At 37.6% G+C, this 144,179-nt stretch overlaps 1 protein-coding gene across 1 annotated transcript; it reads right to left on the reverse strand.

Moving 5' to 3' along the window:
• Positions 1-16,212: 16,212 nt before the first annotated feature.
• OFCC1 (orofacial cleft 1 candidate 1) lies at positions 16,213-92,414 on the reverse strand. The gene is made up of 6 exons (XM_021936983.2): positions 89,081-92,414; positions 58,296-58,356; positions 52,034-52,100; positions 51,562-51,738; positions 26,777-26,863; positions 16,213-18,373 (listed from the first exon to the last, which is right to left on the reverse strand). The coding sequence occupies exons 1-6, from the start codon at positions 89,233-89,235 to the stop codon at positions 18,171-18,173; spliced, it is 750 nt and encodes a 249-aa protein (XP_021792675.2). The 5' UTR covers positions 89,236-92,414; the 3' UTR covers positions 16,213-18,170.
• Between the last annotated feature and the right edge of the window lie 51,765 nt (positions 92,415-144,179).

Here is a 144,179-nt window from a genome sequence, read left to right on the forward strand (position 1 = left end):
ATGTATAATAACCCATACCCAACACAGTATTATTTCAAAGTACTTTCACTGCACTGAAAAATCATCTATGCTCCACCTGTTCATTCCTCCCTCCCCCCAACCCTTGGAAAACACTGATCTTTTGACTGTCTCCATTGTTTTGCCTTTTCTGGAATGTCATATAATTGGAATCATAAATTATGTAGATTTTTTATATTAAATTTTTTCAGTGCGAAATAATATTCCACTGTCTTTATGCATTAATATTATCCCACAGTTTATTTGCCCATTCACCTATCAAAGGGCATCTTGATTGCCTCCAAGTTTTGGCACTTATGAATAAAGCTGCTATAAACATCTATGCTGAAGTTTTTCCATAAACATAAATGTTTAATTCATGTAAATAAATACCAAGGAGTATAATAGCTCTATCATATGATAAGAGTATGTTTAATTTGTAAGAAATTGTCAACATAGCTTCCAAAGTAGCAGCACCATTTTGAATCCCTGCCAGCAATGAATGACAATTCCTGTTGCTTCTCATCCTCACCAGCATTTGATATTGTCAGTGTTATACTGGACTTTCACCATTCTAATAGGTGTATGGTGGTATCCCAGTGTTGTTTTAATTTGCAATTCCCTAATGATGTATGATATTGAACATCTTTTCACATACTCATCTGGTTATTTGTTTTCTTATTGTTGAGTTTTAAGAGTTCTTTTTACGTTTTGGATAACAGTCCTTCATCAGATACATCTTGTGCAAATATTTTCTCCCAGTCTATGGCTTGTCTTCTCATTCTCTTGAGTCTTTTTCAGAGCAGATTTTGTTTTAATGAAAAGTCCAGTTTAGCAGTTATTTGTTTTGTACACTGCGCCTTTGTTGTTGTATCTTGAAAATCATCATCACACTTGAGGTCATCTAGATTTTCTCCTATGTTATCTTCCAGAAGTGTTATAGTTTTGCATTATGTTTATAATTCTTTCCTCAGTTAATTTTGGAGATGAGCCCAAAGTCTGTGTCTAGAATCATTTTTTTGGTTTTTGCATGTGGATGGTGCCCAGCTGTCTTACCACCATTTGTTTATATATATATACACATATATATATACATATATATATATATTTCACTGCATTGCCTCTGCTCCTTTGTCAAAAACATTAATTGGCTATATTTGTGTGGATCTATTTTTGGGCTCCCTATTCTGTTTCATTGATCAGTTTGTGTATTTTTTCACCAATATCATGCTGTCTTGATTACTGTGGCAGCATTAATTTGTTTTCTATATTTTATAATCCTTTTTCATAATCAACAGTTTCCCTAATTATTCAAAAAAAGTCCTTGGAGAAAATTGTTGTTGGTTTTCTTGAGATAATTATTGGTGGGCAAATGTTAAGAACCTATTAAAGAAAACTTGCAATGGAACAATGACAATAAATTCCAAAACTTTCATAAACATATTCCATTCCGGAAGAGTCGTAAAGATAGACTGAATACATTTAGCCAACCATAGAAAAAGATCACGATGAAATAACCACTCCAGGCTGGGCGCGGTGGCTCAAGCCTGTAATCCCAGCACTTTGGGGGGCCGAGACGGGCGGATCACAAGGTCAGGAGATCGAGACCATCCTGGCTAACACGGCAAAACCCCGTCTCTACTAAAAACACAAAAAATTAGCCGGGCGAGGTGGCGGCGCCTGTGGTCCCAGCTACTCGGGAGGCTGAGGCAGGAGAATAGCGGGAACCCGGGAGGCGGAGCTTGCAGTGAGCTGAGATCTGGCCACTGCACTCCAGCCTGGGCGACAGAGCGACACTCCGTCTCAAAAAATAAAAATAAAAAATAAAATAAAAATAAAAAAAAGAAAGAACCACTCCAGTGATAATTTTTTAAAAATAAATCAATATGTGGTAAGGATAATCAGGGCTTCTCTATATTATGTTTGCAATTTCCTATCAATTAAATCTAAACTCCTGCCTCTTGTATTGTAGAACTTATGTTGTCTTCTTATATACAATTAGTACATTCTAAATATATACAGAGAGTAGGAATTTGTGTTCTTGGCAGGATAGTACTTTTTGTCATAACATCTCAAATCTTTGTGAGAATTAAATACATTACTAAACATAAAGCACTTAAAACAATGCCTGGCATGTAGTAAGTGCTACATAAGTATTAACTCTTATTATAAGACAGGAAGAGGTCTTTAATGTGTATAAGAAAATCTCAGAGGGTTGATGTTAAATCATACATTCTAGGGCTCCTATCATTACTGAGATTATGAGACAGTAAATACATGTTTATACTCAGGAACGTGCATTTTAATTAGCACCTCAGTTATTCTGATAGAGGTTAATGGATGACATTTAACTAGAAGTGGCACTGGACTTCATGTGAGGAACACCAGAGATAATAATAGGAGAGCCGTGGTGTACCATAAAAGCAAAACAGTATGAGAAATGAAAACCCTCAGCCAAATAACAAAGAGATCAATGGGCAATCTTGAAGATCTACTGCATATAAAACTGTTACTTATATACTAGGATATGGGGAATGTGGACAAAGACATAAAATACAAAATTCTTTCTCTCTCTGTGTGTGTGTGTGTGTGTGTGTGTGTGCATGAGCAAATAATGTAATCACTGCCTTTATAGACTCTGTCACTCCACAGGGATCCTTAGGCATTAACCTTTGAAAATTTAAGTAACCATAACAGAGTAAAGGGGTAATGAAAAATAATCATTTAAAAAATAATTTTTTATTTTTCTAATAAACCTCACAATGAGTTATTTCCTTAGATACTTGTTTGGAAAAGCATGTGCTTTGCTATCTTCTGACTGTCATTTCTGAATGAAGCTGAGTTGGCTTTTGAAAAAATAATAATAACAATGTTGCAGGGTCTATGTTCTTAACCTATATTCATATGGAAATTGCAATGAAGTAGAGTACAACATCTCTTTTACAATTTTCTTCAAAATCAATGCATGATTGGGTAGATTTATGTTTAACTGACTAAACATATATAGATGTGGAGATGTAAATAGATAAATAGAGAGAAAGGTATAGAGCCACATAGATATATGCTTATATATATACACATATAATTACTTTTGCTTTTCTTCTATTGCTAATTAAATTATTTCACAGGAAAAGTGCACTACTTCTTCACATAAAAGATACAAAAAAAAGAAGTTATTAAGGAAATGTCCCAATATTAAGTGATCCTAATGGGAAGTTGTAAACAGCTCTTCATTACTAAATAGAAGAAATAATTTAAAATAAAAAATAAATGAAAATGTTTTTTAAAGCAATGTGGTTTTTTATCATAGTTTCCCTGAAATTTCTCAGAAGCTACTGGTTTATGTTGAGCACTGTTCATCTTTGCCTTAACTATCTCCGGTTTTTACATTATATTCCTCATTCTGACATCAAATCATTGAGGGACCTTGGGAGAGTTTCTTGCAAACACCTCAGTTTCTCTGTTTAAAAATAAAGGTAGTAATTCTTGACACTGTTATATTTCATGGAGGTATTTCAAAGATTAATGAGCCACAAAAACTCTGAGCTGCTCTGATCAAAGACATTGTATAACTACAAAGGCTTGTTATTATTTACCAGTAGCTCCTTTTTATTGTGCCACTAATGAACATTGTGGTCAGCAATAACTTATTAAAGAAAAGAATGAAAAGTGAAAGTTAAGGAGGCTGTTTCTCTTCGTATTCAAATATAATTCTTGTTAATATTAATTGGTGTTATGCAGACATTTTGAAAATCGGCTTCCTGCAGCCTACCAGATTCTGTTGTAGAAGTCTGTAAATATATCAATATCCTCGGTTAGAGGATTGAGCATACTGGGAGTTTTCCTTGGATTTGTGCAAATTCTACATGGAACTCACATTTTAACAGACATGGAGATGAGACATAGCATCAAAGCATTTGCAGTGAGATTATTTTCTCAAATATCTCCTTTTTTATTTTTTATGATCCTCAAGCAATTTTACTGACAAATTCTCTCTCTCTCATATATTCAGACATAGACACACAAACAGACACACATACACACACATACACACACACACACACACACACACGTTTCACGTCATTTTTCTTTGAGAATGAAATTAACCAAAATTATTATTTAGAGGAGCTAAGAATTGAATCATTGGTTTTGCTGAAAATTTTCAACCAGGGGAATAAAAATTTATTCTCTGTTTCTTCTCAAACTATTTTCCATTATACCATCATATACTCTGGCACATTAAACATTCAATGTGAGCAATCTAAATAGTAGCAATAGTAGATATTCAGTACATGTTTGAAAATAGTTCACCTTTCCCAGATTGATGAATGAAACAGAATCATTATGGTACAAATCAGCTTTCAAATGACTGAAAAAAAATTATAAATATTAGTGAAAAAATAAGTAGTTTTATTTTACTTTGTCCTTCCTAAAAGTGCATGTCAAAATCTTCCGGGAATATTTAGAAGCACTTTAGGTCTTTGATAGCAAGACGGAGTACAACTTCACAAGGTTTTGGCAGTGCACCCATCTCTGAGCAGTATTCTTTCTCAGCCTAGGGCTTCTTTCCTATCCAAAGCCCTATCTTAAAATAAACAAAGCACTCAGCAACTAGAAGCACTTCAGCTGAAATGCCTGTGAAACAAGTACATCCTTCAGTACTCGGGGTAAATAAATTTTTCATGAGCTAAGATCTATGTAGAAAAGTTTTCACTAAAATCTAGTGTTTTTTAAGAAAGAGTGCTGTGAACTGAATTTTGCTCCTCCAAAATTCATATGTTGAAGCCCTAACCTCCAATGCAATGGTGTTTGGAGATGAGGCCTTTGGGAGATAATTAAGTTTAGATGAGATCATGAGGGTGGGTCTTTATGAGAACAGACACCAGAGAACATGCTCCCTTTCTCTCCCCACCACGTGAAGATAGCCATCTACCCACAACAAAGAGAGCACTCACCAGAAACTCACCATGCAGGTACCCTGATCTTGGACTTCCAGCCTCCAGAACTGTTGTTTAAGGCCCCCAGTCTGTGGATATTTGTTATGGCAGCCCAAGATGATGAATACAAACACCAATATCAACAATGCCATAATAACAATATAGAGACTGGTGGTTCACATTGTTGAGTCATATAACATTTGAAAACTCTAAGTGAATTTATAACTTTGCAGAGATAGAAGTATGTAAGTAAATGGCTCATATTTTCTGCAATTATTTCTTCATTCAGTATGTTATATATCAAACACTTGATACATAACAATAAATATCTGTAATTATTTCTGCAAAACGACAGTAAGATGTGACCAGCTAGACTTTATAAAGCACCACACCAGAGAAAATAGCCAACAGCATCATGTTAGAGGAAACAAGGTCCATAGGTCTAACAGGTTTGAATTCCCAGCCAGCTTCCTTATGCAACCTGGCTATTCTTGCGAAGTCTTCCCCAGGTCAGCAACTTCTGGCCTTTTTCTCTGTTTTCCAGCATCTACTGCTGCCCAAACCTTCCCAAGCAGTGGAGAGATGATCCAACTAAGTCTTAGTGGTCTTGTTAAGTCTTTTCCAAGTCAAGAGGCAACTGCAGGTTAGTGGATACTCTTGGAAGTGTTACAGAATCTGTGCACCGCCCCCCCCCCCCCCGCCCACTTCCCAGCTGCTGGGTGATAACTGCATCAAACCTCAGTACTCTGTTTAAGCCTATCCTAGTTCTGGAGGCAAGCCCAAGTCCACATGTATCTGTGGAGCACAGCCTCTGACCCTACTCACTCTGTATGGCCAAGCAGCGACCCCAGAGTCCTCATATAGACTCAAAGCCCATCCCACAACCCTGTCCAACTACAGATTACAAACAGCAATACTAGCCAGCCAATGAAAACAATCTGATCAGAGAAGATTGCAGAGCCTACCCAGCAGTCTCCCCTAACTACAAAGCACAGCATTCAGTACCATTCAATCTCAGAGCAGATAAAGCAACCCAGCCCAACTTGAGAACCCAACACTAAGGTCTCACTATCTGAGATTTTACCAGCTGACCCATCCAGAATCCCATGCTAAACTAAATACTAAAGGTCTATCACCATTAAAGAATACCCGCAAGAGCCAAAGAGGTGGCGATCTCCTCAAATGTACATTCATCAAGATACGAATAAAAGGATTATAAAAAAATCAGTGAATTATGACATCACCAAAATAAACTAGTAAAGTTCCAGCAATTGAAACCAGCTTTGTAAAATTATGACAGTGGACAAATCTGACATAACCAACTCCATATTGCTTCTAGCACCACAGGTTGGCTATCTTTGCTCTTTCTGGGCCGAGGCAAGCTAATTTTGGGAGAAATTTTGTTTATAGGTTAAATGAAAATAGCCCTTCTCCAAAACTTAACTGTTGTTCTGAAACTAATGAAAGGCCACCAAGTGACAAGGATGCAAAGGGCTTGAATTCTCAATAATTACCAGCCATTGTTCCAGAGGTCATAAAATTTGCAACTTCACCAATTACTCTTGCATATAACATCACTATTGTAGAAGCTAAGATTGGCCTTTTGAGATACCTTTTCAGGTTTTTGCATTTCTGACAATCCAACGACCTCACTTGGACCTAGCAACCAGTTCTGTGGCCCCCACCCAGGAACTCACTTTTGCACAAGAGGACAGCAATGATTCCCTATCATTTCATCTTTAACTCAATCAATCAGCATATCCCCTACCCTAGTCCCCTGACCACCAAACTATCTTTGAAAAATCCCTAATCTATGAGCCTTTGGGAAGAGTAATTTGACTAATAACTCCATCTTCCATGTGGCATGGCCACCCTTGCATCAATTAAACTCTTTACTGCAATGCCTTAGTCTCAGTGAGTCATTTTTGTGCAGTGGGCAGGAAAAACCCATAGTGTGGTTATATAATGAACCCAGAAAAAAGTGAAGATCCATGAAATGACTAACAAAGAAGTTCAGAGAACTAACTACCAAAAAATACAAATACAAAATTAAATAAAATTTGGAAAACAATTCATAGACAAAATAAGAAGTTTAATGAATATAAACAATTTTAAAAATTTGAAATCTTAGAGGTAAAGAATATAATAATTAAACTGAAACATTCAATAGAAAACTTCAATAGCTGACTTTATCAAGCACTGATGCTTTCTTGAATCAGTGAGCTCAAAGACAGGACATTTGAAATTATCCAATTAGCAGGGCAAAAATAAAATAAATATTAAAAAGAATAAGGAAGGCATAAAAGAATTATGAGACACCATCAAGTAATTAACCTTTGCATAAGAATTCCTGAAGGAAGATAGAGAGAAAAGGGCCTTGAAAACATTTAAGAAAATAATGGCAGAAAAATTCCCAAATCTGGGGAAAGAAGACAACATACAGATACTAAAAACCCAGAGGTTTCCAATCAAATTCAATCCAGGGGGAGTTTCCAACACGCATCATAATACAATTGTCAAAAATCAAAGACAAAGAAAAGGATCTCACATTCAACAATGGATAGATCATCTAGACAGAAAAGTAATATATAAAAAATTGGACTTGAATTACACTTTAGACCAAATGGATCCAGCAGACATATATAGAACATTTGATCCCATAACAGCAGAATATACATTTTTCTCAAGTACACAGAAAACATTCTCAGGATAGATCATATGTTTGGTCACAAAACAAATTTTAACGAATTTAGCAGCATTGAAATCATATCAAGTATCTTTTTGGATTACAATGGCATAAAACTAGGAATCAGTAACAGAAGAAATCTTAAAAAATACACAAATACATGGAAATTAAACATGTTCCTAAACAAGCAATGGATCATAGCAAAAATCAAAAAGGAAATTTAAAAGTATCTTGAGAAAAAAGAAAGTGAAAACAAAACATACCAAAAGTTATGAAATGCAGCAAAAGTTGTCCTAAGGGGTAAATTTATCATATAAACACCTACATCAAAAAAAGAAGATTATAAATAAACAATCTAATGTTACACTTTAAGAAATTAGGGGTAAAAACAACAAACTAAGCTCAAAGTTAGCAGATCAAAGGAAATAACAAAAATCAGAGCAGAATTAAATAAAATAGATACAAGAGAAACAATTTTTAAAAATCAACGAAACTGAGTTGGTTTTTTGAAAAGATAAACAAAATCAACAAACCCTTAGCTAGACTAACTAGGGCAAAAAAGAGAAGACTCAAATAAATGAGATCAGAAGGAAAGAGGAGACATTACAAGTTGTATCACAGAAATACAAAGAATCATTTATAATTACTATAAAAAATTAGACGCCAAGAAGTTAGATAACCTAGAAGAAATCAATGAACTCTTAAATACATGCAATCTACTAAAACTGAATTATGAAGAAATAAAAAATCTGAAAAGACTAGTAACTACTAAAGAGATTGGATCAGTAATAATAAGTCTCCTATCAAAGAAAAACCCAGGACTGATGGCTTCATTTTTGAATTCTACCAAACATTTAAAGAAATAAAACTCTTCCAAAAACTTGAGGTAAAGAAAGTACTTCCAAACTCATTTTCTGAGGCTAACATAACCCTAATATGAGGCACAGATAAGGACATCACAAAAAAAAGACAATTATAGGCTGATATCGCTAATTAACATTGATGCAAAAATCCTCAACAAAATAGTAGTAAACTGAATTCAATAACACATTAAAACAATCTTTCACCATAATCAAGTGGGATTTATCCCTGGAATGCAAGAATGGTTCAACATACACAAATCAATAAATGTGATACACCATATTAACACAGTGAAGGATAAAAACCATATAGTTATCTCAGTAGATGCAGAAAAACCTTTTTAAAAAATTAACACCCTTTTATGGTTGAAAACTCTGAACAGATAGGTATAAATGGAATGTACTTCAAGACAATAAAGCCCATATATGATAAACCTGTAACTCGCAATATTCCAGTGATGAAAAGCTAAAAGCTTTTTACCTAAGATCAACGACAAGGATGCCCACTCTCACCACTTCTTACTTCTTTTCTACATAGTACTGGAAGTCCTAGCCAGAACAATTAAGCAGCAGAAAGAAATAAAAGTCATCTTAACAGGAAAAGAAGAAGTAAAATTATCTCTATTTGCTGATATTATATATAGTAAACCCTAAAGACTCCACCAAAAATCTTTTAAAACTGACAAACAATTTCAGTAAACTTGTAGGATATAAAATCAACATACGAAAATCAGTTGTGCTTCTACATATTAATAATGACCTATCAAAAAAAAAAGACATTAGAAAACAATTCCGTTTATAATAGCAACAAAAAATTAAATACTTGGACATAAATTTAACCAAAGGTGCAAAGACACATGTACTGAAACCTACAAAAAACTGATGAAAGAAATTAAAGAAAACATGAACAAATGGAAAGATATATCATGTTTATGGACATAAAGAATTAATATTGAAAAAATGTCTATACTACCCAAAGTAATATACAGATGCTATGCAATCCCTATCAAAATTATAATGTCATTTGGGTGTGGTGTTGCATGCCTGTAGTCCCAGCTATTTGGGAGGCTGAGGTGGGAGGATTGCCTGAGCCCAGAAGGTTGAGGCTGCAATGAGCCAAAATTGCACCACAGTACTTCAGCCTTGGCACCAGAGCAAGACTGTGTGTTAAAAAAAAAATCAATGTCATTTTTTATAGAAATAGAAAATGTTCATGGAATCACAAAAGACTTCACATAGCCAGACAATCAAAATAAATAAATAAAAAGCTGGAGGCATCATACGCCCTGATTTTAAAACATATTATAAAGTGGTTGTAATCAAAACAGCATGGTACTACCATAAAAACAGACACATTAATCAATGGAACAGGACAAAAAACCTCAGAAAGAAACCTATGTATTTTATGGTCAACTGATTTTTTTAAAAGGTGCTAAGAACACACAATGAAGAAAGGACAGTCTATTCAATAAATGGTATTGGGAAACCTGGATATCCATATGCATAAGAATAAAATTAAACACTTATCTTGAACTGTATATAAAAATCAACCCAAAACAGATTAAAGACTTAAATGTAAAACCTGCAACTATAAAACTACTAGAAGAAAACATAGGGGAAAATCTCCACAACATTGGTCTGGGCAATGATTTTTTGGATATGACCCTGAAAGCACAAGAGCACAGGCAACAAAAGAAAAAACAGACAAATGAGATGGCATCAAACTAAAAAGCTCCTGCACAGCAAAGGAAACAACCAAGTGAAGAGACAACCCATACAACAGACGTAAATATTTGCAAGCCATATATCTGATAAGGACAAGGACTTAACAGATAAGAATGTAAACTAGTACAACCATTACAGAAACCTCAAAAAACTAAAATCAGAATTACCATATAATTAAATAATCTCACTTCTGGGTATATATTACAAAGAAACTGAAATCACTATGTTGAAGATATATCTGTAGTCTCAGGTTTATTGCAACATTCTTCACAATAGCCAAGAAATGGCATCAACCTAAGTGTCCATCAATGAATAAATGGACTATAAAAATGTGGTATATATACACAATAGAATACTACTCAGCCTTAAAAAAAGGGAAATTCTGTCATTTGTGGCAACCTGGGAGAAGCAGAAGGACATTATGCTAAGTGGAATAAGCCAGGTACAGAAATTCAAATACTACATGATATCACCTTTATGAAAGTAAAACACATAAAAGTAGAAAGTTGAATAGTGGTTACCAGAAGGTCGGGGAGAGGAAGAATGGGGGAGAGATGTTGATCAAAGGGTACAAATTTTCAAATACACAGGAGGAATAGGTTTTGAGATGTATTGTACAGCAGGGTAACTATTGTCAATAATAACATATCGTATATTTCAAAATAAGAGCAAATTTCAAATGTATCACCATTAAAAAATATAGGTAAGCTACAGCATAGCTATGTTAATTAGCCTTGTTTAATTCTGTCGTGTAGTATTCACATATCGAAATATCATGTTGAACCCCATAAATATAAAATTTGTTTGTTAATCAAAAATAATGTTAATAATATTTTTTAAATAAAGGGATGATTATTTTGTAATGTAGTCTGCATTGGGCATTGTTTTCCCAGTTTAATTGCTAAGAATACCACTGAGTCTTGAGCTGTTGTAAATATTTCCCAACTTTGTTTTTCTTGGTTTGTGATGGTTAAATTCATGTGTCAACTTGACTGGGCTATGGCATGCCCTGATAGCTGGTAAAACATTATTTCTGAGTGTGTCTGTCAGCATATTTTCAGAAGAGGTTAACATTTGAATCAGTTGGCTGAGTTATAAAGATATCCTTCACTAACGTGGGTGGTCAGCATCTAATCCATTGAGGGCTGGAATAGAACAACAAAACAAAACAGAACAAAGAGGAAGAGTGAATTCACTCTGCTAGAGCTAGGACATCCATATTTTCTTGCTCTGGGACAACAGAGCTCCTGGTTTCGGGGTCTCTGAACTCCCAGACTTACTTGGGGACTCCAGCAGCACCACCACCACTATCCCTGGTTCTCAGCATTTTGACTCAAACTGGGAGTTACACCATCAGCTTCCTCTGATTCCAGGTTGCAGACAGCACTTGGTGGGACTTTTTGGCCTCCATAATTGTGTGAGCAAATTCCTATAATAAATCTCCCCATAGAGTGTGTGTGTGTGTGTGTGTGTGTGTATTCTACTGGTTTTGTTTCTCCATAGAACCCTGGCACATACACGGTTTACCAAATACAAGATGAAACAGTATTATCAATTGCCTCATAAAATATGTTGGTCCATATTCTACTATAATTTCAAGTATGTGAAAACCAATTAACTGGCCTGAGAATGTTGCTTCCTCCAAAGAGTAAAGTGGCAGATGATTGATCGAAAATTTTGTATTAAAAAGTCGTATTTTTAAAAACTGTGTGCCCTCATTAGCTGTGATGATTAAGATTAACTTATAATCCTAACTCAGCAACTTATTAGCTGTAAAACGTTTCCCAAGCTAGTTGGCCTTTCTGTGCCTTAGGTTGCTCTTCTATAAGATGGGAGTGATAACATTATTCACGTATGGGAGCCATGAGGTTAAATTATGCAAAGTGCTTAAATGATGTCAGTAGGTATGCAATGAATGTTAGCTATTATATTATTAAACGGCCCTTTTCTCTATTCTATGACACTTAAATATTTAAAAAAGTAATTTAGTTGATATACATGAAAGTACCAAATCATAACACTCCACATAATGACATTATAACAGCACTAGAGAAAATGAATACCACAGAACATTTGTAAGCCAACGATATCCATGATAATTTTGCCATACTAGTTATCTGCAGCATGTACTCATTCCTTCATTCATTCATAAAACAAACATTCAATGAAGGTAAACTTTTTCTGCCAGGCCCTGTTCTTGGTGCTGAAGGTAAAAAGATACAGCCCTTTCTCTGAAGGAACTCATGGAATATAGCATAAGTATCTTGATTTTATTATCGAAGTGTTATTAGATTTGTTTGATGTCAAATATGGGCGTTTCTTTCTCCTGAAAGCAATGCAGTCTCTCACTTCTGTCTTACACAGCACGAGTTTTCAGTTTGAGGCTGATAAATCCATTGCTGATAAATAAATGAGGGCTGAGTTTCTCAAGGAAGTTTAGTTACACCAGAAACTTTATAAGGGAATAGAAATAAGTAATCAAAGAAGAGGGTGAAATTATTCAGTCCTTTGTCAAAATGGGGTTGTTTTGTTTTTAAATTATGCGTAATAAAATAATGTTGAGTGTGGCACACTCAGTATGGTGAAACTGCAGCAAAGTTTTATAAAAAGTAGATGCTTTGCTCTGAAACAAAACCCAAAAATTCATGCACTAATATTATTTCAGAAATGTTTATTTGGTTTATTAAAGCTCAGAAGACTTCTCACCAAAAGGCTAATTGGCAGCCAATTGAGCTTGCCTTGAACTTTGAGGAAATATTTTGATCATTGTTGGCGGCGACCCATAAATAAATGAAAAATAAAAAAGAGCTGGAGGTAAGTCAAGAACTATTTTACTGTAATTTTAAATACCTAGCTTTCAGGATCTGCAAGTTTAATCGAATATGCAAATCTACTAACAATTATTCGTTCTCCTATTTTGCGTTTTCCTCCGTGTGGTTTTACAAGCACATGGAAACCTACACAGCAGTTTCGCCAAATAATGCTTCAGTCAACGTCACTTCCTTACAACAAGGACAAAGAAAATCAATTCCCTGCCGTGGCCACTGCCTGTGTGGAATCTGCACGTTCTCCTCATGTCTGTGTGGGTTCTCTCTGGGTCCTCCCATTTCTTCTCACATCCCAAAGATGTGCCCAATAGGTTCACTGATGTGTCTACACTGTCCCAGTGTGGATGAGTGTGGGTGTGTGTGAATGCAGCCTGCAATGGGATGGCATCTTGTCCAGGGCTGGGTCCTACCTTGTACCCTGAGCTGCTGGGACAGACTCCAGCCATCTTCCACCCTAAACTGGAATCAGTGGGTAATACTTTTTCTTATTTAGCCAATATTTCTCATTTTTAATAATTTTTCTTAAACATATATAAAGCCTACATTTATTTCAATGCTGAAAATTAGAAGCGTTTTGATCTTTATTTAGATATTTGGCGATGTATTTGTGACTACAAATATGCCATAGGAACTTAACTCTTGTTTATATCAATTAGCCTATGGTAAATTAATTTTTTATACTTTATTTCACTTAAAGTCACAGTTTCCAAGAACCTATCAACAACATAAGTGAGGACTTACTCTACTCCCAATAATGACAACACACATTCTTCTTTCACCCCAGTCCACGCAGAGCTAGGCAGCTTCCTATTCTGATTCCTGTTCTGTCTGGCTCCTGAATTTCCGTAAGAGCCCATGAACCAACCATCCCCTAAGGCTTAGTTGAGTAGTAAAGAAAAAGTAACTGCCCCAATCACAAATAAAGAATTTCTGCCCTTCTGATTCTTATTTAATAATACAACCTTAAATTATCTGACAATCTATTTGTACTGAATTTCAGTTCTAAGAAATTATGTTCGCTGAATAATAATCAGCCCATCTCGTCTATAAATACATAAAATGTTATCCTTGGACCATACTTGACCACCAGGGATATATGCTTGGACCACCATATTTTGAAAGATTGTGGAATCAATTGCTTTACTCATTCATGGATTGCTGTTATGCTGTGAACCCACACATGTTTTTTTCATCTTAAATTTGACTTTTAACGATTTTTTAAGTTTATTTATTTATTTATTTATTTATTTATTATACTTTAAGTTCTAGGGTACATGTGCACAATGTGCAGGTTTGTTACATGTGTATACATGTGCCATGTTGGTGTGCCACACCCATTAACTCGTCATTTACATTAGGTATATCTCCTATTGTTATCCCTCCCCCCTCCCCCCATCCCACAATAGGCCCTGGTGTGTGATGTTCCCCTTCCTGTGCCCAAGTGATCTCATTGTTCAATTCCCACCTGTCAGCGAGAACATGTGGTGTTTGGTTTTCTGTTCTTGCAATAGTTTGCTGAGAATGATGGTTTCCCGCTGCATCCACATCCCTACAAAGGACACGAACTCATCCTTTTTATGGCTGCATAGTATTCCATGGTGTATATGTGCCACATTTTCTTAATCCAGTCTGTCACTGATGGACATTTGTGAACCCACACATTTTTAAAAATAATATAAAATTTCTTCAGTAACCTCAGTTGCCTCAACTTCAATAGCTCCTAGTATTGGAAAGGAGAATAGAGACTATTTTGTGTTCCTGCATTAACTAAAAATACTACCAATGGCAGAAGAAAAAAAAAGATGGTATATAAAATAAATCATAATGAAAAAAGTAACAAAATAGCATCATTTTTGTTTTCCAAATGAAACAAAAACTTTTCACCTAGAGGTGCTTATAGAATGTGACCTGATACTAAGTAAATACAAAATTGTCACTGCTAAATAATTTTCCAAGCAAAGATAATGTCACTAAAATATGTTTATTCATTCTCAACAGTGGCCTGCTTCTCTTGGAATTCCAGTCAACTTTGGCAAGAAAGTCTCTATCCAGGTGTCTCCAGAATATTCTGGGCAGCTCAAAAAGTATGCCAAATAGGCCAGGCATGGTGGCTTACACCTGTAATCCCAGCACTTTGGAAGGCCAAGACAGGCAGATTACTTGAAATCAGGATTTCAAGACCATCCTGGCCAACATGGTGAAACCCCATCTTTACTTAAAAAAAAAAAAAAGCCAAAATTAGCCGGACATGGTGGTGGGCGCCTGTAATCCCAGCTACTTGGGAGGCTGAGGCAGGAGAATCACTTGAACCCGGGAGGCGGAGGTTGCAGTGAGCTGAGATTATGTCACTGCACTCCAGCCTGGGCAACAGAGCAAGACTCTGGGGGAAAAAAAAAAAGGATAAAAGGTATGTTAAGTAGCTAACAAGGAATTTAAAAATATAAATAAAATAATAAATGAAAAGAAAGCCAAGTGTTAAAATCTTTCAGTTCAAATTCTGTGAGTCTTTTAAGCATAAAATGATATTTCTGTCCTCTAGAGTTTTTTTCATATTTATAATAACAGGGCACTTTTCTTGTTCATCTCACAAAAGCAAAGAATATGACAGAAACTTGCAAACTGTAAAGAACGGCAGTGTCATTATCATTTCCCTTAAAGTAAAATATGGACAATCACCACTGTTTTTTTTTTTTCCATAAAATATTTGTGCTCCTGCTTTTTTGCGTTTTATAGTTTTATTAACTAAATTTTTAAATTATATCGGCATTTATACTTAATATAATGTTTAAGGGATGGTATAAGAGCTACTGTATTAGTTAAGGAAATCATGTAAATGTCTCAAGTGATTTCCGAAAATCAATTTTCCCTCCAAAATGTTTTCTATACTAACCACAGAGTAGAATATATGTTTCTGGCTTACAGAAAATATAATGATTAATCTGTTAAAGTACCTTATGAAATTCATTTTGAATTTACATAGATTTTAGTACGGATTTTACATTTTTAAATGTCTCTCATATCCAAGTATCTGATCTCAAACTTGACATTCACTCACTTCACAATCTTAGATTTGAATCACGCCTACTGTCAAATGCCAGGAAGTTATGAAGAATTTGGAAAAGTAGGGTTAATTGCCAGTATATGCTAGTTTGTTTTTCAGAATGTTTCTCTGGCATCTGCTTAGTCTGGGCTAGCATATTTATTCCACCATTAGCCTAAATGCTATATTTTATTTATTAAATCAAGACAAAACCTTAAAAAACATTACTCATTAATCGCAAAAAAACCTCCTTAAATCATGGTGTCCTAATTGAATAAACTAAATGTATGGATTGTTTACAATTAAAATTCAGAGGAAAACCTAGTTATCTGCAACTGATTAGGAACAGGTACATAGCATACAGTAGATACTAGGGAATGTCCAGGAAAACATTTCCTCCTGGTAGCTAACATGCAAAATAAAATTATTTTATATCTAATTCAATACATATTTCAAAAACAATGTATTATTGTTTTCCTGAATTTCCTCTGTGACTACATTTATTAAAGCTATGCACTTAATCAGTGAATTTTATTCTTTACTAGATAATTTTCAGACCTAAGTCATTTCGTAAAACCCTTCCTACAAGCTTTCCAATGTCAGTGGGATATAAAAAGTCAGCACAAATATTTCTAAAGTAGCTTTCTATATTTAGGCAACTCAATTGCCCTATGATAAGAATAAAAATGGTATTTCATCATTTGCATGGCCCTTGAAGTGGGATGTTCTCAGTTGACTCTGAGAGTGTTACCTCCCCACTTCTCCTCTCATCCTCCCCACTCTTGGTTTTGTTCCTTCTACTCTCATCATGCTCTGGGATACTGTATGAGTCCATTTTCACACTGCTATAAAGACATACTTGAGACTGGGTCATTTACAAAGAAAAAAAAGGTTTAATAGATTTACAGTTCCACATGGCTGGGGAGGCCTCAGGAAACTTACAATCTTGTTGGAAGGTGAAGGAGAACAAGGCACGTTTTATCATGTCAAAGCATGAGAGAGACAGAGCTGGGGAGAACTGCCAAACACCTTTAAAGCATAAGATCTCATGAGAACTCACTCACTATCACAAGAACAGCATGGGGGAAATCGTCCCCGTGATCCAATCACCTCCCACCAGCTCCCTCCCTTGACATGTGGGGATTCCAATTATGGATAAGATTTGGGTGGGGATACAGGCCCAAACCGTATCAGGTGATACCCTGCTGCTTTGATGGCCTTAGACAGGAAGCATCGGCCACAGCACCTTTTCAAGATATTTACAGAACCAGCCTATCCCATGTAGGCTGATACCTGTCTCTTCTGAAGTTGCAAATGATATCTCCACTTGTGACCTGTTGTTATAAAAGATCTCATTGATAATAGTCTTTTTCACCTGATGAATTTTTTCCTCTTTAGCCTGAATCTACTTACCTTTCACAAAACAACAACAACAACAACACACACACACACACACACACACACACACACACACACACACACACACATGCCTGGAGCTAGACATATAAGATTCTCGTATTTTTATCACTTCTCTCTCTGGTGGGTCAGAGCACATAATGCCACATTACACATAAATAGAACCAAAGATACAGAAATCAGAAGATAAATCAGATTGTCTCTGAAGTCAAGATAGTCTAACGGCTAAAGACTGTTATGCGGCACAAGTCCAACAGTTAGAATGCCCAAGTTCCTTAAATAGTGACTTTAGAAATGCTAGAATATTCGCGTAGTAATACAGTGCTTGTGCAAACAAGTCCAAGCAGGTTCTTAATTTTTCCAAGTAAGTGTATGCTGGTTTCGGGTTTTATTATCAGTAATTCACAATATGCTAGAAATGAGCACTGTAACACAAAATAAACCAGATAATGAAACTAAATTGTACAAACTAAATGTCATGTAAAATGTAAAATGCGTAGGCAGAAGTTATGCTCCTTATCAATATCCTTACCCATCCTGGATTTTACAATGTGTATAAAAAATAAGGAAAGGACTCAATGAAGTCCTAAATCGTGTGTTCTAGGAAGAGTGTGCTGGTAAGCAAAATCAGTAGACCATGTGTAGGCCTGAAACTTCAACTTGTCATTTGAAAAAGAGAAATTATCTTACATTTCTCAATATACTCTTAATGCTGACCTGTTCTAGTGGAGAACTCCCAAGCAGAATTACGTTTTTTTGAGCATAGCTTTGGAACTCCTCAAGGTAAGCAGGGGTGGCTTCGCTGGCTTCTTGGTGGATTTCGTGACTCTTATTGGAACTCCCAGGTGCTTCAGAATTCAGATTCTCCTCCCGGCTGCTCTCATCTGTTTACCCCAAGAGAATCACATGGAATTCCACTTGTTTTTGCCAATTTAATGTTGACTAAGCACACAGTAGACTAATCACTGATTTTCTTATATGCAATAAAGTTCGGTTTTTCATAATCGACCAACTAACAAATTATTTTCTATTTCATGTACTGGAAAACAACTAAAGCACAGAAGTTTGAAGATTAAAAAACAACCACCACCACCTTTGTTTATCCCATAATGTTTACAGACTCAACAAAGTACAGCTGTACATTTAAGCCCTTTTCCCAGTTACCAAATATACCTTGAAATGTGGATACTGTGCTTTTCTGTGTGTTAATATTACATGTTGTTTACTTCAATATCTTACGACTTACTCGCTGTGTTGCTGTAACCTGTTTAGGAGATGAAGAGGCTTAGAAGAAGCCAGAGCTCTTTGGTTCATTTTCCCACCTTAGGATCTCTCAGAACATTTCCTGAGCTCTGCACACGAGGCACTTTATTTGGGCTACCTTGTTTATTTGCATAGAAATGGCAGCATTTATATAAATGGTATGTGTACTTTACTTCTCTATCACCTGAACACAGTGTCATCTACAAAAGATATCTATTCATCTAGCCAGATGCATGCTGTAAATATAAAATGATCTTCCCTCTTCCAGTCTGTAAAAAATGCTGGAATGTATAATACAAAATTTTCCACATCTCCTATTCTAGAATTTTAACGAGAATCATCAGAAGAGAGCTTCTTCTACAGGAGGAAATGAGATGGCATGCTGGAGAAAGCACTGAGTTACAGTGTCCGGAGGCCCACTCGCCTTGTTCTTTGCGCCCTGATGCACTATATTACTCTGCATAAGTACACTTTCTAAGTCTCAGCTATATCCTTTTCTATAAAATAGTTCACAAAATGCCTATTCTATAAATTCTATGAGACTTAAGTCCATAAATGATTTCCGAAGATCTATTAGATGCTATCTGTAAATGTGTGACTTGGGTGGTTTCAAAGGATCCAAGCTGAAAAAGCCATCAGAATGGAAAAGAAACAGCAGGCATAAAAGTGCACTATTCAGTGTCTAGCACTAAAAGGTATTCAATAGGTTTGCTGAGTCAGAAGTTAGACTAAACACAGAGAGGCCTGACTTATGCATAACCATTTATGATGCTTCATTTTAAGCATCAGCTTGAACAGGGTATGGTGCCCACCTGTTTGCCTAACCACCAGTCTCGATGTTGTTGGGAAGGTGTATTTAGATGTGACTAATATTTAAATCAGTTGAGTTTGAGTAAAGCGGATTACTCTTCACAATGTGTGTGGGCCTCATCCAATCAGTCGAAGTTCTTAAACATATAGATTGGGGCTTTCCAAAGAAGAGGGAATTCAGTCTCAAGGCCACAGCATAGACACTCTGGTTGCGTTTCCAGCCCGCTGGCCTGCCCCACACATTTCAGTCTCAAGACGGCGACATCAACTCTTACCTGAGTTTCCAGACTGCTGCCCTGTGGAATTCAGATGCAAGACTGCAATTTCAACTCCTGCCTGAATTTCACATCAACTCTCACCTGATTCTCCAGGTTGCCAGCCTGTCCGAAGGATTTCAGACTTGCTATCCCAGCTACAGAGTGAAGCAATTTCTTAAAATAAATGCCTCTCTATATATTGTCAAACCAACTGGATTCTGCTTCTCTGGATAATTCTGATACACCATTTGAACTTGGGATCCCTCAGAATGAGCTGGCTTGAAAAATGAGTTTGCTTTGTTTATAAAGGCAAAGAGTAATAAATGGTTGACCACACAAACTGATAGCAAAAAAGCAAAGGGAAAGTGTACCGAAGCAGGAATAAAATTTTAAGAGTATTATACTGTAAATGGGGATAAAAATGAGGACTAACCTTTAAAGGTTGTTATGAAGTTTAAACAAGTGAATTATTTAGAACAGTGTTTAGGACAGTTCCAGGCACCTAGGAAGCACTCGAATGTTTAACTGGCATTAATATTTTCACCAGCAGGATTATTGTTATTATTTTTATTATTCTAGGTATGCGCTTGTCACATCTGCTCATGTAATAATAATTTAGTCATCATAACTACTGCATGTAACAGGTGTTATATGCTCATTTGGCAAAAATGACAAAGAAAGGTTAATTAATTGGTCCAGGGTCACACAGCTAGTAAATGATGAAGTCTAAGCATAAATTTAATAGAAATAATAACTATTGGAAGACATTATCATGATCAGCCCTCTCCTCTTATATACTTTGAGGAGTTATTATAATAAGGAAGACAAAATTATTGAGAAGCACTAGGCACACATGGTAAAATAATAATAATAATAGAATTATTCTCCATGAAATATACAGCAACTTGTATTTAATTTTTTGGCAAAAACTACAATATGGTTCTGGCATGAATTTATATATATGTTCAGCGAAGAATTTAGAATTGAGTTTTTTAAAGGTTACCTTTAAATTATTAGTTTAATACATAAAATAAGTTTTTACTTAAAAACCATAACTTACAAGTATGAATTTCCATGCTAAGGTTGAGAACAGTGTACTACTTGTCTTCTACCACCCCAAAGCATTTGTTCAAAAGCTAAGACACAGTCTTTAAAAAGAGTAGAACATAGTCTCATAACTTAGTGAATCCAAGTATGCCATATGCCATTTTAAGATCCTTCAACTACATCTTAAATCATTTTCACCATTCAGGGTTATAAATTATATGCAATTATAGGAAATTGGGTCATAATTACTTTTCCCCTAAACTTCAGCTACATTTAAATATGTACAACCATGGAAAGCTCACATAGGTAATCAGTGAATGGTTATATTTAGAAAAGATAGGTGAGCATTTGCAAGAAACCATTTCAATCAATTTACAACTAATGTTAAAATAAAAGAGTGAAGATATTTGGTCTCTTACCTTGGGGTTCTCCTTGTCGGCTCTCATCAAAAAGCTTCATTAATCGATTATAGAAAATTCTCTCGTCATCTTGTAGGAGTGTTAAAAGAACATGTGCATGATAACTTTCTCATCAATTAATTTACAGATATGCAAACATAATTACAAAAAGAAATTATTAATCACTATGGCTATTTAATTATATTCTGGGTCAAACACACAATTTCTACTCAATTTGCTGCCTTGTTCTGAAAAAGAAAAACCTTTTGTAAATAAATGATAATTAGAACAATGATTTTTAAATGTATATTGCAAGACATGCATAATAGGATACTTCTCCATTAAAACTGATCTCATGTTGAATGAATTATGCCATCTATTACTCAAGAATCATTTCAGAATAAGCCATTTTGGTTTGTTACAACATACAATAGAATATACAAGTGATCAAAATGAATGAGTGTTTTCCATTAGCTACTCTCTATATATCATTTTTTAAATATTCATGTATAAGGAACAACAAATTTAGATGGTTCTGGATTATTTTGTATGTGCTATTGCAATATAGTAGGAAATACAGGGATTCTAAGTTCTTTTGTGAATTTAAAGCATTAAGGTATGTCATTACCCCCTGCAAAACACACACACACACACACACACACACACACATTATAAAAACATTATTCTGGAAGAGGGCCAAAAGGTCATCCACCTGGTTATCCCTCTTTGGAGAATTCTGACTAATCCACAAGCTATTGTAACCTACATATATAACCTATATGCAAAATTGGAAAATAATAAAATGTTACGCACTTACTACATAGTAGCACTGAAATCTGTATTCTATATTAACTAAAAGGCACTTAATAATAAAGTATTTTACGATTTCTACTCTCTACCATACAAAAATGAACATCATATTACCCTTCCAAAATTTAGTGTAAAAAATAAAATCGTGGTGGTGGTGGGTTATTTACACTGAAAAACAGAATATAATTTATATTAAACATAGAAAGTAACCTACTTAGGGCCTTCCTCTTTATACCATTACTTCCAGGAAGCTCAGTGTAAAAATGAGTGCTTAATTAGGTAATAATATTGTCCTGTGTTTTTTGCACATTAACTTGTCCCTTTTTGCAGGTGTTCTCAAATTCCCCTTCCATCTTTACTCAAACTTTCCTATAATTATGTGCATTTATGTTTCTATTGTAGGCTACCTCAAATTGTTTTGGAAGTAAAGTATAGATTACAAACAAATAAATATTAGAACAGCTGCAGTGGCTCATAATACCAGCACTTTGGGAGGCTGAGGCAGGCAGATTGCTTGAGCCCAGGAGTCTGAGACCAGCCTGAATAACACAGCAAGACCCCATCTCTACAAAAAATACAAAATTTAGCCAGGCATGGTGGCATGTGCCTGTAGTCCCTGCTACTCAAGAGACTGAGGTGGGAGGATCACTTGAACTTAGGAGATGGAGGTTGCAGTGAGCTGAGATCATGGCACTGCAACTCCAGGCTGTTTTAAAAAAAAAAGAAAAAAAAAGCACCTCAACTGCTCAACTACTCAACTAAAGTGAAGACAGATGGGTGCAAGCAAGACTTCTGGGGTGTTCCCAAAATTCTGCCACACGAAATGCTGTGAACTTTAGCTTGCTTCAGACTGCCCCTCTCTGGAACCATCCCAGCAGCTCTGGTGTTGTGTCTGCGTAACCTTTAGCCCCATGTGACAGAGAAAGTGGAAAGATTGCTAATTAGCACTGGTTGACCCCTAAATGGAATAACTGTGAAGGTGTGAGTATCAAGCAAAAAGAAAAAGAGGACATTATGAATTGCAGACTGAAGGCTGAGGACTCATCTTATCAGGCGGTGCTGAGCTGAGCTCTCTTTCTGCATACCCGCATCTTCTTGTTTCTTCTGTTCTCCTATTACAACTCCAAAAGCTACTGTCATATGATTGAGACGTTTCATATTTTGCCACCACTTGGACAACGGGACTGAATCTCAAGACTGGCCAATAAAAGGCTTTTGGTCAATAGCTGTGTTATTACACTGAAGGAATTCACCAGTGGGAGCCATTATCAGAAGAAATCCCAAGTGACCACAAATACTTGATCCCACCTCAAATATGTCCCTTTTTTATTTTTATTTTTTTGACAGAATTTCACCGTGTTTTCCAGGCTGGAGTGCAATGGTGCGATCTCAGCTCACCACAACCTCTGTCTCCCGGGTTCAAGTGATTCTTCTGTCTCAGCTTCCTGAATAGCTGGGATTACAGATGCCTGCCACCACGCCCAGCTCATTTTGTATTTTTAGTAGAGATGGGTTCCACCATGTCGGCCAGGCTGGTCTCGAATTCCTGACCTCAGGTGATCCACCCGCCTCAGCCTCCCAAAGTGCCGGGATTACAGGTGTAAGCCACCATATCCAGCCAAATATGTCCTCTTTTTAACAAGTATTATAATATTACTATATTACTATGTTATATATTACTTATCTATTGCAAGTGACAATATATGATATATAAGTAGATTATATATTTATATATTATATTATATATATTATATTATATATATTAATATATGTATATTACAATAGTTCTGGAAATAAGACCCTTTAAGTGGATTTATGAAAACTAATTTCCACTAGTGAAACAGGTCAGTGTACAATTTAAAGCCAATTTATCAAGACAGTAGCTTATAGAAAGTCAGATATGATCCAGGGAAAGTTAGCACATCACAAAACACCCTTCTCAGAGAGCAATTACTTATTTTCCCACAAAATATTTTCTTTTTTCTTTCTTTTTTTTTTTTTTTTTTTTTTTTTTTGAGATGGAGTCTGGCTTTGTCACCAGGCTAGAGTGCAGTGGCATGATCTCGGCTCACTGCAACATCTGCCGCCCGGGTTCAAGCGATTCTCCTGCCTCAGCCTCCCATGTAGCTGAGATTACAGACACGCGCCACCACGCCTGGCTAATTTTGTGTATTTTAGTAGAGAAGAAGTTTCACAATGTTGGCCAGCATGGTCTCGATCTCCTGACCTCGCGTGATCCGCCCACCTCGGCCTCCCAAAGTGCTGGGATTACAGATGTAAGCCACCGCACCCAGCCTGTGTTTTCAAATATCCGATGTGAACTTGTTATCTTTGATAATGGAATGTTAGAAAATGGAGCTTACTGTATGATGCATATCAGACTAATCTTGACAGATCTAGTATCTGGTCACACGAACTTTATGGGTTAATATGAAAGTGCAGGACTCTACATTATTCACTGGGTTTTGGACAAATATGTATCACATACATATTATGTGTAAGACACTAAGTGCTGGATATACAGCATCCAATGATTAAGATGCATAGAACTCCTTCCTCATGGAGTTTTCATTATATTTTCTTTTCTTGATACCATAAACAGAGTAGAGCTTAGCTATTAGGAGTGATCCTTTGGTTCGTGGAAACACCCTAGAAGGTGGTAGAAATATATAGCAGACTGATCTTTTACCAGTCACATTTGGCCCAGTGCATCTCATTTATATCATATGAATACACAGGGTTCCAGGGTAACAAAACATAACTTACAGAAGATCTAGGAGAATGGAGAAAACCTATTTTTCAACCATGAGTTCCTAAGCCATAGCATGTGTAACGAAGAGCCTAGATAGATGAAATGAAGATACATAAATCCTTACCTATTTTGAGAGAAAAAGAAATCTAAAGGCCAGGTATGGTGGCCTACCCCCTGTAATCCCTGCACTTCAAGAGGCCGAGATAGGTGGATTGCTTGAGCCCAGGAGTTTGAGATCAGCCTGGGCAACATGGTGAAACTCCATCTCAATTTAAAAAAAGACAAAATTAGCTGGGCGTAGTGGTGCACATCTGTAGCCCCAGCTACTCAGGAGGCTGAAGTGGGACAATCACCCGAGCCCAGGAAGTTGAGGCAGCAGGAAGCCGTGATCATGCCACTGCACTCCATCCTGGGTAAAGGGAGTGAGACGCTGTCTCAAAAAAAATCTAAAATCTCTTTCCAATATATATAAAATGTATCTTGTAGTGAAGAAGGAACTTCAGAAAGAAGAGGAAAAAAGTGCTGAGGAAGAAATGAAGGGAAAAATGAAAGCAGAAGAGAAGAAAAAGTGGGAAGGCAATTAGAAGGAAGTGGAGGAAATAAAAAACAATTGCGAAGGAGTTCATTAGAAAGGAGGCTCATTAGAAAGGTGGAACCCGCAGCTGGTAAGAGGGCCAGCCCCCACCTCCCGCAGCACACACCAGCACGGATCTGGCTACAGGTAAATACACAGAAAGAGCTTCCTGCTCTGAAACGGGGGACCCCATGTTAGCTGCGGGAGTCAGACAATAGTAACTGACTAGGGAAGGGAAAAGGTGACCAGCAATGTTTTATAAAACTTACCTGTCTGTAGTTAGAACCATTCCTTATTCATTGAACACAACTTATTAAGTTACCTTTCCCAAATTAGGGAGTCCTCGCATTACAAACATTCCACCAAATATAACTATATATTGTGATTCCTAAGAAATTTAAACAGACTTCAATGGTAATTCAATCAACACCCCTCCCTAGAAATCACTAAAATTGTCTCTTTCTCCCCAAGTGTGTTTGGGTATATAGAAGGTCGAACTTTTCCAGCCTCACATCCACCCTGGCTTTTGAGCTACCAGTGAAAACTGACTCTGAGACTAAGTCCTTGTCTTATCTTGCACATAGGTCTTTTGATAATATCTGTGGATTCTGCATCATTTAAAAATAGGTTATCGAGAGCTACTTTGTAAAATAATCTTTGCACTATACTTGAGTCCTTTTTGTGAGAATTTACCCTAGTGTTTTATGAAAAAGTGCAGACTCAATGACTGGCACCCACTGGTGGGATATGATCTAGACTGCAGCTGATTCTAAGTAACATTTGTCATTATCAATATCACATCAATAACCTTTATAAAAACGCTATTTTGTAAACTATAAAATATGTATAATACTATGCACTTAAGGAGCAATTTTGAATTATTATTTTACAACCACAACTAGTATTCAAGGTTATAGAAGAGGAAATTGCTATCATATCACTTCCCCTTCATAATTCTCAAAAGGGAGGTGGTGGTACCATGAATTCAAGGAAAGAACTTCAGTCATCACAGGATATGGAAATCTCACATGCTAGATGCAGTTTGTTGAAGAATGCTCATTTTAAACTCAAAAAGCAGAGATGCATTTGAAGGTGATGATGCTCCTCAGACACATACATGGGCCTTATGATGGCATCAAACTGTTCACAGTAGCATCAGATGAAAGCACATCGCTGTTTCTTCCATCTGACCAGCCCACTGTCCTTGATGAAAAATTACCTTCGCTGCCCATCATGTTGTTAGTGGTTAAAACTTATCATTTAAATTGTAAGCTGCAAAATCTAAATGGAACTGCATGGGTGATCTTTGTCACCTCATTTTCATGAATGGAAAAGAATATTCTGACACAAAAATTACATACTTAATTCTAGCTCACCTTCTCTGCTGACCTCCATCGCACACTGCCTTGGGTTTATTTCCTCATCCATCAGTGGGTCAAAGTAATTTCTGCCGTATTCATTTCCTGTGGAAAGTACACGAGGTAAGGGTCAGTGATTATTAGAAGCACATGAACCAAAATGTTAATTTTGAAATCGACACCAGCAAAGAAGGACCATTTTAGCTCTTTTATAAGCTTAATTTTTTTACAAGTCTTCCAGGCCTCCCTTTTTTGTAATTATCATCTTGCAAAAGGTCAGAAAGGTAATTCAAGAAACAAGTTCATGCTATCTTTCTGTTGCTAAAAAGTTAATGAGAAAATTATCAAATGTAGACTTTAGAATAATAATAAAAATCTTAAGCCAAACTATTTTGGGATATACTCATGAAATGGAAGTAGTTGGATTATAATGATGTGTAGAACTCACTGATGATTATATTTACTTACTTATATTTCACTAAGTGTATCATGATGTTGTGTCCAGAATTCCACAGGCCATTTAGTACTATCTTAATTATGAAAAACTACAGCAGAATGTACATGTTGCTAGTTAGGTGAAAAGAAAGAGAGAGAGAAAGAAAGGGAGAGAGGGAGGGAGAAAAGGAAGGAAGGAAGGAAGGAAGGAAGGAAGGAAGGAAGGAAGGAAGGAAGGAAGGAAGGAAGGAAGGAAGGAAGGAAGCAAGGAAGGGAGGAAGGAAGGAAGGGAGGGAGGGAGGGAGGGAGGGAGGGAGGGAGGGAGGGAGGGAGAGGCTGGCTTATAGATCTTTCTTATGTCAACTTCAGTAACATGAAGGGAAGATACAAATGATTTAGCCATAAATTTATCCCACACACATCAACAATCTCAACACCGCTAACCAAAATTTCTCACATCACGTCTCCCACTTACTCTGTCCTTATCTTCATGATCAAACCGTAGCATGAGGTATAACTTTGTAATAGAGGAAAGGGTCTGCTATTAATTTTCCAAATCTAGTTTCATACTTCCTGCAGACTGAAATGTATATGTCTGTGGCTAGCAAAATGAACGCTACTCTGATGATAATTCAAGTTGCCTCAAACATTGCAAAAGAAATAAAGCCTTGTAGAATGAAAACGACAACTTTGAAAGTATGGTTCGCAGGGAAGGATTAATACATAACAGGTATACTGTGATATTCTTTAGTATATTTGTTTTAGGATCAAAAGTAATCCAAATGGCAGCTCCTTTTCCAAGGCTAAATGAAATTTTGATATGAACCTAGGTTTAATTTCTATTTCTGGACTGACACATTTTTGTGTCAGTCTCTGTTCTAGCAACGCAGTTAAGTACAAAAACTGAAAATCTGCTTTACCTTGAGGTCTCAATCAGGAAAGAATAAATGAGTTTCATTTTTGTTACTTTATCTGTCAACAACTACTAGGCTGATAGGAATCTTGGTGGTATGTCATCAAAGTCTTATGTACTGCAATAACACCATTCTTCCTCATTCACTGTAATTGTTTTGTTTTGTTTTGTTTTTCTCTACCGCAAAGCACTGTGATACTCTAACTATGCCCTTCCATATGCTGGTAAAATAATTCACCTATATTAGCAGAAGGATGGTAGCATAGTCCTTATATTGTCAATCAACTACTGGTACCCATAGTCTGGAAGGTTCTCCAATCCAATACAAAACTCAACTTATTTGTCTTCTATAACTGACAAGTAAATATTACCAAGATAATCAAAACCTTGGAGGGTGAAAAAAGTTAAGGCATGTTTAACCAAAAGTCTGGAGTAGTGTATTTAGTTTTTAGGTTCTCAAACCATTTGCATCCCTGTTGTCAGTGGAGATGTTGGGGTCTTGTCCAGCTGCACACGAATGAGGCCTGCACCCTGGGAGCCTTCAGACCACCATTTCCCTTCAGAGCTCGATGCCTCCACACACAACTGGAAACAGGGCCCCTTAAGGTCTACACAGATTGTTCCTTCTGTGTTTCAGGTGGGTTGACGTACATGTGTTAGGTTACAAGTGCCAGTACTGGAGGGATTCATTTTGCGTTTCCCATTCTGGGATCCCATGTACAGCATTTTACAAGGAAAGAATTCTGAGGTCACTTGAGCAAAGAGACAGCTTTGACACTCTTAGTTCTGAAATCCTTTAAACATCCCCAAGTTCTATATTGTAATACATATCTAGAATTTATGTCTTTTTATAATTTAAATGCATTTTATATTAATTTTACATTCTGTTAAGCATTGTTTTACAAATATAGTTTATACTCAACTATTGTCTGCCTTCCCCACTAAAATATAATCTCTGTGAATGCAAAGACATTATCTCTTAGCTCACTGCAGCACCCTCAGTGCCTAGAATATTACCTGTCTTATAATATGACCTGAATTCCTTAGTTAAATAAACTTCTCTTGGAAACCTATTGTAATACCCTAATCCTTTCATTGCCTAGATGTTCTCTCTTGATTAAATAACCTTTCATCACCTTTTATTCATATTTTTTCTCTATTCCCCCATCCCATCTCTCCTCCCCATCATCACCACCTACCCCTACACTTTTATTTTTAATTGAGTGCCTTCTAGGAACTGAGCACTGTCTGAATTTAAAAAACAAACACAACAACAACAACAACAACAACAGGAAAACTATGACCCCTGCCCTCAGAGCAGGGGAGAAGGAGGAAGCTAAACATATACAATCTGGTATGATTTAAAGAATGGAATTCTGGTCGAGAATATCAGAGAAGCATCTACCCCATATTGGGGGTGTCAAAGAAGACTTCTTGGAGAAATGGCTACTGGAAATAAGTCTTTGGAAAGGTGATTAGGAATTAGCCAGTCAGAAATACAGGGGAAAGAAATTTTTGACATCTGGGCAAAGGAGAAAAGACTCCAGGTCATAAAGTCATGGAAAGTACAATTTGTTGGTAGATGTTCCTCAATTTTTCTTGACCTCCTAAAGCTACAATTTAATAAAGTGAATAATGGAACCCAAACTTCTTCACTAGCCCCAGAATCAACGTTAACTAATGATTTTGCTGAAATTCCTAGTGCACTGTTGTACAGTGTCACCTTCCAATGTTTCATATTCATTCATTCATTCAACCAATACTCACTGAGTGCTTATTATGGGACTATAGCAGTAAAATGAAATACCCAAAAATCTCTCTCCTCACAGACCTTACATTCTGTGAGTGGAAGAATAAGCACAATAAATATGTATATTTTATAGTTTATTAGATAGTGAAAAGTGATGAGAAAAAAGTGCCAGGTAAGGATGGTCAGACCCCCAGGAAGGGGTGGGAGCTGCATCTCTTGCTTCCACCTTTGTGTCAAACAAAGGGTGCCACTTAGGATTAAGCCACTATGCTTTCAAGACAATTGAGAAAGTAAAGCTATAATGTATTTATTATTATTTTAATAAGCTATCCTTCTCATTGCTTGCATAACATAAGTCAGCCTATGAATCAAATAAAAACACACTCTCAAATATTAAAATGATTGTTTCTTTCTATTGCTATTCCTTGTCTTAATAAACCAATAATTTAAACACAGCAGGTAGAATTTAGAAGAGTAAACCCACGGAACCTGTTATAAATTTAGAAACAATGGACTCCATCATAACAGTAGCTCCTTTTGCCGCCTTTCATTGGGTGGAGTCAGGATTTAATGAAGTAGGATGGTTTTAAGGATATGGTGTATATTACCAGAAGGTAGATAGCTAATAGAATCAATTCCTAAAGTGTCCTAATCATTCAGAGTATGCTTTTGGATATATCTAAAATCATCTCACAGGAAAATTAACAGACCCACTGAGAAATTCAAAGTAGGGCATTTAGCAATACCAAAACGATAGATTTTAATATGGCTGATATTTAACTCCTTGTAATATTCAGATGAATATATGCCAATCCCATGTGTGTGTGTATACACATATATATGTTGAAGTATGGTTCTACATTGAAGCAAACAGATGTGATATATAAACGAATAAATCAGTAAATTAGTCTTCTCAATATTCTTGATACTCTATTTTTGCTTCCAACTTCCTAGTATTAGCTGCTTAGTGTCTAGAATCGCATTAGTTAATTCATTTCTCGTGCTATCTTTTATTGAACTAGGAGAGGAAAACACACACACTTGCCTTCTGCCCTTCCACACATATCAGGTTTTCCTATCATTTAACTCAGAGCAGCACAGAACATAATCAGAGCTTTTACTTAAATTACACTGTACATGAACTTTGGTCAGGAAACCCTCTAGTGTGCACCCATGCAGTTCCTTGGGGGCTATAAGAGTGAGAATGAAATTGCCCACCAGAGGAAGGTTAGTAACAATCATCGAAGTGTCTTGACTCAACGAAGCAATCACTTCCTTTCAAATCAGCTACATTAGCTAGAGAGGAAGAAAACCCTAATGCATTTGTGTGTTTCTCAGGAGGTTTTTTTTGTTTTGTTTTCGCCCCATTCTTGTTCTTTTCCTGTAAATCCACCTGCTTCAGCTCAGCTTTTCCTCGCCGATAACTGTGTTTTCTGTAATATACTATAAACTAAATAACTAAACAATTCGTATTTTATGATTACAACCATGCACCAAAATTTTACCACAGAGGACATTCTCCTGACAGCATTCTTTTTAAAGGCATAAAGCCGGGAAAAATAAAATTAAGTTTGATTCCTATGAACTTTATAAATAAATTTGGGAAAACGTCATATTTTTTCCCACTTTGAAAATCCAATACAAGTATCTCCAGCTGAAATGTCCATGGGGCCAGAAAGTCTGCATAAATACAAAAACATAAGTTTAGAAATCAGGGGACTGCACTAGAATATAGGGGAATAGGGACAATGTCAAACCTAAACACACTGTACCATACTAAAATCCAAATACTATTTTTATAAAGTTGATTTACAAAACTATTTTGTAAATAAAAGGCAACTAAAAATACAAGAATATTTCTGAATGATAAAAAATAGTTATCCTAAACTTCATGTACTAAATATCAAAACAAAGCAACTAAGTACTAAGACTTCATGTACTAAATATCAAAACAAAGCAACGACAACAACAACAAAAAAGCTCTCTTTCTTTTTTTTAAACTTTAAGTTCCGGGATACATGTCCAGAATGTGCACGTTTGTCACATAGATATGTGTGTGTCATAGTGGTTTGCTGCACTTATCAACCAATCACCTAGGTTTTAAGCCCCGCATGCATTAGCTGTTTGTCCTGATGCTCTCCCTTCCCTTACCCCGCCCTCAACAGGCCTTGGTGTGTGATGTTCCCCTCCCTGTGTCCATATATTCTCATTGTTCACCTCCCACTTATGAGTGAGAACATGCAGTGTTTGGTTATCTGTTTCTGCGTTAGTTTGCTGAAAATCATGGCTTCCAGTTTCATCCTTGTCCCTGCAAAGGACATGATCCCATTCCTTTTTGTGGCTGCACAGCATTCCATGGTATACATGTACATTTTCTTTATCCAGTCTCAAAAAAATTAGTACAATGAAGACTTCGTTTAAGATAACTAACTCTTAAATATCAAAACAAAACAACAACCAAAAAACAACCAAAAAAACAGTTATCTTAAACTAAGTCTTCACTGTATTAAATATCAAACACACCAACACAAAACAACCAAACAAATAAAAAACGAATGACCAAAATATGAACTGTGACTTGGATATCCATCATGAATCTGATTATATAACATTCTCCTAGAAATCTTGGCCAAAGCATAACTGGGGAAAAATAAGGAAAATATGTGCCAAAGTTATTGAAAAAATCCTATGTTGCATACACATAGAATGACAATGTGATTTCATGCCATGAAAACAAGAGATTTGACTTAAAATCTTTCAGGACAGAGAAGATGTTATTTGAATAATATCTTGGTAAACAACCATATAATCATAAAGAATCATTAACTTTTCTAAATACCAACCATAGCCACTTTGAAGATATAATGATAAGTAACAAATCAAAACCTATTACAAAGCTCCAGATAACACTCAATAATTAATTAATTAATTAATACTAGACTTTCATAGGAATATATAGGTGATGATCAAGATTATTAATCTTATTCAGAAACCCAAACTGAAAGGCACATGAGTAACAACATAATTAAAAACAGAGTCAGAGATAGAAGAAAAATCTATACCATTTTTCTTTCCTTTTTTTAATTTTTGAGACAGAGTCGCATTCTGTCACCCAGGTTTGAATGCAGTGCCACCATCATAGCTCACTACATCCTTGAGCCTCACACTCCTGGGCTCAAGGGATCCCTTCACCTCAGCCACCTAAGTAGCTGGGACTACAGTCGTGCACCAACATGCCCACCTAACTTTTTTATTCTTCGTAGAGGGGGAAATCTTGCCATGTTGCCCAGGCTCGTCTCAAACTCCTGGACTCAAGTGATCCTCTCACCTCAGCCTCCCAAGGTGCTGGGATTACAGGTATGCGCCACTGTATCTGGTCATCTTCTTCTTCTTTATAGAAAGGCTAATATGTGAAAATTGGTCAGTTGCTAACAGAATATTCAAGAACTGGTACCATGTTGGACAAATTAACTTTCTAAACTTTTTGTTTTTACTTCCTTCCCAAATCTTGTGGGTATTTGATATATCGGTGATTTGAAAATCTGAATAGGATAACAGTTGAAGTTTGCTAACAAATTCTAATCAATTGATCCATATTCTTTCTTCCCCAAAGCCCTCCTTCATGGTAAATTATGAGGCACTTTAACTTGCAAACCACCAGAGTGCTGTGGAGTGGCTAACTGCTGCTGGACTTTATCCCACGGTACCCCCAAGGCATTCATGCATCATGCACTCACTGGACCTAGAATCCTCAAGGAGCTGAAGCACGTCCTTAACTTCTAAACAGGAAGATGCTACCAGTACGTAAGTAATTGTGGTAATTCAAAGGTTAAGTATAAGTATATTGTTTTTTCTCATATTTAAAAGTTCCTCAAAAGTCATATCAAAGTAGGGTTTCTTTCCTGCGAGTTTGAAGCTTGACAACATTAGCTTACATGTAAATAAGTGAATGAGTAGAGTTTGGAAAGTTGCCTTTCAGATTATGAAGTACCTGATCTTAGACATCAATCACCCTTCCAATCTTTTCAATTTTGCCTTCATTCATTTAACAATTCATGCTCCTCGTGGATCTAAGATTACTTATATGTATGTATTGCATTTAAGGGCTCATTCCGGTAATAGTGTCTTTCAGCACACTGAAACACACTTCGATATGAAACAATCAATATAATGGGCTTTTGGGTTTAGTTTAATCAAAATAATCTTTTTTCTTAAAAACTTTGTAATTTATAGACAAAATCTATCTCATGAAGCAAAGGATTCAGGACTTCCCGTGTTTCTTTTTTTCTTTTTATATTGGGTTTTTGGTCAATTATTCTGATAAAAGCTATGGAAAGCTTATTTTCTTGTTAATTTTTTTAACTTGATTTAAATTTTTAAAGCAACTTGCTGAAGGTCCAAGAAAGCTTATTTCCTACTAAATTGTTTTTGACAGCAAACAAAAAGTGTCCAAAAGAAACTCTAAATGAAATTATTTGGAGATTAAAGACTAATCTAAATTATGCTAAAAGCATAAAATACTAAGCATAGAAAACATATGCCGAAAGCATAAAATACTAAAGTCATGAGAAATTTTTCCAGTAAAATTTTTGTCATACTAAAATTGCAACTATTCACTTTGGGAGGCCGAGGAGGGTGTATTAACTGATGTCAGGAGTTCAAGACCAGCCTGGTCAACATGGCAAAACTCCATCTCTACTAAAAATACAACAATTAGCTGGGCATCGTGGTGCATGCCTGTAGTCCCAGCTACCCGGGAGGCTGAGACAGGAGAATGACTTGAACCTGAGAAGTGGAGCTTGTAGTGAGCCGAGACAGTGCCACTGTACTCCAGCCTGGGCGACAGAGGAAGACTCTGTCTCAAAAACATAAAATAAAAATAAAAATAAAAATGGAACTATTGAATTCCAGCTAAAATGGTGACCAAATGAAGTTTGAAATTGATATGGAAATTAATTGATATAGTGAAACTTCATATTCTAGTAGCAAAAAAAAAGTCCTTTTGAAATTTTTATGTAATATTTAAGCAGAAGTAGGTACAATTTGGTAATCTGACCAACTGCTTAGACACTGACTGCATCACTAATATATTGGAAAACTGAAGTCTTTCCCAGGTTTTTTTTTTCCCTACATAGCTATGTTTATATTAAGAAAGTCATTGGACCTCTAAAAAAATCACCCATATCATCTCTAGTTTTACTGTTTCTATGAGTCTAAGATTCTCAAGCATCCTTTTTACTATCATATAGATTCTTGTGCTCACATTTTTATTTTAAAGGTATATAAATTTGAATGACATATAAACCCACTGGTTTAAATGTATGAATCCATCTGTCATCAATGAACTGGAATAGTAATGTCTTTGGAAGTTAAAATAATTCTTACAAAGATTGTTTCTTCAATGACCTATGGCAGATTTTATAAAACATTGTTTGCAAAATCATACATTGGAGGTTTCATTAACATGGATTCGAAGCGACAATGTAAAACTAACTATGCTTAAGAGTTAGTTAAGTGTCACCACTGGCATCAATTTCAGCATTAACAGAAACAGAAAAGGACAACACAAACAGATATTCTGCTAATTTCCTGGGCAAATCTGTCTGATTACCTGGGGGTAGGCAGTTCCCCTGAGAAAAAATAAATAAATAAATAAGTTTTTTCTTATTCTGCTGACATTTCTAAAACTCAAATGTTTGATTAAAATGCTCCTTCTCCAGCTGGACAAGCACCGTCCTGGAACTCTGCTGTTCCATTTTTTCGTTCGTTTGTTTTTGTTGTTGTTGTTGTTTAAACCAAAAAAAGGAAACAAATTTATTTTTATAAACTGACCAAATATTTTATACATCTAATATCTATATAAAATATTTCTGTATTTCAGTAAAAAGGGTGCTTTCCTGAGGATTTATTTTTAGCCTTCCAAATCAATGAAAGAGATTCAAACCACTTAGGACCCTAATGGTTTCTGAAGACACAAATCCAGGTCAGTTCAATAAACCTAAAGAAAATGATTTTCCTATATATTTTATTTTCCTTAATAATTGTTTAAATGTCTCAAAGCAAAAAAAAAAAAAAAAAAAAAAAACTATTTTGTAAATGGTCTATAAATTTTATTTAGCACTTGTTTTCCATCTTAAGGGAAAAACAGCTATAAATGAAAAAAATGTAAACAGTTTTATACAATATCACTTCTAAAATAATCTAGGCTACGTGTACTACTGGGAAAAACAATTCTCATCACATATTTGCTCAGACAATTTGAATTATGCACTTAACACAAGTGCTTATGTTATTTCTATTACAAATTTTTGTACATGTGTATTTCTAATGGCCATAGTGGTCTCAAGGTAAATTTAGGGTCACAGTTATTACCCTAACCCAGGATTTCTCCACCTCAGGCACAACCACTATGGATCCCTATCCTTTATTCTAACTACCTCTCATCTCTTCCAGAAGGATCTAAGTCCTGAGATCACACATGCTCAGAACTCATTCCTCTCCACATTTCTGGAATGTCTGCCATTTTCCTTCCCTACTCTCAGCCTTCAGCATTGCTGCCTGCTGTCAAGGATCCTATGCTGACCACCATGCTCTACAAACCACCAGCGTCTCCACATCCATCATGAAACAACTGGTGGCACCTCCAGTCCACAAAGCCACATGGATAACACTTCCTGTCAGTGCCAGAGCTGCTGCTGGGGTCACCTCCATTGACTACTGTCGCCTCTAACACTGATTCTTGCTGGTGCCCATTGCAGGCCATGCCACATTCTCTCCAGTATCTTCCTGGTTCTGATCAAACCTTGCACTCACACCTCTGTCCATCCGATGTTCTATCAGCAATGCTAAGTGAAGGGGTCCAGTATATGTCATCTCCCAGCTCCTACCCACCACATGCTGCTCCTCCATGTTACACAGAGGCCCCCTACAACTGATGGAGATCTCAGTTTTTACTCCAAGCCCCTCCCACTAACTCCTCAGAATAAATGCCTGAGGATTAGACCACAGGACAATGCAATTGGCAAACATTGTACTGTAATCAAAATTACCTTTCCTCTCTGGCCCTGAGATATTGGCATGAGATCAAGCTTGTGTGCCTGACTGTCTTTTTCCTTAGAATTAGTCTCTTCCCAGGAGGCATCTTAGTCTTTCTTAAAATGAAAATGCAACAAATGAACTAGTCGAATGGTGGCAAAAGACAGCTTAGTGAAGTTGAATTTAATATGAAATTTCATTAATATAGTACAGCTTCTTATTCTAATTGCCAAAAAGTATTTCTTTTTAATTTCACCCAATATTTAAAGGGAACTAAGTTTAAAAAAGACAGCATTTTTGGGGTCCAAGTGCTAAGATATTGACCACATCATTGATGTATCAGAAAACCTAAATTTCTGTCTCAGATTTTTCATTGCAAGCCTGTGTTCATTTTAGGCCCCTTTAATCCACAAATCCTCAGATGTGCTCAGTCCTAAACTGAACATGGCTTAACTTAACTGAACTGGAATCCCAATTATACTATTATGGTATGTCTACACACACACACACACACACACACACACACACACACGCTTTTGTTTTGGCCATATATCTACAAATTCATTCTTTTATTCATTGAATGAAAGAAAAAGTATTTATAAAATAGATGTCAAAATTGTATATGAGCACATATTATGTGTTTGAGAGTGCCAGATGAATCTTGATCAACTGTAATTTTTTTTGTTGTTGTTGTTGAGATGGAGTCTCTCTCTGTCGCCCAGGCTGGAGTAGAGTGGCGCAATCTCAGCTCATTGCAATGTCTGCCTCCCGGGTTCAAGCAATTGTCCTGCCTCAGCCTACCGAGTAGCTGGGATTTCAGGCATGCACCACCACGCCTCGCTAATTTTTGTATTTTTAGTAGAGATGGGGTTTCGTCATGTTGGCCAGGCTGGTCTCAAACTCCTGACCTCAGGTGATCCAACCACCTTGGCCTCCCAAAGCGTTGGGATTACAGGCGTGAGCCACCGCGCTCAGCCTGATCAATTGTAATCTAAACACAGGAACATCTTGTTTGATTGCTCTTCACTTTATTGTGCTTTGCAGATAACGTGTTTTTCACAAATTGAAGGCTTTTGGCAACGTGCATGAAGCAACTCTATCAATGCCATTGTTCCAACAGTATGCTCACTTCATGTCTCTGTGTCACATTTTGGTAATTCTCTCAATATTTCAAACTTTTTCATTACGTTGTCTGTTACAGTGATCTGTGATCAGTGATAGTTGACATTACTGTTATAACTGTTTTGTGGCACCATAAACCATGCCCATATAAGGCAGCAAGCTTAATAGATAAATGTGTGCGTTCTGACTGCTCCACTGACCAGCTATTCTCTTTATCCCCTATCTTTCTCCCTCTACTCAGGCCCCCTATTCCCTGAAACACAATATAGAAACTAAACCAATGAATAACCCTACAGTGGCCTCTACGTGTTCAAGTGAAAAAAAGAGTCATACATCCGTCACTTTATTCAAAAGCTAGAAATGATTAAACTTAGTGAGGAAGGCATGTCGAAAGGTGAGACAGATGGAAAGCTAGACGTCTTGTACCCACCTAACCTCCTCATTGCAAATGCAAAGGAAAAGCTCTTTACAGAAATTAAAAGTGCTACTCCAGTGAGCACATGAATTATAAGAAAGCAAAAGAGCCTTGCTAATATGCAGAAAGTTCTAGTGGTGTGGATAGAAGATGGAATCAGCCACAATATTCCCTTAAACCAAAGCCTAACCCAGAGCAAGACCCTAGCTTTCTTCAATTCTGTGAAGGCTGGGAGAGGTGAGAAAACTGCAGAAGAAAAAAAAATGAAGCTAGCAGAGGTTGCCTGGTGAGGTTTCAAGAAAGAAGCCATTTCCATAACAGAAAAGGGCAAGGTGAAGCAGTAAGTGCTGATGCAGAAGCTGCAGCAAGTTATCCAGAAGATCTAGCTAAGATCATTGATGAAGGTGGCTGTGTGAAAGAATAGATTTTCCATGCAGATGAAATCACCTTCTGTTGGAAGAAGATGCCATCGAGAACTTTCACAGCTAGAGAGAAGTCAGTGCCTGTCTTCAAAGCTTCAAAGAACAGTTGGACTCGCTTCTTAGGGGCTAATGCAGCTGATCACTTTAAGCTGAAGCCAATACTACGTACCATTCTGAAAATCTTAGGGCCCTTAGGAATTATACTACATCTGCCTGTGCTCCACAAGTGGAACAAGAAAGCCTGGATGACAGCACATCTGTTAACAACTTGTTTTACTGAATATATTAAGCACACCGTTGAGACCACTGCTCAGAAAAAGAGATTTTTTTTCAAAATATTACTTCTCATTGACAGTGCACCTGGTCCCCAAGAGCTCCTGATGGAGAAGCACAAGGAGATGAATGTTGTTTTCATGCTTGCTAACACAACATCCATTCTGCAGTCTATGGATCAAGGAGTAGTTTTGACTTTCAAATCTTATTATTTCAGAAATACATTTCATAAAGGTACGGATCCCATAGGTAGAAATTCCTCTGTTGGATCTAGGCAAAGGAAATTAAAAACCTTCTAGAAAGGATTCACAATTATAGTTGTCATTAAGAACATTTGTGATTCATGGGAGGAGGTCAAAATATCAACATTAACAGGAGTTTGGAAGAAATTGATTCTGACCCCCATGGGTAACTTTGAGGGGTTCGAGACTTCCGTGGAAGAATTAACCGCAGATGTGGTAGAAATATCAAGAGAACTAGAGTTAGAAGTAGAGGCTGAAATAGACAGAAACGCTGCAATCTCTTGATAAAACCTGAATGGATAAGAAGTTGCTTTCTATGAATGAGCAAAGAAAGTGGTTTTTTAAGATGGAGTCTTCTCCCAGTGAAGATGCTGTGAACATTGTTTGAAATGATGGCAAAGGATTTAGAATATTACATAAACTTAGTTGACAAAGCAGCTATAGAGTTTGAGAGGACTGACTCCAATTTTGAAAGTTCTAATGTGAGTGAAAGGCTATCCAACAGCATCACATGCTACAGAGAAATCTTTTGTGAAAGGAAGAGTCAATTGCTGTGGCAAACTTCATTGTTGTATTATTTTAAGAAATTTCCACAGCCACCCCAACTTCAGCAACCACCACTGACCAGTCAGCAGCCATCAACATCTAGACAACACACCCCACTAGCAAAGATTATGACTCACTGAAGGCTCAGAGGATTGTTGCAATTTTTAGCAGCAAAGTATTTTTTAAATTAGGGCACATACATATTTTTGAACATAATGCTACTGCACACTTTATAGACTACAGTGGAGTGTAAACGTAAGTTTTATACGCACTGGGAAACCAATACATTTACGTGTGTCACTGTTTTGTGATATTCGTGTTATGGTGGTGGTCTAGACTAGCTCTGCAATATCTCTAAAGTATGCCTGCAGTTACCTTCATTGTAACTCTGCTTACATAATATATTTCATAAACATAGAAATCCTTTATGTCTTTTCTGTTTATTTTTATATTTCTCATACCTGGCATAGTGCCTGAAAAATAGGAAATGTTCAGTAAACATGCTTTTCAACGAATGAGGAGGAAGAAATGGAGAGACACATCAAGCATTTTTGATGTTTCATATATCTAACTTCTGATCAAAACGTTGAATAAATTATGTCCCACTCATCATGCATATACCACTTCTGTTTTCAATGATGTTGTACTGACATTATTAGCAATAGGAGGCAGCCAGTAAATAATCCAAGCCATATAAACCATAGGAACATTTATCAGATTTTTGTTTGGCTTATTTGTCATTGTTGTCTTGCATCCATTTCCCCTCCCTAATGGCATCACAATTTTCTAGTTTCATTGTGTACAGTCTCGGTATCCTAGTAACTCCAGATTCCTCTCTCCAACTACAGAAGCCAAGGAGGGCTTGACAGAACCTACTTCTCCTACCCTGTGATAGAGCCAGGAGGCAAGCAAGTGGCCTACGCATGGCGAGTCAAATGTTCTGCCCCTAAGACTTAGAATTTTGGATAAGTGAAGCAAGGATGGAAAGAACACTTGGCATTTACTCATCACAGTGGTAACAGCTGTTTCAAAATCAGACTGCTCCTGCTATGGGACAGTTACTGTGTTTCCAACTTCCTGTACCTGTAGGCATCTTGGGTTTTGCCCATTTCCACTATTGAATCTCAGAGCTCATGAAATCATTCTGCTTGAATTAGTAAGAGATGGTTTCTGTTGTTACCACCAAGGAGCCCTAAGTGGCACATGTTCACACAAGCATTATAGCAGCCAGTCTGCATCCTTGGAAGATGCCACCAAGTGATGTCCAGCAAAAGAGTACAGAAACAACTGCAATGCACAACTCCCAGGAGAAAAGAGGGAAAAGCAGGGTTGTATTCCTTGATATTGTCAATTCTGTTTTTTTTAGTAAGTATACCTATGCCAGGCTTAAGCAATAATGTACACAATTAATCACATTCGTTTCTTTTCCACTTAGTTTTGAAATAACCTCAACAAAAGTTAAAAATTAAAAGGGAAAAACTTCCCAAGTGCAATTTTTAAAATTCACCATAAGGCTGGGCATGGTGGCTCATGCCTGTAATCCGAGCACTTTGGGAGGCTGAGGCGGGTGGAACACCTGAGGTGAGGAGTTCGAGATCAACCTGGCCAACATGGTGAAACCCCGTCTCTACTAAAAATACAAAACTTAGTGAGGTGTGGGGGTGGGTTCCTGTAATCCCAGCTACTTAGGCTGCTGAGGCAGGAGAATCGCTTGAACCCAGGAGGCAGAGGTTGCAGTGAGCCGAGATTGTGTCACTGCACTCCACCCTGTGCGACAAGAGTAAGACTCCGTCTCAAAAACAAAAACAAACAAACAAACAAACAAAAAACTTACCATGAGTTTACTTGTTCCACTATTCACGTCTATAATTATTTCTTTTTCTTCCTATCTGTAATCTTCCTATAGCCCCTTCTCACATCTGTCCCACATTACATTTTATTGCCATTTAGAATTTAGCCCAGGAGTTAGAGGCCAGCCTAGGCAATATAGTGAGACTCTGTTTCTATAAAAAATAGATATAAAAAATAAAAAATAGAACTCAGGTATTAACTCTATTTTTAGTATCACCATATTATACATTTGGAATAGTAAAGGTGCCCTTTCTCCCCACCCAGGTTAGGAACAAAAACCAACTCTCTTTGTGAAGTTCTAAGCAGTTATGGCTTCTCTACGCATCTCTTTTCAACTATGATAATTCCGGATATGCTGTTATCATCTAGCAAATCATCTTCAGGCAGGATGTGAGGGGCAGTGAGCACTGAGGATGAGCTGAGACAGTGCAATCAGGGAAGCAGTGTGCACACAACAAACACTGGTTCTGGGCAAGATGGAGCAGAAGACGTGCAGCCCAGCAAAGGACACGAACAGACACTTCTGAAAAGAAGGCATTCATCAGGCCGGGCGCGGTGGCTCAAGCCTGTAATCCCAGCACTTTGGGAGGCCGGAGAATGGCGTGAACCCGAGGAGGCGGAGCTTGCAGTGAGCTGAGATCCGGCCACTGCACTCCAGCCTGGGTGACAGAGCGAGACTCCGTCTCAAAAAAAAAAAAAAAAAAAAGAAGGCATTCATGCAGCCAATAGGCATAGGAAAAAAACTTCAATATCACTGATCATTAGAGAAATGCAAATCACAATGAGATACCATCCCACGCCAGTCAGAAAGGCTGTTACTAAAAAGTCAAAAAATAAATAAATAAATAGCAGATGCTGGTGAGGTTGCGGAGAAAAGGGAACACTTATGCACTGTTGGTGGGCGGGTAAATTAGTTCAACCCCTGTGGAAAACAGTATGGCAATTCCTCAGAGCTAAAAGCAGAACTACCATTTGACCCAGCAATCCCATTATTCGGCATATACACAGAGGAATATAAATGATTCTACCATAAAGACACATGCATGTGAAAGTTCATGGTAGCACTATTCACAATAGTGAAGACATGGAATCAACCAAAATGCCCATCAGTGACAGATTGGATAAAGAAAATGTGGTTCATATACACCATGGAATACTATGCAGTTGTAAAAAAGAATGATGTCATGTCTTTTGCGGGAACATGGATGGAGCTGGAGGCTATTATCCGTAGCAAACTAAATACTGCATGATCTCACGTATGAGTAGGAGCGAAATGATAAGAACTTACAAACACAAAGAAGAAAACAACAGACACCGCTGTCTATTTGAGGGTGGAGGGTGGGAGGAGGGAGAGGAGCAGAAAAGGTAACTATTGGATACTGGGCTTAATACTTGAGTGATGAATTAATACCTGGGTAATGAAATAATCTGTACAACAAACTCCTGTGACATGTGTTTACCTAAGTAACAAACGTTCACATGTACCCCCAAACCTAAAATAAGTGTTAAAAAGTTGTATGACTTTTAAAAATCCTTCTAATAAATCTTTGCATTCATACTTTAAAAAATTACATATATGCAAATTTGTCTGGGAATGTACAGCATGGGGTGTTTAATGTTTCTGCTAATTGTCTGCTTACAAGTGCAAGGCCAGTGGGAATTGAAAGAAAAGTGTGATGCAGAGCCTGGCAGACTTTCATCAGAAGTGGGGGAGCAAAGGCAGAGCAGGCCAGGAGGGGATACAGCCACAGTGAGAAGGAAGGACTGAGAGTTCAATTCTGTTCTGTTGTTTTCCATTTGCACCTTGCAAAAGTGACTATTACTATCCGGGCATGGTGGCTCATGTCTGTTACTCCTGGTCCCAAGCAATCCGCCTGGCACCAGGAGTTTGAGACCAGCCTGGTCAACATGGGGAAACCCCATCTCTACTGAAAATACAAAAATTAGCCAGGTGTGGTGACGTGTACCCGTAGTCCCAGCTACTCGGGAGCCTGAAGCATGAGAATTGCTTGAACCCGTGGGGTGGAGGCTGCAGTGAGCTGAGATAGTGCCACTGCACTCCAGCCTGGGCAACAGAGGAAGCTAGACTCTGTCTCAAAAAAACAAAACAAGGCTGATATCAACTTATAGTGTCAGCTCTGCTGCACATTGTCATTTTCCCTGAAGAATGTTTAGATGAATAAGTTTCTAAGGATGCCTTAACATTGGAGTCTCCAGGTGGGATTTGAGGATATACGAAGGCCTTCCAAATGATCTCAAAATCACAGCAATTGGTAGTTGCCTACTTTGGCTATTCCTGAAGATCAGTGTGTCCTTACTTTAATTACTTTTCTACTATACAAGGAGACTCAATCCATCATAAACTTGAAATCTTTTTTATAAAGATTTGGTTCTAGAAAATCCCTCTCCTAGACATTTCCTTCATAATTTAAATTGCTATTTGGCAAATAATTTTTCATTTCCTTGAGGGAATTTGAATAAAGTCATGTTGGAATTCTGCCATTACATACAATGCATTTCTTTAAAAAGCATCTTAAAGGAAGAAATGTATTCATATTTACTTACCAGATGATAATTTGTGCTAATTGTAATATTACTGTGGGGAAAATTTGTAACTACTCTATTTTTTCTAAGTAACCACATTGGCAGTTAATATAAATGTCCTTTTAAAAATTGTATTAACAAGAAACACTGTTCTATGATATCTAGTGGTTTCTACACGCACGTATTTCAAATATTCTTCTTTGTTCACAGACCATAAAATTGCATGTATCATTTGCAATTGAATTTTTCAGAAGTCCCCTCAAAGGGAATAGGGAAAGGTAAAAATGCATCAAATAATTTTTTAAGTTGGCTATATTCCAGAATACAGAGAGTGTAACTCCTGCCTCTGTCAGTAACTGGCTGGATTTGTAAGGATGATAAATCATTCCTGGATTTTTCATCCAAAGTTCCTTCTCTTTGGTTTCTTTCTCTCTGCTTTATTTTTGGCTTACAAATTTGGCTCCTCCAATCTTCCCAAACCAAACTGATGATCACTCGTGAAAATAACTACCTTCATGCCTAGTCTTTCCTAAGACACAGGGACTAAACCTATAACAGTATGCCTATAGAGCACTTGAAATGGGGCTAACTCACATTGAGGTTTGCTGTCAGTGTAATGATTCACACTATGTTTTAAAGATTTCATACAAAAAAGGGAAAATATTTCAGTTTTACATTGGTTATAAGTTGAAATGATAATATTTTAGAGATCTTGGTTTAAATAAAATATATTATTAGAATTAATTGAGCTTTTTGAAAAAATCTTGTTATGGTAGCTCTCAGAAATTGTATTTCTTTATTTTTTACTTTAGAGACGGGGTCTTGCTCTGTAGGTTAGGCTGAAGAGCAGTGACATGATCATAGCTCACTGCAGCCTCTGACTTCCTGGGCTTAAGTGATCCTCCCACCTCATCCTACCGAGTAGCTGGAATTACAGGTGCCTGCCACCATCCCTGACTAATTTCTTTTTTTGGGGGGATGGGGTCTCACTTTGTTGCCCAGGTTGATCTCAAACTCCTGGCTTTAAGTGATCCTCCAGCCTCAGCTTCCTAAAGGGAGAAAATTTAAAATTATGTATGTGGCTCTCTTTACTTTCTATTAGATAGTGCTTGCCTGTAACATGTACTTACATCCTAAGACACAGATGGCATCCTTCTTATAACCTCACTTTTCTCTCTCTAACACCTGATATATCATAAGTGTAATTATTCACCATGCCTCATTTTATTGAGTTTCAAACAGCTAAATCATCAAGTAGTACTCTACTTCCGACCTGAATATCAATCTAAAAACTTAAAAATTTGAGATTTTTCACAAAGGTTTCCTAGTCTTTTTCAGCCCCTAGGGAATAAGAATTCTTACTGAAGAAATCTGAATACCTCTGCTAAATATAAATTTGTAAAGAAGGGCTGCTCCATCTTCCATTTTGGGCTAAAGGACACATTTTTACCTCCAGGATCTAGCTGGGAAATACTCTAGCTCAATAAGAAGACCATTTCTGTCAAGGGAACCAAAGAGCTAAAATGTGCCTGCCCCAGAAGTTCATCTTCGGAGTCAAGAGTTGACTGAGAGGCCAAATGGATGCCAAGGGATTCTAACCCTCCCTTCCTGTTCCTGTGCATTCATCTTCTTTCCTGCATCTTCTCCCCCAATCTATGCATTTGCTGACCTTGCATGTCTGGCCAAGCTCTAGAGTTTCCTTTCTGAGTACGTCATGCAGCCACACCAGATGTCATGCTGACATTCCCAAAGAATGCCCTGTCCTTTTATCAGGTGACATCACCCCTAATAAAGAGAGAGAGAGATGCAACAGAGGAGTAAAATGCATACACCACAGAACCAAACAAGTCCTCCTTTAAATCTCTCATCATAGCACACATTGTATGCTTTACCTTAGCCAAGCTACAACCTTGATTTCCTCATCTATAGGATGAGGATAATAATAAAATGTACTTTGGGCAGGGCCTGCTAGTTGACCCCAATATACATTCTCTTATTTAATAATAGAAACCGGCCAGGCACGGTGGCTCATGCCTATAATCCTAGCATTTTGGGAGGCCAAGGCAGGCAGATGACTTGAGGTTAGGAGTTCAAGACCAGCCTGGCCAACATGGAGAAACTTCATCTCTACTAAAAATACAAAAATTAGCCAGGCGAGGTGGCAGGCACCTGCAATCCCAGCTACTTGGGAGGCTGAGGCAGGAGAATCACTTGAACTCAGGAGGCAGATGTTGCAGTGAGCCGAGCTCATACCACTGCACTCCAGCCTGGGCTACAGAGCAAGACTCCATTTCACATAATAATAACAACAACAATAATAATAATAATAATAGAAACCTTCCAACTTCACCTTGAAACTTGGTTACCAGCTAAGGACTTCATTTCCCAGCCTCTGTTGCAGCTCCATGTGGCAAAAGGCATACAAACAGAAATGGTATATCTATCTCTCTCTCTGGCAAAAGGCATAGAAACAGAAATGGCATATCTAACTACCTGTATGTGGCCTTTTTCTTTTCTGCAAGTGCCTGAAACATAAAAGTGACATCAAGTCATCTTGGACCATGCAGATGAGAACAACAGCTTGGAGATTACAGAGTAATAAAATGGAAAGAAGACAAGAAATAACCAAAATCAGAGCTGAACTGAGGGAAACTGAGACACAGGAAACCATTCAAAAGATCAATGAATCCAGGAGCTGGTTGAAAACATCAATAAAATAGCTAGAATGCTAGCTAGACTAATAAAGAATAAAAGAGAGAAAATCCAAATAAACACAATCCAAAACAAGAAGGATATTACCACAGACTCCACCGAAACACAAACAACCATAAGAGAATGTTATGAACATCTCTATGCATATAAGCTAGAAAATCTAGAAGAAATAGATAAATTCCTGGACTCCCAAGACTGAACCAGGAAGAATTTAAATCCCTGACCAGACCAATAACAAGCTCTGAAATTCAATCAGTTATAAATAGCCTACCAACCAAGAAAAGCCCAGGACCAGATGGATTCACAACTGAGTTCTACCAGATGTACAAGAACAGCTGGTACCATTCCTACTGAAGGTATTTTTTTAAAAAAATGAGGAAGAGAGAATCCTCCCCTAACTTATTCTGTAGTCCAGCATCATCCCGCTACTAAAACCTAGCAGAAGCACAATAACAAAAAAACTTCAGGCCAATATTCTTGATGAACATAGATGTAAAACTCCTCAGCAAAATATTGGAAAACTGAATCTAGCAGTACATCAAAAATCTTATCCAACAAAATCAAGTAGGCTTTATACCTGGGATGCAAGATTGGTTCAGCATACACAAATCAAAACATGTGATTTATCACATAAACAGAACTAAAGACAAAAACTATATAATTATCTCAATAGATGCAGAAAAGGCTTTTAGTAAAATTCCACACCCCTTCATGTTAAAAACTCTCAATAAACTAGGTATTGAAGGAATATACCTCAAAATAATAAGAGCCATCTATGACTAACCTACAGCCAACATCATACCGAGGGCAAAAGCTGGAAGCATTCCCTTTGAAAACTGGAACGAGACCAAGATGCCCTCTCTCACCACTCCTATTCAACATAGTATTGGAAGTCCTGACCAGAGCAAACAGGCAAGAGAAAGAAATAAAGGGCATCAAAATAGGAAAAGAGGAAGTCAAACTATCCCTGTTTACAGATGACATGATCCTATAACTAGAAAACCCCATGGTCTCAGCCCAGAAGCTCCTTAAGCTAATAAAACAACTACAGCAAAGTCTCAGGATACAAAATCAATGTGCAAAAACCACTAGCATGCCTATATACCAATAACAGTCAAACTGAGAGCAGAATCAGGAATGCAATCCCACTCACAGTTGCCACACATGCACACAAATAAAATACTTAGAAATACCAGCTAACCAGAGAAGTGAAAGATCTCTACAACGAGGGCTACAAAACACTACTCAAAGAAATCAGAGATGACACAAACAAATAGAAAAACATTCCATGCTCATGAATAGGAAGAATATATCCTTAAAATGGTCATACTGCCCAAAGCAATTTATAAATTCAATGCTATTCCTATTAAACTACCAATGACATTCTTCACAGAACTAGAAAAAAAATTTTTAAATTCATACATTACCAAAAAAGAGCCTGAATAGCCAAAGCAATCTTAAGCAAAAAGAACAAAGCTGGAGGCAGCATGCTACACAGCTTCAAACTATATTATAGGACTACAGTAACCAAAACAGCATGGTACTGGTACAAAAACAGACACATAGACAAATGGAACAGAATAGAAACTCCAGAAATAAGGCCACACACCTAAAACTATCTGATCTTTGACAAACCTGACAAAAACAAGCAAAGGGGAAAGGACTTCCTATTTAATCTTTAGGACTTCCTAAAGACTGAAACTGGATCCCTTTCTTACACTGTATACAAAAATCAACTCAAGATGGATTAAAGACTTAAATGTAAAACCCAAAACTACAAAAACCCTGGAAGATAACCTAGGCAATATCATTCTGAACACAGGCATGGGCAAAGATTTAATTACAAAGACACCAAAAGCAATTACAACGAAAGCAAAAATTGACAAATGAGATGTACTTAAACTAAAGAATTTCTGGACAGCAAAAGAAACTATCAGCAGAGTAAGCAGACAACCTACAGAACGGGAGAAAAATTTTGCAGACTATGCATCTAACAAAGGAATAATATTCAGCATCGATAAGGAACTTAAACAAATTTACAAGAATAAAACAAACAACCCTGTTAAAAAGTGGGAAAAGGACATGAACAGACACTTCTCAAAAAAGAATATTATGCGGTCAACAATTATATGAAAAAAAAGCTCAACATAACTGATTATTAGAGAAATACAAATCAAAACCACAGAGAGATACCATCTCACGCCAGTCAGAATGGCTATTATTAAAAAATCAAAAATAACAGGTGCTGGTGAAATTGTGGAGAAAAAGGAATACTTACACACAGTTGGTAGAAGTGTAAATTAGTTCAACCATTGCAGAAGACAGTGTGACGATTTCTCAAAGACCTAAAATCAGAAATACTATTTGACCCAGCAATCCCTTTAGGGGGAACATAACCAAAGGAATATAAACTGTTCTACCATAAAGACACATCCATGCATACGCTCATTGAAGCACTATTCACAATAGCAAAGATGTGGAATCAACCTAAATGCCCATCAATGGTAGACTGCATAAAGAAAATGTGGTAGATACACACCATGGAATACTATGTAGCCATAATAAAATAAGATCATGTCCTTTGCAAAAACAGGGATGGAGTTGGAGGTCATTATCCTTAGCAAACTAATGCAGGAATAGAAAACCAAATACCACATCTTCTCACTTATAAGTGGGAGCTAAATGATGAGAATACATGGACACATAAAGGGGAACAACATACACTGGGGCCTATTGGAGGGTAGAAGGTGGGAGGAGGGAAAGGATCAGGAAAAATACCTAATGGGTAGTAGGTTTAATACCTGGGTGATGAAATCATCGGTACAACAAACACCCATGACACAAGTTTACCTATATAATGAACTTGAGCATGTACCCCTGAACTTAAAAGTACATTTTTAAAAAAGGAAAGACACCAAAACTTGTCTAAGCCACTGTTACCGGGGCTTTTATTGCATTAACTGAATACCTATCCTACTATGCCACCCTAAAGAAGTATGAAATTAAATGAGGTAATGTACACAAAGTGCTTAGTATCTGACAATATATAATAAGCACTAAAGAAAGAATGGTAGCTGTTGTTGTTATTATTATTATTATTATTATTATTATTATTATTATTATTTTGATAGCCCTACATCCCACCACCTAGCTACAGGCTTACAGAAACACACACACGCATGCACAGGCAAGGAGAAGAAAACCCAAGCAAAATCCATCGATGTGAACATGTATGATATTACCTAGAAGGTAGATATTCAATACTTAGAGGCTGGCAGAATTTCCCCGGAGCCTTAGGAATTAAAAATCACAACATGCTTTTGGGAGGCCGAGACAGGCGAATCACGAGGTCAGGAGATGGAGACCATCCTGGCTAACACGGTGAAACCCCGTCTCTACTAAAAAATACAAAAAAACTAGCCGGGCGAGGTGGCGGCCGCCTGTAGTCCCAGCTTCTCCGGAGGCCGAGGCAGAAGAATGGCGTAAACTCGGGAGGCGGAGCTTGCAGTGAGCTGAGATCCGGCCACTGCACTCCAGCCTGGGCGGCAGAGCGAGACTCCGTCTCAAAAAAAAAAAAAAAAAATCACAACATGCATGCCCTGTACACCATGATAATCTACTGGGATCTGCACTGCCTGTTTCATACAGGTGGAAATCCTGATGAGGCTGCTAAGTGGGACCAGCCGAGAACACATCTGTGCCAGCTCATGCTTCATTACTTCAGACAGTTCCCTCTCTAAAAGCTATCTGGTTATTAAATTCGGGTATCTTTTGTCTTGTTCACTGATGATGAGAAGAGCAAAGACAGCAACTTTTAATGACTTCTTTCTTTGTAGGTGCAAGCAATCTTCCCTTGGCAGCAAATCGGTCATAGCTTAGAAGCGCTGCCTTGTCGAGAGTGGGAGGAATCAGACATCACATTTCGACTTGATGCAAAGTGTGTACTCCCCTTGCTTGGGTAGCACCCTCTCTATATTTAACTGTCGGAAATATCCCTAAGTCAGAAAATCAAGGAAACTATTTCTTATGGTAAATGTCTGCATAGAAATTATAAATACTAAGGGATGCTTTATGCATTTATTCTTAAACTCTTGCACAGGTGTCTAAACCTATAGAGAAATTATATCTTCCTCTAAAGGAGGGAAGCATTAGGGCCTGAGCCCCAAAATGGGGTGCCAGCATAGTCTACAAGCACACTGGCAGGATGGCATCCTGTAAATGGGAGCGTCAACATTTAATCCCCTATCTGCACCAGAGTCGAGAGTGTGACTAGTCCTGACAGACTGAGCCCCTTCCATCTCAGCATCCGGAGTCAGCGTGGATTCAGTGCTCAGCAACCTTCACAGATGAGATTATGGCCTGCATACCAATGGCAAAGCACATCCTTAAGTGTGTCCTGCCGAGTTACATCCAGAGCCTCCCCAGGAAACCTGTGCAGACACGCCAGACTGGAATGCCTGATGCCGGCTCTAGGACGCCCAGGTTAGATGAGGAGGACAGCAACTGTCACAGAGTGTGAAGATAATCAGGACTGAAGTCACACCTTTTGGTTCTGCAGAGGCTGGCAGCCCGAATTTTTGTTGGGGAGCTGCAAGGGTGCGATCTGGCATGTCATGTCTAATAACTTTCTTTTCTGCAGTCTGACATGCTGAGAGATCTGGACTGCTCACGTTAAAAGCGGGATTTCCAATGCCTTCTGTAGCTTCTCTATCTTCTTTAACTAGAGCAAAACAAGGAGGTCAGAAGATCATACGATAACAAAACATATTCCAATGACAAGCAGAAAATTCCTTCCAGTAATTCTTGTGCGGAAAGACTCAAGTGTATCGTCCTCAAATGTCACCAAAACAGAATTAGGTTAAAATTAACTCTTAAAAAAAAGAATAAATGATTAAAATAATTACAAATTGCACCCTGACAAGCAAGAGCAAAATTTCGCCCACAGCCATTTGTCTGTAATTAGTTAATTAATCCTTACACAAATTATGAGCAATAACTCATCAAGCAAGGCTCACCCATCAGAAATTCAGCCGACTTGGATTTCTTCTGCTTAGTTTGCTTCAGAGCCTTCTGCCGAAACTTCTGGAGGGAAATTGTTAAATGAATAAATTAGCTAAAGAATGAAGATCATCATTTATGATCCACAACTAACACAGTATTTTAAATATGGGATGGCATTGAAATGTCATTTAATTTACATCTCTCCTAAAGGGGTCAAACACTAATTGAACAACAGAAGTGGAAGAATTAAATAAAATAGGATAAGAAAAGTTAATACAAATGCCAAATGAAGGTCACATTAAAATACTTTGTTTTTATCATTTTTAATTAATGCAAAGAGCCCTCAACAAATTAAGAATGTTGAAAAACTTGCACTGAGAAACTTACACACAGCACAATTGGCATTCATTCATTTGGACTGTGCTACAATGCCATTTTCTTTGGTAGAATAGAATTATCTTGCAGAAAACCTGTATGCACTAGGTATTTGTTCTCGCTTGCATCTGTATTTGTTTTAAACTGCTAGATTTCAGTATGTGAACTAATTTTTTATTTGAATCTAATCAGGGATATATAAGAGCCAATCTTCTTAAATTTCAGTAATAGGCAAAACACTGTAAAATGCAGGTTGCCAAGTGGGTCATACTCTATGGGACTTACAAAGATTTCTTAAGATGCCCCGTCACTGAAAACCAGAATTCATTATGTGACTAGAAAACCCATTAATATTAGAATACATAATAAATGGTCAAAAATGAAAATGAATAGCCGGAAATATTATTAGAGTTCTCAGACTCCTACAAGTTCCAAATGAATACTTGATAACTGTCAGACTAAATTTTAAAATATGTCTGTGATAGAAACATCTAAACTTAGATTGAATTAAAACTTAGTTTAACAATAAGCAATAAGACCAAGAAAGACAAAGATGGTAGAAAACAGCAAAACTCAGTTCTGTTTCTAAGATAGAGCCATATTTGACAACTCATTTAATAAAGTTTCTGATGACTGAATTCAGAATTACAAAATGCCTTGTCTATTTTAAAATCCTATGTCATTGCTTGTAATGGGTTTGCTAAAGCATCTAATATTCCCATTTTTTGTTAAAATGTTTACAGTAAACCTGAATTTTTCAAAAAACGTTTATTATTTTTATCACATTATGAAGCAATTAAATCATAACATCATAAGTTGCATAAATATAACAATATCATAAAGGCATGTTGGAGATTTACTGACAAATATGCCATGCAGTCAACCCAAATACAGGACCTAGTTTTCCGAGAATCCCTCTGAAACACAAGGTAAATATTTAGTGTAAAATAGGTTAAAAAGTTATTTCAGGCTGGGCACGGTGGCTCATGCCTGTAATCCCAGCACTTTGGGAGGCCGAGGCGGGCAGATCACGAGGTTAGGAGATCGAGACCATCCTGGCTAACATGGTGAAACCCCGTCCCTACTAATTACACAAAAAATTAGCTTGGCGTGGTGGCGGGCACCTCTAGTCCCAGCTACGCAGGAGGCTGAGGAGGGAGAATGGCATGAACCCAGGAGGCAGACCTTGCAGTGAGCATTTTCTTTTAAGGAAAATGCATAAAGAATTTTATTTGGACAAAAGTCTAGTAATTTTTAAAACATGTTTTCTTCATTAAAGAATTCTAAGTTTCTAATGCTTCAGTTTATACCCATATAGTGGTATATTCTGCACAACTGCTCTAATTTAAAAGGTATAAATAACATCTAGGAGGTTGTTTCACAATCTGATACAAACTCCAAAAATTGCTTAGATGCATAGTGTTAAAATGTATGCTAGAAATGCATTTGGATGTATGCTGTAAATAACAATTAAAAAAATACACTAATTTACATATTCTCTCCATTTTAATATAAAAAAATAAGGCCCGGTGCAGTGGCTCACACCTGTAATCCCAGCACTTTGGGAGGCCAAGGCGGGTAGATCACAAGTTCAGGAGATCAAGACCACCCTGGCTAACATGGTGAAACCCCATCTCTACTAAAAAACACAAAAAATTAGCTGGGTGTGGTGGCGGGCGCCTGTAGTCCCAGCTACAGGCTGAGGCAGAAGAATGGTGTGAACCCAAGAGGTGGAGCTTGCAGTGAGCCGAGATTGCGCCACTGCACTCCAGCCTGGGTGACAGAGCGAGACTCCGTCTCAATAAATAAATAAATAAATAAATAAATAGACTACATGCATTAAAAACTTGGTAAACTTTTTAAAAGAGTAGTTCACAACTGCACTAAATTTTCCTTCATTTTATTAAGAAAGAGGTTGAAGTCTGTTTTTTTCACAGCCTTCAGCTGAGGAAACAGCAGATACTAGTTTTCTTGACATGGTTCAGTAATTTTGGCACTTCACTCCTTTCAGACCGAGCTAAACATGCTTTTAAATAGATGGATGTGGCCTATTAATAGACCTCATTTCCTTACTAAGGACTTCAAATGAAATTATGGACTTGCTCTCAATGTTATAAAGGTCTCAAACATATTTTCACAAGTTCCCATATTCAAAAGGAAAGCAATGTCTGACTGTACACACCAGAGATGAATTCTTTGAGAGGATCACCAAGCGGTGGTTTGTATTTTGTGACCTCTTTACTACTAACATATGTTCAAGAGGAAATTAGGAGTGATTTCCGACTTCTCTCTTTTGCCAATTTCCTCACCGTTTTCTCTCCTTTACACATGGGCACATTTAAGTGGTGTAAATTGCATTTCCTCCACCCCCTTCTCAATTGAGAGTCTCTCTTTCCTGATGAGATTTTTATCTCTCTAGCTCATGCAAAATCATCCTTCACTCATATTTTACATCAATTCATTCATTACCAGTAGTTAACTTAGTGTATTTAGGCGAATGTTAGCATTTTAATAAGTTCATATTAACTTACTAAATTCCTATAATGTATGTCAAAAATTAAATTAAAAAAATAAAATTTCATCACCAGCATCTTCCTGCTTCTCAATGATATCTATTCAGTTTTGGAGATCAGCAAAATCTCTAGAAATCTTAACTATTACTAAATCTACTATGGATAGGCTTTGTGGCTTCCGCCTTCGTGCTTCTGTTTAGCGGCTATAACGCAAAGTAACTGTCTAAAGGGTAACACTTTTAAAGCATTTTTTATTGCAATAAGAGCAGATAACATGAGATCCACCCTCTTTATGCAAGTTTCATCACTGCAGTGTTAACTGTCAGCAGGATGCCGGACCACGGATCCCTAGAACTTACTCATCTTGAATAACTCAAAAGTAACGTATTTATATGTGTGTTTAAGTGGTGCTAAATCAGTTCCTTTTAATAATTTTAGTAATGTTACCCTATTACATATATTCAATAATGTGGAAGAAACAATATTTTGTGATTTGAACAGAAAAAAACCTGAAAACCTGAAATTTTTAAGAACTGACAGTTTCTGATAATAATTTCCTTTTCGTTAAAAAGCAACAAATACCTTTTGATGCGGACACTCTTAACTTGAAAGGAAATCTACAATAGAGTAGCAAACATGAACAACAACAAACTCATTTATAACCAGTGACAACCAAAACGTATGAAGTTTTTAAAAGAATGTGATTGTTGTCAGAAGGAATCGGGTCCCGCGGTACAGTTGTTCAGCTCTGGTTGCACTCAAAGCCATGACTGAGGGGCGCGGGGAGCATTCCTCCAAGGCTGGTGGGCACAGACCAGCAAGAAAGTGAATTCTGCATACTGTACGGATCATCGCTCAGTTCAGGGCAGTCAGATTGCATCTGGGATCAACCAATTGTGCTTCATGAAACCGTCACCCCTCATTTGTGTCTGGCTGTTTTCTTCTGTCCGGCTGTAAACAAGGCCAGCTCCAGTTTTCTTCCTACCCTTATCTGCCGGGTCAGACCAAGTCGGTGGCCTCAGAGCTCAAGTGAAAGTTGCTTCTTGCAGACAACAGTTCCTGTGCACACTGGGAAGTCACAAAGAGAAGCAACTTCGGGATGACAGAGTTAGGGTCTCTTTTTGGATATGCATACCTTAGATTCCTACGCATACCGGCGGCGTGGCATGGCTCTTCCATGAAATGAAATTAGGTGTTCCTAATATGAACGACTGTTTTTTTCAGCAGCCTAGCTCAGCAGATTCATCTTGCTAGGGAGGCGGGGGTGCTAGTGATTGTGTTTTCTTGTTTCACTGCTCTGGGGCTTTGCTTGGATCAGCCAAAAAAGACATGGACAGAAATACTGTCAATCTGGTCCCACTCCAGGAACCTAATCATGCCTGAATCGCTCGGAGGAGTGTAATGATGGCAACATTACAGGAACAGGTATGTTGGATCCCGTTCTCATGCACTTCGGCCACAGTATCGCCTTTACAATAAAGCAAAATACGATTTTGAAGGCACATCATCTCAATCATCAAAGGGAGGGGGTGTCGCTGAAGCCCTTTTCCTTGGCAAGTGGCACAAAGGTAATGTTTAGTATTCACTACATTGAACTCTCCTAGCCAGCTGGTGTGTCCCTGTTAAGACTTTCATTTATGCAGCTTGAGCTGGAACCTTTTTTGTTCTCCCAGTCTATTACTTTGTCGATTCAAGGGATAACAGCCAAAGTGAAACAGCTTGCAATTTGCACCTGTCTGCTCTAAGCATTCCATGTTAGATTGTGTGGAGAGCAAACTCTTCGCTGCTAATGAGAGTAAGACTGGGTAGGGCTGAATGCAGTTTTGTTGGGGGGCTTATAGGATATTTGAGTGTTTTTTTTTTTTTTTTGTAACTGATTTGATGAGGACCTCCCCATTTTCATGTTTAGAGTCCCTGGAGTAAGAGAAAAATACAATTCAAAACACACACACACCACACATATAAAGTTGTGTACTCTTTAAAGAAAATTTTAAGTGTCATATAACTAAGAAGTGAATTAATATTCAGCCTGAGTTGCCTCAGATAAGAAAGCAAAAATTTAAATGCTAAATTATTTGCATGTGGGTATAAACATAAAATACCTACAGAGACCTTTACTTTGTAGCATTGGCAAGGAAAGACACTAAATTAAAAAAAATCTGAGGCATATTCCAGAATTAGAACTAGTTTTGGTAATAATGTCAAGGGCCTAAAAATAAACTTGAGATTTCTGCTTAGATTGCCTTTGAAAATTTAAGCTACTGAATCCGAAACAAAAATTCAAGGGCGTCACTTCAAAATCATACCTAGATAGATATAAACATCTTTATCCAACTCATCAGCATGTGAATCACAGAATGAATTCTCCACAATTGCACAAATGTCAGCACCTATGATTCTCCCAAATCTTTTCCCAGTTCTCTGCATTCCCCCAGCTTTGATTCTTTCAAGGAATTATATCAGTGGATTACCATCTATTTTGAAAGAATTAAACTCGTTGAGATGAAAGAGTTTTAATCATGGCTTATGACATTCCCCCCAAACCTGGGGATATTAAAAGACTCAAAATAATAATGTTTGAATTATTAGGCAAAATATTCTCAAAGATGATCCAAAATTTAGTAAACTTAAAAAAAAAAATAGCCTAATAATCTATTTATCAAAGGATCTGTGCTACATTTGGATTCTAAACATTCCCCGCATTGGCACTTCCTGTTGAAATAATAACTTATATGATGACGGGTTAAGTGAAGTCGAAGTGGTCGCAAATGTGTCCCACTAGTAATTAATATATTTGAATCTAGTTGTTGGCCCACATCTGGCCTGACAGATAACGTTCCAGCTTGTTCAGCGACGACCCTTTCAGCACAGCGTTAGGAGTCCTGCCAGCCTTTGCAGAGTCTGGTCAGGTCAAAGGGTTGAGCCATGTGTAATTCAGAACAGAGGAGGTCCCACGGTCACTCCACAAAAACAATTACACTACTTATTTCACTCTAGCCCTTGCCCAAAATTCACAAGCCTCACAGTTTCAGTGCAGCCAATCTGATTCTGCCCCTAGGCGATAAGCCACATGAAAATATGTGCTGCTGTGTTTATAAATCTAATCAAAAATAGAAAGAGCAGACAGGCACCATGAGGTCCTACTATGGATCATGAGAATCCTTGCGAATTCTGAGGCACTTTTGTTTCTCTTCCGTAGACTCTCTTTTGCTACGACATTGCCTGCTACACTCGTTAATCAGCCTCTTTACTGGTGAGTGCTACAAAGGAGGTTACATTTCTACTCACTTCTATACTTTCCATCCACGGATAACGAAAAGTCAAGATTGAAAGCCTTGCTTTTAAAGGAAGAAAATTAAGGAGGGGCCTACTGTGACATCGATCTTACCTCTCTCTCCATGTTCTCAGCTTCTTGCCCTTGGCAACGTGCAGATTTCAATCCAGTTTCCCTAAAAAAGAAAAATAATATTTAAAAACCAAGGTAAATAGACCCAACCATGAACTATGTTAAACAATGTGAGACTGGAGAGCTACAGTGCTACTTAATGGTTCCGAAAAATCTAAGTACAAAGTCAACAGGATATAAGCTAGTGTCTCACTTTTATTGTTGTTGCTCGTTTCTTAAGCCAGACTCCTAATAAACTGAGGGTCAGTCAACATTCTCAAAATGTTTTACAAAGGCAATCTCTAGGAAAACTTCAGATTTGATTGAGATGGCTTAAATGTCCTATTTTATTCCCCAAAAGTGACAAATTCAGATTGCATTGAAGTTACAATGACAGCTTGCTGCTGCATACCTTAGGTGTCTGTGCTGTTTATCATTTAAAAGTTGTGATCCAGGTTTGCAACAGTCTTAAGTAGATACTATCTGATAAAGTCAATGATAAATATGTGTACTGAGGGGCTAAGCAGATTAAACCCTGAGAACATCATCCAGCAAAGATATAAAATATAAAAATTACAATAAAAGGAAATTTGGTTTTAACACTCATTTTTAAAATTCCTTAAAGTCATACAATAAATTATTAAGGTCAATCCACAAACTATTACATTTGATATTACTTTAATTGACAGAATACTACACCAGAACACAGTCTGGGCCCAGATAATTAGAATAAACGGAATTTTTTTAATGAGTGATGATCCCAGCATTTATTAAATTATTGTAAACGTTCACCAGAATAATCTTTTAGGCCATATATGGTGGCTCACACTTGTAATCCTAGCACTTTGGGAGGCCAAGATGGGTGGATTACTTGAGCTCAGGAGTTTGAGACCAGCCTGGGCAATATAGTCAGACACCTATCTCTACAAAAAATACAAAAAATAGCCAGGCATGGTGGCACATGCCTGGAGTCCCAGCTACTTGGGAGGCTGAGATGGGAGGCTGGGATGGGAGGCTGACTTGAGCCTGTGAGGCAGAGGTTGCAGTGAGGTGACATCGTGCCACTGCACTCTAGCCTGGGTAACAGAGCCAGACCCTATCTCAAAAAAAAAAAAAAAAAAAAAAAAAAGAGTCTTTTAAACTTTAAACTCGAAGTTTGCCCTTTTGAAATGGTTATCAGTACTTGGCAGTAAAATAAAGCCCATTGTGTATGAATGATACACGTGACACTGTTTTTATTCAGAGCTATCTATTATTGTTTTCAAAAATTACTTCACAAAGTGTATATGAGATTTTGAACAGTATCGATGTTGAAAAATGCAAGATTTTAGTCCTTCTAGTGCTAATTTAAAAACTCCTACTTTTTTATTAAAAGTAACCTAAGAGTTTTAAAGATTATATTGAATTACTTCCTAAAATAAGTGAAACACATGTGAAAGTATTTAAAAGAAAAAAACCAGTGTCAAGATTTTAAAAATTTAAACAATTGGCAGAAATTGAAGTTTGACTTGCCTGTGTTTTCCACAGCACAGTGACTGAAGAGTAATTCTAAAGAATCTATTTCTAGGAATATATGTGGAGCATAATTTTTTTCCCTTGAATTTGGCCTTAATCTAATAGTTAATACCTGTCTTTGAAAATGTTTGTAAGTTGTAACATTGCTCATGTTAATTGTCATCATAAATTTATTTTGCAGACATATAACCCAAGGTGTACAAGCCAAAAAGCCCAGGTTACCTCTATTAACATAAATAGAATGCTTAAGAAACTTCAAATAAGGCAGACCACTTGTCTTCCTTCCTAGAAGGCTGCATTTTAAATGCCTTTCTCCACAAATATTCAGAATACAGTCTCAGTAGAGTAAGACCCAATATAATTGTAAAATAAGATCAAAATTCCTCATTATCTCAGACAAAATGTAGAGTTGAATCCAGAAAGCAGCCTGAGAGAAGTGAGTGTTGTACCATTTTAAAAAGCTGCTGTCACCCGGGGAGGCATACAGCTGTCTATTGCCCGGTCTCAGGAACAACGGGAGTGGCCCAGGGTGCCTCCTCACTTAGGAATCTCTGACAGGTTCTATTAAGCGTTATTTCAATAAAGCATGTCAGTCACTGAGTTTGTATGAGCTAGAATTTGGGGGTTGTAGTCAGACCCTCACAAATGGGGGACAACCAGCAGAACATGGGTTATGAAAAGCAAATGACCCATCCTGAGCCAAGGAAAATCAGTAAACATGTGACCTGGCTTTAGAGCATGAACAGATTTGGCAAGCTGTTGGCCGTAACCGATATACTGACACATGAAAATGTGTCTCCCGTGCAACTCCTCAGGGCTTAGTTCAAAGACCTCAAAAGTGGGAAAGAATTGTTAAAAGGTGGAAAACAGCCTTTCAGCTGCTAAGGAGTTCTGGCAAGTGGTGGGGATAAAGAAGAGGTATGAGGCTGGGTTCCAGAGGCCAGAGGAGCTGGATCAGCACGGAGGATGCAGGGACCGCGTAAATATATGCACAGGCAGCAGAGTGAACTTTGAGGAACAGACAAACGGTCAAACGGGAAAAGGGAAATGGAAGAAACACGTGAGCAAAGAGTGGTGAAGAAAATGAGAACAAGAAGTTCACAGGACAATGAGGAGAATCTGTCAGTATGTAATAATTTCAACAAGTTAGTGATTATTAATGATCAGCTACCACATTCCTTTTAAAACACAAAAAAAACTATAGCTCGAGTAACTGGCAAAATATGAAGCCAATCAGAAAATGGATTCATTTGCTAAACTATCTATAAGACCTTCACTGTTGGCCAGGCACAGTGGCTCACACCTGTAATCCCAGCACTTTGAGAGGCTGAGTGGATTGCCTGAGGTCAGGAGTTTGAGACCAGCCTGGCCTACATGGTGAAACCTCATCTCTACTAAAAATACAAAAATTAGCCGGGCATGGTGGTGCATGCCTGTAATCCCAGTTACTCGGGAGGCAGAGACAGGAGAATCACTTGAACCTGGGAGGTGGGGGTTGCAGTGAGTCGAGATTGAGCCACTGCACTGCAGCCTGGGTGACAGAGCAAGAGCAAGACTTTGTCTCAAAAAAAAAAAAAAAAGACCTTCACTGTCAAAAAACAAAAAAAGTCCAAAGTAGCTAGCGTAAAAAAAAAAAAGAAAACTAAATTATAAACACTATAAATTTACCTAATAATAATAATAATAACCTTAGGCTTTATCGAGAACTCTAGACTTAATAAATAAACAAACGGGCACCATTGCAAAACTCACACTGCGGCTGCAGGTTTGGATGACAGTGTAGCATGTTTATAGAAATGCAAGTGGCCTACAATAGGGATCATTTTCTAAAAGCCAATCTCCAACTTGCAAGCAGATTAATAACTGCAATATCCCCTGCTTGCAAGTAACCTGTTGGCCACACTCTCTTGAGTCCAGGTTAATAAGCACTGCTGATTTGTATAGTCATTTTGTTGTTTGTTGATTTGAAGGCTGATTTTAAAACGGCTTTCACTGAAATTGTTGGCCTTATATTGCAAATTAAGCCCTGGAATTGCCAAATCTCTGACGACTGGTTCATTGCTTCCAAAGAAGGGAATTAACATGGCTACAGCTGTCGTTTCATTGCATTTCTCTTCTCAAGCAGACCAGCAAGGGCAGAGATGGTGTTTAACAGAGGTCGCAAGCCAGATTCTGTCTGCAGACACATTTTGTTTAACCTCCACAGTGATTTTTAAAACGTTGAGCCAATGTTTAAAAATAAGAAAGTTGCCACTTAAAATAGAAATCCAATTTCTGATTTGTCTTGGAAAATTAAAAGCTTTGGCAACACAGGGTCAGCGTTCACGGTTGGCAGCAATTGGCCAGAGGTGAGTGGCGGCAGCATATTTTTCAAGCAATACTCTCCAGGCCCACAGGTCCCATCCTCCCTACTGCAGACCACAAACCAAAATGTCCTTTCCTTTAAGGAGTCGTTTTAGTTATTGCTACACCCTTGGAACGAAGAGCAGAGCCTCAGAAGCAGTGGGTGCTTGAAAAATATTTAGGTAATGTTGAATGAAGTGATCTCAAGGCAGATGGGTAATATTCATGGGTGGCTCTAAGACAATAGGGAGTGTCCAGGAGCCCTCACAATGTATGCCCCAATTTTAAAAACTCTGCCAATCCTTAGCTTGCACTGCTGTTTCTCTTATAAAGAAAGATTTTCCTCTGTCACTAACAAAAGCAGGGCCACGAGTGTCAAGGAAAACGAGAGCCCACATAGACCCAGCACACTTTACTCATTGATGTTTCTTGCCTGGCTCCTACAGGCATCCGAATTTGAAACTTCTGAGAGAGAGATGAGAGGAGGCCTGGTACCCACAGTGATAAACTGCTCCACCATCATTCTCCCCCTCATCCTACCCAGTATTTTTCTGCACTAGTATCTAAATCTACATTGAGGAATAGGTAAAAAGAGGAATATAAACTCTGCGTTGGAGAGTCAATAGTTAACACACCATCAGTCTACACAGGAATAAGAACAGCAGTGTGGAGTGGACTGGAGTGCATGGTTAGGAAAGAACTGCTTCAAATCTCCTGCACACAGAAGAGTTGCTTAACCTCTGAAAATCTCCAGCTGCTCTACAGGATATTTGAGAAATTTTTAAGATTGTGTATATCAGACTTCCAGCTTCCACTGAAGGTGGCCAAAGCTAGAAAGGGCATCATTCCCAAATGTAAACCAATAAACATCCTAAGTAATATGCGAACTTAGAAATGCTATTAAACTCCTTGGAGAGCTGAGGTCATAGGGTGACAGATGAATCCCAAACCTAGAGACAGTAAAGTGCCTCCAAGGAGTGACAGAACGCAAGCACTTGCTTTCTGGAGCAGGTAGGAGACCCCTTGCGAATCAGTAAGAATTCACCCAAAAATTGTCAATAATTGTCTAAAGTCTGAATGTGGCTTAGTTAGCAGTATGGAACTTGTGTGATCTTCAAATACAAGGGAAATTCATATCTACTCACAGTCTCTTCTCCATAGACCTTCTGGGTGCTCAGAATAAATACTGGGGCAACGTGTGAGCCCAGAGTGGTGCATCCAAATGGGGGGAAACATTTTGACAATTTGAAAATGTCTAGACATTGTCCAGGGGACATTTGACAATGTCTGGAGATAGTTTTGTTTGTCACAACTTGGGGGATCCAGTGATTAGAGCCTGGATCTAATGTGGCTAAACATCCTGCAATACATAAATGAGCCCCGCTGTGACAAACTGTCCAATCCATAATATCAATAGAGCTGCTATTGAGAAACCCCGGTCCAGAGAAAGCATCCCTAGTGATGCAGATTTTGTGGAGAGGAACAGAAGCCACTACAGGAATGCACAAAGTCTTACCTGAATATTCCACCTCTACCTCTTCTAAGGAACAGAAGCCTCCTCTGTTGGAAGGGCAATGAACCCTGTTGTACCAAGCCACAGGTTAAGACTCTTTGCTGCTGGGAGAAGAGAATGCAAACATACCCTGTAACCCTGTGGTAGGAGCAAGAAAATATCCTGGCCTGGATTATTAGAGGTCTCCTACTTAAGGCAGAGGGACAGGTTCACTGAGATGGCCCCATCCCTGAGACCGAGAGACACAGCTCCTGCTTAATTCGGAGGAGAACATCCACACAGCCTACCAACAGGCTACCAAGCACTGAGTAGCCAGGAATATCAATGTCCTGGTGGAAGAGGAGCAAAAACATAAAGAGAGACGCAATCTAAAGGCAAGTTGCAAAGAAAGGACTTAAACATGGCCAGGCGCAGTGGCTCACGCCTGTAATCCCAGCATTTTGGGAGGCCGAGGCAGGTGAATCACGAGGTCAGGAGACTGAAACCATCCTGGCTAACACGGTGAAACCCCATCTCTACTAAAAATACAAAAATTAGCCGGACGTGGTGGCACGTGCCTGTAGTCCCAGCTACTCAGGAGGCTGAGACAGGAGAATCACTTGAATCCAGGAGGCGGCGGTTGCGGTAAGCCGAGATAGCACCATTGCACTCCCGCCTGGGCAACAGAGCAAGGCTCCATCTCAAAAAAATAAAAAATAAAAAATAAATAAAGGACTTAAACCTGAAGTTTAAGCCAACACTGAAGAAATTTCTCCTATTAATAGCCACCACTCTAAGCATGAGTTAAGACTAGAGGAGTTCTCAGCCTGTGACACACTAATGATAGCCCTAACAACAACAACTACAACCACACCCAGTTCAAGTCCTGTCCTGGCTAGACAGACTGACCCCCACACATTGAAAGACTAACAAAATTAAAGGCATGTCATTTATGGGCTTAAAGAATGTTTATCTCAATCTCTACTGTCCTACCCAAAATGACCAGCTTTCCAACAAAGTCAGGTGACAAATAAAAAAGCAAAGGCGGAGTGGAGGGGAGGGGGCACTCTGTCAGATAGACAAAGCAATCAAGAGAAGCAGAATCAGATGTGACCCATGTGTTGAAACTGTCAGAGAATTAAAAACAACATGATTGATGTGGTAAAAGCCCTAACATAAAAGGTGGACAACATACCTGACTAGATGTGGAATTTCAGCAGAGAGATGAAAATTTAAGAAAGAATTAAATGAAAATATGTTAGAAATAATATGGTATGCAGAATGCTATCAGAAACCTCATTAGTAGTCTCAACATGACTGAGGATAGAATCAGTTGAACTCAAACTATCACCAATAGAAATTACTCAAACTTAACCACAAAGATTTTTTTAAATGAGTTTTTAAAAAGTTAATACAGAGGATCAAAGAGTGATGGGACCAATTCAAATAATGGATGTACCTGTAATTTTGAATGCAAAAGGAGAAGGGAGCACAGGGTAGAAAAAACACTGAAGGAATGGTGGCTAGGAGTTCCCTCAAATTAGTGATGGACACCAAAGCTCACATTCGAAGGAACTCACAGAAGACCAACTAGCATAAAACACACCTGGATACCTCATCTATAAACTACTAAAAACCAACAGCAAAGAAAAAATCTTAAAGGCAGGCAGAGAAAAGAAGCATATCACACACAGAGGAACACACATAAGAATTACAGCAGACAATCAAAAACTATGTGAATCAGAAGGCAGTAAAGGAAACATCTTTACAGAAAGAAAAACAATCATAAATACAAAATTTTATACTCCCAAAAATATCTTTCAGAAATTATGATGTGGGGCTGGTCGTGGTGGCCCACACCTGTAATCCCAACACTTTGGGAGGCAGAGGTGGGTGGATCACCTGAGGTCAGGAGTTCGAGACCAGTCTGGCCAACATAGAAAAATCCGATTTCTACTAAAAATACACAAAAATTAGCCAGGTATGGTGGCGTGCACCTGTAATCCCAGCTACTCGAGAGGCTGAGGCAGGAGAATCACTGGAACCTGGGAGGTGGAGGTTGCAGTGAGCCAAGATCACGCCACTGCACTCCAGCCTGGGCAACAGAGCAAGACTCAGTCTCAAAAAAAAAAAAAAAAAAAAACCAGAAATGACGATGTGGGATACAAACATGGTGGAATGAAGATGGTCAAATCTCAGCCTTCAAAAAACAACTCTAAAATTGCAAGAAGAAAAGGGTCTAAAGCAGTAATCTCAGTGCTCTGGAAAATGACCAGAGGTGAAAAACAAATACAGAAAAACATTCATTAATGGAAAACTGCTCACACTAAGGCATGAATTGGGGGAGTCTATGGGATTCTTGACTGAGGTTGCTCCAGTATCTGCAGTCCCCCACTACCCTGACCTTATTCCAGGTAGACCAGTGTTGTAAAGCTGCCAGGGAAAGTCTGGCCAAAAAAACAACGATTTCACTGTTGGAGGAAGATGACTTCATTTGATGCCAGGGCAGAAAATCCACACCAAGTTGTATTATAAGTGGAAGTAGCAAACTAATGGGAAGCAAATAATGAAAGTCCATGGCTCTACCACCCTGAATTGTAGTCCTGCTTGGGTGGAGCAGTGAAAAATTTGACTAACATTAATTTGGCAGGAAGAACCTAGAGATGAGATGGCCAAAGAAGGGCTGGCTGATTGCTCCTCAGGTCTCTGGCTAACTGGGAGGCTGTGCACACATGCAGGGAAGACTCAAGAGGGCCCAGCTGTCTACACATCCTGCATTGACTTGGATGCTATGCAAGTCTACAGGAAAGACCCAGGAGGGCCTGGCAGAAAGTAAACTCTGTGAATGTCTGAAAACTGTCTGAATGTTGAATGGGCTCCCAAACCCTCCCACAGATCCATCAGCAGAAGACGGAAATCTTACTGGTCAAGGTATTTGAGGACAATCATTGGTTGACTACCAAACTATGCAGGCACAGAGGAGCCACTAGAAAGCCAGCATAAACTTAACCTTTAATTTTTTCTTAAAATAAGCAGAGACATCAGCAGCCACACATCATGGGGAAGACAGGTTCAACAGATTAAGTTCCAGCAAGTTACTAAAACCAAGACAAAAGAAAACAAGCAAAACAATCACAACACACAAACAGCAACAATAACAGCGCTCAAGGAAAAAAATCAGAATTTTATTTGCTACAATATATTATCTAAGATGTCTGGTTCTTGACAAAAATTTACAAGACAGAACAAAAGAGAACGTGTGACCTATATTCAGGGAACTAAGTAGTCAATAAAAATTAACTTGGAGTGGATAAGGAGGTTGCATTTAGCGGACAAAGACTTCAAAGCATTTATTATAACTATGTTCAAAGAATTAACAGAAGTCATGTTTAAAGAATTAAAGAAAAAATCTGACAGAATTAAAATAAAATATAATGATAATTAAAGAAAACATATAATTTTCAAAATAAGAAATTTCAAAAAAAATCATTAACACTCATACACAAAAATTAACCCCAAATGGGTCATAGTCCTAAATGTAAAAGCTAAAACTATTAAAATTCTAGGTGAAAGTTGTTGTGACTTTGGCAGTCTTATTCACAATTAATTATGAGAACAAAGATACAATCCCTAAAAGAAAAAAATTGAAAAAAATGACCTTCAAAATTAAAAACATATTATTACAAGTTTAGGAGCTCAAAACACCCAATTTACTTCTTCACGATGCTGTAGTTCAAAAGTCTGGCAGGGCATGGCTGGTTTGTACTCAAACTGAAATCAAAATGTCAGCTGGCTACACTGTTATCTGAAGCGTGGGGCCATTCATGTTATTCATGTTATTGACAGGATTCAGTTGTTTTCACCTGTAGGGCTGAAAGCCTGCCTTCCTTACTGACTGTCAGTTAGGAGCCACATTTAACTTCTAGAGGTAGCCACATTCTACATCCTGTGACGTACTCCATCTTCATGTCAGCAATGGTGTGTACATCAAAACCTTCTTATGCTTTGAATCTCTCTGGCTTCTCTTTCTAACACTATCCAGAGAAAACGTTCTGGTTTGAAAGGGCTTGTGTGACAAAATGTATCCTACCTACATAATCTCTGTACCTTAAGATCGACTGATTGATACTTTAATTACTGCAAAAGCCCTTCACATCAGTACCTAGATGGGATAGATACTGAACCCATCATGGGACATCCAAAGGACAGGAAACTTGGGGAGACATGTTTAAAATTATGCTTACGTAAGTGTAGCATGGGAAGGAAAAAAAAGAAAAAAAAAAGGCTTACCAAAATTTCATTAAGAAGGGAAAAGACAAGCCACAGACTGGGAAAAACTATTTTTGAATTTATATACCTAACAGACAACTTATATTCAGAATATATAAACACCACTTGCAATTCAGTAAACAAATGGCAAGCAACCCAGTTACAGGATGGGCAAAAGATATGAATAGACATTTGCTAAGAAGATATACGAATAGCTAATGAGCACATGAAAAGATGCTGAACATCATTAGTCAATGCCACTCCCAGGCATTTCCCCAAATGAAACCTAAACACATTTCATACATAAAAATCCATACATGAATATTTTTAGTGGCTTTATTTTAATTTCTAAAAAATAGAAACAATGCTGATTAATGTCCCCCAGCTGGTGAATGGATAAACCATGGTAAAGCATGCAGTAGAATACTGTTCAGTAATAAAAGACATAAATCTTAAAGGTGAAGGAATACAGACTCAAAGCCTACAAAATGTTTAATTCCATATATGCCTTGCTGGAAAAGGCAAAACATAGAGACAGAAAATATATCAGTGGTTACAAGGGCTTGGGCAAAGGGACAAGTTGGCAACAAAGGAATGAAAGGGAATCCAGCATGAATGAGGAGGGAAGTAATCGAATTCTTTCATATTTTGATCATAGTTGTAGTTACCTGAATGTATGCATTTGTCAAAATTCACAAAACTGTACATTAGAAAGGGTGAATTTGACTGTAGGCTAGTTACAGCTTCATCTTAAGAAAGAGAAACGTAATGTATGTAAATTGCTCAGGAAAGAGTAGACTAAATTTTTTTCCAATTTTCATCAAAGAAATAAAAGTTTATGACAAGAAATAAAATACAACAAAATGGTTAATATAAATCTGCCCCCCACCCTGTTTTTTACTCACCCCAATTCATAACTCATAGAGGTGAATAGTTTCCATCTATTAGGATTTTTGTTTGATGTGATGGTTAACTCTATAACTGTAATTAATATAATTAATGCAATGATATGTATCTTATCATTGATATCATGTGTATATTATATTGAAATACTAAAGAGTAATAAAATACTTAAATTGTGATTTCTTATTTTTGTGTTATTATATTTCTTATGTTGTTTTCTTAATCTTGTCACAGATTAGAGGTTGAACGACATTACCCAAAAAACAGTCAACATTCTAACCCCCAGTACATGTGAACGTGACCTTATTTGTATGTAGGGTGATCTGGCTTCTCTTTCTATCACCATCCAGAGAAAACTTTCTGGTTTGAAACGGCTTGTGTGACAAAATTTATCCAATCTACATAATCTCTGTATCTTAAGATTGACTGATACTTTGATTACTGCAAAATCCCTTCACATCAGTATGAGTTCAGATGAAATCATTAAGGTGACTCATAGTCAAAGTGCAACTATTTCCTTATAAAAAGTGGACATTTGGTGACAGAGACAGAACTGCACATAGGAAGAAAACCATGTGAATGTGAAGAAAGAGATGGGAGTCATGCCTCCACAAGCCACGGAATGCCAAAGACTGCCAGCAGTCACCAGAAGCCATGGGGAGGCATGGAACAGATTGTTCCTCACAACCGTTAGAAAGAATTGACCCTGCTGACACCTTGATTTTAGACTTCCAGCCTCCAGAACAGAGAGAGAATAAATCTCTGCTGTTTAAGCTGCCCAGTTTGAGCTACTTTGTTATGGCAGTCCTAGCAGTGTATTACTTTGGTATATTACCATGAATGATTAAAATGTATTTTATTTATACTATTCTTTTTTTCTCTTCTCTCCACATCACTTCCAATTATGTAAGTTACTGGGTATCAATATTTCATATCTTCCAATGGTTGCATTAAATAATATCAAACCTTTATTTGTTATTTCATAGCCTCGAGAGAGAATCGCCTCACTTCTTTCAAAGCATGAGCATTTTAAGGCCCACACCCTTTCTACCCATTTCTTCCCAACATCTCTCTCCAAATCTCTCTCAACTGTACCGTTACTTTGAATTTTCAGGTTGAATATATACATTCTGTCATAACCATAATAATTATAATAACATTTTATGCTTTTGTTAATTTAAATTTGATTTTTTTATTTTGAGGTCAAATGTCACATTTTATTAATTATATAGGGTATAATTGAACACTTCTGCAATATTCAAAGTAATAGAAAATGCACTAGTAATTCTGGATGACTTTATAGAAACTTACAGATGGAATATGGCATGTAGATCCTGATGGAGTTAGAAATCTATAAAAGAGAGCTAAAACGTAGATTCCTTGATGGTACTAAATAAAGTTGACCCTAGAAAAATCACCAAATAGAAAATAAAATATCATTACACAGGCATACTTTGTCTTCAAAAAGCCTCACTTTCTCCAAATTATATTTCATATTTTCCCAAAATACTACACTTTTTGTTTTGTTTTGTTTTTTGAGAAGGAGTCTCACTCTGTCACCCAGGCTGGAGTGCAGTGGTGCTATCTCGGCTCACTGCAAGCTCCGCCTCCCGGGTTCAAGCGATTCTCCTGCCTCAGCCTCCCAAGTAGCTGGAACTACAGGCACGCACCACCATGCCCAGCTAATTTTTTTTTTTTTTTTTTTTTTTGTATTTTTAGTAGAGATGGGGTTTCACCATGTTGGCCAGGATGGTCTCGTTCTCTTGACCTCGTGATCCACCTGCCTCAGCTTCCCAAAGTGCTGGGATTACAGGCGTGAGCAACTGTGCCTGACCACCAAATACCATACTTTATTTTCCAAGTTAAGAGAAAATCAAGAAATCAATTCATGCTAATATGTAAATGATTCTTAATGGTCCTTCCAAGGCAACATTTATAATTTTTTTTTTAATTTTTATTTTAAGTTCAGGAGTACATGTGCAGGTTTGTTACATAGGTAAACTTGTGTCATGAGGGTTTGTGTACAGATTATTTCATCACCCAGGTATTAAGCCTAGTATCCATTCATTATTTTTCCTGATCCTCTCCCTACTCCAACACTCCACCTTCCAGTAGGCCCCAGTGTTGTTCCCCTTGATGTGTCCATGTGTTCTCATCATTTAGCTCCTACAATAGCCATTATTATTATTATTATTATTAGCTCCCATAGTAACCATTCTGATTGGTGTGAGATCTGATTGGTGTGAGATGCTATCTCATTGTGATTTGATTTGCATTGCTCTAATGATCAGTGATGTTGAGCTTATTTTTCATATGATTGTTGGCCACATGTGTGTCTTTTTTTGAAAAGTGTTTATTCATGTCCTTTTTCCACTTTTTTATGGGATTGTTTGTTTTTTGTTGTAAATTTAAGATTCTTATAGATGCTGGATATTAGACCTTTGTCAGACACAGACTTTGAAAAAGTTTTCTCCCATTCTATAGATTGTCTGTTCACTCTTTTGATAGTTTCTTTATTTTCATTACGCAGAAGGTTTTCATCCCATTTGTCAATTTTTGCTTTTGTTGTAATTGCTTTTGGCATCTTCGTCATTAAATCTTTGCCCATGCTTATGTCTTGAATGGTCTTGCTTAAGTGGTCTTCTAGCATTTTTATAGTTTTGGGTTTTACATTTATGTCTTTAAACCATCTTGAGTTCATTTTTGCACATAGTGTAAAGAAGAGGTCCAGTTTCAGTCTTCTGCAAATGGCTAGCCAGTTATCCCAGCAACATTTGTTAAATAGTGAATGCTTTTCCCATTGCTTGTTTTTGTCAGGTTTGTCGAAGTTGAAGATAGTTGAAGGTGGGCAGTTGTATTTCTGGGTTCTCTATTCTGTTCCATTGGTCTATGTGTCTGTTTTTGTCCCAGTATCATGCTGTTTTGGCTACTGTAGGCCTGTGGTATAGTTTGAAGTCGGGTAGCATGATGCCTCCGGTTTTGTTCTTTTTGCTTAGGATTGCCTTGGCTATTTGGGATCCTTTCTCATTCCACATGAATTTTTAAGTAGTTTTTTCTAGTACTGTGAAGAATGTCAGTGGTAGTTTAATAGGCATAACATTGAATCTATAAATTGCTTTGGGCAGTACGGCCATTTTAACAATACTGATTCTTCCTATTCATGAGCATGGAATGTTTTTCCATTTGTTTGTGTCATCTCTGATTTCTATCAGTAGTGTTTTGTAGTTCTCCTTGTAGAGATCTTTCACCTCCCTGGTTAGCTGTATTCCTCAGTATTTTATTCTTTTTGAGGCAATTGTGAATGGGCGTTCATTCCTGATTTGTCTCTCAGCTTGACAGTTGTTAGCATATAGGTATGCTAGTGACTTTGACACATCAGTGTTGTATCCTGAGACTTTGTTGAAGTTATTTATCAGTTTAAAGAGCTTTTGGGAAGAGATGATGGGGTTTTCTAGATATAAGATTATGTTGTCAGGAAACAGGGATAGTTTAACTTCCTCTCTTCCTATTTGGGTGCCCTTTATTTCTTTCTCTTGCCTGATTCCTCTGGCCGGAACTTGTAATACTATGTTGAATAGGAAAATGTTAGTTTTCTACTCAGGGGGTACATGTGCAGGTTTATTACAAGGGTATATTTCATGATGCTGAAGCTTTGGCTTCTATTGTTCCTGTCACCCAGGAAGTAAGCATAGTACCTAACAGAATGGTTTTCAACCCTTGCACCCCTCCCTTCCTCTGTCCTTTTGGAATCACTGGTGTTTATTGCTCCCATCTTTATGTCCGTGTGTACCCAAGGTTTAACACACTTGTCAGTGAAAACATGCGATATTTGGTTTTCTGTTTCCACATTAATTTACTTAGGCCTCCACTTTAATGGCCTCCAGCTGCATCGGCCTCCAGCTGCATCCACATTGCTGTAAAAGACATGATTTCATTCTTTTTATGGCTGTATAGTATTCCATGGTGTAAATGTACCACAGTTTCTTTACCCAATCTACCATTGATGGGCACTTAGCTTGATTCTACGTCTTTGTTATTGTGAATGGTGCTTCGATAAACATGAGTGCAGGTGTCATATTTTTGTGCTTTGTCTGCAATTTATTCTAAAAACCAAAACCTTATAACAGCCTTCTCACTATCACTATATTAATACTGCTTACTGTAATATCATGCAGTTGCTAAGTTCAGTGGCATGGGTCCTGTACTACTCAAAGGAGAACAGACCCAGCAACAAGGTTAAATGGCCTCTTTCATCTATAATTTGTTTGCCTCCCTTCCCTGTACATTTTCTTTCTTCACTCTTTCTGTGAAAATTCAATTTATCAAATGTTTCATTCCTTGAGTTAAATCTCTGCATCATTTAATAACATTTTCCATACTTTCTGAATCTTTGACTTTTTTTCCTACATTCTGGGACATTTTCTTAACTTTGTCTTCCAACTTCTTTTGTGTGTGTGTGTGTGTGTGCGCGTGACAGAACATTGCTCTGTCACCCAGGTTGGAGTCCAGTGCGCAATCTTAGCTCACTGCAATCTCAGCCACCTGGGCTCAAGCAGTTCTCATGCTTCAGCATCCTGAATAGCTGGGATTACAGGAGTGCACCACGTCCAGCTAATTTTTGTATTTTCAGTAGAGACAGGGTTTCATCACATTGGCCAGGAAGGTCTTGAACTACTGGCCTCAAGGGATCCACCCACCTCAGCCTCCTAAAGTGCTGGGATTACAGACGTGAGCCAACTGGACCCAGCCCCAACTTCTTTATTGACTCTTTTTCATAATTGTTATTATACTTTTAATTTTAAATAGTTCATTTTTGTTATCTGATGCTTCCTTTTTTGGCACCATATTATTGTTTTATGGATGTAAGGTTTTCATTTTTCTGAGAGTTTTTGCTTTGGTTTGTTTTGTTTTAATTTCTCCAATCTCTCAATTACCTCCTTCTCCCCAGGATAAGTTTCTCAGTTTGGTTACCATTGTCCTTCTATTTCATGTTGCTGTTTTTCCTCACGTTGTTGATGGTCCTTGCTTATAGGCTGATGGCTGATGGACCTTGACTGACCATTCATAGTTAAGTATGAGAGAAGTGAAAGACTAACAAATGCTTGTGTATATGAGTACTCTTCTGTTTAGGGTAGGAGGGCATCACTTTAGGGTAAGATGATGATGAGGAGGACATTAAACTGTCCTCTCCCACTTAAGCATGAAGAACCAGTATTCGTTATACTTGCCTAAAGGTTTCCAGACATTTGCTTCAAAATGTTTAAAGAAGAATATTCTGAATTTTTTCTTATAGGGAAATTCCTGTCACATGATATGACAATACAATAATATATAATATATGGTTTTCAATTACTTTTCTTGTTTTCATACTCCCAAAAACAACTCTGAAATTTTAGATGACTTCTGGTTGATGCACAAAATTTCCTATGACAAGTTTTCTAGAAATGTGACTTCCAGCATGCTATAAATACCAAAATTTTAAAATAATCCTGTTACATAACTTTTATCACTCATATAAATGTATCCAGTGGAATATAAATACGGTAGTATTTTATACCCTCTCTTATCCATTTTCAACATACATGAACTCGCTATTTTTATTGTTGATAGTTTCATAATACTTCTTTTTTGACTTGGGTTTCCATTTTACTTCCCTTACAGAATTTTATGACTTTATTTTAAGGTATTATATATTTGTGCTTGAATAAATACTTATTTTGTTGAACACTCTTTATTACATCTGCAACAAAAATATTTATGTAAATTAAAATAACTTTCTATATTCTATATGTGTATAATACACTATTAACTTTTTTCCTTCTCAATTCAATTATAATTAGTTCACAAATGAGAAAAAAATATAACTGCAGTATACCACAAATATTTATAAATAATTGTCAAACACATAAAGTATTATTATTTTAAAAAGTGCCTCCAAATTAAAGAAACGGGAAAGGGTCACTGCGTCCAGTTCTGCAGGTTGTACATTGCACAACTCAGGGGAGCACCATTCTAATCAAAATGTGTGAGCTGAGTGTCCCCCTCGAAGTAGCGCGGCTGTGCACATATGTGCAGCAGTCTTGGGTGGTACTTTTTTTAATAACATCAGTTCATTTGTCTATGGAGAAATATTACTGACCCATATTTCTGCATCAACTTTGTTGCTATTTTTCTATGGGAATGGAAGGAGTTTCATCATGATTTCATCATCATAGTGTCATCAGAAATTATTTGTAATGCTCTATGAGTTGGCCTCTCAGAGTTGTTGCTATTGCTCTTGTTGATGTTTGGCACCTGGGCGTTTCACTATAATAACATGAGAAGTGGGGAAGAGGTACGCCTGCATTTTGAGCACTGATTGTAAGAAGACAGATGGGAAAGAACAATCAGTGCTTTCTAAGACAGATCAGCTTTAGAAAAAGAGGACACGTGGAAGATGAAAATCTTGAAATTAATTACTTTAAAATTATCTATGTTTGAAGATCTCTGTACCACTTTATATGTAGGAGCACATGTTGTGTGTATGTGGTATGGTGGGGGGTAGGGGAGAACTCTGGTTTTGTTCTCAACTTTCAATTAAACCTTGCATTTGCAGCTGTACTCTGATCTACTGGCCAACTCTCTGGGATTCTCCTGAGTACCCTGGCTCCCTCTTTCCCAGACAACTTCTCTAGGCTATCGCTTTTCTTATTTTGCTTTATCAGCCAATGGTGGATCAACTCTTTTTCCTTTTCCAGAAATGTACTGTTCTCGCTTCCCTGCAGTACCTTCCCTCCTGTTCTGCATGCTTTCACTAATGCTTTACTAGTCTTTGAATGAAAGCTCAAGAGAGATGAGAAAAATAGATATTGTGAACCAAAAACTCATAGAAAGATCTCAATAAATAATTATCATATTTACTAGCTAATCTAAATGGAGCATTAAACTATGCTGTACTCAGAGCAGCAAAGGTCTTCTCCGGGCCATTCCAGACAGCCCAGCCACTTCTTCCACTACTCAGCCTGATCATTGCACCGCTAAAATGAGCTTTGGCTAACACAGCATTATATTAATGAGCATTATATTAATGAGCCAGACCGTGATTGAAGTGTAGGCTTAAGGTCAGTGAATAGAAGCCTATACCTGCCTTACCCAAGCAAGAATTTAATTGGAATTTCCCTAGCACCAGATCGAAGAAAAATCCCAAACTCGATTTATGAGATCATACCAATAGGGGAAAACAGATCACTTTTAGCAAGCACATGGCTTTCAAAAACACACCTGTTTCTTTGTTATTGATAGTATAATTAATCGATCTCTAGAATCTGATTGAAAACATTGGGCTATAAATCATGCCATATGAACAGTCCCAGATGTATCACTGCTAGTAATTCAAAGCATATTTCAACTGCCCATGGCACGCATTTCAGGATTAGTGTCACATTTGGATTCACAAGAAACGGCCGGGGCTATTTGTTTATATGGTCACATTTCTACCTTTCATTTTACTTCATATTCAACCTGACACTGGCTATACATATCAATACACACGTCAACGTGGGTTTATATTTCTTTGTCAGGTATCTGGGAACAAAACATTGGTTGACTCACAAGTGATGGGAAATTAATGTCATGAAATGACACTTTCGCTACCAAAAGAAACAAACATTATTCACTGTGCCCACTACCTGAACTTGTCATCTAAGTAGAAATGTTCTTCATCATCAAGTTCATTGCTAGGATAGTCTATGTTTATTCCCAAGGCCCGCATTTACTTGTCTTTCAATCTTTCAATACATATTTATTGAGCACCTACTATATATATGAAAGACACAATTTTAAGTGCAGTGGGTGACAATGGTCCCTGTCCCTAAGGAAATTACAGCCCAGGGGGGAAATGACTAGTATATAAATACTAGTATCAAATAGATACTGCAGCAATGAGATAAAAGTGACACAGCTAGTCACAAAGAGCCTAAAAGCTCTCAAAAAAAAAATTAGAGTGAGGTAGAAAAAAAAAATCATACCCCCTGGAAGTGTATATGTTAATATTGTGGTAATTGCTTAGAGACTAGGGCTTTCCTTGTATTATTTCATTGAATCCTCACCACAACACATGAGGAAGCTATATTATCCCTGTTTTAGAGATGAGGAAATTGAAGCAGCAAGAGGTTAGCTAACATGCCCAAGGCCACATAGTAAGCCACGCATCCAGGTTTCCAAGGCAGGTAAGCTTGAGCCCCTAGCTTAGTTGTTCTGTGTTAGGCCATCCTTTCATCACTCTAAAGAAATACCTGAGACTGGGTACTTTACAAAGAAAAGAGATTTAATTGGCTCATGTTTCTGCAGACTGTACAAGCATAGCACCAGCATCTGCTCGGCTTCTGGGGAGGCCTTTACTCATGGCAGAAGGCAAAGCAGAAACGCGTGCATCACATGGTGAGAGCAGGAGCAAGACAGAGAGAGGTGGGGGAGGTTCTGCACACTTTTAAACAACCAGATCCCACGGGAAATTACTCACTATCACCAGGACAGCACCAAGCCCTATGATAAATCCAGCCCCCAAAACCAAACACCTCCCGCCAGGTCCGACCTCCAAACTGGGGATTACATTACAACCTGATATTTGGGTCGGATAAATATCCAAACTCTATCACTCCTCTATTACTTCTGGGAAAGCAAATGAAAAGTTTACTGTGGCTGAAAAATGTGTTTTTATCCTTCTGTATAACTGAGGGAGATTTAAAGCCTCCTAAGTGAGTTTTGACTACTATGCACATTTCTACATTCTCCAATAAAAGTTCTGAACTGGCCCAAAGCATTCATATACATAAACTAAAACTAGCTGCTGAAAATTGCATCAGATGTAAAGAATATATGGAAATGACCCCCATTTTCCTGGCTCACGTGACTTCATATTCCAGCTGTCAGTTAGGAAACCAGGAGAGGCAATTCACAGCTGTTTGAATTCTATCTTTTTCTAGTTCCCAGCAGACTGTAAAATATTCAGTCTGACCAAACTATTTCTTTGGCTCTACTTTTGTCATTCCCAAAATTAAAACTTCAAACACACACACAGAGAGAGAGAGAGAGAGAGAGAGAGATTTTCACACACATGGGCTTTTTGTAGCTTGCTGTTAGAAAACATGTTCATGAAAAAGATAATTCACTTTGTCTACCCTCTGAATATTATCTAAAGGGAGTTCTCATCTGGAACTCACCTTACTTTTTGTCTTGTGCTGTATATTCTCATTTCAATGGGTAAAGCCAAACCAAGATCGTAGAATTGCCTCTATATTTTAAATACCCATTTTTGAGTCTATGAAGATTATCAGACTAACATAACCTTCTCAAACAGGGTTTATTGTTCTAGACCCATTTTCTGTTGTTTTATGTCTCCTGGGTCACTGAGATCCTGACAGCATGTATTCTAAACCAGTGTTTCTCAAGGCTTAGTGTGCATCTGAGTCACGTAGAGGGCAGCTGGGCCCAGCCCACTGAATCTCCATCAGTAACAAGATTGCAGGTGATGCTGATGCTGCTGGGGCAAGGACAAGCCTGTGAGAACCACTGTTTTAAACCAACCTGAATAAGAAAGAGCACTGGACTAAGAGTCAAGAAACCTAGACTCTGATCCTAGATCTGCCACCGTCTGGCTGTGTGGCCTCGGACACAAGTCATTTAACCTCTCTGAGACTCCATTCCCTCATTAAATGGCGTGCTTTAACTAAGTAACTAATTAAAATCCCGTATCATTTCATAGTTTTATAACTGAGCCAAGATAGATTATACTCTACCATGCCCACCAAACAATTTGAGGGGTCCATGCTTAAGAGTTAACATAGTCACTGTGTTTGAGAAAATACATACGTTTTCCTCCCATACTGTTAAGTTCTGCTGTTATACACCATACATATGTTTCTAAAACATCATCCCGCTACGCAAAATTGTGCAATAAAAAAGGAGTTGGGGAACAACACTCAAAAATTTCATCAATGTCTTATAGGATAAAAAGAAATTAGAAATGTAATAAAGACAATATCACACTTTCATATCTGTTAAATGGTTAAGAAATGCATAAAGAGGCCAGGCGCGGTGACTCACACCTCTAATTCCAACACTTTGGGAGGCTGAGGCAGGCGGATCACGAGGTCAGGAGTTCAAGAGCAGCCTGGCCAACATAGTGAAACCCTGTCTCTACTAAAAATACAAAAAAAAAAATTAGCCGGGCGTGGTGGCAGGCGTGTGTAAACCCAACTGCTCGGGAGGCTGAGGCAGGAGAATCGCTATCGCTTGAACCTGGGAGGCAGAGGTTGTAGTGAACCGAGAACACACCACTGCACTCCAGTTCAGACGACAGTGCGAGACTGCATCTCAAAAAAAGAAAGGAAGAGAAAGAGAGAGAGAAAGGAAGGAAGAAAGGAAGGAAGGAAGGAAGGAAGGAAGGAAGGAAGGAAGGAAGGAAGGAAAGGAGAAGTGCATAAACACTGCAGTCCATGTAGCATTTAATTTGAAAAAGACTAGAGGTTTGTCATGGAAGTGGGCTGGGAAGGGTGACAACTGATGAGTTTTTGTGAAGTGTTGAAAGGAAAGTAATCTGGAATTAGACAGAAAGCCATCACAGCAGATGTGAATAGACGTGGCTCATTGTCCTTGCTTCCAGCATTAGCATAGACAACACAGTTAAGTCATCTCTAGCAGTCTTTAATCCTGGAGGATGTTTTCCTGTCTTTGCAAGGTAGGTCCTTCAAGGCATATGTGTATAATGTAATAGATGCTGTATCATTAAAATTGAAATTCTGATCCAATGTGAAGTCTTCTTCTTCCTTACCTTCTCTATCACTCCTGGAAATTCTTTGATGGTTTTCTTATCAGCATTTATGATTTTTCCCAACAGCAGAAGACTTTGGAAATTGTAGTGATATTTAAAAATGCTACATCAACCACTGCTGGCACATAAAGTACCCATAATAAACCACTTCTACAGGATTTGGTAATTGTCATTTAAGCTCTTTGAATCTACACTGTGTTTTTCTTTTGCAGGAACTGCTCAGCAATTTGAACCAAAACACTTATATTTGTCTGGAATATGGAAAGAGATTATTTTTCCTTTTAGTATAGAGAAGGTCACAAACGTGAAGGAGTAGGAAAAGATAACCTTTGTGGATAAAGCTAGCTGGCAGATGTTTGAAATGTGTGTATGTTTGGGCATTTGTGTATTACTACATGGTTTGGTTTGCAGAAGAATTGTGGATAAGCAAATTCAAAATTCATGTTTGACTCAAATGATTCTCTAATTTGTCATGCACGTTGAAACAAATTCACGTTTTCAAAACAACTGTTAGAGCGAACTGACTGAATTTTGATGACAAACATTAAAATTTTGATATGAGAATCACTATATGTCATGGGTAGAATATCAGAAATCTACCAAAATCTCTCATATGTGGGACTGAACACATTTAGGAAATGACTTCTATGAGATGGGAAACAATCCAAGAGAGTTATAATTTTAATATAACTAACTAGTCACACCTTAGACACAAATAAAAGACCTGGGTGTGGAAGGTCCTGACTCAGGAGCTCACCGAGGAAGGTCCTGACTCAGGTATTCACAATGTCTATTCAAATGCTACCTGAGTGGGCGAAGGATATGAACAGACACTACTCAAAAGAAGACATTTATGCAGCCAACAGACACATGAAAAAATGCTCATCATCACTGGCCATCAGAGAAATGCAAATCAAAACCACAGTGAGATACCATCTCACACCAGTCAGAATGGTGATCATTAAAAAGTCAGGAAACAACAAGTGCTGGAGAGGATGTGGAGAAATAAGAACGTTTTTACACTGTTGGTGGGATTGTAAACTAGTTCAGCCATTGTGGAAGACAATGTGGTGATTGCTCAAGGATCTAGAACTAGAAATACAATTTGACCCAGTCATCTCATTACTGGGTATATACCCAAAGGATTATAAATCATGCTGCTATAAAGATACATGCACACGTATGTTTATTGTGGCACTATTCACAATAGCAAAGACTTGGAACCAATCCAAATGTCCATCAATGATAGACTGGATTAAGAAAATGTGGCACATATACACCATGGAATACATGCAGCGTTAAAAAAGGATGAGTTCATGTCCTTTGTAGGGACAAGGATGAAGCTAGAAACCATCATTCTCAGCAAACTATCACAAGAACAGAAAACCAAACACCACATGTTCTCACTCATAGGTGGGAATTGAACAATGAGAACACCTGGACACAGGGTGGGGAACACCACACACTGGGACCTGTCATGGGGTGGGGGAATGGGGAGGGATAGCATTAGGAGATATAGCTAATGTAAATGACGAGTTAATGGGTGTAGTACACCAACATGGTACATGTATACTTATGTAACAGACCTGCACGTTGTGCACATGTACCCTATAACTTAAAGTACAATTGAAAAATGATAATAAAAAATAAATAAATAAATAAAAGAATTTGGGAGGTTTCTAGTTTGAGAATATTAGCAATAATTATGAAATTTTTGTGTGTCTTTTGGTCAAAATATATTGAGAATATACCTAGCAGCAGAATTGCTAAGTCATAGAATGTATATGTGTTCCATTATAGCAAACATTGCTAAACAGTTTTCCAAAGGGGTTGTACCAGTTTATATCCCCACCAAAAACATACAAAAATGTTGATTGTTCTTTACTTTGTCATACCAGATAAAGTTTTAAAGTTTAGCTATCCTAATGGATGTGTAGTCATATTTCCTTATGGTATTGATTTGCATTTTTACAAATATATGATGAAATTGAGTACCTTTTCATAGGCTTATGATCTATTTGAATATCCTCTTTCGTGAAGTGTTTAATATTTCATCTGTTTTACTAAATGTGTGGTCTTTCTTTTTCTTATATATCTGTATGTATTCTTAACATATACACGATAAACACATACTATAAAACCTTTAAAAAAATGCTACCTGAGACAGTTTCTGAGGATGCTCAATGACATAGAGGCATTTCCACAAAAACTGAAGTTTTCGACAAAATCTGCTCTTTTTCTTCTCTGCAATTACCTGTCAGAGAACATGGTGTTTATCTCTTTCCAAAATTTCATAAATTGAAACCAGTTTCCCTTTGATTACCCTTGTGTAAGACCTTTATGGGAATTGTTTTCCCACACTTATTATGAACATTTTAATAGAATGTGAAAAAATGGAAGATTTTTCAGAAAACAGCCATAGGAAGTATTAAAGATGTGAAAATATTTCCTAAAAGCATAGGAAGCATCTGCAGGGGTGATTCAGGCTCTCAGCAGAAAAGACAAAGGAACATTTTAATAAGCCTAGGATCATTCCAGAGTCCTCTCTTGATCTTATGCCCCACATTCTGTACATCAGGAAATCCTGTTGGCTCCATCTTCAAAATCCATCTACTATCCTGTAACCTCTTACCACCCCCATTGTTAGTACCCTGGACCAACCCACTACCAACATCTCCCTAGAATAAGAAACTCCTAACTAGTCTTCCTGCTTCTTTTTTGACCCCTTGCCCCGGGCTAGTCTCAAACTATAGTCCTACTTGTTCTTTGAAGCTATGCCATTGTTCCACATTTTGTTCAGGATAAGACAACTCATCTCCTATGACTCTGTCTCTCTCATTACACTCCAGTCACACCGTCCTCATTGATGTTCCTGGAACATGCCAGGCATGCCCCACCCCCTACCTTGAAGATTTTGCTAAAATGTCACTACCTCAAGGAAACCTACCCTGACCAATATTTTTAAAAATTGAAAGGACTCTTCAACACACACACACACATACACACTCACACTATTAATTCCCTTTATACTGCTCTTCCCCCCAATACCCCGCAATATTTATCTATTTGCACCAGGCCAGATAACTTACTTTTTACCATGATTATTGCATTTTCATGTCTTCTTCTCATTCTTCTGTAAGTGCCCTGAAGGCAGGGGTCTTTGCTGTCTCACTGACATATTAAGTAAGTATGACATATTAAGTAAGTACGACATATTAAGTAAGTATGACATATTAAGTATCTCACCTACATATTAAGTATTAAGTACATTAAGTATTAAAAACAGTACCTGGCTTATAACATGTGCTTCATAAATACTGAAGGAACAAACCACTTTCAAGTTTACAGAAGTTAATACGAGGAACAAGTCAATTTCTTTGATTATAGAAGTCAACTTCTTTCACTGTCCTCCACTACAGAGAAAAACCAAAAGAGAGACACAAAGAGAGACAGAGAGAGAGAGAGAAAACAAGAAACAAATAAAAAGACAATAATAAAATAAGAAAAAGGTTTTTTGACAATAAGAGAAAGCAAAACTATTAAAATTAGCTGTCAACAACTATCAAAATAAGCTACCTGAAGGAAGTACCTTTTGATTATTCAGGTGCTTTTTAAGAGATAATATGGTTTCTTGGTTAAGGACCAGTTGAGACAAAAGCCAGAAAATATGGGGTAAAATTCAGACCTCTAATATTCAGTGAATATTAGACATTGGCCACTTGTCTCCAGAGAGATCTCTGCTACTCACCTTCCCTTCTCCTCTAAAATGATGTCACTGACTCAGTGGATCACAACTTTACAATTTATTTTCATTGATTCTGTCTGAGTGGGACTTAACAATCTATATGGCATTGCATTTTCAGCTATAGAATCCTTGATGGTAGCCTGTCTCAATAAATTAAATGGAGAGTTCAAATGCATTGATTATTCTTTTTTTTTTTCTTTTTTTTTTTTTTTTTTTTTTGAGATGGAGTCTTGCTCTGTCACCCAGGCTGGAGTGCAGTGGTGCAATTTGGGCTCACTGCAACCTCCGCCTCCCGGGTTCAAGCAATTCTCCTGCCTCCGCCTCCCAAGTAGCTGGGACTACAGGCGCATACCACCACACTTGGCTAGTTTTTGTATTTTTATTAGAGATGGGGTTTCACCATATTGGCCAGGCTGGTCTCGAACTCCTGACCTCAGGATCCATCCACCTTCGCCTCCGAAAGTGCTGGGTGATTATTCATTTTTTGAGCCAGAGGGAGGTCACATTTCCTATTACACAGAAACAGAATAACTTCCATTTATGCAATATAGTTAGCAAAGTTGGGGGTTTTGTTTGGTTGGTTTCTGGTTTTTGGCTTTTTTTTTTTTTTTTTTTTTTTTGAGATAGGATCTCACTCTGTCACCCAGGCTGGAGTGCAGTTACACAATCACGACTCACTGCAGCCTCAACCTCCCCAGGTTCAGGTGATCCTCCCACCTAAGCCTCCCGAGTAGCTGGGACTACAGGACTGTGCCACCACGTCCAGCTAATATTTTTGTCTTTTTGTAGAGACAGGGTTTTGCCATGTTGCACAATCTGGTCTCTAACTCTTGGGCTCAAGAGATCTACTCACCTAGACTTCCCAAAGTGCTAGGATTACAGCTGTGAGCCACCGTGCCCAGTCAGGAAAGTTCTTTAATAAATATTCCAAAGACAGACAAAACATTTTACATGCAAATATTTTTGCTAGTCACAAAGAACATGAACAAAAATACATTGGTTTTAGGATTTTGCAGGTGAAAAAGTAGAATTCTATACAAACTAGTATCAGCCTGGTGATGAATAGTCTTTATACGACAGAAAGATAAATGAATACCATCAGTTATAACCTAAATTGCCATTTTAGACCAAAGCATTATAAATAACCAGGTGAACATTTAAGAAAAACAAAATGAATTTTCAAAATTATATAGGGCTTTTTGTCCAGGTGAGGTTAATGTGGAAATTCAGATTAAGATAAGTAAATAAACATAAACAGGCAATCTGAGTAGTTCTACCAAACCAGCCACACTCACAATAAAAGAGCTTTTCATCAGTATTACACACGTTATTTCTTTGGCTTTCAATCAGTCTTGGTTAGTACAAAAGTAACTCTAAGTCTCTTCAAAAATGAAAGTATACCTAAGTAAGGAAAGGAAATTTTGTGAAGTTTATAAAAAATAAAAATGTGTTTCATTGTTCTAACACTTACTTAAAGAAAGGGCTTTTAATTTAGAAAAATAATTTAAGGACTATTTCAAATGTATTTTCTCACAACCCTATTTATTTTAAATATTTAAAGCTAGAGAAGAGGTGAAGGAATAGTACAATAAACAACATATTCTCTTCACCTAGATTCAACAAAGTTATTTGCATATTTGCTTCGGCTCTGTGTATACTACATATATAATTTTATATCATTTTCAACATATTTTTGAAACTTACAGTACATTTTCCTCAAGGCAATTATTCCCTGTTCTTTGCTATCCAACTATTCAACAAATACCTGTGTCTATTAAGTTCCACTTGCTAATGCCACAGATAAACAAGATTTTTCCCTGCTGTGAAAGAGCATATGATCTACTGACTAAAGAGAAACTCATCAACAAGGGAGATAAAGCTTAACACACTGGTAGGTGCTATAAAAGATTTATGTGTTGGAAACATCTGGGACATGAGGGCATGAGTAAGTGGTCAATTCAATCCAGTGAAAACAGGGAGGAGATAGTATCAGGAAGAGACAAAGGGAAACACAGTGGAACATCAGCCAATTGGTTTTGCATATTCAGCCTGTCAATAAACATCGTCTAAGGAAGCAAGTGAGACTGATATTATTTTGTCAGTATCTGTGTCACCATCCCTGCTTCTGCTGTCCCTTTTACCTCCCAGAAGAATATACTAATGTCCTCCATGTATGGGTTTAGTACCTTTCGATTTCTTGAGTGGTGCAAGTCAAGTCCAGCAACAAACTTGACCACAGCATTTCAAATCAAGTTCCAGGTCGGTGGTTATCAACATTAGCCATACACTGGATTCATCCAGGGAGCTTTAAAAATACTAATTTTAGGTTCTACTCTTGGAGATTCCAACTTAATTGGTGTGATGTAGGACTCCCCAACAAATTATAATGTGAAGCCAAGGCTAAGAACTACTGTTGTGAGTGTCCAACTTTAGAATGCATGCAAATCATGTGCAGCTCTTGTTAAGATAAAGATCTTGGTTGTGGGGTGGGGCCTGAGATTCCACATTTTTAGCACACATCTCCATGATGTCTATGCTGCTACTCTGGGGAACCTGGTTTGAGCAGCAAGATTTTATGTCATAAACTACTATTAGTAGCAAGATATTAGTCATAAACTGATCACAGCTGCTATTGCCCAAGTCGTGGCAATGCCAGTCAGGTCCAAGGCCTCACTAGTAAGCCCACCATGCCAATGTTACCCCAAGCTACAAGTTGAAGGAGAAGTCACTTCTAACACTTCTGATACCAAATGTGTGGGTGGTTTTGGTTTTCATACCAAGCAATTCTCCAGTTCTCTGTGGACACTCACTGGTGTCCTAAAATTTAACTCAACTTTCACACTAACCACTCAGAGGTAGCATAGACCCCACAGGTTAAAGGCTCAGCCCCACAACTCTGCCCCCTACTTCAGACACCAATTACAAGCAGTAGGTCCCCAGGTTACCCACAGCTCCTGTCCAACTTGGCTGCAAGTTGGAGCCTCTCACAACCTCCTCCTCAAGTGGAATAATTTGCTATAGTGGCTCACAGAACTCAGGGGGACACTTTGTTTGCTATTACTGGTTTAGGATAAAGGATACAAGTGAACAGCCAGATGAAGAGGTATACAACACGAGGTCCAGAAGAGTCCCAAGCACAGGAGCTTCTGTCTCCATGGAGGTGGGATGCACCACCCTCCTGGCACATGGATGCATCCATCAACCCAGAAACCCTCCTGGGTTTAGTGGTTTTATGGAGGGGTTTAGGGGTTTTATGGAGGTTCATAAACTCATCGTTTAGGGGTTTTATGGAGGTTCCATTATGTGGATGTGATTAAGTAAATCATTGGCTATGGGCGATCAGCTCAATCTCCAGCTTCCTCTCCTCCCTGGAGGCCAGGGATTGGAGGAGGGGAGGGATTCTGAAAGTTCCAACCTTCTGATCATGGCTTGATCTTTCTGGTGACCATCTTCCATCCTCAGGCTATCTAGGGACACCTAGCCACCAGTCTTCTCATTAGCATAAACTCGGATGTGTTTGAAAGGGGCTTATTGTGAATAACAAAACATGTTCCTTTCATCCTAACACTCATCAACTTAATAAGGGTTTTAGAAGTTCTGTGCCAGGAACCAGGACTAAGACCAAATATGTGTGTCTTATTCTATGATATCACACAAATCCTTTCCCATCCACAGTTTATCTGGTCTGGGGGTACTTGAAATCCCTGGACCAGCAGCATCAGTGTCTCCTAGAAACTACTGAGAAATGCAACTTCTAGGATCTCACCCCAGACCTAATAAATCAGACACTCTGGAGGTAGGGCACCGCAATCTGTTTTAATATCTAGGGGAAGTGATGCATGCTCAAATTTGGAAACCAGTGACCCAGTCGGTGTATTTGAGGATCTTTCTTGCTTCTCTTTTCATCCTTCGGACCAGCTATTCTAAATCAGTGATTCTACTTGATTGCATGTTAGAATCCCTTAGGGAACCTTTACAACATGCCTTTGCCCCTTCCCTGAAGCTCTAGGAGTTGGACCAAGTTATGAAAACACATGTGCAAAAGCTCCCCAGGTGATTCTATTGTACAACTGATGCCAAGAATTTTTGTTTCGAATAATCCCCAGGAGATCCCTTAATACAGAATATTTTCCTTTGACCAATCTCAGTTTCTGAAATCTAACTATTCACGAACACATTCTGCAGATTATCCAGTGCCTCCCTCGTCCCATATTGTTGACTGACTTCTAAGTCCCCTTTTGCAGTGCTTTGGGGTGAATATTACAGCTCAACTCCTTCCACCTTATTTGCTTAATTTAAGATTGGTATATCCTGGTAAGTAGAGTCTGTATATACAAATGTCTTGGCTGATTTCATGAAGGCCACATCCCCTCGGATTTCCCTCTGCATTCTCTATGAAGGTTTTCCTATTCCCTCTTAATGTATACATCTTCCCAAAGTCCCACTGAGCCATTTTCCTCCATCTGCCATCACACTGCACAGCTTCATATCTTTTATTTACTTAAATGCTTGTCTTTCCTTTCTAGACTATAAACCACTAGGGTGAAGGTAGATGTCTTTCCTAGATCCAAGTTTTCACCATACCTAGAACACTGTGAGTACTGTGCCTTCCAAAGGTTTGTGGAATAGAAGATAAATAGCCAGTGCTAACTGTCCCCACAATCTTCACCAAAATGCTAGCCTTCAGACACTGTGCCTTAATTTCTGCACTGCTCTTCTTGAGTTGTCTTTAACCAGTATGTTTCCCTAGCCCATTCCCTTTGCCCAGAGAATGAGCTGCAAATTTGGTCCTGTCTCCTTTTCCGAGAACTCTCTGCAGCCTCAAAACACCATGGTTGAGTTAGAATGAGTACCCTTGAGAAGAGACTAATTCTGTAGACACATTCAGCAGTTATACTCCTTTGTAAAATATCCAGTGTGCACATACTGTTTTCAATCAACAGGCAGATAATTAAGTCTTTAACTCTATGTTTTTAAAATAAAAAATATCATAGAATTACTGTATTTTATCTCCCCTTCCCTAAAAGAGTTCATTATGCATATGTCCACTACTATGATCTATACTCCTCAATCAGATTATTAGATCTTGGAACTTAGGAGAGTGTTTCTGTTTATTTTGACATGTAGAAATTCTGTTTAACCTGACCTGAAGAATTTCTCACATTTATCCTATTTTATTTAACTGATCATTTACCTCTCAAAATATTATTTCTTTCAAATATGCCATTCGTCAGAGAGAGGGCTGTCTTTCTAGCTGCTGGGGTAGGACTAGAATCAGTTCTTTTTTTCTCTGAGTAACATAGTCTTTGCACAGCCTGGTAACACACAGGTAAAACAGACAAGTCTTAAGGTCACCTCTGGCCAGACCTCTCAATGGTGCCTACAAGTTCCCAGTGAAATAGGCTCTACCTTGAACAGCTAGGGGAAGCACTGGTGGGCCTCAGCAAGTACAAAGGTGTCAAGACAAGCCTCTTTGAGACAGCTAGATAGGGTCCCCACCCACAATGAAGGTAACCAGGTATTCAGAAACTAGACTGACCAGGCACAAAGAAAAAAAAAACAAAAACAAACAAACAAACACAAATAACATTTCCAAATAAACAGCTAAGAGTCAATCCCTTTCTTTCAAGTCTAGCATTTGTCTAAACTCAAAGTACTCTGCTAAATCGTGTCAACTAGCTTTGTAACTAAGACCTGCAGGCTTTAGTTACCTTAAGGAGAAAGTCTGGTGTCCAAAGAAAGCCTCATTACAAACTGGGTTTTGCTTGGGAGTGGGAGAAGGCCCAGGAATGAAGCTGTCTTGGGGATCCCCTGCCAAATCAAATATATCTTCATCCTTCATGGTGATGAGACTGGTGATCCACATAATTAATATAAGCTCACACAGAAGTAAACATGAAACGATTAAACAGGAAGCCTTTAACCAGGCAGCATGAAGCAGGGAGGTGGGGGAGGAATTAATGGATAACAGAGTCTTAGAAACACAGGCAAGTAGTACATGGTATTTTTAAACGAACCTTTGTTCCTGGACTAAAACCAAATGGGTTTTAAAACTTTTCTCTCCACAACAGCCTGGACAAGGTGGCTTGGAGCAGATATTATGCCTAGAATATTTACATTCTGGCAGTTACAGCATAGTCATATGCTATAACTATATTCAATAAATGAAATAGCAAACTCAAAAAGAACTAGTAAGAAAAATAGTAGTTGAATAATTTGTACCCCTTAAAGACTAAATATGGAGGAACAGCAGATAGCTTGAGAGCCCACTAGGATTGGCATTTAAACAGTAACTCTGTTGCGGTGGGCAGAGGGGGTGAGGGTAGGGGTCTTTATGTGTTGAACAGGGACCAGGCACCATGTGAACTGCTGGGAATATGTAATCTCATTTAACACTAAATACATCTTATTTGAACTCTCCGATACCATGCCATTTTTTTTCTTGCAGAACACCCAGGGTTAATATATGGGCACTATTAAGCAAGCGAAGTCCAAGATATGCACATCCCATTTCCAACAGATAAACTGCGCGAAGAGAGGAGAAAACATACTAACTGCAGAATCTCTTGATTAAAGCCTCCTTTCTAAAATTAGGCTTGCTTGCTTTTTTAATGTTTCGATTAGGGAATTCAGCTAAAAGGAAAAATAAAAATCTGCCCTGCAGTTTTCTGCATCAGGAAAATAAGTTGTGATAGGATGTCACTTTTGATCCTTTCTCAGATGATCTGAGTTAGAAGTCACTCAGGGACCACAGTTTGGGTTTCATTAGCAGTAAATCTAGAACATCTAAGTTCAGGACCTCCCTATAGAGCTTGACCGTGGGCTGTGGGTGAACACCTAGGGGCTACCATCACCAGACCAGCATGAGAGCCAGCTCAGAAGTCTTTTCCTGCCCCTGAAAGGAAGAATCACACTTCTGGCAGAGGCCTGAAGGCAGGATGAGTAATACTGTATTTATAGGAACCCCAAAAGAAACACCCAAACCCTTCGGCAGTTGCCTGTCTCGTCTGCTGAAACACCTATTGCATCACATTTTTTTTTAAGTCAAGCAAGACCCAGCATGTGGAGAGGAGGCAGCTGGTAATTTTGCTACTGTTCTAAAACACAGCCTTTGATGAAGGCATCGAACGGTATCCCCACGTGCACAGGTAAGGAAACACGAATTAGAGGAGGTTGACTTCCTTGTCTATTAACACAGGGAGTAAGTAACAGAATCAGTTGAACTCAGGCTGTTTATTGTCAGGTATATGTTCTTTGCTCTTCCCTACCTTGTCATGAGGGTAGTACCCATCGTACATGGTTGGGTATTAACCAGTGTAAACTGCCCTCCACCAGGAATACAGAAACATACCACAACCAGTGGAAAATCAGAAAGATGAAAAAAGAGGGACTAGCCATTGCTAGCTAATGTTGTAAACACTGTAACAGTGGAAACACTGCATCTGGAGAGAGACAGAACTTGTACTTCATTTCTTCCTGAAATTTCAATCCTTTCCAGCTAATCTGGGTTTTTTAAATTAAATATTAATAAAGATGTATACTGGAGCCAGATGAACCAAACTGATGTTTTCCTTCAAGATTCTAATGCACTTGCTGCAAATACTGGTGATGAACCCTTAAGTGGGGCCCAAACAGAGCCTGAACCCCTTGGGCTTACTGCTGATGGGAGGCCTGATGTTCCTTACTTTCCAAGAGTAATATGGATAAAAGAAACAGCCTAAGGAGAAATTCTACCAACACAACTCCTATTTTCTGAATTTTGCTTTCATGAAGACTTGCAGCTCAGGATGCTGGATCTATTTTCCACAGAAAAATGCTTGTGTTTTCACATTCTCATGATATGGAAAGGGTGCAAAAAGGAACAGAAAATAACCACAATAAAATTAGAAGAGCAAAGTGTAAATTTTGAAAACTTGATGGAATATTTCTGGATGGCTTGCATTTTGAAAGCTCATTATTTCAGCTCCAAAATTAAGTAAATATGGTTTTTTGGACTAAATATAATTTTATAACCATAAAAACAGTTTTAGAACTTTTCAAAGGCTTCACAAGTTTGACCAAACTTCTTAAAACCATTCTGTCACCCAAAGGGCAGTGCAAAAGAATAGAGGAACAAAGTGTGCATAAAATCTTTCAACAAATAAGGGCAATTGGCAAAACTTTTAATCCCCCACCTCACAACACTAGGCACACCCTCCAAACACAGATGATAAATAGGAACAACATGGTGAGGCTTCAGTCATGCAGCACATCTGTTCACTTAGTTGGGTCATGTTTTAGATTTGGGCATAACAAGTTTTGATTGTCTTTATGTACAGTGACAGCAATGTAATGAATGTTGTTTGAACTCTGAATTATATAAATACGTAGACATGTTGATTTGAGAAGAGAAAACAAAGCATGTGAAAATTGGCAAAATACTCACTTCAAGAATTACAGATATTCTTCTGTAAAAAAAAAAAAAAAAAAGGAAGGAAAGACTAGCACGCAACTGGCAGACCACCCATGAAGTGCGATTAAAATCTGAACATGAACAAAAGAGAATGTTCTCCAGTCAGTACAATTCCTAAAAGTGTTAACTTTAAAAAGTTCTTCACTTAATCCAATGACCTTAAAATACGTCATTGAAATATGGACTCCTTTTGTGTAATCAGTGGAAGTCCTCTCACATACATGAAATCAATTGAGATAATTCGACAAGGCCAATAATAATGACAGTTGCTAGTATTTATGGGGCACTTTCTATGAGTGAAACAGAAGTATTATACATGTTATCTTATGTAATCCTATCGTCAAACCTATAAAATAAATATTAACTGAAACATACATATTTATAAAATAAAGAAAGGCTAAGACACTAAGTAAATTGAATAAAGTCACATAGCAAGATTCAAACTCAGGCCCATCCTAGCCTAAGACATGTGGCCTTTTCTCTACAATGTGCTGACATTTAATAGCTCTTTTTTCCTACAGTAGGTATAATTAGCTTGCAATGAATCAAATTTATTATTAACAACAAAAGAGAAATACATAACCCCAAAATAAGGATTCAATTCCTAGAAGAAAAAAATTCAATGACAAAATCTTCCAAGGAAACAAATAAGCAATTAAATTGGGCAAATGTGCACTCAATTTGAAACAAATACAAAAAGCAAAATGTTCAATAATAATTCAAAATAAATCTGTCTCAAGCAATGAAGAAGTAATGAATAGAGTAATGCGAGTGTTTTCTGTCTGTAGAAGTAATATGTCTACCCGACTCCAGAAAGAGCCTAATTAAATATGAGGAAAGTCTTTTGCCCCCATTTTTTTCTGCTGATCCTGGCCACCAGTAATTATTCTTTTATGCTTTGTTTTCTTACTTCACTTAATACCTGAATGATCTGTAGGCCACCTCACTTTGTATTGTTAATTTCCCTTTATATGTTGAGATCCCTACAATGAGATTTAAGCTCCTCAAAGAAGGCAAGAATATCTTGCACTTTTGTGTATGTCCATATGCCTTGCACGTAATAAGTGTTCAACTAATTGTTGGTTTAATTCAGGCTGAGACTTCTGCCACTAAGGTTACCTAGACACCAAATTAGACTAAATGATAGCATAATGATTATAGTTACCTTGGCAACATTTGAAAGGTTTTGCAATGTAACCTGTATTTTCTATGAAAAGCATCCAATTCTTTGCAATAGACATCATCCTTTTGCCCTTTAGTAGTCAGATCACTGTATTTGCAAGCAACAGGTGCAGGGTGAAGCTTGTGATCTATTTGAGGTATGTTTCTCGAAAGTTGCATTTCATTTTAATTTCTGCCATGTAAGAATTCATCAAGGAACCTCTAAGCAGCACAACAGATTACATGATCTACTGCAAAATAGGAGAGACCATGAATGGATTAGTGGAAAGAGGGAGTGGAGCAGAGCTTGAAAAACATTGCCATAAAGAGTAAATCAGAGCCACTAGAAAAAAAGGACACAAACAGAAGAAAGATGAGGCAGAGTGGACCAAGGCTTTGAGATGTGTAAGTGCAAGTTAAGATTTAAGATGTTCTATAAATGTTTATTGAGTGACTGAATGAATGCATAATATCAGAGTCCCTGCACTTTACTGCACTTGAGAGAGTAGACACATAACAACAGGAATTGAAGGTCAGAGTTAAGATGCACTTAAGGGATACATTTAAGCTGAAGCAACCAAGAGTTCTCTGGGAGCAGGGCAAAAAAACTGAACACTGTGTTGTATTGCTTTTGAAAACTCCCAAGAAGTTTTGGCCAATGCGCCTACCATGCAATGCATTAAAGAGTGATAGCCACATTGTGCCTCTCCGAATCATCCAGGTGGCTGGATTAAAAGGGGGTGCACCACTTAGCAAACTCTTTCACCAGCTGTCTCTGTGTGTGAATTTTGAAGCTGCCAAGCCATACACGAATGGCACGTTGGCCTCTACAGTCGCACAAGCGCAGTAAGCCACTATCGCAGATGTGCTCTGTTCACACAATATTCACGGTGGCTAGAGGGTGGCTAACTTCCTCAGAGGACGCTGGGTGCACCAGCTGCTGGTAACAGCAATAGAATCAGATAGGTTCTGCCCTGTAGTTTTTAAATGTTGCCTGCTTTAAAAAGCAGAGCCTCCAAATAATGCAGGAGCTAACAAGTTTGCAAAGGAAATGCACTTGCAATATGCAAACCAGAGCAGCTGGGTATCCAACTGTGTAAAGAAACACGGAGGGCTCTTCTTTTCCCTCAAACTGATATTACTCACCCAGATTTTATAGAGTCGAAAGCATATGCTTAAGTATAATTACTCAACAACTCAGACCAATTTCCACATCACAGCCACATAAATGGGATGCTTCATTCCACCTAGGTGGTGACAGTGTGACTCTTTTGCCTGGGTATTTCTAATGAGTATTATAAAACAGTGGCTCAAGAGGCAACATTTTGAAATTAATTTGAAAAACAAGATATTTCATATGTACACAATATGCGTAACACTCTATACAAGTAGCCAAAACAAATCACCATCTGGATTAAGAAAGAACATCACCAGTACAACTCAAATCTCTCATCTATCACTCCACATTGGTATCCCCCAGGACCAGCTGCATAATTTGAGGGACCCAGTGCAAAATGTAAGGTCCCTTGTTCAAAATTATTAAGGATTTCTAGATGGTGACAACACAACATGAAACCACACCTAAGGTCCTTCTAAACTTGGGGCTCTGTGTCACAGGTCACATTCCCATGAAACTGGTCTGGTAGTTCCCCCACTCAGCACTCACACAGAGGGAGAATTACTCTGAATTTTCTAGATATGAATAAAATCATTTTAGTAGGCTTTACTCAATATATAGTAACTAAATATCATGTTTGAAATTTATAAACATTCTGTATATCTGAAAACATGTTTTTGAGATTCATCCATATTGCTCTATAAATTTGTCATTAATACATTTTTATTGTTTATATTATACCAACTAATGTCACTATATGTTTAAACATTTTCCTATTGAAGAACATTCAGTTCGTATCCAGTTTTCATGTTTGTTTCTATAAGAAACGATGCCTCCAGGAACATTTTTGCAAATGTCTCCTGGAGCCCATGTTTAGAGTTCCATACGTTTTAAGTATGTTTCTCATAAACAGCATAGAAATGCACTGGGTTTTCATCAAGTCTGACAATCTGTCTTGTTACTAGTGAAAATGGTCCATTTACATTTATGTGGTTATTGGTATATTTTGATTCATTTCTGTTATCTTACTCTGTGCTTTCTATTTGTCCTCCTCCATCTTTCTTTTTTTCTCCTATCTTACCTTGATTTTCATTTCAATTTTTCTCTACTGCTTTAATTGAATTCTTTCTCATTCTGTCCTTGGAATTGTAACATATTTAAATATCAATGTCTCAGGTTAATCATTATTTTAATTATTTAATCAAACAATGCTGAAACTAGAGAATGTTTTAACTTTTGTCACCCTCCTTCAAATTGATAAGCTAATGTCATTCAGTATTTTAGTTCTTTTAGTTCTGTCTTATTATTTTGCCCCACAAAATAGACACTGTTAATATTATTTTATACTGTCAGTAATTATTTAGATTTATCTACATGTTTATCCATTTATTGGCTCATATTTCTTCTTATATATCAGAAATACCTTCTAGAGTCATTTTTATTTCATCTGAAGTATAGCTTTTAAAAGTTCCTTTACTTAGAACCTAATGATAGTAACGTCTCAGTTTTGTTCATCTAAAGATTTATTTGGTTTTGCTTCCTGAAATACAGTTTTACTTGCTAAACAACTTAAAATTGACAGCTACTCCATTTTGACACAGCATTCATGGTTGCTATCAATCTAAATTTTGTTCCTTTCTAGAAAAGAGAATAATTTTAAATTCATCTTTTTGCCTTTGGTACACCCCAGTGCCACCACAATGTATATAGGTGTAGATTTCTTTTTACTTTCCTGTTTGGAATAAATTTTGTTCACATCTCTGATGATTCAAATCTGTCATCAGTTCTGAAAACATCTCAGCCACTACACATCCAAATATTGCCTCCTCATTCTCTCTCTTGTCTCAAATTTAAAATGCTAGATCTTTTCATTATAACCTCTGTGTCTCTTCCACTCAATTTTCTATTGTCAGTCGCCTTTTTCTATAAGCTATATTCTGGTTTATTTCTTCACATTTGTCTTCCTATTTACTAGTTCTCTCTTTAGCCATGTCTACTTACTGCTAAATTATTCATGATTTCATTACAATAAATGCACTTTTCATTTTAAGGATGTTGTCTTTTTAGAAGCCAAATTAGTCCAAAACTAAAAACTACGAGAGGTATGTACCTATTTTTCCAAGTTCAGCAGTTGACTGTTGACTCTGGTCTAAAAGAAAGTTTTCCAGGCATGGCTTGCTGAGGAAACGGGCCAGGTGGTGGCTTGTCTTTTTATTCTCAGTTCAACCAGTTAGCCAGGACAGTGTTAATTATCTCATGCTTATGACAGGTCTATTGTCTCAGTCTATATCAATGAATGAAATGGAAAAGGAGAGCCTTTTGCATGGTGTTAGTGTGATCCGTGGTACTTCTGTTTCTGCTTTCACTTTTGGGCAGATAACAGTATGAGATTGCTTAAAATTCAGTGCTTAAAGGAAAAGGGAACAGATTTTCAGTAAAGTCTAGGAAAATACAAATGGGTGCTTGAAGATGATGATGCAGATTAGAGGGCAATATGGAGATGATATAGCAAAGAAGTGAAGAGGAGGAAGAAGAAAAAAACAAAGGTAGGAATATGGATGGACTGCTGAATCAGTTATAGTGGCCTGATGTCAGTAAATGTGTGACGGAGCTGTTAAAACCACCAACCACCAGCATAGACTGTGTGTGTGTGTTTTTTTTTTTTTTTTCTGAGACAAGGTCTTGCTCTGTCATCCAAGCTGGAGTGTAGTGGCGCAATCTCGGCTCACTGCAAGCTCTTCCTCCCAGGTTCAAGCAATTCTCCTGCCTCAGCCTCCCAAGTAGCAGGGATTACAGGCACCCGCCACCAAGCCTGCCTAATTTTTGTATTTTTAGTAGAGATGGGGTTTCACCATGTTGGCCACGCTGGTCTCAAACTCCTGACCTCAGGCAATCCACCAACTTTCTTTGAAAACTTTCTGTCCTCTTAGACTGTGTGTATGTGTGTGTGTGTGTCTTATAATTTATTTTATACACATAGCATACATATTTTAAACCTAAACTATAGGATGTACTTGAGTATCATAGTTCATATTTAATAATACTATAAGATGTGCATGTGGTAGAGACACAGCTTGCCGATTACATTTTTAGCAGTCATACTAAAGAATGAATATTTCATAAGAAACCTAAAGGGATTACTTTTTGAGCCTTTCATTGGAGAAAGAAGACTATCATCTGAAGAGGCAGCTTAAGGGGACTGTTTAGATGTTGTAAAGAGCCATCAAGTTTATTATTTGTGACATAAATGGAAACTTTTTAAGTAGATTATGTTCTGACATAAAGAATTCCAGTTAAGACACCAGATTGCAAGGCAAAGACACAAACAGCTGCTGCAGCTTTGAAACTGTACTTACTGCTCACTTGTTCACAAAAATGTTTAGATCAACTTCACTACTTTCAAACTTTCTGCAGACAAGAGGCATGGATGTATTACAGGCCTAGGGAATGGTTTTAGAAACAATCAAAGGCTAACACAAAGCCAAGAAATGTTCAGGGGGTGCAAGCCTCCACCTCATGAATGAAGTGTTCACTACAAACACTGTGATATTATTGAAGAAAACATGGGCAACCAACCTATGAAACAAAATGAAAAACTTAAACCATAATAAAATCACTGCTATCATACTGAAGCAGTCCTAGGGAATCAATAAACAATTTGGTTTCCAGAGTATATGAATTCTACTTGCCAAAGAGAATCTGAGGGACTAATTCTTTTTCGATGCTATTCTCTCTATTCCAGTTTCTGCCTGTTTAGAGTCCTTCCACCCTTCAAGCCTAGGCCAGCATCTACTCCTCCACAAAACACTACTTCATTAGTTCTTTCCATTCCTCTAACACTTAGGATGTATTGATCTTCATTTGTGCTTTTACCTTTGAATTCTGTAGCATGTAACTTGCATCACTATTCATGCTTGTTATAAGATGATGCCACTTAGAAAATTTCATAGCAATCTCAAGGCTTCCTGACTACCACGTCTTATTTGTGGTTTTAACAATTCAATGATGCCAGTGAGAAAAATATTATTACTGTTACCCCACTGTATGCTTGGCACATAGAAGACAGTTGGTAAATATGAGTTGAATAGGTGTCAGTTTTTGACAAAGAAACAAAACCTCAAAGCTACTTTCAGGTTTACACAGTTAAGAAACAGCAGAACCATGTCTTAGCATATGCCTTGATCTTCAGGTTCCCAATCCAAGATGCTTTCCATTACCAGGGCTGCCTCTCATATTCTGCCTTGTTTTTACATGCTCACACACTCTTACACACACAGAAGCATAACACGCTCACATATATGCTCACATTCTCACAGTTACTCTGAGACACATTCACACAGAGACATATACACACACTCACACACAAACTCTTATGTACCCACACACTCACACATTCTCACACACTAACATACACACTCACACACACAAACACACATTGACTCACACATTCTCCCACATTCACACTGACAAAAACATATATACTCACACATTCTCACACTCTCACACACACAAGCACACACAGAGCTTACCTACTAGATTGAAATATCTTATCTACCACGTTGAAATTGTGTTCCAGTGTGAACGACTAGTAACAACTGGTTTTTAGTCCACCCACAGTGAGGCTTGCAGATAAGTTATTTATTGAATTTAAACAACAGAAATACCTATTCAATGACAAATAAACATACTACACTCTCCTGAGAAGTAATTTAAATAAACTACAATAAACAAAAGTTTTTCTATTCTTTCTTAAAGCTCTCTTGGGCTCTACTGAGAAGAAGACTGATTGACTGAAATGAAAAAAAATAATAATAATCCAGGAACAACCAGAAATGAAGATGTACAGGAAGTAGAGGATTCTTCAACCGGAAGTGAAGGTATACAGGAAATTTGAGGATTTCTTTCTACACACTGTCCCCTATGCCCATCTGGGAGAATTCTAACCTCCTTCTCAGCCAAGTGCTCACACCTGCAGTCTGAAGAGTTGGGAACCACCAAGGAAGGCGTCCTTACTCCCAAGAGGACCAGACAAGTTGAGGAGGCAGCAGGGCACTGACAGGACCAGAATGATCTTCACGAACCCTCAAATCTCTCAAGTCTCCAGCCTCCACACCCACAGCAAACTACTGTCCCTGGGAGTATTCCTTAGGCCACTCTGTGAGGTGTTGCATCTGCATTCAGTGCTAACTGAGTGAGCAGGTGTCTTCATTTCCAGATATTAACAGCTTGAATGTTGTTTGGTGACACATATTATAACTACATAAAAACATACCCATTGTAAGAGATCATGCTAGTTGTTTACTTTCCCCGGTTTCCATTACCTGTGGAATGAATAATGAATATTTTAAAAGTATTATTGGAGAGTCATCAGTGAAATCATTTAGCTTGAGTTATCACAGTTCTTGAATTAGCTGGGGTGGGGGAGCGGAGATGGGTCATGAGTGGAACCAGAGGAAAAGATGATGCCAAAAGAACGTCACCACTCTTATCCAGAATCAGGATTTTGAAGAGTTGCCCTAGGTGGAAACTGACTGTACCATATGGTTATGTTTTTCAGGGCAAAATAAATCAATTAAAAATGTCTACAGAGGGGCCAAGTATTACAGCCTTGTCATCTGTTTCTAAGACTTGTTTCATCACCAGTATTATCTATTGAAGAAAACATGGGCAACCAACCTATAAAACAAAATGAAAAACTTAAACCATAATAAAATAACTGCTATCACACCGAAGCAGTCCCCTGAGAATCAATAAACAATTTGGTTTCCAGAGAATGTGAATCCTACTTGCCAAAGAGAATCTGAGGCACCAATTCTTTTTTGATGCTATTCCCTCTACTCCAGTTTCTGCTTGTCTAGAGTCCTTCCATCCTTCAAGCCTAGATCAGCGTCTACTCCTCCAGAAAACACTACTTTAGGAATATATAAATAAAAAGAATCCCAATGCAATGTGCAGTAAGTGGGTAATGGATACACTAAAAGCCCCAACTTCACCACTAAGAAATATCTCCATGCAACAAAATTGCATCTGGATCCCTTAAACATATACAAACTTTTTTTTAAGTCCTGTTTTTATTCTAATATTTACTAAATATGTAACTCCTTTGCTAACATAAGAAACACTTTATGAATGAAGCGAATGTATTGACCCCAAATAACATCCTTCCAGGTCGGGCGCGGTAGCTCACACCTGTAATCCTAGCACTTTCGGAGGCCGAGGCGGGAGGATCGTGAGGTCAGGAATCGAGACCATCCTGACCAGCATGATGAAACCCCATCTCTACTAAAATTACATCCGTCTCAAAAAAAAATAATAATCCTTGCGAATTACAGGAAGAACATAAAAATTGCTAAGATTGCAGGTTGATGGTAAACATGTTTCATATACGAACATAGCTAAGTATTAATAATAAATATTATTGTTATTAAAATTCTATGGGTAATGCTTTATCTCAATTGGTCTTTAAAACAGCCCATGAAATTATTCCCATTTTAAAGTTCATTCCCATTTTAAAACTCAATATTTTTATATTTAATTTTTTTTAATTTATAATTATTCCCATTGGAAGCTCAGGAAATTTAAGAGGCTTTCCTGAGGACATACAAGCCAACATGTGACAGAGAACAGTCTAGATGCAAACCACATCTTCTCATTTTAACTCAAGTACCTCTGGGATCTGTTGGAGGCATGAATAGGGTCCATGTATTTTGACCCAAGTTCGCTAGCCTTCACACAGTGACACAGCTGACAAGTTAAAAATATGAACCCCAGAGGGTCATGAGTGAAAAAAATGACCAATATTGTTTTTCATGTACAACAGCCATTTAGTTAAAAAGAAATCATGAACCTATCTTATTTTACCTCTTGAGTGTTAGAGGGAGTGAAGGTGTAAGAACACTTTCTGGGCTGGATTTGGATCTAAGTTATTTGTATACTTAAATCAGAGTCTCTCAACAGCAACACTATGAAATTTGGGGCCAGCTATTACTTCTATGTAGGGGTGACGGAGACTGTCCTTTCCATCTTTTGCAACATCCCTGGCCTCTACTCACTAGATGCCAGTCGTGACAATGAAAAATGTGTCATTTTTGACAGACATTGCCTCCTGAGAAGCAAAACTCACCCTTCTCCTTGTTGAGAACCATAGACTTAGAAGTACGATTTATTTTTTCTGCACCTGAAAGGAGTTCTGTTTAATCTGAATTATAAAATGTCACTGAGAAATGTTCCAAACTTCCTTCAGATGTAGAGGAAATCCAAAAACAGACTCTTTTCCCCCACCAAGTGTGAGAGAATTGCCTGACCATGAATTACCAACAAGCAACTATCTTGTAGTTGACAGTGACTTCCCTGACCTTCGATTTTCTGCCATGGATGGGACATACACCATACATTGTATCCTGATAGCATAAACGCATGCTGTGAGTGGTAACATACTTAGAGGATATTAAGAATTCAGGGAAATTTTGTCATTCAGATATTTTTAGGTATAATATGACAAATATATGAACTGTGGCACAAGAACCCAAGGGGCTTTGTGCCAGTGTGAAATGAGTAAGAGAGGAAACCAAAACCAAAAATAGAAAAAAGTGAACCCACATGGTCAACTGATTTCCAACAAAGGTTCCAAAGTAATTCAATGGAGATATAAAAGTTTTTTCAACAGTGGTGCTAGATCAACTGGAAGTACATATGGAAAAAAACATAACATTAACTTTTACCATACAACATTTACAAATGTTAACTTGAAGTAGACCACAGATCTAAACGTAAAACCTAAAACTATGAAAGTAGTTAGAAGGACATATAGGCAAAAATCTTTACAACTTTGGGGTAAGCAAAGGCAGCAAAATATGTATATACATATATATACACACACACACACACACGTATATGAGATATTGGACTTCATCAAAACATAAAACTTTTCTTTTTGAAAAGTACCATTAATTAAGTAAAAGCCAAAGCTATACACTAGGGATACATATTGGCAATACATTTAGCATACAATAATTTGTATCCAGAATACATAAAGAACTCTCACAACTAAAGAAGAAGACAAACAACTCAATTTTTTAAATGGGCAAAAAAAATTGAATGAACATTTCACAAAAGGAAAGATACATAAATGGTCAATAAGCATAGGAAAAGATGCTTCACGTCATTGGTCACAAAGAAAATGCAAACCGAAGCCACAGAAAGATAACACTGCACATGCATTAGATTTGCTAACATGTAAAAGGTTGACCATCCCAAGTGTTGGCAAGGATAAAGAGGAATGGGAACTCTCATACAGTGCCAATGGGATGTAAAATGGGACAAACATTTTGGAAAACAGCTCAATCGTTTCCTAAAATGTTAAAATACACCTACCAAACAATCCAGCCATTCTGGTTCTAGCCATTGACCATTGAGATATAAACAAATGTGCCCACATTTGAATATGAAAATATTCATAGCAGCTTTCCTTATAACCAAATACTTTGAAAAACTCAAAATTAACATATATCTGTACAGTGGAATACTACTCAGCAATAAAAAGGAATGAACTATTAATATATGTAATAATATGGATGAATCTCAAAATTATTATGTCAAGTAGAAGACACCAGTCAAAAAAGAAAATATACTATATGATTCAATTTGTATAAATTCTATAACATGAAAACCAATTTGTAGTGATGGGAAACAGGTTCATATTTCCTGGGGTTGGTGTGGAAGGAGGCATGAATTTCAAAGAGGTGCAAGGAAATTTGTACAATGACAGACATGTTTGCTAACTTGGTTGTGATGATGATTTTAAGGGTGTGTGCCTATATCAAAACTGTTAAAATTGTAAATTTTAAATATATGTAGTTTATTACACTTCAATTATAGCTCAATAAAGTAAAAAGGAACAAGTTGTAGGAAAAGAAAAAGTTTCATCTACCTAATAGAAATTGTGATGAAGGACATAATTCACCCCAAACATCTATTATTCCAAAGTAACTACTAAAGACAATTTTGGTAAAGTTGTATGTTGCATAAACACCCAACCCATGACATACCTGTGCTTGGGAACCAGTCTAACTAGTGTATCTTGACTTTCTGGCCAGAATTTGCAATAACAAAAACATACACACACAAAGAGAGAGCAAAAGAGAGAAGTGAGAGAGAAATACACTCACCACAAAATTCTATTACAAAGCACAAATCACCTGTGTTACAATTATTTCCTTCTGCCATCCTTTGCATTCTTTCTTTATTTGAGGCTGTCATAGTTCTGTCATATTTTTGTTCATAAAATAGCTAACCTTATTTAAATAAAATGATACATCCTTACTGAGTGAAGTATTTGAGCTGGGCTTATATTAATGCTTCGACTAATGCCAAGTGTTACAAAAGTTTAGAAATCTTGCAGATGCATTAATAAAGTGAATTCTATGTGCTTTATATTTCATGCATGGGAAACCCAAACTGAAGCAAAGTTGTATTTAGTTGCTGTTGTAAAGGTGCCAGAGCTGAAAGAGGTATACTCTGAGTAAGGTCTCACTCATGTCCCTAATCTAAGCTAAGTCAAACAGTAAATGCATTTAATATTATTTGAGTCACAACAGAGAGACTAAGTTAACAACCAAAAAACAATCTAGTTTTATATTTTCCCGTGTCTGGCCTCTTTGGGCATCTTTTCTCCAGGGGGAAAAAAAAAAAAAAAGGCTGGAAACCAACAAACTAGGACTTGAATACTTGTTAGGTGTATTGTATTTTTGCACTCATAAAATAAGGGACTGTAATTCTATGGCTTATAATCACATTTTGTGCTTCTCTTTGTTTCTGTCTCACAATGGTGAATTGTACATTATGTCACAGGTTAAGCATTATATAGATTTAGGGTGAGCTGACTGATGCTGACACAATATCAGGCTTTTACATCACAACTTGAGCATTACTAATCTGGCCAGTGTAGACATAAGTGAAGACATTATTTGCAAAGACATTATGCTTTTTTCTTTTTGCTCCAAGATCAGCAAATGCCTTGATGCAAATGATGTTGTAATCCAGAAGAAGGGTTAGCACTTAGGAAGTAAAATAAGGCAAAAGAGATAAAACAGGTCAGAATGAAGGAAGAAGAAAGATAATATGCAAGCAAACAAGACACAAGATAAACCTAACAAAAATCTAAATTTAAAAAGAGAGCCGGCCATGAGCAAGTAGACTCCAAAAAGTAGGAGTAAAAATATCAAGAGTCACACACAAACATAAGCAAACTTATTCTAATTATTTTTAAATATGGAAGTAATGATAGCCAAGATGAAGAACAAACTATGATTTAAACACACAGACACACACATGAAACAGGGGAGACACACACATGAAACAGGGGAGACACACTGAATTTGAAGCTTGGCTTTATAACTTTCTATCCCTTTGGTCTTGGCCAAGCCATTTAACTCTATTCTCCTTCAGATTTTTCTGTTTACTCAGAATAATAACAACACAATCAAAGGAAAGTTGCTATATGAATAGAATAAGATAATGCTGATTGAGCCCTTAAGACAGAGCAAGGAGCATTATATACCCAATAAAGCGTAGATACTTTTATAAATTTATTTAGGATCTATAATAGAGAAAAATCTAACGCCATAGAGCAACAAATCAGTTACCCTAAAGATACATTAGTACTACATGTCTACATCAAAAATATCTATAAAATGTGGCAATGCTTACTTAAGGGAAACTGAGAAAATAGTCCTAATAATCTACAACGATATAGTTCATCCACATGATTAATAGTAGAGATATTACAGGAAAGAGAAGCGACCCGAAATGAAATTAGTGTTATTCAAATTATTTTCTTGACTTAAAAAACAGTTTCAATATAGATTCACAGAGAGCCCAAAGAACCACCTAAAAACAATCCCAAAAGAAAGGTATCACCTTTTTGCCATGTTTTTAAATCTAAAAGATAAAAGTCATATTTTACCAGCTGCAAATAAGAAGGTATGATGGTTAATTTCAGTCGTCAACCTGACGGGATACCCAGATAACTTGCAAAGCATTATTTCTGGGTGTATCTGTGGGAGTGTTTTCAGAGGAGGTTGGCATTTGAATGAGTGGACTCAGTAAGGAAGCTCCGCCCTCACCAGCGTGGGCGAGTATTATCCAGTCTGTCAAGGGCCTGAGAAAACACAAGGGCAGGGGAAAGACAAATTCACTCTGTCTTCTGGAGCTGGGATGTCAATCTTCTCCTGCCTTGGACATTAGAATTCCAGGTTCATGGTAGGGCGCAGTGGCTGACACCTGTAATCCCAGCACTTTGGGAGGCTGTGGCGTGCAGATCATGAGGTCAGGAGTTTGAGACCAGCCTGGCCAATAGGGTAAAACCCCATCTCTACTAAATATACAAAAATCAGCTGGGTGTGGTGGCACACACCTGTAGTTCCAGCTACTCTGGAGGCTGAGGCAGAAGAATTGCTTGAATCCGGGAGGCAGAGGTTGCAGTGAGCTGAAATCATGCCACTGCACTCCAGCCTGAGCGACGGGGCGAGACTCCATGTCAGAAAAAAAAAAAAAAAAAGAATTCCAGGTTCATGGGCCTTCCACCTCGGAGATTTACAACAGTGAACACCCTGGTTCTCAGGCCTTTGGACTCCTGACCCACAGAAACGATGAAATAACAAATTCAGGTTCTGTAATAATTTGCTATATACCAAGAGAAATATAAAACACTATCTTTAGCACTAAAAAATTATTTATTTTCTCAGATTTTCTTTGTATGAATCTGCTTAGAATGACATTTCATCTTCTGAGTTCTTGGCGTAAGTGATTGTTATTTCTCTTGCTTTAAATGAGTTAGAGTGATTAACATCTTCAAGACACATGAAACCAGGATAGCACAGGAAAACTCCTACTGCAGAGCTAAGACAACTGGCATTCATCCAGGCAGTCATTCTGAGCTTACCAGTCATGGAAAGCCTTTGCTTCTCCCTAATTATTTACAAAGTCATCTTGAATCATGAAGGTCTAAAAGTAGTCAGAAAAAAAAAAGAGAAACGTGTGGTTAAACTAGGCTGACTGAATTTTTATTAGCCTGAAAAATCAGAACAAAGAACTTGGTAGCTTCCCTAAACTCCTTTTATGGTCTCTAGGTTGTCTACCCACAGAATCTACAAGTCTGACCAGAAGGCTGCTTGGTTCAACTATTTAGTTCTCCAGGCTTTGGCACTATACTGTGAATCAAAGCCTCACAAGGATTTCTCTGACATATTGATTTTACATATGCCTCTTGGGCTGTCTGGGTAATGGATAATTACTTCCATTCTTGAAAAAAAGTATATTTACCAAGTATATTAGTCCATTTTCATATGCTATGAAACAATACCAGAGACTGAGTAATTTATAAAGAAAAAGGGGTTTAATGGACTCACAGTTCCACATGGCTGAGGAGGCCCCACAATCATGGCTGAAAGCCAAAAAGAAGCAAAGGCACGTCTTACATGGAGGCAGACAAGAGCGCATGTTCAGGGGAACTGCTCTTTATAAAACCATCAGATCTTGTGAGACTTATTCACTATCATGAGAATAGTACAAGAAAAACCCACCCCCATGATTCAATTACCTCCCACTGGGTACCTCCCACAACACGTGGAGATTATAGGAACCATAATTCAAGATGAGATTTGCATGGGAACACAGCCAAACCATATTGCCAAGGTTCTCAAATATTTACAAGTTCAAAAAGATACCACATTTCTGGTCTTTAGAGGGCCACAGCTAAATCATCACAAAATGTAGACACTCATCATATTTTTCAGGCAACAGGCAATTCTGTATAAATCAGGGTTCCTCAATCTTGGCACCACTGACATTTTGGCCTGTATCATTCTTTTTTTTTTTTTTTTTCTCTCTCTTTTTGAGATGGAGTCTCGCTCTGTTGCCCAGGCTGGAGTGCAGTGGTGCAATCTCGGCTCACTGCAAGCTCCGCCTCCCAGGGTCACCCCATTCTCCTGCCTCAGTAGGAGAATGTAGCTGAGACTACAGGCACGTGCCACCATGCCTGGCTAATTTTTTGTATTTTTAGTAGAGATAGGGTTTCACCATGTTAGCCAGGATGGTCTCGATCTGCTGACCTCGTGATCTGCCCACCTCGGCCCTCCAAAGTGCTGGAATTACAGGCATGAGCCACCGCGCCCGGCCTGGATCATTCTTTACAATGGGAGCTGAATCATTCTTTACTATGGGAGCTGCCCTCTGCATTGCAGGATGTAGGATGCTTAGCAGCATCCTTGGCCTCTAGATGATTGTAGCACCCCTCTTCCCCAATTGTGATATCCAAACATAGTCTTGACATCACCCAATGTCTCCTAGGGAGCAAAAGAGCCCCAGTTGAGAATCACTGGTATAAACTCACCAAATAGGTGGTCAAATCCCTGCATGCATTTGAAAAGTCACCATAGGAAAACTGGGCAATGACCATTTCTATGTCTATAGCGAGCATCCACCTACTTTTTTAGGATTTTGTTTCCCAAAACACTAGCCCTGAGCCACACGTGGCTATTGAACTCCCGACATGTGGCTAGTCTGAAATGAGATATGTCGGGAGTATAAAACAAACACCAATTTCAAAGACTTTGTATTTTAAAAAGTTGAAAGATTTTATAGATTTTATATTGATTACATGTTAAAATAAAATATTTTGGATATACTAGCTTAAATAAAATATATTATTAAAATTAATTATATTTGCTTCTTTCTACTGTTTGAATGTGACTACTAGAGAATTTGAAATTACATAAGTGATTTGCATTATACTTATATTAGATGGTTCTGTTCCAGGAAGCCAAAGCTCTTTGCATGTGAAGTAATTTTGTTCCTCATTAAGCCCACAGTATTTAAAGAATGTCCAGTATGTGTGCACCTAGGAATATAGTGGTTGCTTTTGACCCCACCTATATGAGATAAATTTATTTATGCCAAGTGTTGTCATTTTATTTTGCAGATATCAAAGTTGAAACTCAAAAGATAAATCCCTAGAGCCATTCTCCCAATTGCAATGCCAAGACTAATTAAATACGACCTATTGCTCCTCATCACAAGTAGTTTTCAGCCACCAGACATATATGTCCCTGGAATCATAGCATGTTCCTTGTACTATAATTATTATAGAGAAAAAAATCAAATTCCCAATAAACAAATTTCAGACACCTTAGAACAATAAAGCCAGCGTTTGTTAAGGGAAAACAAAAGTATTTTTATTTGTTGGGACACTCAGACAGCATTATTATGTATAATAATTTCTCACATATTGAAAAAAAGAAAAGCATTTTTCTTCTCATTTCCCATCACTTTTAGATTCCTTTTGTGAAGATTTGTGCAATTCATTGTGGTTGAAGCAGGCCCCTGACTTTTTATGTATACCTAAGTTGCATAATGTGCTAGGAGTGCCTCATGGGATAGTAAACTTAAGATCAACTGAGTTAATTTGCTTTCTTAACTCAGGTTTGAGTGGGCACTAAATTTAAAATCAACTGAGTTAATTTGCTACCTTAAGTCAGAGAATTAGAATCAAGACCGCCCGAATTTTTTCCAAGTATCATTGTAATCATGGTCATTTGACTAAGTAGAGCTCCAAAATTTGTGTCTACTCTTTCTGTTAGAAGCAGAACCAAAAACATAGTAAGGGAAAGATTCCAAATCTTTTTTTTTCACTTGTGAACAAGAGTGAAAGGTAGCAACTATAGCTGAAATTATTAAGTTATGTTAGAGTAGTTCATGATGCAACACTTTCCTAGCAAACGTAGTATAATCTTCTAAAAGACCCATTACTCGTCTAGAGGAAGGCACCATTATATCCCTTCAGATATACCCCAGGATATCTGAGAAATGCTGCATGCCTCTAGACAGTTGAAGAAGACACCAAGAGAAGAGACACCTGCAACTGAGCCCAGCTGACAGCAACCCTGCATGGAAAGGCTCATGTCAGAGGCAGGAAGGAGTTGGGAGAAACCTCCTAGTGCACCTGAGTGCCATGTACCTGAGAGCAGCATTGTATTTATCCCCCAGAGCATGCGATTTAAGTCAGGAACAAGATTACTGGCATGGGTATGTATTTACTTACTCATACTCACTTATCTGTCTTTTGTTCTCTCATTTTTCAAAAATTATGTGCCAGGCACTATGCTAAATGTCCTGTGTTTCCTGGTGAAAGAAAGTGACAAGTAGGCAGCAATAGGCAATAATCAACACTAGACAATTACTAATACTATACTAAAAACTGATTCTCAACCTAAATTTGAATACCCACAAATGGGAACACTGAGCTATCAAGGTTTTCCAGAGAGTTTCTTCATGCTAGGAGTATTCTGTCCAGCTCTTTGTGCTGCAAGTGTCCATGGCCTAGATCTTTCACCATTCAACCATCACATTCAATAGTTATTTAATTCAATTTATTTTCCTAAAGTTAGTTAAATTGGTCAATGTGTTTTCCTCTTTGGAATTAATACACAATTCACTTGTATGAGGATATCTGTAGTAACTAATAAAAACTGTTTCTTGTTTTTATTATATCAATTGGAGGTATTCTATTAATTCATAAATTTAATATTTTTAATATCATACATTTATGGAAACAAATGGAAACTTGATGAATTGCACACAATTGAAATTGAATGAGTTACATCAATCCATAAATTTGGTTGTTTCTCATATCATCTATTCATGGGAATGTGTGAGAACTTTACAACCTGTTCCCAGTTGTAATTTGTAAGTGGTAGATTAGCTTGTATTAAGTGATTTTAGTCATGAAAGCATCTGACCAAAACATGCCGGAGAGTCTATTCCTAATCATCAGATAGCTCAGCTGTGCAAAGCCTAACAAGAGATTTCCTTCCACATTTCCTTACAATTCTGACTTCTCCTTTCTAATATCCACCAAATCATTTTAAATTCCATAAATGTTCAAAGAAGCATGTACCCCAAATTAGAAACACTATTCCAGTTTCATTTCTCTGGCAGGCATTTATGGAGGCCAAATTTTACTGTTGTGGGGCTTGGAATTGAGAGTTAGTAATAAGCAATGAAACAACACCAAGCTCAAGTAAGTCCAAGGTAAGATTTGATCTGCAGGCGTGGTGCTTCTCAGAAGTGGGTTCTAGTGAGAAATGTAACTCATGCCAATAAAATTAACTCCAGAATTCAGTGCTCAAGGCTCTGCTACGCAAAAATTCCATTTATTGCAAATTGTGCTATTTCCAATTTCTTTTAGTAATAAAATGCATGAATAGCCCAAAAAGGCTATAAATAGTCAACAATGCCAAGAGGTTTTTATCAGAAGCTCTGGTAGAGCGAAGGGACCAGAGCTCTCTGATCTCTTTCTCTCTTCCCTAGGGCAATGCTCCACAATAACTCACTAATCATTAATAATTCTTTTGCCCATTTAGTTTCAATGAATACATAAATCAACTATTTACTCTAGGACGAGACATGGGAAATTGTTTGAAGCCAAAATTCTTTTGGGTATCAACAGTATGTAAATTATATCCCCTTCTGTTTGAACTCTGAATAAGTAAAAGAAAGGAGGGAGAAAAAGAAAATAAGATTCAATGCTAGGTAATTTTTTCTGTGCCTGTGTTTATCCTATGTCACACTTTCTTAGGTTGGTTCAATAGTATATTGGTGAAACAAAAGAACATGATACCTACTGGCTTTTGATGAAGATGAATGATATGGCGTGCTATCAGGGTGAGCAGTTTTTTTGTTTCCATTTCATCGTTTCATTTTATCCTTTACTTAAGCTCCTCAGTAGTTCAAACATAAATTATTTAGTTTAGGTAGACAAAGATAGTAGATGCTATTGTTTTATTTACTGTCCTCAATACTATATTAAACCAACTTAAAAGTATGACATTAAATAAAGGAATAGAAGAGATTACTTAAGGTTCAGAATCTTATTATCAGCATCGCTTTATTAAAAAAATTAGAAAGAAGATAAAATGCAACTAAAATACTAAAACAAACAGACATAATACTATCTAATATAAAATGTTTAAAGGGTAAAACCATTTGCCCCTTCAAAGCAAACAAATCCAATGATTAAATGACTGATATGAATGATTTTTTTTCTATACAAAATGCAAAAATGATATCTTTCAATGCTATATGAGTGTTACAATCTAATTTAGGTAGCTTGTAAAATGCCATCTTCAACAGTTCTAACATAGTATAAACCCTTCTGAAAACCCTAAGGCAGTTATGTAATATAAACAACTCAGAAAAGTGTCAAAGTTTTATTTCTTCTATCCCTAGGCATGTTCAGAACTTAATTTTCTTAAAAATTCCTATCACCAAAATTTAATGTACGAGTAAAGAGTTTTAGAAAACCCTACCTGTCTCTCTGTTCCAGGCAACACTTTCCTTTTGAAACTGTATCTCTATGTCTACTGTGGTTTCTATAGTGACAATTTTGTGTTGGTTTCATTGTTGAGAAGATCTTGGGTAAACTCAATAGGAGTGGAAATTGTTTCACCTTGCCAGTTGGCTTTGAATTAAGAGTCGTGTGGCAGTTAAAAAATGGATTTCCTCTGAAAATAAGATTCCCAATTATGGCTTCCTAGAAATGAAGATAGTTATGCTACAGAAGAAAATATGTTTAGAATACATTTGCTGAGTAAACGTTTATATGTCTGTCTTAGAGGAATAATCTCCCCCAAAAAAGAAAAATATATATATTAAAAATATATATACTTATAATATATATTATATATAAATATATATATTAAATATATAATATAAATATATATCATATATAAAAACATATCTCATATATAATATATATCTCATAATCTCATAATATAATCTATAATAAGGATATAAGTACACACATAAATGTATGCAGTAGAACTTTAGAATCACAACCTAGAAGACATCAAGATTATATAATCTACTCTTGATAAATATACAGTTATACAAAAAGAATATTTAAGGAAACAGAAAATTGCTTGCTTTTTGGTGATATGCTTCATAGAAGCATCAATGATACCTACACGAGAAATAAGCAGAGACAGGCATCAAGGAGGAGAATTTTTTTCTCAGTTCCAACATATTGGAGATAAAAATTAATAGGCAAAGTGTATCAAAAAAAAAAACCAGATGCTCTGCTGAAAAGGCCTTCGGGCTGAATTGCATCAGCAGGCTTTCTCTGGTGAGGCAAGACTTCAGCGACTCAGAGAATAATTGCTACATACCCCAGTCGTAGCATTTTACTGTACCTGGCTCTATGCTCAAGCAACCATCCATTGACGGGAAGGGGGTTATGTGGGGGCTGGATGACAGACAGAGGGTGCATGCCATTTTAGATTATGTCCTTTATAATTCGTGGAGTGCTGTATGTCTACTTCCTAATGATCAGAAGCCTCAGCAATTCCTTGCTTTGCTTTTTAACCGAGCAACGCAGTAACCAATGTTCATTGTCGCATCTTAGGACTACAGGAAAGAGTGTGATGCAGCTCTTAAATGCATAATAGGTGTATATGTCAGTAAAAAAAAAGCAGAGCAATCAGAACACTGCAGCTGAAAAGAAAATAGAAATTATTAAAACAATGTCTACATACACACAATTTTTCTTTTTTCTTTTTGAGACGGAGTCTCTCTCTGGTCACCCAGGCTGGAGTGCAGTGGCGCGATCTCTGCTCACTGCAAGCTCCACCTCCCAGGTTCACGCCATTCTCCTGCCTCAGCCTCCCGAGTAGCTGGGACTACAGGCACCCGCCACCACGCCCGGCTAATGTTTTGTATTTTTAGTAGAGACTAGGTTTCACCGTGTTAGCCAGGATGGTCTAGATCTCCTGACCCTGTGATCCGCCAGCCTCGGCCTCCCAAAGTGCTGGGATTACAGGTGTGAGCCACCACGCCCGGCCCACATAAACGCAATTTATTATGACATTAACAAGTCAGAAGAATGCAAGGATTTTATGAAAAGTGTTTTACCCTAAGCAATGATATCTTCTGTGTGTCTACCACAGTATTGCCTAGTACAGTGGTTCTCAAAGTATGGTCCCTGGGCCAGCAATATCAGCATCACCTAGGACCTTGTTTGACGTGGGAATCCTCAGACCCTACCATGGACACACTGCATTAGAAACCCCTAAGCCTGTGATCTGTGTTGTAACAAGCCCTGTAGGCGATCCTCTTGCCTGCTGAAGTTTGAGAAGCTCTGGCCTAGTACAGTTCTTGAATTTGAGTGTGTCATAAACACTGGATGCACATTAATAGTTCTGATTCACAAGGACTTGCTCCCCAGAAAATTTGATTCAATAGACATTTTTAATCACACCCCTCGTCATTTCAATCCAGCTAAACAACTGCCCACAATTGGCAAACACTGGCTTAATGTTTAAGAATGTGCTGCTGTTTGGCGGGGTGTGGTGGCTCACGCCTGTAATCCCAGCACTTTGTGAAGCTGAGGTGGGCAGATTGCTTCAGCCCAGGGGTTCAAGAACAGCCTGGGCAATATGGCGAAACCCCATCTCTATAAAAGAAAAAAAAATTTCTAATTTTAAATTTTTAAAAGTTTTTAAATATGTTTAAAGAATGTGCTCCTTGGAGTGTGCTGGTGTGGCAAACCATGATTAAAAGCCCAGGATGCGGGAGGCTGAGGCAGGAGAATGGCGTGAACCCAGGAGGTGGAGCTTGCAGTGAGCCGAGATTGCACCACTGCACTCCAGCCTGGGTGACAGAGCGAGACTCTGTCTCCCAAAAAAAAAAAAAAAAGCACAGGATGGCCATTCCTTATTGGCTAGTCAGCTTCTCCAAGCCTGTTTATCTGTAAATAATTATAATGCCTATCTCGAAGGCCCGTAGTGAGGATCAGGTGCCTGGCACCTGATTTAGGTTGATTCTATGTCTTTGCTGTTGTGAATAGTGCTGCAATGAACACTGATATGCATGAGTCTTTATGGTAGAATGATTTATATTCTTCTGGGTATATACCCAGTAACGGGATTGCTGGGTCAAATGGTAGTTCTGCTTTTAGCTCTTTGAGGAATTGCCATGCTGCTTTCCACAGCAGCTGAACTAATTCACACTCCCACCAACAGTATTTAAGTGTTCTGTTTTCTCTGCAACCTCACCAGCATCTGTTATTTTTTGACTTTTTAATAATAGCCATTCTGGGAATACTATGCAGCCATAAAAAAGGATGAGTTTGTGTCCTTTGTAGGGACATGGATGCAGCTGGAAACCATCATTCTTAGCAAACTATCACAAGAACAGAAAACCAAACACTGCATGTTCTCACTCATAGGTGGGAACTGAACAATGAGATCACTTGGACTCGGGAAGGGGGACATCACACACTGGGGCCTATCATGGGGAGGGGGGAGGGGGGAGGGATGGCATTGGGAGTTATACCTGATGTAAGTGACAAGTTGATGGGTGCCGACGAGTTGATGGGTGCAGCACACCAACATGGCACAAGTATACATATGTAACAAACCTGCACATTATGCACATGTACCCTAGAACTTAAAGTATAATAATAATAATAAATAAATGAAAAAGAAAGAAACTTTTACTTTAAATGCTCACTTCCTACAACAAAGAGTTGATGTAATTTTTAACACAGTTGTAACTACAGAAAATAAAATTATTTTACGTTGAAAATAAATAAATAAATAAATAAATCCCATGTCATCCCCTTATTAGCTGTGTGTCCTTAGACAAATTACTTAACCTCTCCATGTCTCAGTTTCTTTCACAAATTATTCAATAAAGTCATTCAATGAGTAAAAAAAAATAAATACAAAATTAAAAAAAAATAGCCATTCTGACTGGTGTGAGATGGTATTTCACTGTGGGTTTGATTTGCATTTCTCTAATGATCAGTGATATGGAGCTTTTCTTCATATGCTTCTTGGCCACATGTATGTCTTCTTTTGAAAAGTGTCTGTTCATGTCCTTTGCCCATTTTTTGGCGGGGTTGTTTTTCCTTAGTAAATTTGTTTTAAGTTCCTTATAGATGTTGAATATTTGACCTTTGTCAAATGCATAATTTGCAAATATTTTCTCTCATTCTGTGGGTTGTCTGTATACTCGGTTGATAGTTTCTTTTGTTGTGCAGAAGCTCTTAAGTTTAATTGGATCCTATTTCTCAGTTTTTGCTTTTGTTGCAGCTGCTTTTGGTGTCTTTGTCACGAAATCTTTGCCTATTCCTATGTCCAGGGTGGTATTGCCTAGGTTGTCTTCCAGGGTTTTTATTATTTTGGGTTTTACATTTAAGCCTTTAATCCATCTTGAGTTGATTTTTGTGTATGGTGCAAGGAAGGGGTCGAGTTTCAATCTTCTGCATATGGCTAGATGGTTATCCCAGGACTATTTATTGAATAGGGAGTCTTTTCCCCATTGCTTGTTTTTATCAGCTCTGTTGAAGATCAGATGGTCGTAGTTGTGTGGTCTTATTTCTGGGTTCTCCATTCTGTTCCATTGGTCTATTTTAAAATTCATATGGAACCAAAAAACAGCCCAAATAGTCAAGACAATTCTAAGCGAAAAGAACAAAGCTGGACATCATGTTACCGAACTTCAAAACTATACTACAGGGCTACAATAATCAAAACTATTATTATTTAGTTAAAATATAATTGATGTCAATTTTCTGTATGCTAATTATAACTTTGAAGCCAAATTTAAACTTGAACTTTTGTTTCAGTGATTAAATACAATTGCATTTCAGTATTAAATATAAGGTTGTCAGTGTTCTAATTAGGAATAAAACTAGATTTTAAAATTTAATGTATTAATATTAGGCACAAACTTTTTTAAAAAAAGAGATCCATTTCTTGTTTGCCTTGAGAATGAAGATTTGAGTAATGCTTTAGGTCAAGGACACTATAAGTCTGTTGCATTGTCTACTTTTGAGTACTCAGGAGTAATTAGAGTCTCATTTGCAGGTCTGAATAAGGCATAAAAGAAATTTATCTCTAAATATATAAAAACCCATTCTGATGACCCAGTTTTTACTTAAAATGTTATTTAATACACAAAGTCTGAGAGAAACAAAAGTAAAATTTCACAAATAAAATAAATCTATGTTTGAGTTCACATATCTGAAACCTGAAATACTCTAAGAGTAAGCCAACACAGTATAAAACCATTTAAAAGAAAGGTATACTTAAAAAATTGGCCACCATTATGCTTTTGCTGACAACACTGTATATAACATCAGATAACTTCAGAAAACCTAACCTTATTCTAGTTTAGAAGCCCAGAAATGTTTTAGGCCTGATTTGCCTTCAAATATCTCACATGACAAAATGAACATGCTTAATTCTTGAAACATTTAATCCATAAAAAATAAAATATTATTCCCAAATGTGTATCTTAAGTAAAATGTCTAATAAACTTTAAGAAGCATAGTTCTTTGAAGTTCCTTCTAAAACCAATCAGAAATCTTACATTATATGGGTTCAGATATATTTTAAACAATACTATCACAGCACCCATTTCCCCAAAATCTCAAAGTTGAGTCACATTCCATTTCTTTTTGCAATAGCCGTAGAAGGGTAAGATATAAACAAAACCTTTCTCTCATCTTTTCTTGGGAAAATTGCAGTCATATCATTCTTTAACATCAGTTCTCAAAATAGGTAAATTATGGCCTTTATTGCAAGAAACAGGTTGTTAAGGTGTGGCCATCAACACTAGATAGTCCATAAGCATCCTTCCGTAAATTTAAAATGCAAGTTAAAAAACAGTTTTTACATTGAGTACCATGAACACAAAGAAGGGAACAACAGACACTGGGGCCAACTTGAAGGTGGAGGATGGGAGGAGGAGGAGGATGGAAAAACTACCTATCAGGTACTATGCTTTTCCCCTGGGAAACTCAATAATCTGTACATCAAACCCCTGTGACATGCAATATACCTACATAACAAACTTGGACATGTATCCCCAAACCTAAAATAAAAGTTTAAAAAGCACAGTTTTTACATATTGGGGGACATACTGAGGTTTTACATTCAGAGGTAAAGTTAAAAGTTTGAAAATAAATATTCCCTCAAATCACTTTTAACTTTTATTAAAGTGTTAGGGAAGAGACGGGATTGGATAAAATACAGGTATAGATTGAATATAGGCTAATCCTAGGCAAAATTCCAAAGTAAACTAAATTTTCATATTCCTTCATTAGGTTAAATCACATGAAATTGACATTTTTGTAGGTCCAAAGAGTTGAATATCAGCAACATCATATGATTCAACCTTAATACATCCTGGTGCTGTCTCTCTCTCCAACCCCTACGTTGCCTTTCTGTTGCCCACATCCTCAGGTTGTATGACATCACACTGGTCTGTTTTCAAATCCCCCATACTCCAAAATATGTTTTCACCTGCCTCAAGTGAATTCTTAAGTAGAAGTTTAGATGAAATAAAATTAAGGAATTTAATTCATGAGGGAGATATTCAGAAATAGATGGTCCTTGCAAGATAACTTAAATCAAACTACATAAGCAGCCAAATTCTTCATCCCATGTATTTATTAAAAAAAAAAAAAATTATTTCCCTGCGACTGGCAGTAAGCCTGCACATTGCAGTAATGTTACTCAAGCATATACCTATAGAGATTACTCCTCTTCCAACTGAAGTCTGAACGATTTTTAACAATTAAAATATTTATTCAACTCAAGAGTTCTCTGAGTGATTTCTTTCCTTTCAGACCTATTTCTCTGAGTTAACATACTTCAAATTAATGAGCCTGTAATGGATATAATATCTTTGACATCATTCAAATTTTATGTTTCCTTATCAGTAATACAATGACCACATCTGCCATTACTTTATGTGGATGGCAACGTAGCATGGTAACTAGAAGCACGGACTCAGAGCTAGTATCCCAGGGTTTGAGTCCTGGCTCCTCCACTTAGCAGCTGTGTGACTTTGGGTAAGACGCTTAACCACCTGTGCTCAGTTTCCTCTTCTAAAGAGATAGGATAATAATACTGATCCAATAGGGATGTTATAAATATTATGCAAATTTAAGTAAATGAGCTACTATTTATAAGCGCTAGAACAGTGACTGGTGTACCTTTCAATGGTTTTTAAATAAGCGACAGAAAAAAAAAAGGCAGAGGACAGAAGGAAGTTATCTATGACTTAGGAAACTGGTCCAGCTCGATCAAAACATTAAAGAAAAAGTTCAATTTTTCTAGTAGAAAGAAGAAAAAACATAGAAACCTTGCTCCATAACAGCCAAAGCCTCAGAAGGGAAAAATATTTCATACAAGTTGAGAAAAAAAGAGAAAAACTGAAGTATGCTGACTCCACTTTCCACTGGGCGCTCTAAGGAAGGAGGATCCAACTGCCCAGCATTACCTCAGCCACTTAGAGAAACCATAGTCAGGCATAGCAAAGCTGCATCTAGGATGACCCAAATTATCATGGCCCTGAAATTCCTGCTTGTGCCTTTTGGGAGTGGGGATGTGATCAGCGGGTCTGATTACGAGTTTTTCAGGCGGTATTGTTGTCCTAATGTGTAAAATGGTCCTATAAACAAGGACTATCAATCAGCAACGAATAGCGGGTGACAGGTGTGGCACAGTAAGATAGTACAGTCCCTGGAGAGCTGGCCTGGGCCTCATCAGCCTAGCACACCAGCAGGCTTCACCAAGTCTAGGCGTTGGAGACCATGAGTGACAATAGATTTCAGCAGTGGACCCAAAGAACACTCAAAAACAGAACCAGACAAATTACAGATGCTGTAGATATCAGCTCTCACGTCCTCACAAATCTCACTATCTTTCCAAACCCCTCAACCCCATACTGAGGAGGAGCAGGAGGAAGGGAAAAGGAGTTGAAGACTGAGTTTTTCTAAAGTGACTGGGCTACCCAAGAGGTTGGTCAAAGATCTGGTAAGCTTACCAAATTGAATTCAGTATCATTTTCTCCACTTCCTCATAGTGTGGGGCCCATGAGGAATAGTATATTTACTAAAAAAAAAAATGAAAATATATCTTCTGGCCGGGCGCAGTGGCTCTCGCCTGTAATCCCAGCACTTTGGGAGGCCGAGGCGGGCGGATCACAAGGTCAGGAGATCGAGACCACGGTGAAACCCTGTCTCTACTAAAAATACAAAAAACATTAGCCGGGCGCGGTTGCGGGCGCCTGTAGTCCCAGCTACTCGGGAGGCTGAGACAGGAGAACGGCGGGAACCCGGGAGGCGGAGCTTGCAGTGAGCCGAGATCGCGCCCCTGCCCTCCAGCCAGGGGGACACAGCGAGACTCCGTTTCAAAAACAAAAAAAAAAAAAAAAGAAAATATATCTTCTTTACACTTTTGAGTATATTAAAAGTAAATTGGGCTGGCCACAGTGGCTCACGCCTGTAATCCCAGCACTTTGGGAGGCCGAGGCAGGTGGATCACTTGAGGTCAGGAGTTCGAGACCAGCCTGGCCAACATGGCAAAACCCCATCTCTGCTAAAAATAAAAATAATGAAAAAAAAAAACCCTCAGCCAGGCATGGTGGCAGGGACCTGTAATCCCAGCTACTCGGGAGGCTGAGGAAAGAGAATTGCTTGAACCTGGGAGGCAGATGTTGTCATGAGCCAAGATCATGCCACTACACTCAGCCTGGGCAACAGAGTGAGACTCCATCTCAAAAATAAATAAATAAAAATTAATTAATTAATTAATTAAATTGATCACCTGCAAGAAACACAATGGGAGAATAGTGCATTGAATTTTCAGAGAATAATTTCGACTTTTGAAAAAACTATTTTGTTTCACAAAATTACCTATAAGGGAAAGATGACATGTAAATAGAACGTTCAGATCATCGGCTTTGAAGTCTAGTTGCTTTGGTTCGAATTACAGTTCCATCCCTTTCAATAACTTTTCTAGGGCAAGTTATGTAACTTCTTGATGTCTCAGTTCCCACACATATAAAAATCGGATATCAATCCTTTCCACCTCAGATAGTTGCTTGGAGATAATACATGCACATCCTAATAGTTTCTGTTATGTGATCCATTTTAAATAGTATTGAACAGCAGAAATGTGAAACAGTTTCTGGCACAGAGTATGAGATCAGCTATGATTAGCAGTAAACATACCATCCAGCAGAATTGTGTCAGTCAAAAGCTAGTTGACGGGGAGAGAGACATTGGTCAAAGGATATAAAATTTTAGATAGGAGGAATAAGTTCAAGTCGTCTATTGTACAACATGATGACTATAGTTAATAACAATGTATTGTATACTTGAAAATTACTAACAGATTAGATTTTAAGTGTTCTCCTCACAAATAAATGGTAAGGATGTGCGGTAATGCATATCTTAAGTAGCTTGATTTAGCCATTTCATAATGTATACATATTTCAGAACATCATGTTGTACATCATAAATATACACCATTTTTAGTTGTCAATTAAAAATAAATAAAAAGTTTTTTTAAAAAGGCAAGCTGATATTTCAACCAGCTAACCTTATTTTAAAAGATTCTTCCAAGCTGTCATTTGACAGAAATATAGATATACTTCTAGCCATATTTTCAGTAGCATGCATGTGATTAAACTGTTATTTTTAAACTATCTTTTTATTATCTATGTATAACCTATCCATGTATAGCCTATGCATCTAGTTTATATTATTTTGAACACTAAATTTACATAAGAATTTTGTAGAAGCAGGAAAATGGGCAAGATCTTCCAACCAATTATCAAAATTAAACAACTTTATGGAAACAAATGACTCAGGGATGACTTGCTTTGAACTTAACAATGTAGAAAAATGGAATATTTATTAATTATTTACCTTTGATCTCTCTAACAATTAACCAAATGGTATAAACATAATTTTCTTAGGACATGAGAACAAACAGGTTTCAGTGACAGGTGGCTAAAAGAATTTTGTAAACTATTAGCCTTTCAAGCTTTAGTTTCCATTTGCTAAGTAGTTTGTTAGTTCAGTCTTTTGGTAAACATTAATTGTTTGCCTACTCATGTTTGACAATACACTAAGTACATTAGGTTGGTGATGGGAGAGGCAAGGAAGGATAGAGAGATATAAAGATGCAGAAAATATGTTCTCTACTCTCAAAGATCTCACAGTCTAGCTCTAGAAATCTCCTATGCATCCACAAGCTAAAGCAAATGACCATAAAACAACATATGCAACATAATATTGTAACATACATGTATATGAGTACTGGGAGGACATGGAATATAGAATTAAGGGGATAGAAATTATTATCTAGAGTCAAGATGCATATAAAATGTATTCATTTACTTAAACATTGTACCAATCTTAATAAAAAGTGGCAAGTGCAAGGTATATATATATGTATATATGTGTATATATATGTATATATGTGTGTATATATATAGTCCTCTATATCCATGGTTCCACATCATAGATTAAATCAACCATAGATTAAAAATATTCCAGAGGAGAAAGAATTCCACAAAGTTCCAAAAAGCAAACCTTCAATTTGCCACATGCCAAGTACTATGTTGAAGCCACATCAATAAAGCAACGTGTATGCATTGTACTAGGTATTAAAAGTAATCTAAAGATGATTTAAATACAGGAGAACGTGCATAGATTATATGCAAATACTACACCATTTTATATAAGGGATTTGAGCATCCTCAGACTTTGGTATCCACTGGGGGTCCTGGAATCAATCCTCCATGGGTATACATATTATGACAATAAATTGAGACTCTCTTTTGTAAATATTTTTGTATCCGAAGCAAATTCCAGACGTGTGGGCTTCATTCAGAAAAACCAAGTGAAACTAGTACTGTGTAATTAATTTCAATAAGGTACAAATACAAATCTAATTTCCACTTTCCTTGTTTTTTTAACCATAGTTTTTCTCCTTAACCTACAATGTACACAATGGCGTTATTAAAATCCTATGTAGATATATAAGGTAGACTACGTAGGCTGCATGAGCAATTAACAAGGATAAAAATTGATTACCATACATAAATATTTCTAAATTGTTGCATAAAAAGAGGATCCAGAGAAACATAATCAAATTACACTATTAATAATCACTTAGCAAATAATTAACATATTCTATTGATTTGACATTTAATTTCATAGAACATTGCTGTTCAGACTCTACCTCATCACATATCCAGGGAATATGCTATGTTGAGGGGTAACTCATTACATTATTTGCTAGTTCTCATTGGAAGACAATTTGTCCTTATACTGAGTTCATATCCCTCCACTAATTTCCACTCAGTTATTGTCTTTAGCCAAACAACATAAACTGATTCTTCCTAAGATAGTAGCCAACACAATGAACATGAAATAATGAGAATCACTCACATTATAGAATACATACCATATCCCAGGCACAGTGCCAACCATTTTACATACGTAAACATACCTTGAAGATTTTGTGGCTTTGGTTCCAGATCCCTGCAACAAAGCAAGTCACATGAATATTTTGGTTTCCCAGTGCATGTAAAAGTTCCGTTTATACTATATTGTAGTCTATTAAGCATGCAATAGCATCATGTCCAAGATATGTTCATGACTCGATTTTAAAATAGTGCTTTAAAATGCTAACAATCCTCTGAGCCTTCAATGAGTCACAATCTTTTTGCTGATGGAGGGTCTTTACCTTGATGTTGATGGTTGCTGGTTGATCAGGATGGTGGTTGCTGAAGGTTGAAATGGCTGTGGCAATCTCATTGCCTCATTGATGGACTCTTTCACAAAAGATTTCTCTGTAGCATGCAGTGTTACCCTAGTGTTACCTTACCCACAGTACAACTTCTTAAGAGTCAGTCCTTTCAAACCCTGCTGCTGCTTTATCAAATAGGTTTATGTAACATTCTAAATCCTTTGTTGCCATTCAAACAATGTTTACAGTGTCTTCACCAGGAGTAGATTCCATCTCAAGATAGCAGGTTGCTCCTCTGTAAGAAGCAATTCCTCATTGGCTCAAGTTCTATCATGTGATTGCAACAATTTAGTCACATCTTCAAGCTCCGCTTCTAATTCTAGTTCTCTTGCTATTTCCATCACATCTGCAGGTAGTTCCTCCACTGAAGTCTTGAACCCCTTAAAATCCCCCATGAAAATTGGAATCAACTTCTTCCCAAACTCCTGTTACTGTTGCTATTTTGAGCTCCTTCCATGAATCACAAACATTATTAATGGGATCATTTAAAATGGGAAATCCTTTTCAGAAGATTTTCAATTCACTTTGCCAAGCTCCATCAGAGGAATGGCAGCTCTAGCCTTACAAAACACATTTCTTAAATAATAAGAATTGAAAGTTGAAGTGACCCCTTGATCCATGGGCTACAGAATGGATGTTGCTAGCAGCCATGAAAAAAAAAAAGCATTTATCTTCTTATACATCTCCATCAGAGATCTTGGGTATCCATGTACGTTGCCAATGAAAAGTAATATTTTGAAAGGAATATTTTTTTCTGAGCAGTAGGTCTCAACGGTGGGATTAAAATATTCAGTAATCCATGCTGTGAAAACATGTGCTGTCATTCAGTCTTTTTTCACTTATAGAACCCAGGCAGAGTAGATTTGGCATAATTCTTAAGATCCCTGGGATCTGGGGAATGATAAATGAGCGCTGGCTTCAGTTTAAAGTCACCAGCTGCATCAACCTCTAACAGGAGAGTGAGCCTGTCCTTCAAAGCCTAGAAGCGAGACATTGACTTCTCTTCTCTAGCTATGAAAGTCTAGATGCCATCTTCCTCCAATATAAGGCTGTTTCATCTAAATGGAAAATTTGTTTAGTGTACTCACTTTCTTCAATGAACTTAGCTAGATCTTCTGGATAACTTGCTGCAACTTCTACATCAGCACGTGCTGCTTCACCTTGAACTTTTCTGTTATGGAGACAGCTTCTTTCCTTGAAACTTCTCGACCAAACTCTGCTAGCTTCCAGTTTTCTTCTGCAACTTCCTCACCTCTCTGAGCTTGTATATAGAACTGAAGACTTAGGGCCTTGCTCTGGATCAGGCTTTGGCTTAAGGGAATGTTGTGGCTGGTTTCATCTTCTATCCACACCACTAAAACTTTCTCCACATCAGCATTAAGACTGCTTTGCTTATCATTTGCGTGTTCACTGGAGTAGCACTTTTAATTTTCTTCAAGAACTTATCCTTTGCATTTCCAAATGCTAACTGATGCAAGAGGCCTAGCTTTCAGCCTTTCTCGACTTTCAACATTTCTTCCTCACTAAGCTTAATCATTTCTAGGTTTTGATTAAGTGAGAGTCATGTGACTCTTTCTTTTACTTGAACACTTAGAGGTCCATGAAAGGTTATTAATTGGCCTAAATTTCAATATTGTTGTGTCTCAAGGAATAAAGAGGCCAAAGGAAATAGAGAGACACAGGGAAACAGAAGAATAGCCAGTGAATGGAGCAGTCAGAACACACCAAACATTTATTGATTAAACCTGCTATCATCTCATGCCTGTAATCCCAGCACTTTGGGGGGCCGAGGTGGACAGATCACGAGGTTAGAAGATCGAGACCATCCTGGTCAACATGGTGAACCCCTGTCTCTACTAAAAATACAAAAATTAGCTGGGCATGGCAGTGCATGCCTGTAATCCCAGCAACTCAGGAGGCTGAGGCAGGAGAATCGCTTGAACCCAGGAGGTGGAGGTTGCAGTGAGCCAAAATCATGTCCCTGCACTCCAGCCTGGCAACAGAGCTAGACTCCATCTCAAAAAAAAAAAAAAAAAAAAAAAAAAAAAAAAAAAACCTGCTATCATATATGGGTGCAGTCTGTGGTGCCCCAAAACAATTACAGAAATAACATCAAAGATCACAGATCACCATAACACATATAATAGTAAAAAAGTTTGAAATAATGTGAGAATTACAAATATGCACCATAAAGACACAAAGTGAGTACCTGCTATTGAAAAAATGGTGCCCAGCAAGCCTGCTAGATGCAAGGTTGCCACAAAAATTTAATGCGTAAAAAACACATCTGCAAAATGTAATAAAACAAAGCACAATAAAATGAGGTATGCCTATATCACATTATTTAAACCTCACCATGACCACATACTGTAACTGATTACTATTCCCATTTGTCCATTGAGACAACTCAGAAAGACAGCTGAAATGAATTTCCTAATTATGCATAGCCAGTGTTTAGCCACCAGGCTCTAACCTTGGACAGTCTGGCCTCAGTCGGACAGTAGGACAGCCTAACTTCAGAGTCTGTGCTTCTGTTCCTTATACTGGATCGCCTCACCTTGTTAGGTAACCAGAACCATAGTATCTTTCATAGTATTCCATGGAACTATTACCACATGCATTGTTCTCCCCCATGGAGGATCATTCTGAAGATCAGTCTAAATCTGAATGCCATCCTATCTGCCAAAATAAATCAAGCTTTCAAACCAATCTTTTTAGTAGCTCGTGAGGCAGATCACAAGAAATGCTGGAGCAGAGGTGCAACATAATACAAAAAAAAAACCAGACTGGTGTCTGAAGGCAATAAATGACAGCAGTTGATTTGAGGACTGCACATATAGTTGATAAGGTCACCTTAGTTGAAAACTGATCTTGGAGCAATTGCAGCCGTAGAGTATAAGAATTCCCTGTATAAACCGACAGAGTCTATAAATAGGAAACAGTCATTTCAGCACAGACCAATGAGATGTGGTGAATGTCTGTTTGACCAAACTTTGTAAAATGTCAGCAGCACTTAGAAGCTGAAAGAATTAAAATCTGAAATGATACAATCCTTTAAGGCACATAGCTAAAGTTTTCACCCAGTTTCTAGTAAAAAGCAAATGGAATCAGTCATTTTCCCCAACGTAGTTTTTATTAGTGGTTGCCTATATACTTATGTTAAAGATAAATGTAGTACTACCCTTAGAACTAGGCAACCAGTGCCCCAGCCCTAGGCCCAACTCTTTAGAGGGGGTAGTTTCTGGATGGACAATTTCTAGCTACACTTCTCCTTCAGCTTCAGTTCCAGAATGAAGACGCAATGGAGGGCTGTAGCCAAACTGCAGTGGACATTTTATATGAGCAAAAAGCAAGCTTGTGTGTTTGTAAGTCACTGAGACATAAGGATTGTTTGTTACTAAACATTTCTTAGCTGACTGGTACAAATCAGCATTTTCCAATCATACCATATTCTTTGGAAATATACTTTTAATGTATGCACACTGCACTATTCAACAAAAAATGTAATTGTTTATTATTAAATGGAAAAATAATGTGATAGGACTATCATTACAAATATAATCAAATTATTCTATGAACACAGATAAGAAGCACATAATTCCACACATTCTATATAATTCTACTTGAGAAATTTTAAAAAACAGCTTTAAAGGGGTAGTGTGTTGTCAGGTTGTTCCTAAAGATGACAACAACTTAAAGTATAATAATAATAAATAAATTAAAAAAAAAAAAAAAGAAAAGGGAGGCAAGGGCATTGTACACAAAAATGTACATGAACACTTCAGGAATGTCAAGGAACTAGTGCTTGCTTCCAGAGCAGGGACTAGGGAGCATGAATCCTGAAAGGAACCACGAAAGGAGATTCTAAAGGATCTTGAAAAACATTATAAGGAATCTAGATTATCCTAGAGGCAAGGAGGAGACACCAATGTTTTTGAAGACAGGTAGACTAAATCTGTGCTTTTGAAATGCATTTTATGGAGGAAGGAACATTGCTTTTAGAGTCAGGGGACCAGTTTCTTCTGAGGCAAATTCACTCATGTGTGAAAGTATATTTCAGAGGTGCTTTGTGTATTAAATGATATGTTAGTAGGTGCCCAGGAAATGATATTCAGATGTGAACTGGTTATAAGTGCAAAGCATGTTTTGAAGGAGGGAGCTGATAAAAGCATAGTGTCCTGAAAATGTAATCGTCCAGGCAGTAGGTAGTGGGTGAATACACTAGGAAAACAGCAGTGGGGAAGCAAGTAACCAAAAGATTCAGAAACATTCCGGAGATCTAAAAGACAGGACGTGATAACCAACAGGACGCAGGTAGTGAGGATACTGGGAAAACAGAAACGCAATCATGGAGTCCTGCTAGAATGACAAATGGACAAGTCAAAACAAGAATAGAAACAGGAGGCAATGCTACAGAAGCAAAAACAAATATGTCTTGGAAGCTTGAGAAAAATTAAGATCATGAATCCATAGGCCCTATTAGGTGGAAAGTAAAGTTGCAACTGTGTGAATTTGATCAATGTCAGTAACATGGGTAATTTGGGCACCAGGAACATTTGTCTGTCCACAGTATGCAGGAGGATAGAGAGAACAAGGGCAGTAACTCATCCGAAAAAAATTCAGGTTTTTACTTCTAGATTTTCAGGAAAGGTAAAAATGGGAATCAAACATATGAAACACATTGTGAAGGAGACCAATATTCCCCATTTTGATCCTCTCTTCACCTAACCCTTGGGAAAGGTGCTTAAGGTAGTTGCATGCATGTGGAAATTACATATACACATATATACATGGGAACACATGCATATAATATATAGACTAATATGTATATACTATGTATATTTGTATGGTGTATCTATAGTGTAAGATATTTGTGTGTATATATGTGTGTACAAGTTTCATTTGTGTATGGCAATAAAACAAAACAACCTTTGATGTATATATGGAAATGTATTATATATAGGTATATATATACACACACACACACATTCACACATAACACATAAACAAGCATTCCTTGGTATTCCTGGGGATTGGTTTTAAAACACTCCCTCCACCCCCTGCATATATTAAAATCTAGGGATGTTCAAGTCCTTAGATAAATAGTGCAGTATTTGCATATAACCTATGCACATCTGTATACTTTAAATCATCTGTAGATTACTTATAATACATGACACAATGTAAATGCTATGTAAGTAGTTGTTATACTGCATTATTTTCACATTTGTATTGTTTTTGTGGCATTGCTGTTTTTTATTATTTTTTTCCAAGTTTTTTCCACCTGCGGTTGGTTGAATCTGCAGATGCTGAACCCATGGATACAGAGAGCTGACTGTATACATGCACACACATACACAGTAAATTAATTAATACAGGTACTATATATTTATATGGTATACATGTATAGCCTAAGGTATTTATGTGTATATTCATGTATGTTTAAAATGGCACAGACTCAAGGCCAAGGAATAAAGGGTTTCTCTACTTCTACCTCTCTGTGCCTGCATCAGGGGATGAGGAGGCCAGATTTATGAGACTGTTCTGAGCATCTTGAAGCTGCTATTCCAGAGCAGCTGTGTCCTTTCCACAAGGGAAGCTTTCCCCTTGTATCCTAATTGGGCATGAAATCTGACTCACCAGCACAAGTTACAGTGGAGCCGGCCAACAGAGCAGCTGCCTATGAAACACACTTGAATAACCCACATCCAGTGACTGAAATTGATGTGGGATGAAACACGGGGCCCTGTTAACCTGGCAGATGCTGCATGGAACTCAAGTCACCTCAACTCTCACCACTCACTGCAATGAATTGTCCTAGTTTGTTTGTCCTCACAGTTTCTCAAAGACCAGAAGTGGCATGAGAGCCTATATATTTTTATCCTGGTGGTAGATGTAATGACATAATATTGACACAGTAACTTATTCTCTTTTTTTCCATTTAGAAGCTGTTAGTATATTTTGATTTAACTTTTTCTTTTTTAATTTATTTTTTAATTATACTTTTAGTTCTGGGACACGTGTGCAGAACGTGCAGTTTTGTTACATAGGTATACACGTGCCATGGTGGTTTGCTGCACCCATAAACCCATCATCTAGATTAGGTATTTTTCCTAATGCTATCCCTCCCCTATGCCACAATCCTCCAACAGGCCCCAGTGTGTAATGTTCCCCTCCCTGTGTCCATGTATTCTCATTGTTCAACTCCCACTTATGAGTGAGAACATGCAGTGTTTGGTTTTCTGTTCTTGTGTTACTTGGCTGAGAATGATAGTTTCCAGCTTCATCCATATCCCTACAAAGGACATGAACTCATCCATTTTTATGGCTGCATAGTATTCCATGGTGTATATGTGCCACATTTTCTTTATCCAGTCTATCATTGATGGGCATTTGGGTTGGTTCCAAGTCTTTGCTAGTGTGAACAGTGCTAAACTTATTCTTTGTATATACTAACTCATTCTATTAGAAATTAGAGAGTATGTTCCCAGTGAAGAGACTGATCTTGAGAGTTTGATCCATTGCAGATTTGAAAATCAGCGTCCTACTAAAACACCTGTGGTTAATGTCTATTATTGGTGAGCCTCTGTCAGGCTCTAGGCAAACACTATGTATTGAAGACAGAATATCATAGATCTCAAAATCACAAGCTTTGGAATTAGACAGTCCAGGAGACAAGAAGGTCTAACAATGATTGCTGGATAATGTTGGGCAAGTTGCCTAACCTCTCTGAGCTTCAGCTTCCTCAACTGAGGTTGCATATTATATTTAACACAAAGGATCCTGTGGGGATTAATTAACATAGTGAATACAAAGTGCCTGGTATGTAGAAAGAGCTAAATAATGCAAGTCATAAGTATTAGATTACAACTTTTCCTTAAAACCATCACATAATCAAGATTGGTTTCAGGAAGACAGCAAGAAAACAAGAGAGTCTCCTTCATAAAACCATCCTCACTGCTGTCCCAAAATGTCACAATCAGCAATCCCTGTTTTAGGTTTGCAAGTATTTCAGTTCTTAACAATTCATTGACACAAACAAAACCTCCCTTCTGTGAACCCTAAAGAAACTGGCTAATTTGCATTTCAGAAATCTAAAAAAAAAAAAAAAATCTATTCCCAAATAGGCCTTTTGCTTGAAAGGAAATCTTGGTCTTTGAGAAAATGGGGTTCAACATAGCTTAGACTGTTAATGAAAATTATTGATTTATATTCCCTCCTGATCACTAATTAGAGTTAATGCAACTTAATGACCGAGCTTCTCTGGAAACTACTTATGAAGACAGAGACACCCTAAGGAGCTGCATATGCTCATTCTGGACACCGCGGTAAGAGAGGGTACTATTGAAGAGAAACCAGAATGATGGGGCCATAGGGAATGCTGGTTAGCCTGATATAGAAAAGCCCATTTTATTTTAGTCTCAGTAATTGTTATACTGAAAATCACTTCGACCTTATGAGGTACACAGATATGCACATATGTCTTTATGAAGTTCAATACGGACTTAGCACTATAAGGAACTTCACAGACTGTCTAGTCCAATCTCTCTTACAAAGGAAAAGAAGCAGAGGCGCAGAACAGCTAAGCAATTGTTCAGGTTCACGTAGCTGCTTAACAGCAAAATCAGGAGTTCTAGCTCAAGTTTCCTGATGTTCTCTGTATCATGTTCCTATCTTGATTTCTCTTTAAAGACTCCCTATGTTGAAATGCCTGTGGTTCCCAATCAGGGATTTGGATTGTGAACATCCAGGAATTCAGGGCGGACATGACAGAAAACTAGGCTCTGTCTGATATGCCCAGGTTATATCCTAATGATTCTCTGATAATCATTTATTTTCTGTCTTTCTCCTACCCAGCTATGTGAAGAGTCAGGGTAATAAGCTTCTTGTTAACTCAAGCTGTACTCTGCGGTGATGCCCTAATGGCACGTAAGAGTTAATGCTTCTGGCCGGGCGCGGTGGCTCACGCCTGTAATCCCAACACTTTGGGAGGCCGAGACGGGCAGATCACGAGGTCAGGAGATCCGAGACCATCCTGGCTAACACGGTGAAACCTCGTCTCCACTGAAAATACAAAAAAATTAGCCTGCCGTGGTGGTGGGCGCCTGTGGTCCCAGCTACTCGGGAGGCTGAGGCAGGAGAATGGCGTGAACCCGGGAGGCGGAGCTTGCAGTGAGCTGAGATCCAGCCACTGCACTCCAGCCTGGGCGACAGAGTGAGACTCCGTCTCAAAAAAGAAAAAAGAAAAAAAAGAAAAAAAAGTTGATGCTCCTAATCCCTCTCCTTGCTGCGTTTTCTTGGAACTGTGCACTGTGAGCAAACGTTTTCTGCAAGCAGATGTTTGCATCCTCTTAACCAGCTCCTCCTCCGGGGATCCTCCTACCCCAGAGCTCCTGGAGAACGTTCCATGGGTGTCCGGAGGGCCACCGCTGGGGTTCCCTAGCTGTGGAGGGGGAGGCAGCCCTTGATTAGCAGAGCCTTCTCTGCTCACCACCTGCAAGGTATCTGGCTGTTCCTGACTCTACCGTCTCAGCAGGTTCTCAATGTATATTGAGCCCTCATCTTCACCGTGATCACTGTGTTCCCCTCCTGACCAACCTTATGACCACCTCTCTGTCACGAGCTAAAGAGAAAACTAAATTATAATTGCGCTAGCCTTCATAACAGCACGACAGTCCTGCCTGGTTTGAAACTACTTACCTCAGAAAATAGAGCCAAAAGGAGCAAGTGCAGGCAGATAAGAAAGGAGGAGAACCGTCGGTATGCATTTTAGACAGGGGCCACTGATGTGGACACCATGTGGGGGACAAAGTAGTCATTGGCCTAAGAGTTTGCACAAGAAATGCATGCGCAAACCTCCCCCCCTACACACACACATACACACCCTACCACCACTGTGCAACATTCCTCATTACATAATCTTAAAGACCAAAGACAGTATTCCTTGGCATGATCAGCATAATCTCATATAGATGAATATTGAATCATTACTTCCAAAATTTGAAACAACTCTTATGATTAGAATGATATCCTTTAAAAACCAAAAATAAACAGCAAACCAAAACTTTTTTCATGCACACCACTAAGAAAAGCATGCGAGCTTAGGGTCATCTATATGCATATTTTTCAAATGCATGCCCTTGGGAAATTCCCCTAGTCCTTTGGAGCAGGTTCTCTGAGAAATTCTGTTCCCTTTTCTTGTCATTCCTTTACAAGCTTCATAAGTGGAATGACAGTCCTCCTAAATTAAGTACTATATACTTCAGGCTAATTTTATGTTTTTTATCACAATAGCAGGGCAGTCTTAGCAGCCTATTATTTTGTCAGCTTTCTCATTTAGCAAAGCAGCTTCAATTTATTAACAGTGAGGAGTGTGCATGAATCAATATGTTTCATTGGGCAATGTGTCATTTGTTAATCGGATATTGATGAGATTATTGACGCACAGCTAATTAATCTCAAGCCCAGTGCTAGCCTTCATATGTTTCCTTAATTATGTCCTTCATCTTAGTCTCCCGGCCATAGCACCCAGGCTCAGAACTGCAGACAGTGAGTGAGGTAAGCTGTCAGAGGTTCTTTTCACACATTTACAATCCCTTGGCAGTGAAATTATTTTCTTGGTTGTAAATAGGTATCAGAGAGATATTTAATAAAATTTGGCAGCAGATTGATATTGATTGGTGTGGACTTGCCTCAAATCCAGCAGCCACAGAGCTTTGCCTCAGAAGGAGACTATTCAAAAAGAGAATGCTTAATTGGAATTAAACAATTGCATGAGTCAGTTGCCATCCGCCCTCTGGAATTTAAAAATAGTTCTTCTACAGACATCGTTCGTACGTCCTCGGTTGAATATTTCAGATAATCTTTGCTTTATTTTGATTTTTTACTTACACTTTTTATCACCACTTTTCTTAGCCATGGACAGCATATTCATGGGAATAGAAAATTCGGGACCCAAACCTCTGGTAGGTTTTAAAAATTAATACAATCATAATTAAGTCACATGGTTACAATTCCACTGCCTGTACCTCTAAGTCCATTAAGCCAACAACAACAAAAATCGTTACGTTAAATAGAAGTCCACTTTCCCATCTTCTTCAAGTCTTCCTGGACTTCTGAATCAAAGTATAAAGCACAGGTTCTAGTCCTGTTCATTAGCTGTGTCACCCTTCTATATGTGACAGTCATTCTGAGCCTTAATTTACTCATCTGTAAAATGGGGCCAGTGATAACTGACTTGATTAACTCCCAGGATTGCTGTGAGGACACGTACTTGTGTGAGAATACTTAGGATATCTAGTATGCTATCTGATTGCTAGACCTTATTTGTTTTGGTAAAAATATTATTTATCAGAGTTCCAGAGTTTATTTCAAGCCTGTTTCAGCAAAGCACTAGCCTGTTATAATTTTTAGCTTATTACTATAATTAGCTAGTTACTGTATTTATGTCCATTTATTAATTCCTCACGTAAGGTTACATGGCATAGTGTAGCAAAAAACGAGTGAAGCAAGCTCCTTTAGCACTTCAACAAATCTGGTTTAAAATGTAATTTCCTGGAAGTATGGATTTCAATAACAAGCCCTGTTGAAATGTTTCAATATGTATCCTTGTAAAGCCTCCTTGTAAAGAAAAGGGTATTTAAACAATCGTGCGTTTTGAATCCAGATCTAGACTGAAAGGCAATACATGAATTTGCCAGCTACTGTTTCCTCATCGGGGACATTAGACAGTGACCCCTTTTCTCTTCCTAACTTTAGACTACCATTGAGTCTAACAGGAACAATTTCAATACACACATGATTGTTCGACCAAAAAAAGTTTCTCCCCCTCCACGGTGTGTGCATGCCTGGGAGTATTAAGATGATAAAAAAATAATTTAAGAGATGGAGATTAAGAAAATAGATAAGGAATAGAATGAGAAAGACGTGACCCAATGAAACTTGTCCAAAAATTCCCGTTCTTATAGCACTACACTGGGGAGATGTATGAGGACATTAAGGGTTTTGTTCAGGGCAGCAAGTTCTTCACTAAATATTGCTCCTTTATTCTGCAATTAGAAACTCTGCAGAGGGAACTAAATGACTATGGGGACATCATTCATATGTTCTTCTCTCTAGCACAGGGCCCTGCACATAGTAGATGTTCAATTAAGGTTTTTAAAATTGATTGTGCCTATCTGGACATCTGGGGAAATATTGTTGCTCAGGAAATGAAATGGTCAGTGGTATTAAAAGCAATCTTAGGATGACTTCAGGTGTTCGTTTTACTCCATGTCATTTATATAGATCGGGGGTGAGAAGAGAGATATGGTCAGTAGTGTCGTGACTATAGCTTTAATATCACTGTGTTAACTTGAACTTCTCTCGCACAAGGCCAATCAGATACCCTGTTAAATGCTAATGTTTCCTAAGCCTCACGGGCATGCCACCATGGTCTGCTCTTCCCAATGCACACCCCCAAGAGTGGCATTATTCACACCCCAGCTTCAAACTCCATCTGTATGTTGATGACACTCAACCTTACTTCCAGACAATTAGCCGGGCATGGTGGCGGGCGCCTGTAATCCCAGCTACTTGAGAGGCTGAGGCAGGAGAATCGTTTTAAACCTGGAGGTGGAGATTGCAGTGAGCCGAGATAGCGCCACTGCACTCCAGCCTGGGCAACAAGAGTGAATCTCCATCTCAAAAACAAACAAACAAACAAAAAACAAACAAACAAAAACTTGTCTATGAAATACCAAACCCATGTTTCTATCTTCCTCTAGAAAATTTCCACTTAAATGTCCTGTAAGCAGCACAGAATCCTTCTCACTCATCTTTTTATTTTTTCTTTCTAACAGTCAGGCCCCTCAGCTGCAGGTCTTTTGGAGTTTGCTGGAGGTCCACTCCAGACCCTGTTTGCCTCGATATCACCAGTGGAGGCTGCAGAACAGCAAATATTGCTACCTAATCCTTCCTCTGGAATCTTCGTCCCAGAGGTGCACCTGCCTGTATGAGGTGTCTGTCGGCCCCTACTGGGAGGTGTCTCCCAGTCAGGCTACAAAGGGGTCAGGGACCCACTTGAGGAGGCAGTCTGTCCGTTCTCAGAGCTCGAATGCCATGCTGGGAGAAAGACTGCCCTCTTAAGAGTTGTCAGACAGGGACGTTTAAGTCTGCAGAAGTTGTCTGCTGCCTTTTGTTCAGGTATGCCCTGACCATCTTTTTTTCCTTTTCTTTTTTTGAGACAGAGTCTCACTCTGTCACCCAGTCTGGAGTGCAGTGGCACTATCTCAGCTCACTGCAACCTTCACCTCCCAGATTTAAGCGATTCTCCTGCCTCAGCCTCCCAAGTAGCTGAGATTACACTCCTGCGCCAACACACCCGGCTAATTTTGTATTTTCAGTAGAGAAAGGGTTTCACCATGTTAGTCAGGCTGGTCTCAAACTCCTGACCTCAAGTGATCCACCCATCTCAGCCTCCCAAACTTCTCACTCATCTTTAATCAATTACCAATTCCTACCACTTTGACATCCTAACTCTCTAACAAACCCTCTCCCTTTTTCCTCACCTTGATCAATGACCTGCGTCATTTTCCCCATCGCCTTCATGCTGCTTGGCCTGGAATGCTCACCATGAGGACCCAGCCTACTTGTTCTCTGGTCTCTGTTTAATGTCACTTCCTCTGGTAAATGCTCCAAAACCCCACCTACAAGTCTGGGTTCTATACAAAGGTACTCTCATATCATCTCATGCTAATTCTATCATACAACTTATATAAAAACCTATTTATTTGCCTAGAGCCTTTTAGCTGCAATTCCTTTGAGAAGAGGAACTGTGCATTTCTTCCTGTTCACTATTCTATGTCCAAGCCTAGCAGAGTTCCTTGAATATACAGGCATTCATAAATGCTCATCAAATTAACTTCACTCTACTGGGATGAGTTCATTATCTTCTCACCAAATATATGTTCTTCCTTTAATTTCCTTCTATTTTAGTTTATATACTCAGTTGTCCAATCATGAACAATGTTTTTTAAAAAATTCCGGTTTTCTCTTATTTAGCAGTTGGCTAGACGTTTATACCAGGCAGGAAGATGGAGTATTAAATTCTCATGAAATATATTAGCTGGGCATGGTGGCACGGACCTGTAGTCCCAGCTACTTGGGAGGCTGAGGTGGGAGGACCACTTGAGCTCAGCAGGTGGAGGTTGCAGTGAGCTGAGATCACATCACTGCACTCCAGCCTGGGTGGCAGGGAAAAATTCTGTCTCAAAAAAATTAAAAAAAGGAAAAAGAAAAATTAAAATTACACAAACTTAAAATTAAATAAATTGGATTAAATAGGCATTAAATGGTTAAAATTCATCACCTCCTAATTATTTTACTCCAGTTTACTATTACTTATGCGCTTGAGATCATCTCCTCCGTTGCGTCTGGCGGAAATACTATATAATGGCATGCCACTGTGTGTTCAGTAGTGACAATGTGTCTGTAGCTTGAAATAGAACATGGTGACAATGTTTACACCATAAAAAAATCAACAAATGCTACAAACCTGTGATTTTTCTTTTCTTTTGGAGAACCTGTTGTAAAGCATTTAGACCAGTACCCTCCCACCTTCACTGATTGTGATACCTGGCCTGGCCTCATGGCCCCTGGTTACAGTAGGCCTACCATCTCTGTCTTCCCCTCAAATGAATTCTCCACGCTTCTGCAAAAACACTTTTCCTACAACATAAATATGATGAAGTCACTCCTCTACTTCAAAACTCCCGCCCAGCACCTACATAGCCAAGACCTCACTCACTACTGTGGTTTCTAAGGTCCTGCAACAACCCAGCCCTGTCTCTCAAGCCTCCTTCCCACAATCCCTTTGCACTTTCAAGGCTCCAGCTATGCTGTACCTCTTGCAGCTGTGACTCTTTAACCTCTTCTCATGCTGTTCCTGCTGCCTAGGCTGCACTCATCTACCTTGTGTGTTTGGCAAATTTCTGGACATCATTTGAGTTTCAGTTCAAATACCTAATTCTTTGCTAAAGTGTTGCCTGACTTCTTGTCACTGAAGAGTTCCTCTCTTATGCCCCCACCATCATCATCCTTATAGAGTAAACACAGCGCTTATAATGTTCCTGTATGTGTGGGTTTTCCAGTGTCTCCTCCACCTCACTGAGTCCCTCAAGGGCAGAGACAGTGTGCCGGTCATCAATACGCTGAGCATTTATGAAGTATTGGCTGAAAGAATAAATGAATGAATGCGTGGGAGTGAATGAGGCTACAACCACTCACTAATAAAATGAGTTCTTCAACCATGATGGTCATGGAGATGACAGTAATGCCACAGTGGCCAAGACATTAGTGATTCCTCGTGGTTCATATCATCCAGGGACATCCCAGAGGTCTACAGAGGTACAGGTTTTGCCCTCTTACTACATCATGTTTTTATGGAGGTCAAACCAGGTTTAAATTAGCCACAAGAATCTGAAATAGAAAACAGAGTCATAGAATAGGATCTATGTTCTTAGGCATGTATATAATAAGCAAGTGTAATCATACTTGCTTTGTTCACTGACAACAGAAAATTTACAGCCAATTCTATTGTAGCTTCAGATTGTTTACTACAATGACCATTTCTTCTTTCATGACAATTGTGTCTCTTACTTAATCAACAGCAATATGGCTGCTAACTTAATTCAGATCCTCAGTGAATAACCCAATTCAGTGTACCTACAATAGTGCGCCTATTTGTTGTACACAGGTTGCCTCATGCTAAGTTTTATTTCTTTCCTCTGCTGACCTTATTCAGCAGATATGATGCTATGATTAGCAGATTCTCTCTGCCAGTCTAGGACTTTGACCTCACTTTCATTCCAAAAACTTTCCTCTTGTCAAGAGGTATAGCCAATCTGTAAACTCTCTCCATGAAAAAAAAATGAAAGCAAATATCAGAAACTCCTAGTTTTCCTTTTGCAGTCTCACTGGTCAGTTGAAAGATAATATAAAACATTAACAAGAAATATATTCAGGAGATGCTCCTTAGGTATGCATTGTGGTTCATTCTGACCCCAGCAAGGATATCAAAGATGGCCCAGACAAAATCAGACTCGCGTAACTCCACTGCAGAGAATCTGAGACTGAACTCAAAGAAAAAGCAATCACAGATCTATTATCTCCAAGACCTTCCCAAGCCCTAGCGAGATAATCTGTAGCCCTAGTGAGATAATCTGTAGAAACCAGCTACAAACTCACCTGCAGACTATTGATCATAGACCCTACAAGCAGGCCATACCATCCATTCTCAGCTAACTCTGTGGAAGGTGGCTGATAATTACATGGTAATCTAGAAATGGCAGATGGTCAAGATGGGTCTAGTTCAGATCACAAATGACCTATTTACCACAATAGAGAGGAAACTGTGGTTATATGTTAGAATTCATACTTTCAAACAAGTAGAGGGAGATAAAATTTAAATAATGTAGCCAATAATTGAACCAGATATAGATATATACATATAAAAGCAAAGACACACTATTAACATTATTAACAGATGGTTATCTGCTTCATTCCAGTGTTCTAATATGACCATAATATTGAAAAATAAAACAGATTTTTTTCTTCTATCTAATACCAACGTAGTACAACAAATCAAAGGAGAACAAGAACACATACTGTAGGTATTAGCAATCTAGCTGGCAGCTGTAATATATGAATTAGGCCAATTTAGAAGGAGCTAGGCAATTTTTGCAGCTCAAACAACTCATGAAAGATTCTAAGAAGTCCTCCTCATTAAGAAAAGAAGAAGACTTTTTGTTAAACCAAGCTTAGACATCAATATAAATGACAACAAATGAAGAATGTTAGGATTTACTTAGAATGACACTAACAGAAACAAAAAGTGGGCCATAAATGTAATATTACATTTTCTAGTAGCCACATTTATAAAAGGATATTTTAAGTTCAAAATAATTTTAATAATATACTTTATTTAACCCAATATTTCAAAATCATTTAAGCAGGCAATCAACATAAAAAATTAACAAGTTGTTTAATATTCTTATTTTGTATGAAATCTCCAAAACCAGGTATGTATTTTACACTTACACGATATATTAGTTTTTATTGAAAATATTGAGCTGTATTTATTTAATTCCAGCTTTATTGAGCTGTAACTGACAAATAAAAATTATATGTATCCAAAGTGTAGAATGTGATGACTTATACACTGCAAAATGATTACCACAATCAAATTAATTAACACATCCATCACCACACTTGCTACCAATGTGTGTGCGTGTGTGTGTGTGTGATATGTGTATATGGTGAGATCACTTAAGATATATCCTCTTAGCAAATTTCAAGTGAACAATATAAAATTATTAGCTAGTCACCATGCTGTACATTAGATCTTCAGAATGTATTCATCTTATAACTGAAAATGTATACCCTTTGACCATTTTCTTCACTTCCCAATAAACTGTATTTAGATTTCATGAAATTTAAAGTTGAAAAAGTAAATTCACATAACCATGTTTTTCCAATAATCTTAAAAGTTTTTAGTAACTAAATCAAATACCAAAAAATTATTTTTCTACAGCTTTTGTAACTAAATTAACAAAACTGACTCCTCCATTTTGGAAAAACTTATTTGTCTTGCATCAGAAGCATATCAATTTCAGAATCATGTCTGTCCAAGTTGAGCAAATTCATTAACTCTTGTGTCAACTCAGTATTATTAACATTGACTTCAAAAATGTATTGCATAAACTGAAACGCAATTTTAAATTTGTCAATACCAACAAAGCGTTCTACAATTTTCTTATAGTTTATTTAGCCAATTTACACAATGCTGTTGATTACAGTTAAAATATTCTGCATATTGATTTATGTTAAAAAATGTATAAAATCATTATTATTGACCATGAAGTCATTATTATTGAATTCAACATAAATTCTTATACCTGCCTACTGAGATCACAAATAAGCTTTTCCTTTCTTAGAAGCTTTAGATATGGCTCACTTATATGCTATGCAGTTTGGTGAGGAAATATAAATCACATTGTCATTTTTGCTTTTTTAAAAATATTTGTGGGTATACAGTAGGTATATATATTTGTGGGGTACATGTATTTTTGCTTTTGATTTTTGATATTGAATACATTGAGCATTCTTTTTATTGGAGTTAACAGCACAGTGAGTCTTGGTCAAATTATTTCATGATTCCACCAATGAACACCAGAAAAGAACACAAGATCATTAAATTCATTGCTTTCTGTCTCTTTCCAAAGTTCCACAAACTGGAGATAATCCGTGACATTTGCGCATCTCTATGGAATGATTTTAATAACCATATCCATGACAGTCTTCACAGAATTGATTTCAGAAATGTTTGCACAAATATACAGTGGAATAAAGAAATAAGAGAAATAGTATTTTGCTTTAATATGCCAGCAAAATTTGATTTTTTATCAAATACAGTTAGAACACTGTCCATCATAATAACAAAACTAATATTTTAATATCTAGGTTAAATTCTTTGATAGATGTAAGACTAAAAATATAAATTTTAAACGCTACAAATTAACATTTATTTATAAATTTGGAAGTCCTTTGAGACAAAATGTATCAAAGTATTGAAAGGGCAGTGTCTCTTATATCACACAACTCATCCAAAGCTAAAAAAAATAGTACTTGAAATTTTTAAAATTTTGAAAAAAATGATCTTTAGTATAGTTAAGTCTTATATTCTACAGACAATTATTCGGTGGCTTAACTGAAGACCTTTTACTTTGTATGAAATATTGCTTAGCCTTATCCTCATAATTTTCTAACAAAATTTCCATAACTAAAATAATAATATATTTTGCTCTCACTCCAGCTAGAAGCGGGGTTTGTGGGTGGTGCCCTGTTGAGAGAAAACTTCTTATCAAATTCGCTATGTGCTTTCTGAATATGTCTCTTTACGTTTCCAACATTGCCATCTTAAAAATTTGTTTATACAGCAAAGAAACCAGCTTCTCCCATTGACTCTGCTGCAGCAAGTCGCAATTGCCATTCTTGGTGAAACTGGTGACACACCTTCTAATCTAGAAGACTAGATGAGTGACGTGTTTCTGTGAAACGGCCCACGTGCCCAAAAGGCTCACAATACAATAGTAATATCCTACACAATCCAGCCATTCAAAAGAAATGTATTCCTACCAAACAATGAAGCTGTGTTTAGTGGAAAATAGTTCTACTTCCGATTTCAAAACTGAATTCAAATAAATTGCAATTAAATAAAATGTGAAATTCAATTCCTCAGTAGCACTAGCTACATTTCAATTTCTCCATTCTCATAGGTCGCTGGTGGCTGCCTACATATTAGATACCCAGAACCTTTGATGATTCAAGATAGAAAGTAGGGAGGGAAAAAAGGAAGAGAGGAAGGTAAGAGCCAGTTCTGGGCTTAAACACTAACAGTAGTTAGATTAAAACAAATGTCTTTACTCAAATACTCATTTAATGCAGACCTGGATAAGGCTCAGAATACATACTAATGTATGCCATTTCAACAACCACAATTTAAAATAATTGTCAACTATCTTTAAGTTACATACATAATAGTAGGAGTAATTTGTTATGTCAACATATTGAACACTGTCCATTTTTCCACAATAAAATTGAAAGTGCACATTTGAAACCCGTATGAAAGGCACTGGCTCTTACACCAAGTGGCCCACCAATCCTTTAGAGGTCTCACAGGAAGCTCAAAGGTGTGATTTCCAAAGTTAACTCATCATCTCTAAAAAAATCGCCATGCTCCTCTTCATGTGTTCCTATATCCAGTATCTAGCACAGTGGCTGATACACATTAGACCCTTCAACAAATCGCTGCTGAATGATTAAATAAGTGAACTTACCGGCATTCATAAGCTGAAGTTCTTAAGTACTTATACAAGTTGATAAACTTGAATTTTATACAATGTTTGAAGTATATACAAAAAGTTACTTGTGATTTTAAATGTATAACAGAGGGAAAGGGAAAAGCTTATAAAAATAAATTCCACAGTAAAGTCAAGAAATCTGATATCAACAATTGCATACCACAGTGAAACTGCAAACCAATCAGATAGAGTTCTTCAACACCATTATCTTGGACTATATATTGCCACAAAGATTAAATCATTGCTTGCTTTTTTGCATTTATCATATTGTACTGCTTAGTAAGAATAAGTGAGAAGGGACCCATGACCTCTATTTTTGAGATAATTGGCAGTGCTTGTTGAAATTTGGTTTCAAGTTTAAAAACAAAGACTGGATATCATTAATTCATGGGACTGATCATTTCATTCATACCGAGAACCTCCTCAATGGGATGGGTATAAGATGCCAGAAAAAAAATAAGGGAGAAAAAAGTGTTTCTTTTGAGAGTAATGAAATATTACCTTGTTATTTTATCCCCATTTTCTGTCACAGTCTGCAGTCAATGAAATGCGTATGAGCCAATCTCAATGAATTGAACCACAGGTTGGATTTCTTTGACACATTAAAGCTTCAACATGCCTTCAACTATACTAAGGCATTAGATTTTCTCAAAACTTTTATGAAGACTCTAAGACAGATATAATTAATTTCTTCCATCTAATGGAGAAACAAAGACACAAGATGTCAGACATCAGCTAAATTATGCAATTAGATGAACACAGTTTCAAAGAATTCAGATCTCTTCCCTGAAAGCCTAACACTATGCTGGACACCATTTATAGCATAGCCTAATATTGACAGATTCTGTGGGGACAAGAGAAATTCTCATCCAAAGTAAAGAAAGTTGAGGACAAAATGTGAACCTAGGGGAAAAAATGAGTTTAAGTTGCTTAGAAATAGTGACATGAGAAGGTGAGAAGTAGAGCTCAGAAAGTCCAAAATCATTCTGTTGCTAGCAGCACTTCGAGACTTTTCAGCATCTAACAATATACGAAGAAGAAGGAAAACGTGACGTGACCCAAATGAAACGATTTCACTTAATGAATTCGGACAAGCCATGTTTCCTCAAAGCATTCCATTAACCATGCTTTGTCCCATCGCTTATGTAAAAATATCATATTATATAAGTGCCTATGTTTAGACATGTAGATAATTAAAATAGAGGTTTAATGTCCATTTGGTTTTACAAAGTTATGACATTTCCTATACAAAGTCAGGGGCTTACTTCCTCCCTATTTCATTTGATAACTTACCTTGATGGTAATATGAGTTGTGTGTTTTAAGATATTATTTGTTTAGCCTAGGGGTAATGTAAATTCTAAAATTTAACTCTAACGATCTGAATAATAACACACTATATTTATACATGGCCAACTTACTGCCATTTATATTTTGTTTTCTCTATACTTTTGACTAGAGTATTGGGGGGAAAAAAGCCCCAAGAAGAGACCTCCAACAAACAAGTTTATGTGCACAATGACTATTACTGGCATCCTACAAGTTTTTTCTCTGCATACCACTGGATACATTCTGTACTCCCAACATTTGAAAGTAGTTTTCTATTTTACATTTTCTTAATTCTAATTAAACAAATCTTAATCTTGACTTTAATGGCTGCAATTATGATACTTCATTATGTTAAATGTTAGTTGCAACATAAGAATAAATTGTATAAACAGTTTAGCTGCAATTGCATGGTGTCTAACTGTACATTACTCATTAACAAGATGTGGGTAGCAGCAATTATAACATCTCCTCCTAATGTCCCCATTTATTGAGTCTCAGCAGCAAGCCCCCTTTCACATTGCACACTGATTGACGATAGCAGCTTTTGTGCTCATGGAGAACAGGCACTATAACCCGCTGTGTGCCTCCAACTCAGATCGATGAAAGTACACATTAGCTCTTAGCCTCACAGGCCGGAGTTCTTGAAGGTCAAAATAGCCATCAGCATCACTGTAGGGTATAAAAATCATTTCACAAACTGTGAACAAAAACAACACAACTTGCTCTGCAGTTTGATTATTGTTTATAGATACAGCAAGCCAAGAATTAAAGCATAGCCTTGGGGCAGCATAATTATTTACAGCTGAAGACTCATATCATTATTAGCGTTCTCCTAATTGCTTGAAGTTATATCAATGTTAGTTGATTTAACACATTTCTTATAACATACATGGAAATTGTTTCCTCTGCATATGGAGTGTCAGTTTATCTGGGAGATGGTTTCTTAATTTATCAAAGTTCTTTTTTTTTCTTCTAATTGTTCTTTATTTCTTTGAAGGAAGATTTTCCCTTAGCCGTAAGCAGGGAGAAGAGTTGAAGCTGAGCTTTAATTTATCTACTGTATCTTAATGCTAGCAATACTAGGATCATTTTTGTTTGTTTTCATTAAAAATTGAATCCATAAAGCTACACCAACATCTTCCACTAGAAAATGTATCAAACTTTCTAGTGGTTCATACACATCT

The sequence above is a fragment of the Papio anubis genome, chromosome 6 (assembly GCF_008728515.1).
Source record: "Papio anubis isolate 15944 chromosome 6, Panubis1.0, whole genome shotgun sequence".
NCBI classification, from domain to species: Eukaryota; Metazoa; Chordata; class Mammalia; order Primates; family Cercopithecidae; genus Papio; species Papio anubis.

Coding starts and splice junctions, on each gene's coding strand:
- OFCC1 (XM_021936983.2), bottom strand. CDS start 89,235: ATGTGGATCACCAGTCTCATCACCATGAAGGATGAAGATATATTTGAT. Junction 52,101..58,295: donor CTGAGAACATGGAGAGAGAG/GTAAGATCGATG, acceptor ATTTCCCTCCAG/AAGTTTCGGCAGAAGGCTCT. Junction 18,374..26,776: donor GATGGAGGTCAGCAGAGAAG/GTGAGCTAGAAT, acceptor TGGGGTAAACAG/ATGAGAGCAGCCGGGAGGAG.